Source organism: Cydia pomonella, chromosome 7 (genome assembly GCF_033807575.1).
Source record: "Cydia pomonella isolate Wapato2018A chromosome 7, ilCydPomo1, whole genome shotgun sequence".
NCBI classification, from domain to species: domain Eukaryota; kingdom Metazoa; phylum Arthropoda; class Insecta; order Lepidoptera; family Tortricidae; genus Cydia; species Cydia pomonella.
In genome coordinates, this window is record NC_084709.1 from 10202796 (window position 1) to 10324398 (window position 121603).

General features: G+C 38.4%; 7 protein-coding genes across 12 annotated transcripts in view; 3 read left to right on the plus strand and 4 right to left on the minus strand.

Moving 5' to 3' along the window:
* Positions 1-182, plus strand: part of LOC133519785 (interferon-related developmental regulator 2) — a 12624-nt gene extending 12442 nt beyond the window's left edge. For all 3 annotated transcript variants that reach the window (XM_061853884.1, XM_061853885.1, XM_061853886.1), the window contains exon 9: positions 1-182. This exon is cut by the window's left edge and continues 1530 nt beyond it. The gene's annotated coding sequence lies outside the window, so the exon portion shown is untranslated.
* Positions 183-1612: 1430 nt separating this feature from the next.
* Positions 1613-40427, minus strand: LOC133519772 (transcription factor RFX3). 4 transcript variants are annotated; one of them, XM_061853864.1, is made up of 16 exons: positions 36874-36960; positions 35581-35682; positions 34905-34995; positions 34011-34079; positions 24939-25020; positions 23281-23495; positions 21941-22118; positions 21323-21395; positions 19967-20151; positions 19474-19609; positions 19027-19131; positions 14394-14585; positions 12191-12301; positions 11479-11651; positions 9721-9850; positions 1613-8667 (listed from the first exon to the last, which is right to left on the minus strand). In XM_061853864.1, the coding sequence occupies exons 1-16, from the start codon at positions 36901-36903 to the stop codon at positions 8533-8535; spliced, it is 2007 nt and encodes a 668-aa protein (XP_061709848.1). In that variant the 5' UTR covers positions 36904-36960; the 3' UTR covers positions 1613-8532. The 4 variants fall into 4 exon arrangements, with proteins under 4 accessions (XP_061709848.1, XP_061709846.1, XP_061709845.1 ...); XM_061853862.1 differs by lacking the exons at positions 1613-8667; positions 9721-9850 and adding an exon at positions 40064-40427 and having other exon boundaries at positions 11296-11651; positions 12602-14585; positions 36874-36962; XM_061853861.1 differs by lacking the exons at positions 1613-8667; positions 9721-9850 and adding an exon at positions 40064-40427 and having other exon boundaries at positions 11296-11663; positions 12602-14585; positions 36874-36962.
* Positions 40428-49719: 9292 nt separating this feature from the next.
* LOC133519773 (ubiquitin-like protein 4A) lies at positions 49720-53589 on the plus strand. Its single transcript, XM_061853865.1, has 2 exons — positions 49720-49901; positions 50141-53589. Exons 1-2 carry the CDS (start codon positions 49854-49856, stop codon positions 50543-50545), a joined length of 453 nt encoding a protein of 150 aa, XP_061709849.1. The 5' UTR covers positions 49720-49853; the 3' UTR covers positions 50546-53589.
* Positions 53590-60751: 7162 nt separating this feature from the next.
* LOC133519774 (uncharacterized) lies at positions 60752-77126 on the minus strand. Its single transcript, XM_061853866.1, has 11 exons — positions 76822-77126; positions 71780-71991; positions 71214-71363; positions 70850-70938; positions 68584-69666; positions 68219-68391; positions 67752-67856; positions 66404-66508; positions 64436-64523; positions 64077-64172; positions 60752-62482 (listed from the first exon to the last, which is right to left on the minus strand). The coding sequence occupies exons 1-11, from the start codon at positions 76954-76956 to the stop codon at positions 62373-62375; spliced, it is 2346 nt and encodes a 781-aa protein (XP_061709850.1). The 5' UTR covers positions 76957-77126; the 3' UTR covers positions 60752-62372.
* A 9491-nt stretch (positions 77127-86617) lies between these two features.
* LOC133519776 (nucleoporin Nup35) lies at positions 86618-96213 on the plus strand. The gene is made up of 4 exons (XM_061853867.1): positions 86618-86935; positions 90144-90599; positions 91744-91912; positions 94436-96213. The coding sequence occupies exons 1-4, from the start codon at positions 86782-86784 to the stop codon at positions 94545-94547; spliced, it is 891 nt and encodes a 296-aa protein (XP_061709851.1). The 5' UTR covers positions 86618-86781; the 3' UTR covers positions 94548-96213.
* LOC133519777 (glucose-induced degradation protein 8-B homolog) lies at positions 96206-104488 on the minus strand. The gene is made up of 4 exons (XM_061853868.1): positions 104238-104488; positions 102813-103009; positions 102403-102600; positions 96206-98849 (listed from the first exon to the last, which is right to left on the minus strand). Exons 1-4 carry the CDS (start codon positions 104374-104376, stop codon positions 98667-98669), a joined length of 717 nt encoding a protein of 238 aa, XP_061709852.1. The 5' UTR covers positions 104377-104488; the 3' UTR covers positions 96206-98666.
* A 1501-nt stretch (positions 104489-105989) lies between these two features.
* Positions 105990-117079, minus strand: LOC133519778 (akirin-like). Its single transcript, XM_061853869.1, is given in 6 exon segments — positions 105990-107100; positions 108428-108512; positions 108633-108758; positions 110580-110691; positions 110693-110768; positions 116666-117079. Coding segments are annotated over 6 exon segments (585 nt in total). The 5' UTR covers positions 116841-117079; the 3' UTR covers positions 105990-107089.
* Positions 117080-121603: the final 4524 nt, after the last annotated feature.

Genomic DNA, 121603 nt, shown 5'->3' on the forward strand with positions numbered 1-121603 from the left:
GCTGGATAACATCCATTTTATTTTAAAGTTAACAATGTAATTACTATTTACGACTTGTACAGTGCATTGCACGAGTGATAAATTGTCAGATAATGTATAGTGCAAGTATATAAACTTTCTCTGTAAATATTATTTTGATTGGTAGTATGTAGGAAGTTGAAATAATATTTATGCAGAACAAACATGTTTTATTGCCCATTGAGGCTCCCCCTGATCCTCCTTTAGGCTACACCTATAATATTCGTCAAAGAAACTAACGAACAGAGTAACCATCGATTATAAAAGTTTAATGATATACACAAAATTCTCTCGCCTCGCCAGAATGATGTTTCGTTGACAGTTCGTTCGTTGATCTTTTTCATATATATGTAGATCGTATCATTCACGAAGACACGCGCCTCGACTCGTATTGTCATGTTAGACATTAATTATGATGTGTTGTGTGTATGGAGAAACACTCCATAGTTGTGTGGTTAGATTTGACAAATCTGTGCGTCATCGTGAATGATAAATAATAGTAAAACGTAGTGATTATATGCTCTTTGAATAATAGTACATTACGAAAAATAGGAAATTAGAAACGAGTGGCGATAAATTAAAACAAAAGACCGAAGTGAGTGTTTTAAATCGACACGAGTTGCGGATTACCTATTCGCACATATATCGTACAAAGTTTTACAGTACATATGGCCCTTTAAATGTTCGACACAGTAAACGTAATATGCTAATTTTCGCACTAGTGCGGTAAAGTAGCACCATATGTACTGTAAATAAATATTATAGGACATTATTACACAAATTGAATAAGCCCCACAGTAAGCTTAACCCTTTTCCAGGCCGCACCTATCTACAAGGTTTTCCCAAAAAAGCCAAATATATTCCAATTAATCCAGCTTTGATGATTCATTTGAAGACAACTAATATGTCCTGAAAGTGTAGTCTAATTTGAACCTTACATCGGAATGCTAAAGTTAAATTCTAATGGCGCGTATGTGGTCGATAAATCGTACTATGCCTGGAAAAGGTTTAAGAAGGCTCGTGTTGTGGGTACTTGATGATACAACAATGATATATATATATAATATGCCCTTGCCGGGATTTTAACCCAGAACCATCGGCTTCATACGCAGGGTCACTACCCACTAGGCCAGACCGGTCGTCAAACTGAAAATGATACAAACATATACTTGTGCTTTTTTCCCCGTGTAGTGTCACGGACGTCCCACTAAATCAATAGGTAGGTAGGTTAGGTTCGTTAGGTAGCTTCAGATGCCCAAAGGGCAAACCGCTCGAAAGTGGGAGCCCCAGTGCAAGTGCAAGAAACAGTGCGGTGGGACAACGGTAAGAAAAAAAAATACCGGTGGAACCATTGTGGTACAAAGCAGTTGGGATCACGGTTAATAGTTAATATCTGAAAAAAATGATGAGTTCGATCAAACATGATATTTCTCATTTTCAGAAGCTTTTACTAATAAAAATTTTGGTAACCGTATTGTAGTAAAAAAAAGCCCTACGATTTTTCAAAAACTCCGGTCTCTGAACCTATGGCACCAAAATCCAATACTATGATGTCGGTGGATGGTGGAAGGAAAATAATAAATAAAAAAGCATAAACACATGACTAGCTTTATTCTCAGACATAGTACATCGTCTCCCTGCATACAAAACATAGTTTTCGCTCATATCATATACAACAGTTAAACATGTCACTTACTCTACGCGTCACCCGCGGTTATGGACTACATTCCTGCCAGGGAATGACTAGAATTACAGTTGCTAATGTAAAATATTACGAACAGAAACAAATACCAACACGTTAAGTTATCGGGTGTCAATAGAAAAAAACAAGCGATGTTAATATAACATAACAAAAAAAAGGGATTAGCAATAATATCCCCGTTTGTGAAAACTTTTTGTTCAGGAGGCGCACTCAGAAACTAGATGATATCAAATTAGCAACTTAATTGCACGTGTATTTTCGGCTCCCTCTAATTTAAAATGCTCGGTCCCAAGTCACGAGGCACATAAGATATTGACATTAAATAGGAATCAAATTTTACTTTGCTGAATACGCCGACATCGCATTTTTAATAACATGACTTTTGAATTTCTGGTTATGGTAAACCTTTAATGAAAAGATATGCTATAAGCATAGACAAAGGAATAACAAGACGAAAAAATTTATCCGGCATTACAGTTCCATCTAGTTCAGCTGTCGAAAACAAACTCGTTATTTTTCACCTCTTTTCAAAACAATATTATTTCTTTGTCTATCCTAAGAAATCATACAAAAATAATAGTTTTTTTAAATATGTTAACAGTATACACAGGAATGCAGTCCAATTCGTTGCTCAGTTAAACATCTGACATCGGAACAAATATACACTTACCTACTTGGTACAAAGTTTAAGCTCATGTATCAGACCTAGTACTGTAGCTAAAGAGCATGGAATAGTTCTACACACTTTGCAAAACATTGTTGTTGAAATAGGTAGGGAGAAATCAATATAACTACACGGTGTTTTTTTAAAGCCCATTAATTTCAAGGGTGCAAAGGGTGATTCCTGTCCTGAGCTTAAATTAAGTAACTTTCTCAAAGAAACTGGTGTTCTAATTAACTCCGTTTTGGAGATTTTATCTGATAAGCATGTACACTTACTTGCCTTAGGGCCTGATTACATATTAATTAATGCTTAGTTCGAGTTTATATATATTTGCTACTAAACGCAAATTATATCTCGGACGATCCATATTCGAAATGTCAATTGTTTGGTGGATTTAAATATAATGTCCGTGTTACAACAACGCTATTAATTACTTTTTACGAAAAATAAAATAGAAATCAGCCATACGCCGAAGTTAACGGAGTTTAAAAAAACACCGTAAAATACGCCGTTTATACATTGCTCATGATCAACCAGGAGCAAAAGCACGAAGGCCTTTCTACCACTGCCCACTCTCACAAATACAAACGACAAAATGTAAATGAGGTATGAGAAATTCCTCGTGTTCATCTTCCACTTTTTTCTGGTCACCTAGCAGATCAATTTATTTTCTAATAAAGAATGTGTTCTTAACCCTTTGAACGTTTTAAACAAAAACGGCATTGACCCGCCAAGGTCACGGGCGCAAGCGAGCTAATGTAAACCTTATTACTTAAAAGTGTGAAGGTTACTTGGACAGCGTACGCCATAACACCCATGGCGCGGTGGGCACGACTAGTAACGACAACATCAAGTGTTCTTGGCGTTCAAAAGATTAAAAGATTACAACCCATACTAATGCTTTCTAAATCCAATAAATTATGAAGTTAGTCAAATATTGCAAAAACAGTGCAGGTAATTTAACTTAAGGAATTAACTTTCATGGGATTGAAATGGGTAGATACACTTATTAATTTCCATTTTCGAAGAAATTCAACCGTTACCTACTAATAATTCTGTTGGTAAGGTACGGAAAAGGAATTTAATTTCATTACCACCTTGTCACACTGACAATAGTATGAGGTTCCTAGCGACTTTCATATTGATTGTCACTATCAAGGTACGCAATGGTAATGAAATTCAATTATTAGACTTTACAGTACAGCCGATGTTGAAGTTGTAAACATTTCCCACTTTTTTACAAAGCAATAACGAGTTAGATTGTAAACATATTATCTTTACATTTATGGCCATAAAATAAATCTCAGGTTTAACAGAAAGCTAACTTTTAGCTACAGTCCGTCTAAACGAATAAGACACCTATTACTTACAGACTCTTAGTACTATATCAAGATAATTAAGAATGGTCTCGACTTCTCAAGAATTGTAAGACTCCCATTGAAGAACATTCAAGATTAGTAATGACATTTATTAACCACTAATTAGTTACTACCTACAAGTTGCGAATTTATATACATTTAAACTATTATACGCAATACATAAACATTTGGATTACTAAATAAAAATAATTCTTAGTGCGATTTCTAATACGTAAAGGCTTTCACGTTTGCTTCTATGAATACGTTAACTCTAGGCACTGGCAAACCCATTTTAGGACATTTCTGGGGAATAATAGATTAATCAGAAAAGCAACATTATCTCTTCTGATTCAGCTTTTCCTTTAAAAAACTCCCAACTACGCTGCTATTGTCAATTATGATTAACTTTAGTCGATTTTATTACTAATAGTCAGTATCAACGCGGAAATGATGTTCAAAAACGTGTATCCTGTTAAAGGAAATAAAAATCATTGAACATTTTTCCCGTATAGACATAATTGATAGTTGATACTCACTGATTATATTACTAATGTAATGCACACAAATGGACAGTAATGTATTACTTTTATTATCAATGGAAACAAATCACAACTTTTGAATTATTATTTGCTTTCACACACAACCTGTGTCCGAATTCTTCCCGATCCGAGGTACAGTGTATAAGGCATCTGTAAAGGCTATCTGTCATTTCATACCCGATTTATAAAAATATGTGCCATTCTTTATTTAAAAATCTATTTTAGATTTCGTACTCTAGCTTTTAGGTGTTTAGAAATGGAGTTTATTATTTATACGAGATGAATCTGATAAGTTTTTTATTGCGATGCGTCTTCATAAGGATCAATGTGTGGTATGTACGGTCACGTCCGAAAATATAGATACGAAAAAAGTGCCAAAAATATGTATACACGACTTTATTGCCGTAGTATAGTATAGTAGTGTACACATATTTTAGGCACATTTTTTACAGATATTTTCAGACGTGACTGTACAGCATCGTTGCAACTGTATACTTTATAATTGTTAACATATCTATCGTTTATTTTTAGTGTGTAATAACGTAAAACGTGCCATTTCTATATGCCCGATCAAAATCACGTACCAAACGGGCACTTATACGAGTATAACCGTTACTTTTATCTGAACCACTAGACAGAACACCGATAATTGCCTCGTATACTCGTTTATTTACATAATAATTTATTTCAACGTAATATATATCTATGATCCAATTGCAAATAATCCCATAAAAGCAATAACCACTAAAAAATATAACCCAACCAGAAAACCGTCCGAAAGAGAAGATTCACAAAATAACAATTAATTAACTCTTTATATCATTGCAATCTATATTTCTATTATCAACCTCTCAACTGATAGACGGCCCAAATTGGGACATTAGCTATGAAATTTAGAAATAATAGACAGTTTATTATTCAAACAACACAAAAATGACATATACCAGTTGAGAAGAAATAATCATTGTTATTTTATTACGAAGAAGATTTCTGCCGACAATTTTGAAAGGAAAGTAAGGTCATAAATTCCGATTACTTCGCTTTGTATGAAATATTTATTATTTATTGGTTGGATCACTTGGATCTAAAACCGTAGAATTCTAACAGAATGGTTTTTACGGTTAATGACTAAAGTAATGAGCAATTCAGATTCCACAGAAATTCTTTGGTAATCAAAAAATATATTAACTGGTGCATGCTACAAACGCTACTGTGCTTATATACAATTATTTTTTTCCTATTTACAATTGGTTTGACTTAGGGCAAGTTCTGCAGAACTTTATTAAAACATTTGTACAGTTTGGTCAAACATTAGCACTGGCCAATGCATGTGCTTAAAGCTTCTTTGATTTATTGAAGCCCTTATAAGTATTTACACAACCTTTAGTGCTCCAGCACGAATACGTATTTCAATTTCAAATATATTTAATAACGGTTTCTCTATTTCTATTTGACAGTCAATAGTGATATCTAAAAATACACACTTATTAGATGCCAAGAACGTGAGAACGTTAATAATAGTACATTACGATACAACTGCGAAAAATAGGAAATTCGAAACGAGTGGCGATAAATTAAAACACAGTAATTACAGTAAAATAATTTACAGTACATATGGTGCTACTTTACCGCACTAGTGCGATAATTAGCATATTACGTTACTGTGTCGACCATTTAAAGGGCCATATGTACTGTATAACGTTGTACGATACATGTGCGAATAGGTAATTCGCAACTCGTGTCGATTTAAAACACTCCCTTCGGTCGTGTTTTAATTTATCGCCACTTGTTTCGAGTTTCCTATTTTTCGCACTTGTATCGTAATGTACTATAAAAATCCTACAAGTGAAAACACTTACACGTCCCAGAAAAAGACGTGTTTTAGTACAATTCCGTAACCTTTTAGTTTTTTTTAAATATACATAGATCTTTAGGCAAGATTTTGATATTAACTACCCTTTATCAACTTGTCCACAATGAAGACGAGGAAATGATCTACTCCATATTAATGTACGGTGAAGGGACATCATTTATATTACAATGCCACCTACGAGTGGACTCACTCAGTTTCACTAAATGATAAGTGATTCAATGATTAATATTAGGTATATAATGTAATACACCTATATATCTTGTACATATTTAACACACCAAGTTAGTACGTACTAATATATACAGTTGGTGTTGGACGACTCGTAAGGGCATTCATAGATGTACAGTTTACTTAATAATAACATTCAAGTCTTATAACACCTTACTGTACATTATGTATGGTTTTAAAAGTAATCGAGTCATATTTCTAACACTAAAATAAGACAAACTAATATCTTACAAACTGTGTTAATATTTTATGTATGCGCACAGTTTAAACGAAAACCTTGGTTAATTTTAAAACCTTGCTGTCATCGTCACACTCTAAACCTACAGGTTTTTGCATATATATTTTCTCCGACAAATAACCATTAAGAAATGCAGTTGTCACATCTAAGTGACATGTACTTAGATTTAATTTGACAGCTAATGCAAACATTAATCTTAAAGTTGAATGGCGCAAAACAGGAGAGAAGGTTTCCTCGAAATCAATGCCTGGCCTTTGGGTGAAGCCCTTAGCCACTAGTCTGGCTCTATACCGAATGCTGTTATCTGCATTTTGTTTCTTTTTAAAAACCCACTTACATTTTACTATAGCACCATCATCTGGAGCGTTAACTAACTCCCAAGCATTGTTATCATCGAAAGCCTTCAGTTCCTCTGCCATGCTACCAACCCTAGAAACAGCAACAGAAATGCTAAACTCTATGTGCAACCAGTTAAGAGGTAAGGGGACGACCGCTTCTCTATACAAATGTAGTCCCCATTATCCTCTCTCGATAATAACATTACATCAAATATTTTTAAACTATTTGATGAACCTGATTTACTATAGAGCAGAGAGCTATGGTCGAAAAAAAAAACGAAGGACTATAGCTCTATATATTTTAATAAGAATAGGAGCTTTTAAAATTTATATGGAATTTTATTTTCGCTCCTAAAACTGATAATAAACAAGTATTATATTAGTATTAGTATTTTTGTATTTGTATAATTAACAAGTCAAACGAAGGGTCATAGCTATGGTTAATATAATTGTGTAATAGTACATTACTATAGAGGACGGGAAACGAAGGGTTGCAGGTCAAGTAGATATAGACGGCCGAGCGTAGCGAGGAGTGTAAGGCTGTATGAAATTCCTTTACATATCATCTTCACTCATCGGACCTGATATGTGGTATTTCCGGACCTAATTTGAAGTAAGTCATGTCAACATTTCATTACAAGTTTGAGAAACAATATTTTCCATTATGTCACTATCTAGGGAGGAAAATGGGGATTACGTTAATATGGAGAAGTGGTCGTCTACTATTCTCATAAGCTAGCCTACCGATTGTTCATGTCGTCGATATTTGTATAGGAAGAGACTGCTCACTTCCAATTTTTTTTAAAGCACTGCCTAAATTTGCAATGAAAAGTATTACTAAAGTGGTAGTTCCGAACCTGTAAGAAATTAAAGTGCAAAGTTGAAAGTCAATCATGTAACTCTGCACACAGAAAATGAATTTTATTACGACCGAAATTTATCTGACAGCATGGTGATTTTGTAAGGTGTTGTGGTCACAGCCCTAAAGTAGAAAGCGCAGTTCGCCGCAGCGGCGGCCGTCATGTAAGTACACCAAATGGGAGGAGGAGTTTTGAGAGACCACAGTCGCTAGCGGAAGGTCTCGCGATGTGGTTATATCGACCTGTAAACATTTTATCTGCCAATCGAATCCACCGAACTGCTTTATTTCTACGTTAGCCTTCGATTCCTTCTCCCTTTTATATTATAGTTTTACTGTCCAGCAGCTTGTTTTAATTTTATAGAAATATTTAGAGGAAGGGGACGACCGCTTCTCAATACGAACGTAGACCTCATTTTCCTTTCTGGATAATGACATTATGGGTTTTTTACACAATATGACGTATTAAATACAGCTCTGCCCGCCAGTTTGATTTTGTCGATTTTTAATTATTTAAAAGTCAGGAGCGAAAAAACAAACTTTTAAAAGCTCTTGGTAGATATCAAAATATTTTCAATAATGTTAATATCCAGAGAGGAAAATGGGGAATACGTTTGTATGGAAAGGTGGTTTTGGAGCAGACGTCCACTTTCGTCTCAAGGTTTACTTGAGGCAGGTGCCCTTGGGCCGCAGCGCCGCAGCGCGCAGCCGGCGCTCACTCCGGCAGCTTGGCCTTCTTGCAGGGCAGCGGCTCGTCCTCGTCCTCGTCGTCGTCGCCCCAGTCCCAGTCTCCCTCGCCCTCTTCCTCGTCTTCCCGGGGCGCTTCTTCGGCTACCTCTTCCTCTTCTTCCTATAATGTAAAAGTCATAGTTTTATTTTTTTGGACCAAGAAACTAGACAGCGAGGGTAATGCGGTTATCGCGTGATACTTAATTAGTTACAGGCTTCCGTCACTTACTATTCATTGGTTTGTTCCTTCATTTCGTTATCACACGATAACCGCTTGAAATTGAGAGTTAAAAAAAACCGGCATCTTATAAGTATTCGTTCCTAATCGGCACCCACTTCGTATAACGCGCTATGAATAAAATAAATAGAAACAAAATCCAAAATTAATAAAGCAAATTTTAAATTAATAAAGCACTTAATATACATCTAAAAGACAAATCTTTCTATACGCTGCAGGAGTTTTTTGATGATAGAACGTTAAATTAATACCTATGGTAAGAGTAGGTAACTTAGCTCTTAAGTACCGCCTGTGATCTCAAATGATTGTGTATAAATCAATGTACAATTGAGTTCATAAATATGTATAATTTTTTCACCTTATTGCAATGGATTAAAACGTGTAGAAATGTATACATATTTATGAACTCGACTGTACTAGTTGTTATTTAATATTTAGTTATAAGATTGCTGCGCCCTTGCAGGGACATGTTATGTAATTATATGTACCTAATATGATTGCAATAAATGCTTTGTCTTGTCTTGAAAAAGCACACGTGAGTCAGGCCCTTCGTACACAAGGCTACGCAAATCTTCGAAACCCCGCGATTTTGGTCTCTAAGCGACTATCACAAAATAAATTCATAGAGTTTCGTACACGGACACGCGTCGCCGACATTTTGTTCATTCGTCGGCGACACCAGTCACGCGCAACCTGCTGGCCGAGATTGTTGCTAAAAACGTCGCTGCGATTTTCATAATGGCGGACATTTTGTAAATTAAATTCATGTGAGCCGTGTACCCACTACGCTTAGAGTGCTCTACCAACTCGGGCCTTGCGATTCAATGTCCTGTGTACGGACCGTGCGACACAAGTTTCCAACATCAGTATCGAAGATTTGCGTATCCTTGTGCACTGCTAGGATTATCTAGCAGACAACTCGCAGTGCATAGTTACCGGCGCGCGCTGCATGACGGCGATGGGCGGCGCGCGGTGGTGCTGCGCCACGCGCCGCTCGATCAGGTACGACACGTACTCGTCGTACAGCAGCCGGATCAGGTGGAACGAGCCGAACGACGCCGCCGATCTGCGGACAATACTTTATCGATAAGTAAAAGCGTGGAATAATCAAATAGCGGCCTTTGACGCTACATTATATTTTTTTTTATGAAAAACTTTTTCATTTCAGGCTTTTTCTGATGATTTTGTGGCTTACTGCACATTTTTCCTGTCGAGCTGCAATCACCACCCGGAAGCCGTGTAATCCGGTCGGCGCTCATGGACCACTAAAGTACCCTTTCAACTACCGAATGCCGAATATTGTTTTAGCGTTGTGGTGCGCTCTGGTCTCATATAGAAGGGAAACTATATGCGTAAAACCGTCTACATAGCCAAGCATGAGCTCGCGTATGACCAGCAAGCCGCGCGATCGTGTCATGTAATCCGGTCGGCTTTCGTTGGCCGTTGACGCACCGTGAACACACATTTCTAGTCACGCTGCCCATTTGTCTAGCGTCGTCTGGAAGGAACAGTGTATGTGTGCAACTGTATACATACCGTAGTGTGAGCTCGCGTATGACCAGGGACGAGTAGAAGGACCAGTCGAGCAGCAGCCGGCGCGCGCGAGCCGTGTAGTCCGGGCGGCGCTCGTGGGCCGCCAGCGCGCCGCGGACGCAGCCTTCTAGCCACGCTGCCCATTGCTCTAGCGTCGTCTGGAAGGAACAGTGTATGTGTGCAACTGTATACATACCGTAGTGTGAGCTCGCGTATGACCAGGGACGAGTAGAAGGACCAGTCGAGCAGCAGCCGGCGCGCGCGAGCCGTGTAGTCCGGGCGGCGCTCGTGGGCCGCCAGCGCGCCGCGGACGCAGCCTTCTAGCCACGCTGCCCATTGCTCTAGCGTCGTCTGGAAGGAACAGTGTATGTGTGCAACTGTATACATACCGTAGTGTGAGCTCGCGTATGACCAGGGACGAGTAGAAGGACCAGTCGAGCAGCAGCCGGCGCGCGCGAGCCGTGTAGTCCGGGCGGCGCTCGTGGGCCGCCAGCGCGCCGCGGACGCAGCCTTCTAGCCACGCTGCCCATTGCTCTAGCGTCGTCTGGAAGGAACAGTGTATGTGTGCAACTGTATACATACCGTAGTGTGAGCTCGCGTATGACCAGGGACGAGTAGAAGGACCAGTCGAGCAGCAGCCGGCGCGCGCGAGCCGTGTAGTCCGGGCGGCGCTCGTGGGCCGCCAGCGCGCCGCGGACGCAGCCTTCTAGCCACGCTGCCCATTGCTCTAGCGTCGTCTGGAAGGAACAGTGTATGTGTGCAACTGTATACATACCGTAGTGTGAGCTCGCGTATGACCAGGGACGAGTAGAAGGACCAGTCGAGCAGCAGCCGGCGCGCGCGAGCCGTGTAGTCCGGGCGGCGCTCGTGGGCCGCCAGCGCGCCGCGGACGCAGCCTTCTAGCCACGCTGCCCATTGCTCTAGCGTCGTCTGGAAGGAACAGTGTATGTGTGCAACTGTATACATACCGTAGTGTGAGCTCGCGTATGACCAGGGACGAGTAGAAGGACCAGTCGAGCAGCAGCCGGCGCGCGCGAGCCGTGTAGTCCGGGCGGCGCTCGTGGGCCGCCAGCGCGCCGCGGACGCAGCCTTCTAGCCACGCTGCCCATTGCTCTAGCGTCGTCTGGAAGGAACAGTGTATGTGTGCAACTGTATACATACCGTAGTGTGAGCTCGCGTATGACCAGGGACGAGTAGAAGGACCAGTCGAGCAGCAGCCGGCGCGCGCGAGCCGTGTAGTCCGGGCGGCGCTCGTGGGCCGCCAGCGCGCCGCGGACGCAGCCTTCTAGCCACGCTGCCCATTGCTCTAGCGTTGCCCCGCGGCCTAGTGTCGCCTGGAACGAAGACTACATATATTAATATACCCAATCTTAACTACAACGTGAAGTTAGTTAAAGATGCGTAAGCATCGCAGCTCGTGTTTGCTGAATGCAAAGAAAAATATAATAAGCTGTAAGTGCCACTTATGCGTCAAGTGTATTTAAGCAAAGCGACAAAACAAGTGACTTCACTCTTTCCTTCTCCACTTCTTTCTGTAACGAGCAGTGGAATAATGAAATAGATAACATAACCGTATATAACGTGGACGCTTACTACAATAAATAAATCAGTGTTTACTCATCATTTGGCTGCTTCACTTGCTCTATCGCATCGCTTTCCTAAATAAAGTAACGTAACGCAGAGGGAGTCCTGTTCAGCAAACGCAAACGAATGCAAGCAAGGTGCTTAAAGCAGCCCGCCCCTCCGTACGCTTCGCTGAACGCTAGCCACTGAGGCCGTACTCTGATTCCGCAACGTCGTTCCACAGTCCACTCCAATACGTGTTACCGCACGTCACTTTAATAGTTGGTTCAATGCATCTCGTGCAAGTCACCTTGAAGTCGGCCTCGAGGCGGTGCGCGGTGGCGGCGCTGCCGCACGAGCACGCCCAGGCCGCCTGCTCGCGCACCACGCGGAAGTCCACGCGGTTCAGGTCCGACAGCATCTGTAACAACAATGCAGATTAAAGTGTGGACTACTTATATGTAGTATGTTCACACTCGGAATACACAAAACGCCTTCCGAAGGCTTTTCCCATATATTACCACTTCTGCCTGGGGTCCTATACGGCTATTGCTAATATAGTCGTAGATGTCGCAAAATATAGTAGTTTCAACAGTTTATTGCATTTTGTGATCGTATCGGTAGCCTACTCCATGCACCCGTACCTATTGTATCTGATGCTGGTTGGCGATCACCGCCGCCAGCGCCGCCGCCGCCGCCGGCGCGCAGCTCGACCCCGTACCTGTTGTATCTGGTGCTGGTTGGCGAGCACGGCGCGCGCGGCCTGCGCCAGGTGGTTGAGCGAGGTGTAGCGGCGCAGCGCGGCCGCCAGCGCCGCCGCCGCCGCCGGCGCGCAGCTCGACCCCGTACCTGTTGTATCTGGTGCTGGTTGGCGAGCACGGCGCGCGCGGCCTGCGCCAGGTGGTTGAGCGAGGTGTAGCGGCGCAGCGCGGCCGCCAGCGCCGCCGCCGCCGCTGGCGCGCAGCTCGACCCCGTACCTGTTGTATCTGGTGCTGGTTGGCGAGCACGGCGCGCGCGGCCTGCGCCAGGTGGTTGAGCGAGGTGTAGCGGCGCAGCGCGGCCGCCAGCGCCGCCGCCGCCGCCGGCGCGCAGCTCGACCCCGTACCTGTTGTATCTGGTGCTGGTTGGCGAGCACGGCGCGCGCGGCCTGCGCCAGGTGGTTGAGCGAGGTGTAGCGGCGCAGCGCGGCCGCCAGCGCCGCCGCCGCCGCCGGCGCGCAGCTCGACCCCGTACCTGTTGTATCTGGTGCTGGTTGGCGAGCACGGCGCGCGCGGCCTGCGCCAGGTGGTTGAGCGAGGTGTAGCGGCGCAGCGCGGCCGCCAGCGCCGCCGCCGCCGCCGGCGCGCAGCTCGACCCCGTACCTGTTGTATCTGGTGCTGGTTGGCGAGCACGGCGCGCGCGGCCTGCGCCAGGTGGTTGAGCGAGGTGTAGCGGCGCAGCGCGGCCGCCAGCGCCGCCGCCGCCGCCGGCGCGCAGCTCGACCCCGTACCTGTTGTATCTGGTGCTGGTTGGCGAGCACGGCGCGCGCGGCCTGCGCCAGGTGGTTGAGCGAGGTGTAGCGGCGCAGCGCGGCCGCCAGCGCCGCCGCCGCAGCCGGCGCGCAGCTCGACCCCGTACCTGTTGTATCTGGTGCTGGTTGGCGAGCACGGCGCGCGCGGCCTGCGCCAGGTGGTTGAGCGAGGTGTAGCGGCGCAGCGCGGCCGCCAGCGCCGCCGCCGCCGCCGGCGCGCAGCTCGACCCCGTACCTGTTGTATCTGGTGCTGGTTGGCGAGCACGGCGCGCGCGGCCTGCGCCAGGTGGTTGAGCGAGGTGTAGCGGCGCAGCGCGGCCGCCAGCGCCGCCGCCGCCGCCGGCGCGCAGCTCGACCCCGTACCTGTTGTATCTGGTGCTGGTTGGCGAGCACGGCGCGCGCGGCCTGCGCCAGGTGGTTGAGCGAGGTGTAGCGGCGCAGCGCGGCCGCCAGCGCCGCCGCCGCCGCCGGCGCGCAGCTCGACCCCGTACCTGTTGTATCTGGTGCTGGTTGGCGAGCACGGCGCGCGCGGCCTGCGCCAGGTGGTTGAGCGAGGTGTAGCGGCGCAGCGCGGCCGCCAGCGCCGCCGCCGCCGCCGGCGCGCAGCTCGACCCCGTACCTGTTGTATCTGGTGCTGGTTGGCGAGCACGGCGCGCGCGGCCTGCGCCAGGTGGTTGAGCGAGGTGTAGCGGCGCAGCGCGGCCGCCAGCGCCGCCGCCGCCGCCGGCGCGCAGCTCGACCCCGTACCTGTTGTATCTGGTGCTGGTTGGCGAGCACGGCGCGCGCGGCCTGCGCCAGGTGGTTGAGCGAGGTGTAGCGGCGCAGCGCGGCCGCCAGCGCCGCCGCCGCCGCCGGCGCGCAGCTCGACCCCGTACCTGTTGTATCTGGTGCTGGTTGGCGAGCACGGCGCGCGCGGCCTGCGCCAGGTGGTTGAGCGAGGTGTAGCGGCGCAGCGCGGCCGCCAGCGCCGCCGCCGCCGCCGGCGCGCAGCTCGACCCCGTACCTGTTGTATCTGGTGCTGGTTGGCGAGCACGGCGCGCGCGGCCTGCGCCAGGTGGTTGAGCGAGGTGTAGCGGCGCAGCGCGGCCGCCAGCGCCGCCGCCGCCGACGCCTGCGCGCGGCTCGCCGCCGCCGGCGCGCAGCCCGACCCCGCAGCCAGGGCGGACTCCAGGCTCTTGGCGAAGTTGCGGATTGCCTGCCGACAAATACTATCTTATAAACTCATTTTCACTTGAATTAACTCAGTTATGGAGTCAAAGAGGTTGATAGTTGGAGGGTTGAATTGAGATTAAATAAAACCAAACAATATCGAAGATGTGTTATATTCTCGTATCCAAGTATACAGAGAATAACAAAATCTAAACATAACTTAACATAGATATCTATAGACCCGCTGTCATCGTCAGTTAGTATCGGGACCGATGTGGCCGCAATTAAAAATGTGTGCATTTCAACTACAATTACAATATTTTACGCATAAGGCCTACTCACACATAGACAATGAACTTACACGTGCAATCTTGCGCTCTGGTTGGTACACACACGCGCTAAATTGATTGTAATTACACAGTAAAAATGACAACCGAATTTTCTGAGAGTGGTTTGTACCTTAAAAAGTCTTATCTTCATGCGATATTCATAATACATGTGGCATTTTGCTTTCGAAGGTATTTTGACAGCCATTCAAACTACTCATTCGTCCATTCATTCACTCAACAGAGATGGGCAACACCAAAAATTGTTATATCGATAAATATATATGAACGAATGAATGATATTTGACTATTATTTTGCATCATTGGTACGCTACTTACATAATTTAGAGTAAAAATCGTTTGAATTGAAATAATTCACTATCACTATATGAAATTGCTAAATTAAATTAACATTTCGATACGAATGCTCGACTTTGAACCGGTAAGTATGAAAAGCTCGCTTTATTTCTATACTTAAAAATAAATCTATACTGTGTACCTTAAGATACATTCAGAATTCAGTTTTTAGCGTTCTGTGCCAACAACATTCTTTAATTTACTAAGCCTATAACGTCCGCCGCACCAACTTTTAAAAAATCGTATCTTGAGTAAGCGAAATAGATAGGCAATCGAGTGAGCCGGTGGTAGATTTTTACATGTGGCGCCAGTACAGGGCTATAACGGTGAACATCGAAGTTCGAAAATTGCGGGCATCTTTCTCTGTTACTCTAATTACGCCCTAATTGGAGTAAAAACATTTTAGTGTTCGCGATAGGCTCTTAAGTTTCCGAGTCAATCCTAACAATATGCAGTGTCAAATAATTGTTTTTTGGTATGTTATGATCCGAACGTTAGCCTTTTTAGATAAATTCCATAGATCAAAACTAGAAACAGAGGACATATTTGCTGGTGCCAAATATAAAAACCATTGTTTGTTTATAAATGATAAAACAGGGTAGTTTTATTATATATAAAAATTAATTTTTTATTTACAGCAACCAAAATGTGGTTATAATCGTCGTCGTGTAATCAAACAGCAACAAAATGGGTTTTTATACAAAGTGAACAAACTTGCACACTGAACGGCCATACAAAAAAAACGAAATCTGATTATTCGAAATAATATTTTCCAAATGTGTAAACTTCTATGAAAAATTATGCTTTTAAATAAAACTTGCACGTGTGCGCTACAAGAATCGCTGCAGAGTAATCTTGGTCTGACTCTGTTACATTTCATTCGTATACCTACTCAATACTCGTAACCTGCATATAACTACATTGAAATATCGATACGATACGGCTAAGAACATCGACTGAGTCGCAGCTAGCACTTTCCTCGCTGCTAATATTTTGACATATTACTTCAATATTGAGACTTATGTCATATTTCACATGTTCATTGCCCATTGCGGGTTAGCTTTGAAAACATCAATGACGAAAGTACTTACAACAAGCAATGGATGATTTTTCAAATGTCCGGCAATGGGCCACGTATTTTATAATTATTTGCCGTATTTATTACACAAATAGATTTGTAACAGCCTTACCTGTGATAAGTAACTCCATAATTATTTAAATTTACAGTGGTACTGCGATTTTTGTATGTAATTACGGCGCAAACCGGTATTTTGCTTTGATATTTACACCACAATGGCTGACCATCAAATGACAATGCGATCGTGCTTTCTGATCATTTTGATCAGAAAATAGAGACACGCGCCTAGCTGTCAAACCACTTCTCCTTATATTCATATTTCTGTGTAACTTATTTATAGGGTATTATAGCTTACATGCTATTTTTACAATCATGTGTGCCGCATATTTATGTTGCAGCAAAGAGAATTTAAAATAGAGGTGTATTGTCAAAGAAAACTTTGTAGCGATAAATTTACTGCTATCCTTCGAAACATACTTAATTAAAACTTTTAGAATGCCATTTGACTTTAATCCTTATTCTTTCACTGATATGTGACCAATTTTTTAAATATCAAAAACTAGCGCCATCTTATAGATCAAATGCAAAAAGTATAGCAGAATCGTTTCGAGCGATGGCGCCATAACCTTTAGGTAGTGCCCGGTAGGATGGCGCTACTTTTTGATATTTATCAGTGAAAAAATAAGGATCAAAGTCAAATGGCATTCTAAAAGTTCTAATCCCATCAAAAACATTACTTGTCAAAAAAACCAAGTCTCGCAACTCAGTTGTTCTGCGGTAAAAAGTTGTGAGATCCATGTAATACCAAGTCGGTTATTAATTTATTCAGTCTCTACTTAAGCGACTTTCTGTCTTAATACGTCCAGTCTCTAAGACCACGATCGTGGTCCATAACAATTGAAAATCAATTGTGTCTGGAATCTCCGTACTCGAAGCATTAAGTTGTTACGTAATAATTAACAGCATCTTATAGTGACGCATATTAATATTAAAATTCTTTAATGTTTTATATAAATATATTGAGACTTGGCCATCGCACTAAATAATTGAATTTACATGTGCTTTCAGGCGATTGAATTTACACGTGTTTTCAGGCGATGGCCAAGTCTCAATATATTTATATAAAACATTAAAGAATTTTAATATTGATATGCGTCACTATAAGATGCTGTTAATTATTACGTAACAACTTAATGCTTCGAGTACGGAGATTCCAAACACAATTGATTTTCAATTGTTATGGACCACGATCGTGATCTTAGAGACTGGACGTATTAAGACAGAAAGTCGCTTAAGTAGAGACTGAATAAATTAATAACCGACTTGGTATTACATGGATCTTACAACTTTTTACCGCAGAACAACTGAGTTGCGAGACTTGGTTTTTTTGACAAGTATTGTTTTTGATGGGATCTCATTTCTTTTTGTATTTTGTAGACAGTTCTACTTTTTTCCTTTTCGGTACCTTCTACTTATTGTATATATGTATATCTACCAGCAACGAATTTTCTTAAAGCCCTCTCTCTGACTTATGAACTATTTACAACCTTACGCACTCGTAATAAGTACGAATACGCACGTAGGTACGTTTTTCGCATTAAATAATTTAATTTACACGTGTTTTCATGACGGGAATACCCATTTTTTGCTCGATTTGGCAGGGGCACTACCATGCGCCTATATTTATATGGGACTAGCTTAAACCCGCGGCTTCGCACGCAATAATAATAACTGCCGTAAAACATAATAAAACTGAAGACTTGGCTGTATGGGCTTAATTTTCTTTGCGGTCTTTTCTAGATATTTTAGTTTTTCCTTGATTCATACACCAAACTACTTATATTCCAAATTTGAAGCTTCTAGGTCTGCTAGAAGTGCCTTAGAATTTTGATGATCGGTGAGTCAGTGAGTGACAAAATTAAGAAATTTGACCCATTATAATTCTTAAAATACTGGTTCAAATTGAATGAAATTTGAAATATACCGTGTCTTTACAATGCCTGCATGGTTACTGAAAATTTCAGTCTTCTAGTTTTATCCACAACGAAGTTACAGGGGGTCGAAAATGGTCTGAATTGCTTCGAGAAAAGGATGGTACGGCCGTGACTTTTTTGCTCGACTTGGTGGGGGCAATGCCGTGCCCCCAGATTATGTGTCGAAAGATGGCAGTAAATTTACATCGCTACAAAGTTTTCTTTGACAATACACCCCTATTTCAAATTCTCTTTGGTTCCAGGCAATAACGTATGGTATATGATAATTTAGGCAGTACAGGAGCCTCAACAGGCAAACACTGATACAGAATAACTAATCATGGAAAAAATCCCTGACCTGCAAAATAAGATGCGCGGTAAAATGTGACATTGTCGAATTCTAAATTGTGGAAGCTAGACACGACGTGCTTGTAAAGCTCAGTTAAAGAATTAAATCTTCACCTCAAAAAAAAAGGAAATTTTAATCAAAAACTATTAAAAAATACCTAGTTCATTGTTGTTCGAAAATTCTAGGTTGCAATTTATTAAAATAATTTTGCAGCACGCTCAACATGTTGCGAACGCGAATTTATTGACATTGTAGCTGAAAATGCTAGTCTCTTACGATTTATAACTTTGACAAAGTTTTCAAAACGTTCATAGGGTGATAAGAGTACAACCAGGCTAGAAAAAGACTACACAACCTGTATCTTTCGCATATTAACAAATAAAAGAGTAGGAAAATTCTTATACCTGTGTAAGCTGCGGCGGTATGGGGCGGAGCACGTCGGGCAGCAGCAGCTCCACGGCCCGCTGGTAGAGCTCCAAGTCGGCCCGGCGCAACCAAGCGGCCACGTCCTTCATCAAGCAGTTACATAAGAACATCAAATACGGTGCCGTCTACAGGTTAAATATGGCAGGCAATGTACATTTTTTTAAATTCTAATTATATTTTGGATTGACAGATTTTAACCGCTATCGAAACAGGAAGTAACTTCAAAAAAACAAGCCGTCGTCGTTGGAATTTGTTGTCACGCCGCCGCCGCCGACAAATGATCAGCGCGTCAATAATTAAAATTGGTTTTTCTAGACAAAATATGGATTTTATTTATTGATCATATTGTGCTTATAATAATTTCTGAGTAAAATTCTTAAAGATTTTTCCAAATCTTATCTTATATTACAATGCGTTTGTATTACCTTTCGTGCGGCTAGCCGGTACAGCACGCGGCGGCACAGAGCGGCCGGGGGCCTCCGCCAGAAGTTGCGGCGGGAGCGCTCCACGGCAGCTATGTCTAGCGCCGCCACGGCCTCAAGGAATTCGACGCCGTGCTCACTAAACACAAAAAATATATAAGCCAGGGAATCCCTGTCGCACTGTCTTTTACCTCTTCATAAAACACTGGTAAGAAGTAACTGTCAAAGTGGTTCCTTTAAGAGTTCCTGGCAAGCTCGGCCGAATTTCACCTTCCCATACAAACGGAGTTTCATTTTCATTTTAAAACTACGTGTTGGATTGTAATGAAACTTTCCACATACGATGACGTTTATATGGAAAACCGAGCTTGCTGGGGACTCTTAACCTTTTCGTTTTCCAATGACGCGATACGGATCAGCAAAGAAAATCAACATTTAAATTGTAGGTTGGTTTTTAATGAGTACGAGTTGAAGAGTTAATAGGTTGTTTAGTTACCGGTGGTGGTCCTGTAGTGCAGGGAGCGACGAGGGCGGCAGGTCGTGCGCGGCGGCGGCGGGCAGCGCGGGCGGCGCGGGCGGCGAGGCGGCCACCACGGCGCCCAGGTACTGCCGGTGCGCCAGCCCGGCCACGCCGCCCGCCGCGCCCGGCGCGCCCGGCTCGCCCGAGCCCGAGCGCGACTCCTGCACGACATACCACACCTGAACGCTGGAGGATTGATAGCAGGGCTAGCGCAATCGACGTTGCGCTTTCAACTAAAAGCTATTGATACTACAATCATTTTAAAGTCTAAGGGCCTGATTCACAATGTCCACTTATCAGACGAATAAAGTCACCGTTGGCGTTTCACAATCTTCAGATAAGCTAGTTAATTTATTTGTTAGTTAGCTATCCAATACTTTACTCAGACTTTGTGAAACACGCCGTAAGTATAAATCGGGCTTCGAAGACAGTTAGAAGGAGAAAACTTAAACGTTAACGCTTGCCTTAGATTAATCACTAATGACTATGGGTTCCGTCACTTATTTCTACCGTAAGCTTTAAATTTGTTTTAGCTGACAGCTGAGCTAACCCTAAATTTAAAAATTGGACAATTTAAAAGTACTTGTTGCTAGGCCTATTTGAATAAAGAATATATTGACTTTGACTTTAAACAGAGCAATAGTAAATACTGTTAAAGTACAAAGTTTACTTGAACACTGCCTATTAACTGTAAGATTAAATAAAAAGTCTGAGCCTGTGACTATAACAGTAGCGGCTTGCACTAAGGAGCGCTTGTCCGTTGTGCGGTGCACTTCCATAAATAATCATAATGAAATTATAGTACCTAAGTACCTAATTAATATAGTACTACTTATTCATTATTAATTTATGTATCGTAAACAACTCAACACTAGCTAAACAATTACCTTTATTCATTATAAGTTCATAGACAGCCTATGCCGACTCGGCCTACTCCTATAATTTCATACGCAACGCGCAAAGCGGATCGCTTTGGATTGCGCTCCTATGAATAAATATTTAGTACATTGAATCGATAGCAAATTCAATGAAAGCGAGAGAGAAGTTTCGTTACAGTTCCGCACGTGAAACAGAAGATTTTCTATGAAGAAACACGTAAAATTGGAGCGGCGGTGGCGCGCCTAGCCCTCTCGACGAATGCGCGCGCACTTCGCGCGCCATGTTGCCATTTGTTAGCAAACATAACTTTTAAGTAAGTTTGAAGTATGCACGGGAATGCAATTTTAGCTTTTTTTGGTGGTTGATAGATTGTGTAGTTTTAGTTTTTTCTTTTATATAAGTGAACACCTATAATATATAGCCACAAGCCACCGCTGGACTATAATATCTAACCTGCATATCTTGGACATCAGCCTTCTCGTCGCTAGGGTCGGGCGGCGGCGAAGCGGGAATGCTGGCTTTCGCCCTAAAACAAAATTAGTATTTCGAACTATAGTTCGGTTTTTTAGCATTAGAAAGAAAGTAAGCGATCTAGACTTGTGTTTTTAATAAAAATACTTCAAAAAATCACAGCAAATATGTAACAATTACAAATCACATACGATTTTTTCATTCTTTTTGCTTTCATAGGTAATATTAACTAATTTTTAAAAAGCGTTTTTCAATAATTTACATTAAAAAGACACGTCAAGATTGTTTAACCTTTTTCTAATGCTAAAAAAACTAAGTATAGTGAATTTTAGCCTTATTATTATTACAGTACGTAGTAGCAAAGAGAATTAATTGTAATAGAGGGGAAAGTCTAAGAAAAAAACGTGCCTCTTAGTTTGACATCCAAAACAGATGGAGCTGTACTGCGCTATATGTTTGGCGGTCACTGAATTGTCAAACGTCAACTTTTGACAATCAAAGTTAGCCAAACGATGCCGCATTCACTCAGCATTCGGTCGAGTTGGCAGACAACCGATCTTATTGTAACGAGATAAGGTACACTATTGCAGTTGTAATCACCTGATGCCGTAGTAGTGATACTTGGAGTTGCCGCGCGTGCCGAGCCTCCTGGTCCGCAGGCCGACGAACACGGAACGGATCAGCTTGCCAAACGAAGCCGCGTTCACTGGGTCCAATCGGTGGGCCGAGCAGTGTCGGAGGTAGTGAGCGTAGAGAGTCGACCGTGGCAGAGATACGCCTGCAGATAATCTTTTGTTTTAGTACAAGATAAATAAATATTCTGGGGCAGTATTACACAAATAGACTAAATCCCACAATAAGCTCAATAAGGCTTGTGTTGTGCACTTAGACAACGATATAACGCCGGCTACCGCGGTCCCACTTTGTCGCTTGCTATAAAGACGCCTTGTTAGGTTATTCGTATAATAGTACAGGGGGGTAAGTGAAATTTTGGATACGAGGGAATCAACAATGTTTTTCATCACACTTGTGAAGAAAAAAACTAAATTTTAAACGAAATCATTCTTAAATACGATGACATATCAAACATTCGTCCGCAATTTTATAATTTCTTGACAGGTTAGCATCGAGGGCACAGACCTATTCGGCATTCAGCCACATATTTTAAACGGCTGTTAAATTAAACAAATTATTTAATATTAAACATAAACAAAAATATTAAATTATAATCGTCAGTATTTTAAAAGTAAAACTCATTTATGCTACTTGGTTTGTATGAATAAGTGACATTATTTAAAAAACCTATAACTCCCTAGGGAGGGAGGGATAGCTTTTTTCACAATCCATAACTCCCGTGGGAACAAAATAGGCCTTTGTCCTTCAGTACACCTGCATGAAATAAGATCTTTTTCGAGTAAGTGTGATGAAAAGATACAAGCAAATCTCGTCCTTATGACAAGCTACAAAGTGGGACGTTTTGCCGGCCGCGGTAACAAATGCTTTAACCAGGATTTGGATCAGACAGGTAGTCGAAAATATATCTATATATCTAAATAAAATAAAAATAAAAGTATATATAAGCTCAGAAGTAAAACACTTTTACGCAATTTACATTCAATAAGAATAGGTAGCTTCCGCGCAAGTGTTTGTTCATTTGACAGACCAACATTCCGATACGTCTCCATAGAAAACTAGCAAACTTTGTCACTCAATAATCAATTTCCGCACGAACGACTACCGATACAGACGGTCATTTACCATCGGCAGTGTCATAGTTGTCCAGCAGCCACTACCCGGTGGCGGGCGGCTGGCGGGGCTGCGGCGGTGTGGTGGGAGCGGAAGCGGGTGACGTGGTGGGAGCGGAAGCGGGTGACGTGGCCGCGAGCACGCTGTACGAGAACTCGTCGGCGCTCCATGACTCGGTACAAAGCTTCACTTACCATCGGCAGTCTCGTAGTTGTCGAGCAGCCACTGCACGGTGGCGGGCGGCATGCGTGGTTGCGGCGGTGTGGTGGGAGCGGGCGTCGGTGACGTGGCCTCATCTGTGCCCGCGACCACGCTGTACGAGAACTCGTCGGCGCTCCACGACTCGGTCGGCTGCTCGGCCGCATTGACCGTTGCGACGCCATACACGGGGTAGGAGCGAAGAGTTTCCCTGGTACAATAAGTTATATATTCAGATAATCCTTCGTACGGTCCAACCAAAGGGATGTTTGTACTTTGCATCATGGACAATTCCTTTTCTTTTAAAAACTAAGTCTTAATACGAATCGTCGACGATCCCAAACTCACAAGCGGTATTAAACCTTTAAGTCTAAGGAGAGACTTTGCCTCCTTGTGTGTGTTCAACCGCTTGTACAATGGGCTGTGCTCTGAAGAATTGTTTTACATGATGCCAACGGCCGCTTTCTATCACCGCAACGCTCGCCGTCGGCAGGGTGTTCATCCTCACACCCTAGAACATAAATGGTCGCGTACTGGGCGCTTTAAGAGGAATATCCTCCCGCTGACGCTTCGGCTGTGGAATGAGCTTCCTGCAGAGGTGTTCCCGAGGGTCTACAGTAGGGGGTTCTTCAAAAAAGGAGTCTACAGGTTTTTAAAAGGTCGGCAACGCGCATGTAATATCTCTGGTGTTGCAGGCCTGCATAGGCTACGGTGACTGCTTACCATCAGGCGGGCCGTATGCTTGTTTGCCAGCGACGTGGTATCAAATAATTATTATTATTATCATAAAACAAAACAAACAGTAAACAACTATCAATGTACCTACGGTTACGGTAAATCTAATATCCAAATAAATAACCAAATAGTTCCTAAGGCCGAGATTTAAAAACGTTATAATTATCCTCATAATAAGATTATAATTTACTTCACCCACGGGTACTGTAAAATATCTCTTTTACAGTACGGTCTAGCTGAGGTGGGGAATGTAAACGCTCCAGGTAGATTCTAATATTATTATATATTTTTTCTTCATAAACGATATACTAACACAGATGCTTGCATCTTTCAGAATGAAATCGTCTGCAGATCTTTATTCCTTCAGCAGGACGATAGTTCTGAATTCAATTAATCGTTGCCAGTTATCTATCAAGAGACCTGGCAACGATTAGAGAGGTTGGAAACCTTCACAGTACACAAAATTAATAAAAAGTTATCAAACGAAACCAACCCACGCCATAACGATGCGTTACGTAAAAAAGATGGCGACCATAAATAAGATGGCGGTACAGGGTGTACGCATGTATCGTTTATATTTACAGACACAATATCGGATTCGAAAAGTGAAAGAAATATGAAAATTTTTGGTCTTAGAAATACTTCTTCGGCTGTTATGGAAAAACGAATTCACCGAAGCCGGAATAACACAAAATAGAATTGACTTGTTTCAAAATCGAACGTAAGAATAATAAATGCAACTCTATTCCAATTAAAAATAACATGTGAATAATTAGAGAACGATTAACTATAATATTATTATAGTGAATCGTTTAACAGAAAACACTCGCTCGTGAAGGAAAGATTCGCCCATTTCTGATGCCGGCCATACCGCTGCCATCTAATGAGCCTGACAGCATTGATTTATTATGAAACTTACATATGAGTCTCATGGCCCTGGGTGTAGATCTCTTGAGGCTCCACGTATTGCACATGATAGTTGACCCCATTACTGCCCTCGCCTGTTAAAATAACATCAAATGAATAAAAAGTAGCTATATCGGAATATATCTAAGCAACGCCCAGGAAATGATAAAGCCCGCCCATATATAATCAGCAAGGTCGAAATCGTGTTGTCCCTTTCTAAGTTAGAATGCTTGTAATAAGTTTAAAAGGGATAGCACGAGTTTCTCGGTGTCTCGACAAGGACAATGTTAATTTGTAAGTCGCAAAAGCGTAGATAGAGATTCAAGCATTTTGTGAAACCGAGATACCGAGATGACTTTTCAAAAATCTTTATGCAACTGAATATGGTTCATATTAGTCAGCTAAATGTTTTTGCTGTTAGTATCAGGTTTGGACAATTGTATCTATAAGCCCGTTTCGTAGAAATGCTGCAATCTGTAAGCGCGATGTAATATAAATTATTAGTTTTTCTTAGCATTAGAAAAAAGGTAAGCGATCTTAACGTGTATTTTTATTAAAAAAAAAAAACACTTTTGAAAAATAAGTCTCAACAAATATGTGACAATTAAAGCATAGTTCATATAGAATTGGCACATAATTAGCAATGTTTAGTAAATAATAATTCCATGACAGGAAAAAAAAGTACAGTTCAATCACCAACCTTCAAAGTATTAATGGTGAAAATATTATTTTCCTAGCTTTATGCATTTTAAAGTTTTCGACCATGAAAATTGAGAACAGGAGATTGATCGTGCACAAATACTTCGAAAATTCTTATCGATCCCGAACAAAGACAGCTAAGTTGCTTAAAATGCTAAAAGCTAGTATTTGTAGAGTCATAAAACGTTACAAGGAGACTCTATCAGCCGACAGGAAAACACAAACTAATCGGAGGTCTGGGACAAAAAACAAGATTTTGGGAAAAAAAGTCCCAAGGTCACTCAAACAAAATTTAGGACGGTCTAATTACGATTTATCTCAAAAATTCAAAGAAACTTCTTGAAAGATAAAGATGATTCACTTCAGAGGTGGCTATAAGACCTATCGAGCAATAAAACAGCCAAATCGGACTGTTAAACAGACCCGACAAGCTAAAACACTAGCTTAACTATTGATTGTACGACCCAGTATTGACTAAATTCGAAGGTTGCTTGTTGTTGGACAAGACGTATGTAAAACTCGATTTTAATCAACTACTCGGTTCCAAGTTTTATATGGCCAATAATAGAGATAATTTACCCGAAAAATATAAGTTCCTGAAACTTGACAAGTTCGTAAAAAAACATATGATATGGCAAGGAATTTATAATTGCGGCTGTAAGACGAAAAGTTTTATAACATAGTCAACAATGAAGTCGGTCCTTTTTATTAAAGAGTCCTTAGAGAAATGAGTATTGGCATTTATTAGAACCCATAACAGTCCTGTGAAATGTAGGCCAGATTTAGCCAGCTGCCTCTACTCAAAAAAAGTTTTGGCATGGTATGCTAATAATCAGGCCAATTACATACCCCGCGAGATGAATCCTTCGAATTGTCCCCAATTTCAATCTATCAAAAACTACTGGGCAATCATATAAAAAAAATTAAATAAGACTAGTCAAATTGTCCAGGGTATCAATTCATTGCGATCTACAAGAAATCAACACGCCAAAAATGTCGACATAAGCGTTGTGCAGAAAATGACGGGGGTCCATTATGAAAACCGTTCGTAATTATTTACATAACAGGGCTTTTTTTAATTTATACATATTTGTAAGCTAAATACATTACTATTTAAAATTCACCATTCATGACTTTCTTATTTTATTAACTTAAAACAATAAAGATCTCATAGTGCGTACCAATTCTACACCGTGTTTTTATTGAATTTCGTTAACTTCGGGGTATCAGTAAGTACGTTTAAAGAAACTAAATGGCATAGTTAATAAAAAAAAAATATATATAGTTTTTTTTTTTACTATTTTTATTTTTATAAAAAGTAACTAAATGTTGCATATAGCGTTGTTGTAACACGGGCATTACATTTAACTCAACCAAACAATTGAAAACTGTGACATATCAATGTCATTTCGAACGTCGATCGTCCGAGATAGTACTTACGTTTAGTAGCAAATGTATGAACTCACACTTAACACTAATCAATAAGTAAACAGGCCCTAAGGCAAGTGTACACGCTCGTAAGGGCCTTATAAGATAAAAATTAATGATTGATTATCTCCGAAATGGAGTTAATTAGAATATCGGTGTCTTTGAGAAAGTTACTTAATTTAAGCTCAGGAATGCACCCTCGAAATTAACGCAAATCAAAAAAAACACGGTGTATATGAACTATGCTTTATGAGTTATAAACGATTATTTGCATTCTTTTGTTTTCAGAAGTAATATAAACTTACTTATTTATTATTTTTTACTAAGAAGCGGGTTTCAATAGTGTTCAGTCTTTCCGTGTCTTTTTACACATGAAGATTGTTTACCTTTTTTCTAATGCTAAAAAAACGAACTATAGTATAACTTACTACTTATGAATAGCAGTACAGAAGAAATTAATGCAAAGTTTCAGCCTAATATTTCAACAAAGAATCGATTAGAAAAGAGGCATAATGTGTTATTTAACCCTTTGAACCCCAAGCCTATTATACAACGCGCCATCTGAGGACCTAGCCAAGAAGCCAATCGTTTGCTCCGTAGCAAACGAAACGGTAATGTATCTCTATCACTCTTCCATATACGCAAAAGATTGGCATCTTGGCTAGACCCCCAGAAACCGCACCGGAGCGCACGAAGGTTAATATATGTAAGTGCGCGTTTTTGGTGGTTAAAGATTTAATATTTTATGCTAAAGTTACATTTAAATAGATTCCAGATAAGCTTAATATTAGTTAGGCTCTATGATGATTCCGTAATTTTTTATCTTAGACAAATGAATACTAATATGTCAAAATTTGTGCAAATTATTTTACCTAGCAATTTACGAGCTCATGTAAATGGCCCCATGCGGCGGTTTGAGGTAACTGGATTATCAAACGTTAGCGCTTGACGACCTATACCTCTTAATCTTATGCACACTTTAGTGGTCCTAGTATTCCTTTGTCGATGACATAACAATACCTGATACAAGAAAGTGTTATGAAAATAAGACATACATATGGAAATACAACGTAGCACATAGACACAACTCGATGGGAGTTAGAATTAGTTAGTTTAAGAATTAATTAAGTTAGAAAGGTGTATCTAATAAATTATGAATTGAGTGGTAAAGTTATTAATCCCAAAATGTTAAATTGTTTAGGTCTGTAAAAACTAATCACTTGTTGAATGTATTTAAAATATTTTCAGTACGATTATGGGTGCACTTCTGTCGTCTAGTGTCATGCGTCACTCTCGCACTTATTAGAAGTTGGCGGTCACGGTGACAGACGATGAAAGAGCGACCATCTTAGGCCCGCGCTGTGGACGCAAGTTTTCGCACTACATGGTTCTTATAGAACTTTCACATTTGAAAAAAATCCAAATTAAATTTAAGCTTATTATTACAGTGCACCACTTAATGTCAAAAACTGCCACTATTTCTAACCTATACCACAGAGCCCGGAGAAGATACCGGCTGCCGTCAAAACTAAAATCCTACGGCGTTTCAAAAGTTCCTGAGCAATACGCGAAGTACCTAGCTTAAAGATGAAGAAGTTAAAAGCTAAACCATGATATTCGTTTTCACCAGTGCTAATTGGTGATTATCAAACACACCCTTAGCTACGCAGTTCAGCTCTCTGTCAGAAAACTAGCCTAATCTTGACCGAAAATGTAAATTGATCAATTTTCAAAATCGAAATTCTAAAATGGAACCGAACCGGCGACCGTTCCAAATTACACTGAAACCGTAAACCACAGTCCAGGGTGGCACTCACAGGGGTAGTACGAGCGGTAGCGCACCTCCATGCCGCGAGAGGTCTCCCAGGCAACTCGACTCGACTCCGACTTCCCAGAAGAATATCCGATAAACCGTCTCGCTTAGGCGCAGTTGTCCCGCTCGCACGTATGAGGTAAGGCGGTGGTGGTGCCTCACCCTACCTGTTTTGGCTATATTATTGCGAAGCCCCTCCTGGTAGGTAGGATGCTGGGTGTGCTACAGGTTGATGATGTCGAAATAAATTGTCAAGATTTTAATTTAAGACACCAATTTCATGATAACGTTACCCAATTTCAGGTAACGTCATAACGAAGTGTTTTTTTTTTGTAGAAATCATTGTCACTGACGTTTTTCAGAAAAAGGAAAAACTTCAGGCTTTCCAGTGAAATATGATTGAATTCGTGTAATTTTTTGCACTTTAAAGAGTATTTTTAAGTGGAAGGTTCAAATAAGAAAAATAAATTCAAGTAAATCTTTCTAGGATTTATAAGTATACCCAATTAGTAATTGATAATTGAATACCTACTTAGAGAATTATACTTGCCGGTGTAAACGTGTGCGCGGTCGTAATTCTTTAGACATTATATCGTTGTAAACCTAGTTTAAGTAACCATAAAAGACCGAAATCTTATTAAGATTTACTAGTTTAGTGACATTCTAAGAAACCAGCAATTTCATCAATCGTACGGATGTTATAAGGACGTCAAAAAATTTACCTTTGATTTCTAAATACGCAACGCCAAAATCGATTTAAATAATAATTCATATCTTTAAAAAAAACACACTATATCACAGCAATATCACGAAATAAAATACGATATCAAATGTTCAATAAACGCCCGCACAAATTGAGACGGCACGCGTCATATCAAAGGTAACCAGCAGGTGTATCGCATGACAACGAGATGGACCCCTCGCTGAACGCATTCACGATTTGCACCCAGGTAGATAATCTGAAGGGGCATCAACAATTATCTACCATTACTATTTTTTTTTTTAATACACCCCTATTAATCCTTAACAAGCAATTATAAACTTTATGCATGCCGCTTAGAGTAGATTTTATTTTTAATTATTTGTGTTTAATAAGGTATCTGTTTGACGGGTATGGATAATCAGATTGAGTCTGTTTGGTGCATCAAAGGTTTCCTGAGAAATTAAATGTGCACTGGATTATTTGTTACAAATGTTTTGATATATATTGTGACAAGATGATCATGAAGAGCTTATAGCAAGCTCAGCTCAGGAAAATATAAAACATTCAATTAAGGTTATAAAGATAGATAAAAAATAAAGTGCGATAAACAAAAAGAAAATGACAGAAAAATTTAAGTACCCATTTATAGATCTTGTCATGCACGGCGACGCATGCCTTGACTCGTATTGTCATGTTATTGAAGGTTAGATTTGACAAATTTGCGCGTCATCGTGGATGACACGAACTATACTACTAAGTAATCGATCGATACTTAAGTACAAAAAAAGTTAACAAAATGGAAAGCAGTACGGCTACCCTGATTTACGATAGGACTGCGTGAACTCAATCGCAGACCGCGGTCCACTTCGCTCGCATTGATACGTATTGGTACGATCGAGTTCACGCTGTCGATAGCGTGAGTGTCATTATATTATTGGATTTGAAAAAAAATGACATTTATAGTCGTAGTTGTAGCTCATGAATTAGGGCGTTTCGTGAACCAAAGATCTCTTGGCAGGACTGGTCCTTAGGACCCAAGGTGGAATTAAGAAGTGGAACCAACAAGATTTTTGATGTATTTTTTTAGGGAAATTACCGATTTAGATGAAATTTGGTATATATAGCTTGAGTCCCGGGGAAGAACATAGGATAGTTTTTACCCCAAAAATTATCCCTTAAAAGTGAAAAGGGGGGTGAAAGTTTGTATGGGGAAATTGGGGAATCAATAACCGCTGAAAAATTAAACCTACGTGTACATCTTTGATTTAGTTGAAAATGATACCAAACTTGACAATTATTAACCTCAGACGTCGCAGACATCAAAAATCTTGGCGGCTCCACTTCTCATAACCATCTTAGAAACACAAAGATTAATTCTGCCAAAGGAAACCTTTGGCTCAGAGAAAGCCGTATTTGGCATTTTATGTAGTATGGACGTAGACAGAGACACAAGACTGTAGATCGTGTCATTCAAGAAGAAGCGTGCCTTGACTCGCATTGTCATGTTATCAAAGGTTAAATTTGACAAATCTGCGTGTCATCATGGATGACACGAATTATATTAGAGAACAGCATACGAAACCTTCAAGATACTAAACTGTCAAATGATATTAGTCCAGCATTTGACGGATGCATTATTTTGTCTCATGATCTCATGAGTTGGACAATAAAACTTTAATTTTTTTACTCATCCCAACGTGTTAGTAACAAGTAACCTACTAGTTTTATACAAACGAACTATTTAGGCAGGAAATAAGACATTAATGACAATGAATAGGGTAAGGAGAGCTTGTCAGAATAAAAAGAAGTCCTTCGTTAAGTCTATAGCTTGTGTATACGCTATCGTGCTCCGACCAACACGAATGCGACGCTGATTCAATTTCCGATTCGAAAACGGTTTGCAAAGTTTGAGAAACGCAGTGACGTCTTCGTCGTATTTTTTGGACGTACACTTAAACGTAATTAATATTTACACTAACTTCAGACTACGATTTTATGATTTAATTATTTTTGGCTTAAATCAGGCGGATAGGGCGGTTCGGTGAGGGAAATGATCGTGAGGAAACCGGACAAATCTCAATAAAGCCTAGTTTTCCCTTAGTGTAAGGCCCGAGTGGACGCTCGCAGCGTAGCGTATGGCGGGGCGTGCAGCGTGGCGTCGGGCATACAAGTGATTTGAGTGCACTAAGGTCGCTCCTATACGTTTGGTTCTACGTCGAGCGGGCATGCTGGGTATGGAGTGTCTGCTCATGAAAGGCCAATTGCATTGGTGTGGGCACCTTGTGCGTATGGCGCCATCAAGACTGTCTATATAAAGCAGTCTTGTACTCTGAGCTAGCCTCAGGTAAAGGCAAGGCTAGCGGGCAATACCTACGCTACAAGGATGTCGTAAAACGCCACCTGTCGGCCACCGCGGCATATCTTGCGAGTCGTGGGAGGAGCTTGCGACTCGGAGATCGGACTGCTGTCAATACGGGTCTTGACAACTTTGAACGCATTGAAGCCGTGTTGAGGTATACTCTTGGCTCGTCTCAGTCGTTTTTTGTCACGTTCTTAAATTCGTCCGTTTCTGCTTTCGTAACCCATTCTTCATTCGTCACTGTCGATATTTGGCTATTTCTTATTCCGGCTTAGTTCGGTATTCGTCAACATCATCTTTCGGCTTGTTCAATGTTAGTCTATGTTGTTTTTAGACTCACTCTTTATTTGTCTTGTCGTTTTTGGGACTATTCTAAGTTCGTGTTTTTCTTATTTCGCATCTTTAGTAATTTATATATTTCTTTGTTGAACACATTCTCTGTTTATCTCTTTCGATATTCGCCCCACTCACTATTTTTTTTTTTATTAAGGTTCTTGTTTATGGCTTCCTTCATTACTAATACCCAACGCTACGCTAGGAAAAGACAAACAGCAAACATGACCAAAGATGACAAAGACTTCCAGCGTAAGTGACGAATGCAGAATAAGATGAATTAAGAACTTGCCAAAAATCGAATAGGACCAACAACGAACGTGCCGTGAAAAAAAATACGAATAACGAGTGAGTCTAAAAACAACATAGACTAACATTGAACATGCCTAAAGATGATGTTGACGAATACCGAACTAAGCCGGAATAAGAAATAGCCAAATATCGACAGTGACGAATGAAGAATGGGTGACGAAAGCAGAAAGGGACGAATTTAAGAACGTGATAAAAAACGACTGAGACGAGCCAAGAGTATACCGTGTTGAAGATCTTGACGCCAGCTCCGAAAAACTCGCCCCAAGCTCTCCTACAACTATACATATAACTCATCTGGACAGCTCTACTGTGTTCCCTGCAGCCGGACTTTCAAAACCAACTTTGGATTTGCAAGGCACGCTCGCGCCCATGCGCGTAATAGTTAATAAAGGACTATATTAATAATAAAAAACGTGTCGGGATGTCGCCGTCGACGGATACGTCTGGGAGGACATCTTCATCATCATTTGTTTAACATGCACGCCGCACGCTCCGCCCCGCTGCACGCCCAACTGGAGCGTCCACTCAGGGCTTACACTTATGGTTGGAATGTCAAATGGAGTCCTTTTCGTAATAGCCAGTGCTGACGCCAATTCTTAGGATTAGGATACCAAAAGCGGATACCAACCGAGAAAGCACTCAGATGTAGAGGAATACGAAGGCTGATCCAAAAGTAATGATAAAGAAACACTTTTAGTGGGTGACAACAGCAAAAAGAGATATTTTTTCGTGGAAGAAGTAAAGTAAAGAAAAGCGGTTTTTGGCTAGAAAATAAAAAAAAATAGTTAAAAATATATTTCTGTCAGTGAATTAAATCCATTTATTTATTAGTTGTCGGAAAAAATACGTAGAAATGAAGAAAATTTTAATGAGAGTCGTTAAGTACCTGTGTTTGAAAAAAAATGTGTACTAAAGACATAAACATCGAATTGTCAGGAACATTGGGGGACTCTGCTCCTCCGAATACTAAGAATGTTAACGCCGCACAAAGGACCTCCTACAAGGCTGACGTTGCAGTGGCTGCCATACGTCATGTATGGTTCAAATTGCCAGAACACCCCCAGTATTTTATCCCTTTCCACGGCTGAAGGAAGATCTTAGAAGCAAATTTTTGGACAATAGCGAAGTAATAGCCACTGTGATTGCTGTGAACGCATGTTTCGAGGGTCAACATAAACGTTTTTTTAATGAACAGAAGATCTAGACAAACAATGGTATATGTCAGTATACTTACTAGGAGACTTGTCTTTTATACTCATTATGATTACTTTTGGATCACCCCTCTTATTTGATCGATGATTTTGAATTGGTTCCAAATGACGAAAGCATGCATTCGAAAAGAACAGCATTCTTACATCTAATCAAAGAAAAAAAGCTTCTTTTTATTCTGACATACAAGCACGTGCAACCATAACCATAACATAACTAGAACACTTGCTTTCTTGGTCACTGTGGATCTCGGCCTTGACCGGCAACGGGCCGATCTCGTTCTGCCATTCGTCCTGCACTGTGCCGTGGACACGCACAAAATAAAAATAAAATAGTGCAAATAAACAAAACAAATAAAAATAGACGATGAGAAGAAAACCAATCTTAAAGTGAACACGTTCCTTTAGAATCTGTAATTCGAATGTAATGAAGATTCATCGGATCCGGATAATTCAATGCTAGTCGGATCCGGATTGCCACCACTCCACTAAGAGACACGTATATGATATATGAGCGTAATGGTCGCACCACACAGGCTGGTATATGCCGTTATATAACATCGAATGACAGGGACAACGTGATAATATTGATAGTGTTTTATTATGGTGTCCCTATCACAAAATGTTAGGCATATATTAACATTTGATAACAACTAGGCCAGTGTAAGACTATTAGACTAGCGTTCAGTTGAAGATTGGTTTAAAACTGCATGCTGACGACTAAAGAAAAATAAATATTTATAGGGTATTCACCCATTTATTGGCATGCAAAATACACAATACTTAATAATTCTATAACCCAAATATTGTAAAATCGTGGCTACCATCGTTGTTTGGCAAAGTAATAATGCCAAAGATTTACGAATTGTAAAAGCGTAGCGGAATGTAGAGCTAGTTTTAATAATTCCCTTACCACAAAACATATGGCGGCGCCGTACAACATCATCTACTTGAACTATCATTCTCGGGGGGCAAGATTTGTTTCTTAGACTTTACTGCACATCTTATACAATCAAGAATTTTTAATATCTAATCTTGAACATAACATCTAATATTTCGAAAACTAATCATACTATCTTATACCGGCAATTGCATACAAAGTGTGTATTGAGCGAAGTACTTACTGGCCACAGTGATGTATGTGTGTCGGGCCTCGGTCGTAGGGCTCGAGTGGCCGGAGCTATCGCCGTTCACTTCCACCACCGTGCTGGACACCTGTGAACGAAGTGATGCGTTCAGTTCTGTATGTAGTACATCGGTTCCGAACCTGGGTCTGTGGCTCTGGCTGTAAACCTGATAGGTACTATAGAGCAAGAGGGTAGCAGAGTTGGTATTGTATTGTATTGCTTTGTCCCTACTTACATAAGTAAAACTTACAAGTGTATCTGTACAAAGCAAAAGAATGGCATAATATATGTATTAATAAGGTCACGGGAGTAACAATATTGAAAAGGTGAAAACGCTTGATATTCCTCTGAAATCTTAAAGCTGGAGAGTTCATTTTACTTTTGCTCGCCTGACAGTAGGCTATTACCGTAGCCGAAGGTTCTTGCAACTCCAGCTATTTTTCAAACGGGTCAGAGACCGCAGCTACATAAACCAGTGCTGCTACGCGAAAATGGGCTTTTAAACCCTTTTGAAACCTTTTGATAATGCATTCAAGAATTTCGAAAAATGTACAGTCAGCGAAAATATTTTCCCTACTTTGTGCAGTAGTAGAGGTTCAGTTCAGTTCAGATGCTTATTTTAGGACACAGATGCCTCGACAAAAAGTACTGCTGAGCTGCCTTAGTAATATACCTGTTGTATGGCCTGCTGCAAGCTAATAGTGTTAGAGATCTCCGGTATGACAATCAGCTCCCGCACGGCGCTCGGCGACGCGCCGCCGCCCGCGCCCGCTCCCTACAATACAAGAAAATACTAATAAGTATAAGCAAGGCCTAAAGGCTAAGATACATTTGTAAGTTTTATTTACGTAAGTAGGGACAAAGCTATTTGTTAGGATGATATAATGATATTCAGTCATCCCTATTTACGTAAGTAAAACTTACAAGTATATCTTAGGAATAAAATATAGTCCGCGAGACAGCGAACGCAGCAAAAGAAGGGCTTAATAAAATGGCCCGAAGATCTGTTAAAAATTGCAGGGAACGCGGCAAGAAAGAAGGGTGGATTCGATTCCTTATTGTATTAGGGACAGGCCTGTGGCCAGCAAATGACTCTTTCGCCTGATGTGATGACCTAAATGGAGTTAATAAATTTATTAATACATTTTAACTGCCGATGAGATGGAAGTCTATTAAGGCTCATTATTATTACAGTATATGAAGTTAACAGCTTTCAAAACAATGCATTGCCCATGTACGTAGTATGAGCAAATGATAGTAAGTAAATCTCTAGCCTTATAGGAATTTTCGTCACGTTAGGTTTCACTGTTCATTCCACTAATCCAAGACATTCAGGTTAATCCGGGCTATTAGTACGGCCCTTGTAGCTTATAGATTTTGTCACTTGATTTTGCGCGCAGCCCTCGACTATGTTTGATGATAAACTACTTTGTAAATCTTTATATCTACTCTTCTCCAAGAACCCTAAAAATGACTACTTCAAGATTAACCTTCTGCGTGCCGTCATATATTAAAAAGATTAGCACCATTTTCTTTATTCGCGCCCAAGTTGCTCCAGCTGCCCACAGCAGCACTTGGCTGATAAAGAAAAGATTTTACAGTACATATGGTGCTACTTTATAGCACTAGTGCGAAAATTAGCATATTACGTTACTGTGTCGAACATTTAAAGGGCCATATGTACTGTAAAACGTTGTACAATACATGTGCGAATAGGTAATTCGCAACTCGTGTCGATTTAAAACACTCGTGTTTTAATTTATCGCCACTCGTTTCGAATTTCCTATTTTTCGCACTTATATCGTAATGTACTATTACAGTACATATGGTGCTACTTTTCCGCACTAGTGCGTAAATTAGCACATTATGTAACTATGTCGAAAATTTAAAGGGTCATATGTACTGTAAAACGTTGTACGATACATGAGTGTGAATATATGATATATCATAGGCTGTATGAAGTTACCTGCGCAGGCTGAGCGAGCCGCGCCGCCATGACCGGCGAGGCGGGCGGCGACGACTCCACTAGCACCTCGTCGCCACAGCACTCAAAGTCTGAAACATTCCATATGCAATTATTTTAACCAATGATGTTTTAAACTGACTGCCCACTACAGAGTACCTAATGAATGTTGAAGGTTTGGCTATGTTCGACGGATGTGTGTGCTTAGACTTAATCCCAAACTAAGCCTCCTTTTAGTAGAAAGCAATCGCGCCACTACCTCACGACTCTCAGAGTTAGATTAGTAGCTCTACTATACCTATGTCTGCACACTGACTGATGTTTTATTAAATGGTAGAACATCTCATCTCATGGTAGAAGGTCCCATTTACAGAGACGGACTCATAAAACTGCGGTCGAGTGATCATATACAAACCACTGCGATATCCAGCTATATTATATTTAGAAGGAAATACTCCGGATACCACGGCAGCGGTGCGCGTTTGATAGCCAGTATTTACCAGACCGTAACTTTACGATCTGCACCGTAAGTACGGCACAGAACAGTAGCACAGCAACGTTACGCATGAATGGATCAAGGTAGGTATCCACGTGGCGCGCAATAGCGCGAAGTGTGCCTCTAACTTAAACCCTTTATAACTAGCAACCCTAATTATTACAGCAGCAAAAAACGAAAATCGATCGCTCTAACATATTCGAGTGATAGAGGGATGGATAAAGAAATTACGTTTTTATGTTTTCGCGGTAGGCCCTCACTAGGGAGCGGCCTCCTCTCTTTATTTTTATTGCCCTGCCAGCACGTTAGTTTTGCCATCACAATAGTAGTAATGGCTTCTATGTTCCAGAAAGAGATGAAACTTCTCTTCAAAAGTTTGCCAACCCTGGTACTAGGACAACAGTTGTCTCAATATCTGTTAAGTTGAAACTTCTTTCTTATGAAAAGTCAACCTTTTATGCGAGATTGCATTGACACATGGGTCAAATTTAAAAATGAGACGAAATTATTATAATACCTGTGTCCAGTTTAATAGACGTGTTATTGCAGATCAGTATAATATAAATTAAACAGAATCATTTATTATAAATGAGGTAGTGAAGCATTTTCAAGACCACCAAGATTCTCCTTTAATTTGCACAATAGATGTCAAGAATATGATTACATTTTTCGCCTTGTTACAAAGGAGTAAGGTAGAAAATTGTAAACATCTACATGTTGAGTGTACCATGAGAATAAAAAATATGGTCATTTTTTATTTATTTTAGTTTATAAATTCATCTGATAAAGCACACTGTTTCAAATTAGTAGTTCAGCATTGCCTGCCACTTCAAATATTGCCTGCCTTAAAAAATATAGTCTATATTTTATCAAACTAATGACAAAAGGATAGGACATTGATGTTACATAATGTTGTAATTTCTATTTTAGTTTAGTCATTACATAATGCCTAATGGAAACCAAATGATCAATCAATTTGTAATAGAAAACATGCTTATTAAAAAAACTCAATCATTCTACTAGTTTCAAAAATACCTGATAGCAATAAGTCTAACAACTGTAATAACAATAGTGCAGTTTAACTTAATGCCCCTCGACCATTTAATTAGTGTAAGGGTATCACCCCTTCTGTGAAGCTACCTGCATTGAGATTAGATATCAATATTGGGGAATGAAACAGGTACTTACAACACCTGATTACTTTGAATAATACAAAGCCAGAATAAAAAACATATATAAATTATGTAATAAAAAATATCATAAAAATATTAATGGCAAAAAAACAAGCAAATAAACTAAATAAAAAATATTAATAATGAAATTATTCAATTATTGAAATTTGCAAAGAAAACAATTTGCTGAGTAGGTAAATTATAGTAGACAAAGTGTTAATGACATTTTTGAAAAAAAATGAAAACCACTGATTCTACTGATAGGATAGATCACTGTTAAAAATGAAAGAATGATCAAAGTAAATTGTGAATTAGAATTCCTAAAGTAAAAGTCCTTTTGTGTATCAAGATCATGTTATAAAATGTATAAAATTCAGAGAAGTTCTATTATACTAAGGTAGAATTAGAATAAAAATTTAGAAAAATATTGTATCTTAATATTTATAAGCGGTAAATTTTAAAGTAACAATGAAAATAAGGATAGCAGTTATGTTTGCAAAACAATTGCATAACACCATCCAGGGTGATGGAGATGTTATTGATCTGGCGGAACGGGTGGAGGATTCACGGAGTGTTACCAGGCAACACCTCTCCGTCCCATCTTTGACCCTCTCAACATAAGAATAGTACAAAACACTCACTCTCCAGGTAAAACACATTCTCAAAGCCCATCTCAGACATTTTATAAAGTAACTCCAATTTCAAACTAAGAACAGAGCAGTCACTGAACACAAACACATTATTATGACATGACACTGGCTGATAAAGTATCTTGTATTGATCAAACAAACGTTGCTATGCTTGTCTGATAAAAGACTTTGCTTCTCTTGTGTTTTTAGGTGTTTTTCAGTGTAAGCTTGGGAACTGTGTGTGATATTGATAGTGTGGGGTAGAGGGGGCATGCAGGTGCTCTATTGTTGCGCTTGGATGACCCCACCTGCCCTGTAATGCATGGGTGGACAATATTACCCCATTATTAGTGATAATGTAATGGTGCATTGTTTATATGCAATATTCAATTTTACTAGATAAAATATATTTATTAATGTGTTTTATGCCAAAAAATATTATGCTAAATAATTTTAAGCATGGAAAGTATTAATGTTGTGCTTTAACTATGTTGATAAGATTTTATGTATGAGTACTACTTCAAAAATCATTATGTAAAAACGTCTATGACGTATTTACAAACAATAGGGACTTAGTGTCTAAAGTTCAAAGTTACTAAGCAAAGTAGCTGCACTTGCTACCTTTATGTGTTTAATTTAATTTTGATGTTACGGTTCTTAATGCAGGTAAATGAACAGGCGCGTGCCGTGCCTGGCGACGCCGTCGCGGCCCTCCCGCTCTCCGAGTATTATAGATACGTAACCAGAGCGCGAACAAGGGGCCTCACTCCCGGCGTCTCCCGCCTTCCGACGCCACGCACACCACTCTGGCATTTTATTAGAACCAGCAATAAGCTACTATCAAACCAAATATTCTAAATATATTACTAAATATTACGAAAATATACCTTACCCACCTGCCAGCCATACATTTAACTGTCAAAATCAACATAACTTCCGACACCTGTATCGTATAAATAACTTAGCAAAAAATCCTTTTTTCGTATTTTAACTATCAGAGTGAAATATCTACTGGTGTTTTGAGAATATATTTTATATAACACGGTTTTAAAACACTCGGCAAAGTTGTTGTATTGTAGCTACACCCGTTTCCTAGGCTACGGGTTCCAGGCAGACATCGGTCGTATGACAAGCGAAGATGGCGCTAGTGTCGCACAGCGCACAGATGATCTAGGCGCAGACAAAGAGTTCCAAATCGAACTAAAGTACTTTTTATTATACAGGAGTTCCATTTTTTCTACCATGGCTAATGCGAAATAAACTAAACATGATATTCTAGATTATTTAATCTAGAAACTATAAAACGAATTTATGTATATTACTTTCACTTCTCGAAAAAAATCAATGTTTAATATAGAAATAATAGTACATTACGATACAAGTGCGAAAAATAGGAAATTCGAAACGAGTGGCGATAAATTAAAACACGACCGAAGGGAGTGTTTTAAATCGACACGAGTTGCGAATTACCTATTCGCACATGTATCGTACAACGTTTTACAGTACATATGGCCCTTTAAATGTTCGACACAGTAACGTAATATGCTACTTCTCGCACTAGTGCTATAAAGTAGCCCCATATGTACTGTAAAATACTTTTTTAAGTTCTAAGCCTTTGGGAACCGAAGTGCGGAAAGAATTTTTGTTTGTAACATTTTTACATGCGACATAAACTAAACATGATATTCTAGATTATTTAATCTAGGAACTATAAAACGAATTTATGTATATTACTTTCACTTCTCGAAAAAAATCAATATTTAATATAGAAATAAAATACTTTTTTAAGTTGTAAGCCTTCGGGAACCGAAGTGCGGAAAGAATTTTTGTTTGTAACATTTTTATGATGCCAATCAAAAGCAATATTTCATGAAGATTGGATTCAGAATGAATATATAATTCACAGTAAAATATACCTAACAAAGGCAGTTTTTAGATAGCTATTACATAAACTAAACTTATAAAGTAGGTAAATTAGTTTTCCTATAGTTATTAAAGTTAGATACCCAAAACAAAGCATTCAAGAAACGATTTTTGCAAGTTTTACAACTTACTATTGGGCCACGTATACGTAAGTAGGTAAGTACGTACTTACGTAGCTAAGCATTTTTTGTTTTATTTTGATGACCGAGGCCTAGTCGGCGGCAGTGACCCTGCCTATGAAGCCGATGGTCCTGGGTTCGAATCCCGGATAGGGCATTTATTAGTGTCATGAGCACACATATTTATTCCTTTATTTATTCTTACAAGTTTCGAATTTACAAGAAAAAAACAACATTTAACAATTAAAACAGCCCATATACTTAACCCTAGATAAATTCCTACAAATAAAAATACCACCATTAAAGTCCATCCATTAAAATTAAAATTAAAAATATTATGACCCAATAGTCAATCTTGTACAACCCCTTGACCCACAATAAGCATATGAAAACGCAATACTCGTGCTGAGGGTAACAGACGATGGTATTAAATTGATAGATTAATTAACTATCAGGTAAATACATGGAAAACTTCCATAACTCCAGAAACAAATATCCGTGCTCCCTACTCCCTACCCAACTCACCACATAAATAATGAACTTACCGGGATTCGAACCGAGGATAACTAAAGACTGTGCAAGTGTTATTTAAAATGTCAAACTTCGGTGAAAGTATGACGTTTAAAATAACGACAATAACTTGCACATTCTGTGCTATCAAAATCGCTACCAACTTAGCTTGGTCTAGCTCTAGCAGGTTCGTACATAACATACTATTAAGTGGAAAGGGGACGACCGGTTCTTCATAGATTCAAATATTCAAAGATAGAAGAATTTATTTGCATAGAACACAGTTATGAGAAGGTGTTACAAAAAAGCGGCCAAGTGCGAGTCGGACTCGCCCATGAAGGGTTCCGTACCATTTATGACGTATTAAAAAAACTACTGACTAGATCTGGTTCAAACCAACTTTCGCTGGAAGTTTGCATGGTAATGTATATCATAAAATAAATATTTTAGATTTTTCATTCTGTTATTTTAGAAGTTACAGGGGGGGGGGACACTTTTTTTTCACTTTGGAAGTGTCTCTCGCGCAAACTATTCAGTTTAGAAAAAAATGATATTAGAAACCTAAATATCATTTTTGAAGAGCTATCCGTAGATATCCCACACGTATGGGTTTGAAGAAAAAAAAAATTTTTTTTTCTTAATTTTATGACGTATTAAAAAAAACTACTTACTAGATCTCGTTCAAACCAATTTTCGGTGAAAGTTTGCATGGTAATGTATATCATATTTTTTTTTTAGATTTTTCATTCTGTTATTTTAGAAGTTACGGGGGGGGGGGGGGGGACACATTTTTCCACTTTGGAAGTGTCTCTCGCGCAAACTATTCAGTTTAGAAAAAAATGATATTAGAAACCTCATTATCATTTTTAAAGACCTATCCATAGATACCCCACACGTATGGGTTTGATGAAAAAAGATTTTTTGAGTTTCAGTTCTAAGTATGGGGAACCCCCAAAATTTATTGTTTTTTTTCTTTTTTTGTGTAAACATCTTAATGCGGTTTATAGAATACATCTACTTACCAAGTTTGAACAGTATAGCTCTTATAGTTTCGGAAAAAAGTGGCTGTGACATAATCGGACAGACAGACGGACATGACGAATCTATAAGGGTTCCGTTTTTTTGCCATTTGGCTACGGAATCCTAAAAACTACTTACTAGATCTCGTTCTAACCAATTTTCGGTGGAAGTTTGTATGGTAATGTACATCATTTTTTTAAGCTAATAAACTAACTAAAAGTTTATTTAATAGTGTAAAATTAATGGTACATACAATCATATAAAATAGCTACTTATATTAAAATTAAAAACTAATCTAAATTAAAATATATCTAAATAAGGCCCCCGCGGCATTGTGCCAAAGATGCTGGCAGCATTCCCTCGCTGAATGGCAATACTTATGCGTTGCGAGAGAAAGCTGCCAGCTCTCTGGTCACCCGTAGCATCTATGAGCCTTTTACTTAATTCATTAAACAGTCGCTTGGCGCTTGGACCCCACGGCCCTAGTGTCTCGACTCCAAATGCCACAAAGTGGTATTGGGCGCCAAGTCCTCGATATTTGTAAATCTTTTTGGTTTCAGCCGTCTCGGCAGCTGCCCTAGCCCTGGTCGAGGTTTTTTTAGTTTTATCATTCTTTTATTTTAGAAGTTACAGGGGGGGGGGGGAAGGACACATTTTATCACTTTAGAAGTGTCTCTCGCGCAAACTATTCAGTTAAAAAAAAAATTAGAAACCTCAATATCATTTTTGAAGACCTATCGATAGATATTTTTTTTTTTCATCAAACCCATACGTGTGAGGGGTTGGATGAAAAAAATTTTTTTGAGTTTGAGTTCTAAGTAAGGGGTACCCCCGAATTATTTTTTTTGTATTTTTGTGTGAAAATCTTATTGCGGTTCACAGAATACATCTACTTACCAAGTTTTTAACAGTATAGTTCTTATAGTTTCAGAAAAAAGTAGCTGTGACATACGGACGGACAGACAGACAGACATGACGAATCCATACGGGTTCCGTTTTTTGCCATTTGGCTACGGAACCTTAATAAAAGAAATCCGTTCGCTCTGCATGCAGGCGTGCAAATATTGTGAAAAACAGGTAATATTTACAAAAGCATAACATAATATGAATAGGTAATATAAAAGCAAAGTCATGTCAAAGTATAAAAATCGAGGATCAATATAAACTAAAAATGGATTCAACAATGTCAAGGATATATAATATAAAAATTTAGAATGTAACAATAGGTACCCTGATTATTAAAGTCAGTTAAAAATTATATAAATGAAAAATAAAAACAAAATGACAGTTCCGATCAAGATATTTTTTTATGCAATAGAAACAATTTTCTAGATGCCAGTTAGTCAATTTATTCTTAAAACTATTTCCCTTAAGTAATTTGATGTTATCAGGGTAATCCATTATATATCACAATACACATGTTAAATACATTTTTATTGTAACGCACGTGGTTTATAATTATAAAGTAAATTCATAATGTTAGGTCGGGTCTGTCTGTGCATTATTTCACCTCGTTTTTTAAATAGATGCATCTACTTATTTAAAAAACGCTGATTATTGTTACCAAAAATACAAATATCTCTTATGTATAAGCAGGGCAAGGGAAGAATGCGCAACTTTTTGAAAAGTGGAACGCAAGAACTGTCAGGCCAGGCATTACATATAGCACGAACACATTTTTTTGAATTATTAGTCCTCTCTCTACATCGACAGAGTTGTCCAACAGAATCAAACCGTAGCACAGTGGATCGAAATGACTAAAAAATGGACATTCGCATTTTTTCCTAAAAACCCTATTTTAAAAAATGATTTTCGGTTGAAAATAATGTAAGTAATAAAAAAATGTTATATAAAATTTTTCAAAATAAGGCTTATTTAAAGCAGAAAAAAATAAAATCTGTTTTTTTTTGTTGTATGAAACTGTAAAATAGGTATCTTATTATAAGAAAACCGTTACCGATCCCGCTTTCTAACCTTTAGAATATTATTCTCCTACTTAAAACAGTAGAAAATAGTAAACAGCATATCTCGGTAGGTGCCCGTTTTTTTTTTATAGTCGTCAAAAGTCAGTAAAAAACAACATTTTTTAGTGTTTTATTTATTTATTTTCAATAGTTTAACGATATATTAATGATAATTTAGTGTAAATACGACATGACACGAAGGAATTATACGAGTGGTATTATATGCCATCAAGTGTCCACAAGCTATTAATACACGGGGCTGACATAATTGAACATTTCAGTATGCTGCCTATCGGAAAGATGTCAGAAGAAGCATCAGAAGCAAGAAACAAAGATTTTCGCAATGTGAGGGAGCATTATTCTAGAAGATGTAGCCGAACCAAAACAAATGAAGACATATTGCACAATTTTTTGGTGTCATCTGACCCAAAATTGTCTTTTTGCAGGCCAGCGCTAAGTAGAGCGACTAAAAAGACCATCTCTTCTAAAGCTTTGGAATTATTAATCACAGAAAACGTAAGCACTGATGACGCTGAAAATATAGAAATGTTTGAAAGCGTAGAAGAAGGTGGTGAATAAAATATTAACTAAATAGATTTTTAAAATGCATTATATTTGTCAACTTATGTTGTTATTGTTGATTTCTCGAGTATATTTTTACTGTTTAGGGTTTTTTGTTACTAACATAGTTATTAGGAACACCGCAATAAATCGTTTGTGTCAACAAGTATAAAATATATTTCTCTAAAACAATTGTATGTAGTGTTTGTATTTAAATGTAATTATTAGCTATTTTCTAGTACAAAATTGTTTTTATCTTTATTAAAATGTCAAAAATTTGTCGTATTTACACTAAATTATCATTAATATATCGTTAAACTATTGAAAATAAAACACTAAGAAAAATGTTGTATTTTACTGACTTTTGACTGGACTATAAACCGAGATAAGCTGTTTACTATTTTCTACTGTTTTTAAGTAGGAGAATAATATTCTGAAGGTTAGAAAGCGGGATCGGTAACGGTGTTCTTATAATAAGATACATATTATACAAAAACAGATTTTATATTTTTCTGAAAAGTTTTATATATCATTTTTTATTCCTTAATATATTGTTTTCAACTGAAAAGAATTTTTTTAAATAGGGTTTTTAAATAAAAATGCGAATGTCCATTTTTTAGTCATTTCGATCCACTGTGCGTAGCGAAGAACAGACGAGACATATCCGTGGAAACCGCCAGCCCATACTAACGTAGCCACCATTTTCTTCTCTGGATATTTACACTATGGAAAATATTTTAAAACGCTATGCCCTTTCGTTTGATTATTTTTTTAATTCTTCAGTCATTATAAAAATTAGGAGCGGAAAACAAATTCCGTACCTATTCTAGAAATTTTTAAAGCTCCTAACAGTCCTAACTCTTATAATAATTAATCAATCGAAAAAAATTAACCATGGTTATTACACATTAAATTATGCAATAATATTTTCTGTATTGTTAATCCCCAGGGAGGAAAATGAGGACCACTTTTGTATGGAAATGCGGTGTCGTCGACTATCGTCTTAACAGCTAGGCTAAAAAGGCCGTCAAATCTTTAATAATATACAGATTTTATAGATCTCAGGTAGAAAATATGTAGTCAAAATAGTTTTACGTTTGATTAGCAATTATTCATGCATGTTTTTGACGTATTTAAGTATTTGTATATTATATATATATTGTTGTCTGGGTACCTTACCGTGGGACTTCAGTCAATTTGTGTAAGAATCTCCCTATGAAATTTATTTATTTATACTTTGTCATGCTAAGGTAGCTAAACTGTTGATATCGCAATAATAGGGCCAGAGCGCCTGGAGCAGGTAGCTTTCAGCGAGAAGATACATCTCTCACCGATTATCTGCAAGTAGATATCGCTTTACCTATACGTTACTTTATCTATCTATATTCATTGAACATTATGTTTTTCTTTAGTTTATAATTACTTTCATACATACATATTTTATTTCTTTATCTAAACTGCATATGCATGTTAGACATGCTCTTCGGTTCCAGCTAGACCAGCTACAGGTAGGTATTTTTTATTTATAGATGCGTATCGAATAGAAATTCCAGACGACAAAGGCCCGGGAAAACAAGTTAAATACGCATGCGTAAGCGGTCCACACAAAAGCTTCCTACGCGTTCTTCATAGTAAATATCAAATACCATTTCACTTGAGCTTTGTTAGGGCTATCCCTAATATCTAAAGCTCACATAATGAACCAAGAAATTAAATAAAACTTACGAGAGGATAGGATCCAGGGCCAAAGGCTAAGCTAGACTAACATTATACATTATATAAATCATTATTTACTAATATAAATTTATATTATAATATTTAATTCAGAAACGCTGCACAAAAAAAAAATACAAAGAGTTAATAAAGGATGGTAAGGTAAAGAGTAATGCCAGTAATGGATGTAACTCTGGGCATACTTGACCGCTGTCGCTTTTGTGCAAAGTTTTAATATAAGTACCTAAACATAATGTGCCTTTTTATTGACAATTCAGTTTCCTTTAGGTAGGTATATGCTTGACCGTACAATGTACAATCTTTTATTACATTGTGTTCTTTTAGAATCAGGGGTGCTGTTGTTTGTTTTGTAATTAAGATTTTATTTCACATGGTTTTTCTAAACATCCTGTATCTGTAACGAGTAAGTACTTCCAAAATGTTAATCTATAGTAGGCATTTTCGAACTAACGACTTACTTGAACGAAAGAAATAAAGTGTATAACTAAATACCTTCAAATTTAGCTTCTTCACAAATATACACTGAACAGGTATTCAGGTTATCATACGTGTCGTCATCAGGATCATCCATACTTTTCAAATTAATTTTTTTGAACTTCATAAAAGTTTTATGGTCCATCGCGAAAGAAGTAGCGGCAAATATTCAAATATCTCCTAGGTAATTGTTTATATCTTCTCCTTGGTAATTATTGTTTATTAACGACAGTTAAAATTCTTGAAGTAAAACATTTGACATTTTGCTATTCTTAAAACATTTTTAAGTCATTTTTTATTGCGATCTAGATGGCCTTGTACAGATTAGTAGATACATGAGAAGTATACGGTGTGATATGATTTAAAGTACATCTTAAATATAAACTAAACTATATTAAAGAAATTACTTATTTTATGATAATTTTACTTTTCTGATATCGCGTTTTAATAAACACGTCAATAAATTCTTCTTTATGATAACATTATGTTTACAAAAACATCCAATGGCAACATCATATGACGTCATTTTTTTTTTACAATTATGGCCTGGATATATGACGTCACTGTGATAGGGATTGGTAGGGATCTCCAGTAGTAATCGATCAATCAATGAATACCAAAAATAAAACACAGTCCGAAAATAAAGAAGTAGAAATTAATTGAGGGCGCCACTGATGGTGGCATAAAAGCTGGGACGTAGTATTGTATTTCCACCTTACAAAAGACCACAGTCATAATAGGGTTGTTTCCATCTACAAATCTTAGGGCAGAATTGTATCCCAATAAATTCTTTTGGATTATAAGAACATATTAAACTACTTTTAGGGGACCTGTAATGACCATATTTTTGTAAATATTGAATTTAAAATATCTTTTGGCACACGTCACGTGCCCAAACTCGAAACGTCTTTGAAGATTTTGATGACGTCAAAACTCTCGGATTAACACTGTTGACAGTTAGGCGATAAACAATAAATGACAAATGTCAGTTGACAGTTCGTCTCTTCTACGTGTGTATGTAGTTATGTGTCAAACCGTAAACTGTGACGTCGCACAATTTTCAAAAAGCGTTTTGGGCGCGAAAGCATCTGTCAAAATATATTTTGTTAATTTAACATATTTAAAGCCGTTTTTAGTATAAAAGTTGAATTTTAGGCCAATTTTTAGTTAATATAGAACGTAATACAAGCGTTTCAAAATATTGGAAACAACCCTATTACACTGCTATTTACTCCGTAGGTATGTTATGTGCGCGCGACTCTTAATTAGACTCTTTTTCAACTTAATAATACGTGAGTAATCCGTTTATAATTATTTTCCTTTGTTCGAGTCTCACAGGACTTTTACAACACATAGAAAGTCGTGCCGTTATTCAATTCAAGGTCGTATTTTCTCTCTAAAAACTGAGTGCAAATTCCATGACAATTTTATTTTATTTTGATTAGTACACAGCTCTGTGTGGCCCATTGAAAGTGTTCCAAAAAAGACGTGGTGCTGCTCTTGTTAAATGTATGCTTCTGACCTCAAAAGCTCACCGGGTTTTTGTCAAATGACCGTGAAATTTTCGGATCTTTTTTGATTTTGTAAATTTCCCTACTATTGTGGACTAAGGAAAGTTTTAAGCAGACTTAATATATGCATCAGAATGAGTCTAATTTAGTCTACAGAGACTTTACAGGTCTTGAGTTACTGCTTCCCATAAATACTGTTTTTTTTTAATATAGTCAGGCCAAACTTCTGTGAATGGATGACGTTTAAAATAACACTTGCACAGTCTGTGCTATTAAAACCACTCTGAGTATCGTTATAGTCTTATTGATCTTGAATGCCTTGCTCAGTTAAATTTGTACTAGGGATATACCGACTAGTCGGGAAAGCCTTAGTCGGCAAAAAAGGTCGATTAGTCTGTCTATTATTTTTTGCAGAAAAATAGGACATAAACAATAATCAGCCCATATTTAGTATATGTTTTATGCCTATTTTACTCAAATTAAAACCTATCTATTAATTCATCATATTACAACTATTGTTCCTACAATCATATTAAATTCATGTATGTCATCGCAGTCCGTATAATATTTTGTAGTTGGTTACAATTACAAACGTAATATTACAGAAGGTATATTTAAGTTTATTTCTATTATTTGAGGTGTAAAGACATGACATTATGCTGTAATAGGGTACCTATTATATATATTTGAGATTTGTATGTCTATGTTTGAGATACTTTGGGACATCACTTTGTCACTGTCACTGTCCCCTACTTCACTTGTCACCGTGGGCTGCAATCAATAATTTTATTGTCAATAAAAATAATTTCCGTTTTCTTGGTTGCACATGCTTTAATTAATCATATTCCTTTCGATAAACCGTAATTTACAATGAAATTAACAGTTAAGAAGTTGCAAGGTGGAGAGTGTTGTGTTGAGGTAAGTATCCGAAAATCTTAATTTAACTTGTAGCATATGTGTACGTATTATAATACTGTTTAAAAGTTTTGCTAGATAGAAGCCACAATTTAGAATTTACAGCTTTTTTTTTAGCATTTACACATAATAAATTCATAGGCCAAGAATGCATCAGATGTTCTTTTACCTCCCATGTATTTGCGTACCTAGGTACGTAACTGATTTAGATTTCAGCCAAAATGATTTTCTGTTGTTTACAGGTGCTACCAACAACGTCTATATTTGAAATAAAACGAGAAGTTGCTGGAAAATTAGCAATACCTGTTGAAGAACAAAAGCTTCTGTTACTTGGGCGCACCTTAGCCGATGAACAGACAATTGAGTCATACCCAACAATAAAAGACGGCACCAAACTCAACCTTATTGTGAAAAAACCTGATGGTCTGTTTGAAGCTTCAATGAAGTACTTTAAAAAGTTAGGTATGACAGATAAAGAAGCCACAAATGCAGCTAATAAACTTTTAAAAATTGTAGAGGATAAGTTTAATAAGTTGTCTTGGGATGATATAGACCGGTTGTCTATGGACTGTCTTTTAGAGGAATGTGGCCAGAGTCGGCCAGTGGTAGAGAATGAGCAAGAAAATGAGGACATGTACGGTTTGTGACCCTTCCGGAGTGAATTGATTTACATCTTAAATCAAATGTTCTAATGTTTATGGCTTTAAAGACTACATTGATATTCATTGAAAGTACATTCTCTAATATGTTTATTTAACAATCTTCATAAATCTTTATTGGTATTTTGTGAAGGTGTCTTTATTTACTGTCATGTATTTTATGCAACATAAGGGCTGATTAAAAAGTACCTTTGTTTTATATACAAAACAGCTGGCAAGGTTTGCTCTTACTTTTTAATTCCATATATACAATTCAAATGAATTTGTAAATTAGGCATCATTTTAGTTGTGTTTATTTTGTAAATGTGTATTCCATCATAGCCTATAGCAGGGGTCACCAAATGGCGGACTGTGGTCCAGATCCGGACCGCCAACCTATTTAACTTAGTTAATAAACTTAAGTAGAAACGGACCAAGATAGTCATTTTAAGAACAGGTCCCCTAAGGAAGTTAATTTGTGACCCCTGATGTAGACTGATTCCCTCCTTTTGCCGATTTTAAGATTTGTATGACTTATGTTTTAATAAACTATAATAAAGAAACACACTGGAAACAGAGAAAGTCTTACATCAATATATTTTAAGTTGTGGTGTTGTTAATCACTTTAATACTTATGAATTAAAATCCTTATTCTGAATGTCAATTTTAGTCCAATACACGTTTTTTGCACTTGCATTGCCACATTGCTATGAGGCATGAAAATGAAGCTTTGTGTTGTTGATGCTCTTAGGTGGTGACAAGTCAGTTTCCATACAACTTAATCCTTTTCCAGTCTAGAAGGGTTTCCCAACAAATCTAATAGTTATGTTTGGTTGGTTAATTTGAAGACATCTCCCATTTCTCGAAAGACCAATCGGCCGCCTCACCATACAAACATAGATCTCATTTTCTTCTCTGGATATTGACATTATGGAAAATATTTGTACATAACTTGATATACAAATATTAGCTATAGCTATGACCCTACGTTTGACTTTTTTCGATTTGTTGATTGTTGTAAAAATTAGGAAAAAAACACATTACATACAAATTTTTAAATTCTCCTAACTCTTATAACTAAAAATGAAAAAAAAAATTAAACGGAGCATGGCTGTCACATAGTTGATATACAACAAATTGAGTCAAAATATCCATCCAACCACGTTAATATCCAGAGAGGAACATGAAGACTATGTTTGTATGAAAAGGCGATTTCGCATGAGTCTTCCACTTTCGTTCTAAAGTGGATTGCTAAGGTTGAAATTATATTGACACATATGTGGTCGATAATTCGTACTATGCCTGGAAAAGGGTTCACACTTACAATTCTACATATCCAAAAATGTTATTATAAAGCATAAGTTACTTGGACAGTACAATAGTTGTTCTTAGTGCTTTAGGAATCGGAAGCTAATCGAGACATATTTAGGCATTGTCCACTTTAAAATGGTGAAAAAACAAAGAATGTTGTTGAGAAACATCAAATAATAATAAACAAGTTTGTATGGAAACAGCAGTTAACTGTAACATTGTGTTGTGATATTTTATTATTTTATTTCTATGGACTGTAAATATTTTTTTACTGATAAGCTTTGATCATTCATATATGTATATTGAAAAATTAATGAAAAAAAAAAAAACTGGAGACTGCTACCCCTGGAAGCTCAATTGTAATTGATGTAAGGTAAAGATCCCAATGATTGACACCTGGAATTGAATAATTTATATGCTATCTTTTTCCTTTATTTCTTTGGTATAAAATAAATAATTAAATATTAACATCTTACAAAAACCGACCTAGTTCCACAGTAAGTAAGCTAAATAAGGTTTGTGTTGTGGGTACTAGATGACGATACATATAGTATATAGATAAATACTTACCATACATAATAAATAGTGTACCAGGATTCAAACCAGGCAGAAGCCAATTATGTATAATGGTATGAATGTAAGGTTAAAGGTATACTAACACGTTAGGGACAACTTCAAGCACATTTATATTAATTAGCCGGGTCCACACAGAGCGAGCATACGTGCGAGCCAATTTCCTTACGCACAAACCGGCCAGTGTAGACGTGCCTCGCACGTACGTGCTCGCTCGCTCACTCTGTGTGGACCCGCCTATTGAATAACATTAACTTTGAGAGTAATAACGGAATTCTAATTTGCTACAAATTATGAATTATACATTATTATTGTTCGATTGAACTGATATTGTAAACAAAATTGAAAACAGAATTTCATAGGTATTTATTAAAAATGTCTTCATTGGCGGGCCTAATAAAAAACGCCATATATAGTTTTTCAATGAGTTGATAGCATTTTTTTAATTTGATTTTGTGAATTAGTAATAGATTAATAAGGTAAATGTCCTTATGCTCAACACTGCCCTAAGTTGGAATTTTTAATATTAATTCTAGTGTACACCTAAAAACGCTACAAATTGTGTTAAAAAAAGCATGAACATCACTACTATTAATCTTTAGGCCATTTGAATCAATTTGACCCGTAGCACCAAAAAAAGAAAAACTTTGAGTTATTACGTCATCTTTTTTTGTAAGATTTTTTTTTCAGAAACCTATCGTGTGTGTGTGGTATTAAATGAAAGGGCATTTGACCCGGTTCTAAAAATATATAACATCATTACATTTTAGTCACTTGTATTAAATTAAAATAAATTTCAAAACGTACCAAGTTTCAGCTCCTCCAGCCAGATACGATACCGTTGAATTATTTCTTGTAAAATATACTGCAAATAATATATTCTCTTAATTAACCCCAAGAAAGGATTTTCGAAAATATTTATCTTTGGTATTTTTAATGGGATAAAGATCAATCGTATCGATTTTCATATTTAACACCATTTTCAGCATGTTACAGATTCTGGGGTGTACCGCTAGGACTATTCATAGCAATATAAGTGTACATTATATAGGATGTGAAACATCGGGACCCTTACCTAATATACTTAAAACATATGGGTAAACTAAATGTTAGAGTTAATCAAAACATGTAATAGGTTTGGGCAAATAAAACTATTTTCGTTCCATTCATTAATTTTTTATTTTCATATTTTATAAAGTACAATTTTATGGCAAGTAAATCATAACCAGTGCCTATTTCAAAATATGAAAGAGAATTTGAAATAGAGGTGGATTGTCAGAGCAAACTTTTAGATACACTAAATTTAATGCCATCTTTCGACACATGACTAAAACTTTTAGAACGCCATTTGACTTTGATCCTTATTCTTTCACTGATATGTGTTAGCTTTTCCTAATTGTAAGTTTTATGTGTTTTTGTACAATAAAGAATTGAATGCTACATACTACTATACTATATTTGTTAAATATCAAAAAGTGGCGCCATATACTAGAGTATAGGCCATCGCTCGAAAAGATACCGCCATACCTTTGGCGCCACTTTTTGATATTTAACACATATCAGTGAAAGAATAAGGATCAAAGTCAAATGGCGTTCTAAAAGTTTTAATGATGTGTCGAAAGATGGCAGTAAATTTACTGTCGCTACAATGTTTACTTTGACAATCCACCTCTATTTCAAATTCTCTTTGAAAATATGTACAGTACGTATAATTTGTTGGTTAAGTAGTTCGCGATGATCTCATTGAAATCATTTATGCATGCATTATGAGGTATATACTTAAATAAAAAGTTTAGCGACACAAAATCAAACTACAGATCTTACATTTCACGAAGGTGTAGGTATAATTTCTGGATTCTAACGATTCATATTGTGAATATCTTAATAGGAGTTAGGATACACGTTTTAGTTATTTTTTTATTAAGGTTCACCAACAGATAAATGTAAGAATCACGTAAATAAAAAAAAAAACAACGCGAATCTCCAGCTTGCAAAGCACAATTGCCCCCGAGTCTGAATTATTATGTGAATATGGCATTCAAATACATTTTTGCAATACGAATTCGTCTTATTTACGGTAGGTATTTCAAAAAAGGTTTCACTTATATTTACGTATCTCAGACGGGTGAATGTTTTGCTTGCCGTGAGAAGTACCTATGGTTATTTTTTAGCTAAGCGGGAGAGGTGTTCAAACTTATCTCCACATGCTCATGCTTTTACTTATAATAATAGAGTTATTCTAATTATTTGGAATAACTGACCCGCTTAGCTTCTTCTGCTCCTGACTGTGCTGTCCGTAAACGAGTTATAAAAATTAGAAAGTTTGAGATCTTTTGCCATTTCAATGTGTTATTCGAATGCTTAAGAAATATTTTACTGTGTTAGAAAATTGATTTGCAGTTTAATACATATAAATTAAACATGACATGTGTGAGGCACTTCATTTAAACACAACTACATTCAAATGATCACAACCTTACAATGAGCTTAGATTCAACTCCAAACCACTATAATTACGTAAAAGAGCGCAGTGCGTCACTTAAAAAAGTACTATAATGTATGTTAAGATCATCAGCCTGAAAACGAAAGGACTGGTAATATCAGACAAATAAATAATAGAGATTGTCAACCTCTGAACAAATACAAAGTTACGTTCCTTATAATTGCTGTAGATGGCACTACTTAAACTAGTCTTTAATCACCAAGTAGAACCATTGACATATATCTAAGGACGGGCCTTATGGGCATTTAGAATGGTGCCAGTTCAGTGGTGTCACTCACGAATTCGAACCACTAGTGCTGTCTAACGCAACTAGTTGCGTTCGATCGCGCGCGTGATACGAACTCAACAACCAATCGCGTCGTGGTATTAGACAGCATGATTGGCTCGAATTCGTGTGCGTGACACCGCTGTACTGGCCTCATTCTTAATGACCGTAAGGCCCGTCCTTAGATGTATGTTAAAGTCAACAACCCTTTTCATTTTATTAGTTGGCGTTAGCAAAATTGCTGCTTTATTTTGTTTTTTTGGGAATACAAATTTAAAGTACTCGAAACAAAATATGTTGAATGTCGCCTCGAAGGTCAAAGCCCAACATAATATATGGCACTGAGACCTTATGATGGTGACGAAACGAAAGAACGCAAGTTAGACCTGTATTATTTATTTGTCTCTGGCTATATGTATGAGGATATCCACAATTATAATACTTTAGCAGGTAAATAGTGTCGTTGAACTGACTGATACAATAATACGATTGATTTCGTTAAATTCCTTAGGATTACGATAACTTAATAAGTCGTTGATTATTACTACAAGTAGTTTACTTATAAAGCTTATAATTGCTATGTCCATACTTACCAGTAGTCTTTACGAGGAAAATAAATGCATGTAATAGAGTTAGGTTATATTTAAAATTATTTGAGATGAACTATCGTAACAATATAACCTATTCAAAAATCGACCTTACTTAATAAGCATGAAGAATCAAAATGTAATAGCCAGTCAGTTACAGTCCGCCTCAAATAATTTTAAGCATAAACTTATATATTCACTAGTTGGCACTGCAGGGCGCTTGTTGGAGAACTTTGAGACATTTTCGGTTTAAAACATAGCAAATGTGCCAACAGTACGACTTCTTACCTCAAAAACATCAAAATATCACCCAATCACTAAGAAATCATATAACATGGCATGGCCAGAGCTTATACACGGTGTTTTTTTAAAGCCCGTTAATTTTAAGATTGCATAACTCCACTTTGGAGATAATCAATGATTTATTTTACAAACAGAAAATAGAACAGGAAACAAGTCATTAGGCGGGTCCACACAGAGCGAGCATAGGCGCGAAGCAATTTCCTCGCGCACAAACCGGCCAGTGTAGACGTGCCTCGGCCGAGGCGGCGCGCGCGTTTTCCTCGCCTGAGCGGGCCGCCGAGCTGCTCGGCCGAGGCACGTCTACACTGGCCGGTTTGTGCGCGAGGAAATTGCCTCGCGCCTATGCTCGCTCTGTGTGGACCCGCCTATTCAATGTTTTTTCCTATTTATTTTTACCCATTAGTTGTAATACCGATATTGATACTTATGACTTAGAACAATATTGTGTTTTCATATCGTACATTTAGGATGGACCTTAAATAATTCAATGACGCTACAAAAAAGGATCATAGGTACTTGATCCTTTCTGGTTAATACAGTTGAGCCTTTTAAACTTCGAATTACACTCTTAAAAATAAAACAAGCACCTCAACATAGTCAACATATTAAAAAAAACTTAAATAGATTGTGTTACAATAATACCCTCGTCGTCTCGTCGTTATCTCAAAAGAATTTAAAAATAATAAAAGTTTAAGAATGTACTTACCGTAAAACCACCCAACTATAGTCCAAAGCTCCCAACTATGGTCCACAAATAAACTCAATTTTTCTCGTTCAGGTGTGTATTTTACTATATTTTTGTAGTTCTAAGGCAAAGTAGGTTTATAAATGGAAGGTAAAACTAGGAGTAAACCACAAGGAACATTGGTATAGATACTTAATTTCCTTTTGAACTTGTGGACCATAGTTGCAGTATTGGACTATAGTTGGGTGGTTTTACGGTACTCAATAATTATTTACACTTTATACAACTTAATAACACGGCGTCACTTAGTTCTGGGATCTGATTATCTATGGTCTCTGATTTTTAGGGTTCCGTACCTCAAAAGGACAAAGACTGAACCCTTATATGATCACTTTATTGCCGTCTCTCTGTCTGTCAAGACCCTTTATCTCGGCAACGCGTGGAGGTATATGGTTTTAATTGCAACTCGATGTATCGAGTTGCAATTAAAACCATATACTCGCGTCTACAGGACTTTGAAGCTGTTAAAAATCAAACTTCTAACGTCAGATAAGATACAGCAGTTATTGCCGCCAAAAACGTAAATTTCGACTATCAAGGGAATCAAAAGTTTTAAATTTTGTACGGGACCCTATGTGGGCGAGTTCGACTCGCACTTGAAGGTTTTGTTATAAATATTCTAGTGACCATAGACAATAATCAGAGCCCATATACATTCAGAATCTTTATTTAAGGTCCTACTAATATCCTACACGGTAAAACACTTACCTATAAACTGAAATAGATGTTATATCAATTTAATAATAAGAGACTAAGCCCTCCGGTGGCCGACGCCGGAATCGAACCGGAGTCTTCAGCTTACGCGCCTCACGTACTGACCACTAGACCCCCCGGTCACGGTGGTATCCGTCCCAAATTCTCGAGTATTTATATGTAACCATTGAAAGGCTAGGCTTAGGCGTTTGGCCTTTTTAGGTTTCAGAAGGCGATTAAAAGTATATTGGCCCGAAATAAGGTTGATGCTTTATTAATCCATAACTTAAAGAAGTTGTAGAATAGTTGCAAAGTCTAAGGAAAATATAGTACTGTAGTAATATTTGAAGTACAAGTAATGAAGAGTACAGTAATAGTTATCTCAAGTAGACTGCACTGTACCGTACCACATCATACTGATTTAATCATGTATAAAACATACATTAAATGTTGTCTCTTTCAAACAAACACAAATATCGAAATGATACAAAGAACGTTTATGAATTGAATATAAATCGTGTCATTCTTAATCTTGTGGCAACTAACATGAGCCATTTACATCATCTCTATAAAAATCCTAGACTTTACAACTACGCAATACTCTTTGCCCATAAATAACTTATTTTATTAAAACAATCTCGTTGCCAAACGCTAATTGTGTTGCTACTAATTAGCTTTAATACACAATAAATTGAATAACACTAATAACTTTATTGTAATGTGCGTGAGACTACCTTCTTAGTTTTACAAACACTAAATCATAATCCTAATAGCTACTGACCAAAAAGGACGCAATGACAATTATTTCTATCTCACTCATACCATACAACTGTCTCTTTAGGTCAGACTGGTCGAGGAAACATGATTAGCTGCTAGAAGGGCTTGCCCGTTAACCTTTTGACCTCCACCGTTGGCTATGGCCGACATCTGAATGACTTGCCAAGGACGCCAACGACGGCTACAGCCGACAGTTTCGCCAATGCAATAGCGACTAACGCGGGACTCTGTAAAGTTCAATTTCGCTTAAATAATCGTGATAGCCAGCGTCCGGGGCACGGCATTTTCCTTTGTCGTCTGGCGTTCAAAAGGTTAATATAAGAATACCTCCACATAATTGCCGCTGACACACCACTTTTATCAGATCATTCAGAAGTACAGTTCTCCGGTGTAAATTTCACTGAGGGCGCATCAACATTGAAAAATCGAAAATCATTATCTGCCTCTATCGCTTGAGTTTGCAAGAGCGATAAAAATGTAGATAACGATTTTCTATTTTTCAATGTAGGCGGCCTGACTGATTTTTATCAACATGACAACTTTGATGAAATGTATGCTCTGATTTATATTTAGATACTAAAATCTACCATTGGATCTCCTACCCAATCAGAAGCCCAAACCAACTCTTTCATACACAAAACCAAGTCTGGTGTCATTCTACAAAAAAATCGAATTTATGTTAGTATTTGCAATACAAAAACAGAACTTTGACTGCGGATCTGTTCTATTTTCCGATTAATTAAAAACTTCATTGTAAGTAACATATTTTAAGTATAGCTAATTAAAGCCACCTAACAGATTTTGAAAGTCTAGAAGTGCTAATAGCTTTTAGCTAATAGTAATATAATTGGATGTTTATACATACTTTCACACTGTCATAGCAAAATCTGCAGAGTTAACTCGGTCTGACTCCGTTCACCTCATCGCCATCTTAAGAGTCACACGAACCTAGGATAGTAAATGGTTATTTGTGTCAAAGGCGAACTGGAAAGTTTTACCACAACGCCACCGTGTACAACATGCATAAATTGTGTGCTGCGTCATGAAGCGGATGCTGGCCGTCGACGAACCACAATAAGGTGGTTCGACTAGGTTACCCAAAGCTTAAACCTCACTAGATGGCGCCACTATTGCAAATTTTCAGTTTTAATTTTTTGTGGAGTAGTCTTGGTATTTTTATACTGTAAAGTATGATTAGCGCACTCTGTAAACAAATATTGAACTATTAAAACAAACATTGAACACTTCATTGTACAAAAAGCGGCCAAGTGCGAGTCGGACTCGCCCAAGAAGGGTTCCTTTATGACGTATTAAAAAAAACTACTTAAACTACTAGATCTCGTTCAACATTTTACCACTTTGGACACACATTTTACCACTTTGGTAGTGTCTCTCGCGCAAACTATTCACTTTAGAAAAAAATTATATTAGGAACCTAAATATCATTTTTGAAGACCTACCCATAGATACCCCACACGAATGGGTTTGACGAAAAAAAAATTTTTTTTAATTTTATGACGTATTAAAAAAAAACTACTCACTAGATCTCGTTCAAACCAATTTTCGTTAGAAGTTTGCATCGTAATGTATATCATATATTTTTTTTAGATTTTTCATTCTGTTATTTTAGAAGTTACAGGGGGGGGGGGGACACACTTTTTTTCACTTTGGGAGGTTTTCTCGCGCAAACTATTCAGTTTAGAAAAAAATGATATTAGAAACCTTAATATCATTTTTGAAGACCTATCCATAGATACCCCACATGTATGGGTATGTTGAAAAAAAAAAAAATTTTTTAATTTCATGACGTATTAAAAAAAAACTACTCACTAGATCTCGTTTAAACCAATTTTCGGTGGAAGTTTACATGGCAATGTATATCATATATATTTTTTTTAGATTTTTCATTCTGTTATTTTAGAAGTTACGGGGGGGGGGGGGGACACACTTTTTTTCACTTTGGAAGGTTCTCTCGCGCAAACTATTCAGTTTAGAAAAAAATGATATTAGAAACCTTAATATCATTTTTGAAGACCTATCCATAGATACCCCACATGTATGGGTATGTTGAAAAAAAAAAATTTTTTTTAATTTCATGACGTATTAAAAAAAAACTACTCACTAGATCTCGTTCAAACCAATTTTCGGTGGAAGTTTACATGGCAATGTATATCATATATTTTTTTTAGATTTTTCATTCTGTTATTTTAGAAGTTACAGGGGGGGGGGGGACACACATTTTACCACTTTGGAAGTGTCTCTCGCGCAAACTATTTATTTTAGAAAAAAATGATATTAGAAACCTCAATATCATTTTTGAAGACCTATCCATAGATACCCCACACGTATGGGTTTGATGAAAAAAGATTTTTTGAGTTTCAGTTCTAAGTATGGGGAACCCCCAAAATTTATTGTTTTTTTTCTATTTTTGTGTGAAAATCTTAATGCGGTTCATAGAATACATCCACTTACTAAGTTTGAACAGTACAGCTCTTATAGTTTCGGAAAAAAGTGGCTGTGACAGAATCGGACAGACAGACGGACATGACGAATCTATAAGGGTTCCGTTTTTTGCCATTTGGCTACGGAACCCTAAAAACCACCCCTTACTGTCGACAGCATGTTTCTTGACTCTATTTCCAACTATGACTCACACATTCAAACAGTGTTACTGTGATGTAGTAGACAATTTGGTACAGTTGAGTAGGCTTCAATAGCGTTGCGGTATGTACGTGGAAATACATGCAAAAGGATGCGGGTTCGAAACTCGTTAGAATTTTATTTTTTTGTTATCATTATTATCAAGTATTATTTATAAATTATTTTATGAGAAATATGAGCGTTTTCCATAAAAATATTAAAAATCTGATTCTCACAGATCCTGGTATTTTTGAGTTCTTCCAACTCAGAATCACTAGCATATTCAATCCTCGTGCTAAAAAAAACCCAAAATAAATATTGAAATTTTAGTTTTACACTGAATTTTTTTTCACACTAAAATGTGACGTAATGGAATAGATATTTTAGGATATCTTTTTAATGGTAGAATGGAGAAGATTCTAAGTAGAATGAGCCTAAGAAAGTCCAAATTTGTAAGTCAGATTTCCCGGTAGTTTTTTCGAAAAAAACTCTTTTATTTTGTTCTAAAATTAAAGCAATCCCTTCCTGCCCAGCCTTTAAAAAAGTAGTACTATTTTACAGTGGAATTAAAACTTTTTTTTTTACTATACATTTAATTAAATTACAGTGAGTTACAAAATTGCATGGCCTTCTATGTATAACTATTATAAATAATTAGATATTTACCATGTTTGTTTATATTATTGATTTCTCGATATTTTGACACAACTAGAAGTTTCACACAATGCCTAAAGATAGAAAATTATTTATTTATTTTATTTATTGTCAATGTCATTCAACGGATCACTGGATAGATTTCATTTTTTCCATCATGTCCAATTCTTGTGTTTATGTATTCCATTGTTTTCTATAATAGTTATGATGTAAATGTCTATGTCATGTTGAAGTCATATATTGGCCAACTAATTATTCAAGATCAATACACTTAGCTCCCTTAGGTATTCGGGACGGCTTCATTTTAGGGACATAGTGTTAAAAACATTAATTGTGTGAAATTTAATACGCTTTCACTTCGCCTTACAGAATACTCATATTAAATCCATAGCTAAAGAGAAAAAAAAAACAAATAAGTCGCATACTTTTTCCTATGCCGTCTTATCCCAGTTATCCCCATGGTCCCCGAAGCTCAAATTTTAAGACACGCATACCGGGATCCCAGAAATTATATTTGTGAAATTTGGTTATTGTCACTATTGTTTGAACCCCAATTAAGACCTAAATTCTGTTTTTGCAATCACATTATTTAACTCTAAAAAGTTTTCCTCCGTTAATTTTAGTAACTTTGTAATGCGTAGCACTCGTGTACTAATTATGGATCTACTGATGACTATTTTATTGAGATTCGCTAAATAGTTAATGTGCCAATAAGTGAAGTGTCAGGGCAATAGGCAGGTTTAGCCCAGTCGGAACTTACAAACTAGACGGAGCACTGTGGTCGCTCAGTCAGAGTCAGAGTCCTCGGGTTCCGATTCCGATTCGGAACTGTCAGGATGGTTCTTGGTGATCTCGATGCAGTTGTCCACGTCTGTCAGTCTCTTTAACGATCGCCCTGTCGAAGAAAATAAAATATAGACGTCAGGCTGCTATATTGTGCGGTATAGCACAATATTTTCTCTATAATTATAATTTAACTCAGTAATTTTGAAACAAAAGATCTACCACAAAGAGTACAAAAGTTAACGCGCACGCGGTATACGCATTGCGTACGTAAATTGGCTCAGAATCGAAACGTCCACAATCCTATTTCGTCACCTTCTTAACTTGTCCACATTCCTATGTGGTCCACAGTGCTAACTCGTCCACATTCCTACATGGTCCACAGTTTAGGCATTGGTGGAGGTTAAAATAACAGGCCTACAAAAAATTTCCGTTAGGAAAAAGCAGTACAAAGTTATATTATTTATAGAAGGCAGTCAGGGTAATGTGGTACAGTACAATAATGTTGAGGAGTTGGCACTGTGGTCAAAATCGGAATGTGGACGATCTGGGAATGTGCCTAAAAGGGTAATGTGGATGAGTTACGAAGGTGACAATTTAGCAATTGTATGCTGACGACATGGCATTCTGGACGATTTATTTAAGAAGGTGACGAAATGGTCCCGAGCCCGAAAGTTCAGTATGAACCCTAGCGGTTATACTGTCAATTGTGATATCTATGGACAAATATAATAATTTATCCGGTACGTGAGGTCAGAACTACATTTCTTTCAATTTTACTTATCTATATGAGTTGGGATCCAGAAATAACATTTTCTCTATCTCTTTCTAACAAATAGCTGCATCAGAACTTACGTTGTCTGAACCCTAATGGAATTTCAATCGCAAACCGCGGCAGTACGTTTTGCCAAACTCTATATTAAACCGTAATGGTATCAGTAATATGCTCAATTGATGTGGGGAATGTTTCGCGCCCGCACGGCGTCACTTCCTATCACTTCAAATGAAATCGTCTACCCTTATTATTAAAGCTCAAAATAGGTTGCGCTGAAACGAACTATTGTTGCTTGCGGTCGGAATCACATAGCAGCTCTTAATACAACAGAGGGCCTACCGCGAACCACGTTCGACGTGTTGCCTCTCTGACGCACGTGTAAATTCGTGCGAAAGTGTGATAGGGAGGCAACACGTCGAACGTGGTTCGCGGTAGGCCCTCATGTGGTATGGTGGCAACCTGGTCGACGTGGCATTCAAAGGCCCACTAACTCCAATAATAATAATAATAAGCCCCCAGGGCAGCTTGTGGCGAGCTGAATGGGAAGTGACGTCCCTTGGGTCCCATACCCCCGAGAGTCGGCCAGGCCCCTCTCTCCGGCTCGCCTTCATTGGCCGGCTGGAGTGGACACTGAGCAGGTGCCGCAAGACTCACACCTCTAGCTTGCCTTTACCGGCCGTCCAGAGTGGGGTGTCAGAGCTATATGCTCGCAGGGTGGAAGTGAAATATGCATAAGACGCGAGTTGGCACAGTGCCTGTTTACAGCCACTGGGTAGAAAGCGGCGCACACCTCTCCACACCCTGAGCCGCTCACGCAATTTTGTCCCCTTGTCGCTCCGTGCGAGCGGCCGTTTTCGGGGAACCATATTGTGAGTTGGCGAGTCTAAGAAAAGAGATAAATAAAGGAGAAAATAATACAACTATACGTTACCTGTAAGAGTAGTAAGCAGCCTAGTTTCACAGCCGGACGGCATGTTGATTGGTCCTAGCTTCTTCGCAAGCTCGCGAGCTCGGTCTGCCCCAGACACTGAAAAAATACAAACTCTCATAAAAAAAATTAAATTACACACTTTCCAATTCCAATTTTAGATTGCCATCAGTGGCGGTATGAAAGTGCCATCATAAACTTTTTTGAATAAAAATATGTTTATATTTGCATCTCTACAGTTTTGTCATTTAAAATTATGTATATTAGCTATGACAGACTCTATCTACAATACATATATTATAGTGTGTGATATTACATTATATTGTTTCCATAATACTAATATATGGTAGATATATCTTTACCTCTGGAGCCTTCCTGGCTTGCGTCTTCAGTCATTGTAACTTTTTCGGTTCTGTAGACACCGCTCACCAAATCCCAGACAAAGAGGCACTGAAAAGAGAAAACCATTTACTAGAGCAGGCTCTCCAAAACAGTGTCATATCAGCCTCGAAAAATGTTAGCCGTTTTGTTTTTTTGTCTAAATCTATGAAGCCGCAGGTTGGACTCAAGCGGTCTATTTGGTCGAGCGTAATGTATGAATGGTCTTAATGGATGGCGCGGCAGCCGGCGCTGATGGCGCGGCACGGCTCGCACGCGCCCGTGTCGTCACTCGCCCATAGCCACATCGCGCACAGCTGTGCACGGAGTGGTGTCCCTGCTGCCTCGCGGACTCACCTCGGCGGCGTACTGCACGCGGTGCGCGCGGCAGCCGGCGCTGATGGCGCGGCACGGCTCGCACGCGCCCGTGTCGTCACTCACCCATAGCCACATCGCGCACAGCTGTGCACGGAGTGGTGTCCCTGCTGCCTCGCGGACTCACCTCGGCAGCGTACTGCACGCGATGCGCGCGGCAGCCGGCGCTGATGGCGCGGCACGGCTTGCACGCGCCCGTGTCGTCACTCACCCATAGCCACATCGCGCACAGCTGTGCACGGAGTGGTGTCCCTGCTGCCTCGCGGACTCACCTCGGCGGCGTACTGCACGCGGTGCGCGCGGCAGCCGGCGCTGATGGCGCGGCACGGCTCGCACGCGCCCGTGTCGTCACTCGCCCATAGCCACATCGCGCACAGCTGTGCACGGAGTGGTGTCCCTGCTGCCTCGCGGACTCACCTCGGCGGCGTACTGCACGCGGTGCGCGCGGCAGCCGGCGCTGATGGCGCGGCACGGCTCGCACGCGCCCGTGTCGTCACTCGCCCATAGCCACATCGCGCACAGCTGTGCACGGAGTGGTGTCCCTGCTGCCTCGCGGACTCACCTCGGCGGCGTACTGCACGCGGTGCGCGCGGCAGCCGGCGCTGATGGCGCGGCACGGCTCGCACGCGCCCGTGTCGTCACTCGCCCATAGCCACATCGCGCACAGCTGTGCACGGAGTGGTGTCCCTGCTGCCTCGCGGACTCACCTCGGCGGCGTACTGCACGCGGTGCGCGCGGCAGCCGGCGCTGATGGCGCGGCACGGCTCGCACGCGCCCGTGTCGTCACTCACCCATAGCCACATCGCGCACAGCTGTGCACGGAGTGGTGTCCCTGCTGCCTCGCGGACTCACCTCGGCAGCGTACTGCACGCGATGCGCGCGGCAGCCGGCGCTGATGGCGCGGCACGGCTTGCACGCGCCCGTGTCGTCACTCACCCATAGCCACATCGCGCACAGCTGTGCACGGAGTGGTGTCCCTGCTGCCTCGCGGACTCACCTCGGCGGCGTACTGCACGCGGTGCGCGCGGCAGCCGGCGCTGATGGCGCGGCACGGCTCGCACGCGCCCGTGTCGTCACTCGCCCATAGCCACATCGCGCACAGCTGTGCACGGAGTGGTGTCCCTGCTGCCTCGCGGACTCACCTCGGCGGCGTACTGCACGCGGTGCGCGCGGCAGCCGGCGCTGATGGCGCGGCACGGCTCGCACGCGCCCGTGTCGTCACTCGCCCATAGCCACATCGCGCACAGCTGTGCACGGAGTGGTGTCCCTGCTGCCTCGCGGACTCACCTCGGCGGCGTACTGCACGCGGTGCGCGCGGCAGCCGGCGCTGATGGCGCGGCACGGCTCGCACGCGCCCGTGTCGTCACTCGCCCATAGCCACATCGCGCACAGCTGTGCACGGAGTGGTGTCCCTGCTGCCTCGCGGACTCACCTCGGCGGCGTACTGCACGCGGTGCGCGCGGCAGCCGGCGCTGATGGCGCGGCACGGCTCGCACGCGCCCGTGTCGTCACTCGCCCATAGCCACATCGCGCACAGCTGTGCACGGAGTGGTGTCCCTGCTGCCTCGCGGACTCACCTCGGCGGCGTACTGCACGCGGTGCGCGCGGCAGCCGGCGCTGATGGCGCGGCACGGCTCGCACGCGCCCGTGTCGTCACTCGCCCATAGCCACATCGCGCACAGCTGTAATCAAGCGTTACAGTAAGCGATAGCAACATAAACAAATACGAATGTCTATGTCCAACCACCAACAAAATCTGGACTAGCCATGACTTTCAAACCCGCCATGTAAATTATAACGTAGGTCCGAAGTAGCTTCGCGCGTCAAATGCTTACAAGTGGCTCTGCGATGCGGCTGGGTCGCTCTTAACATAGCCAAGTATTGACCGTTCCTAAACCTTATTGGCTAAGGAGAGATATTTTTTTTTTTTGCCTTATCACAAGGAGTAAGGGCAAAAGTGTAAACGTATCTTTAACTTCGACGGTACGGGAACCAACTTAACCCTTTGGACGCCACGAGTTGGATTTAACCAACTGGAGACGCCTTGTCTATAATTTTATCTAAGAGTACCATTGTTGTAGCATTTGCTCTAAGAGTTAACTAATCCATATTATGAACATAATAATAAAATGCATAATGCATAAATGAATAATTTATTGCATGTGTATACAAGTGGCATCAAATGTAGGGTCACGACTGAAAATATCGATACGGACAAAGTGCCAAAAAAATGTATACACTAACTTAATACATGGACAATAAGGTAGCGTGTTTCGATAGCTATAAGGTTCGGTATTGGATGCTCAATAAATTTAAAACATTTTGCGTACTGTCACAGCGATGGTTTATTTGCAACTGAACTGGCTTACATAAATAGGCATCGATATATTCGATATTAGTCTTACGGCGACATGCATGTGTGTTTGTGCGTTTATTTGTCTAAAGTGGTCGAAACATGCCGCCTACCAAAAAAAAATTTTTTTTTTTCACTCAGGCATAATCAAAGACGATTACTTTGTTATTATATAATAATTTCACCGCCGCATAGCTGAGAATATTAATGTTTTTAAGTAAACAACTGCACTTCGCACTCGATCCAGGTATCGCCGCGCTCGCCGACCGGTGATTATCTTATTATTCTTTCGATTCGCATCCGGTTCGATTATGGACCATGTTTCGATAGCTATAAGGTTCGGTATTGGATGCTCAATAAATTTAAAACATTTTGCGTACTGTCACAGCGATGGTTTATTTGCAACTGAACTGGCTTACATAAATAGGCATCGATATATTCGATATTAGTCTTACGGCGACATGCATGTGTGTTTGTGCGTTTATTTGTCTAAAGTGGTCGAAACATAGCGTATACATATTTATGACACTTTTTTCGAAAGTATCGATATTTTCAGACGTGACTGTACTCACCCCCGATAAGCAGCCGCTGCTCTGACATACATCGATGACATGGCAACCCCAATCGAAGCAGTATATGAATTTCTTTCCGTTCAGCTTGCACAGTCGCCCGCAAACCTTAGGAAACAAAAAGCAGTAAGTAAATAATTCTAAAATGTATCAGCACGTCATTTATAAGAGTATAAAGAGTCAACGGACAAAGAAAACGCAACTGGACAAGCTCTTTCTTGCATGACAATGATATCGTCTACATTACACCCAACGATAGCATGCTTCTGTAGGTCGACAGCACTTTCATATTTATTTTTCCTTAATTTCTGACCCGGTGCCTACACACTAACTCACCTCATTGTACAGCAGCTCGGTGTCGAGGCTCCGCTGCTGCGCGCGTAGTGTGAGCGGCTGCGGGACGCTCGCGATGCGCGCCCACGCGCCGGCGCCGACGCCCTGCAGAGGGCGTGGCCCCGTGTCAGACTGACCTCGTTACACAGCAGCTCGGTGTCGAGGCTCCGCTGCTGCGCGCGTAGTGTGAGCGGCTGCGGGACGCTCGCAATGCGCGCCCACGCACCGGCGCTTACGCCCTGCAGGGGCGCGTAACTCGCCCCGTGAGCTTGCAAGTGGAGCGCTACGTGGTATCCCGATATACAGTCGTCTGAAAATACCCGCATAATATAGTTCTACCATTTTAAAGCATATATAAAGTTTTCATTAATGTCTACCTACACCTGTATTTAGATACGAATAGTTTGAATGAAGTAAAATCATGAAAAACGTTATGTTTTGAGAAATAAATGAATGAAAAAAGAAATGGAACCAAAATTCTAAACCATAAAAAAGAACTCACCTTCAGAATCCGTAACGATAGAAGTAATTTCATCATCGCTTTCCACAAAATATCTCGTGAAAAACTTGCTACACTTTGAATTCTCCGAATGCACTAAATACGGATCGTGCGCGTTCACGGGGCACTCTGATAAAGTTTTCGAAGTGTTATCATGTACCGCTACCGTTTTCAAAGATCCGTCGTCAAGCATTTCCGTAACTCTGTATTCAGATTCGCTTTTGTCGTCAGATTCTAAGCAAGATAGACCTTGGTCTTTTTCACTAGTGGTAGGCGACGGAGGTCTACTTATCTGGTTGTGTGCTCTTAGGACCTCAACTGGGGGGGACTTTGGTCGTCGCATTTTGCTAGTGCACCCAGTAAAGTATTTCCTATTACTCCTTAATACCCTGAACGGGACAATATTTTCATTATTATCTTCAGAAAACTCATATTTCTTGTCAGCTAATCTTCGTTTTCTGAAGATACTAAGTTTTTCACATTTCGTTTCGGTTTCTTCTACGAATTCGTAAGCTTTGTCCGCTTTGATTCTATGTGTTTCGTTGAATCTGGACATACTTTCCGCGGGTCTTCTCCTGGGGGATCTTAAGGGAGGTGAAATTAAAGTTCTAATGGAAGGCGAAGGGCCCTCCCATTCTTCCGCTAAATTGTATGATATTGAAGACGCTTGGATACAGAGCTCTTGTCCCATCACGTCAGGTAGCTGCACAGGTTTCGACATTTGAAATGGCTCTGGGTCTAAATCGGAGAAGTCTTCTAAAATATCTTGCACAACCGTGTTCTGGTATTTAGGGGAATGGAAGACAGCTGACACGTCAGACGCGGGTGTGCTTGGATTGGTGTAAATTGAGTTAGTCTCGTCTCTATCTGATGAGGATTTGCAATCATCGATTTCCATGGGTTTATCTTGGTCGGGTTTGACGAAGTCTATTTCTAGGATGTGTATGAAGTCGGTGTAGATGATGATTTGGTTGGAGTAGGCGAGTTGTACGACAGGCTCGTATACGCTGGAGTCGGATGTACAGAAGAACTTTGTGTGAATCGCGAAGTTGTGCTCCAGACATTTTTGGCCCCATTTATGATCATCTGAAAATATTTTTGTGGTTATGCAATTGTGGTTATGAAAAGTCTTCGTCGTGCTCTACCACCTCCTGCGGACTCGCGATTTGTGTGCTATCTGTGGGAAGAAATATCGCGCTATAGGACTTTTTAGCCACCAACGGCGATGACCAGCCCCATAAACCCACAAGCGCCGCAACAAGCATCTGATGATGTGACCAATGATGCTTCTTTTAGGTGCGTTATTTACTTATTTTACCACTCATTCTATATTTAAGACTTGTCAAAGCATACGAGTAAATAGTAGAGATGCAACGAATAGTGGCTTACCGAATACCGAATATTCGGCAGAGCCATCGGCCGAATATTCGGCCACCGAATAATCGGCAAGAAGTTTTACCTAAAATGAAGTAAATTCGAACGCGCGCGTGCATGCGCTGTGCAAGTTGCAACTTATTTTGTCGCTTATTCTGCACGACATTACGGTGCGTTAGATTTCGTCGTGTGAGTAAAAAAGATATTTTATATTATTTTTCTCATCTTTTTGTATTACTATCTATGAATATAAAGATAGTCTGACTTGTAGTTTGTTACTTTTACACCCCTCGTTTACCGTTATCTACGTGTTAACGTACTATTCGGTATACGGCCGAATACTATGCCACTATTCGGTATTCGACCGAATAGTGAAATTGTGGCCGAATATTCGTTGCATCACTAGTAAATAGCTTCAATTACACACATTGTAGTGCTGTAGGGTCACAAGAGTGCTCAAAAATATCTGATGCGCGCCTTAGCATGGCTCACTGCATCCGATTCGTGCGAACGTGTGCACTCCGAACGTGCGAGCGGGATGTCGCTATAATACACGCATAGCGTTGTCTCGCCCCAACATCGGAGAGACGTGCGAATCGGATGTAGCCTAAAGGATTTCAGAAAACATAAAAAGGGGGTATTATAATGGTGCGAGTACCTACCCTGTCTCTCACTCATTAATTGCTCCATCTGTTCAGGAAAGCTTTCTCTGTTTCTTATTACATTATTCCTGCAGGCCCGACAAAACGCATCGTATAATACCTCCTGCTATATTTACCGCATGAGTTTTCAAACGATAGGGTAGATTACTCTAGAAAACAGCTATGTTCAGATTTTTATACTCAAGAAACTTTTCTCAGGAAGTGATATTGTATTGTATACGATATTGGTTTACCTTCTTCTTTCGCCATAGCTGCACATTTCCTACATCCTAACCGTGGCACTCCAATGACACTGAGGTGAGCTCTTTCCGTACATGAATCCCTGTAAGAAAAGTATGGTATTTTGTATGTTGTACAAAATAGTTCATCTCGCTTTGCATGAAAAGTAGTGGAAGCTAATAGACCAAATCATGGTTAGTTGCATTGCATCATACATGTTTTTTTTCATTAAGTATTTTATTTTTACACTTATATATACGTATTTAGATAGTTTATATGACGGCTTCTTACATGGTATAGGTGCTAACAGTAAGTACAGTGAAATCATAAATTATAAGGCTAAATTATCCTAACCCTAGTGAAAAATTAGGAACTCACGGTAAGCCATAGACAACCAGCACACCAGGGTTGTGCTTCCACTGCGCCATGGAGACGGTCAGTCGGCTGTCCACGACATCTCCGCCAAATAGGGGCACTCTATGCACTGAGCGGACCTCTCTTCCGGCCACCCAGGACAAGAAGTGCAAGCTGCAATGATATGAATTCTTTGGTGGCTTTTATAATTGATCGTAGATATCTAAGTCACGGCAAACTCCTTTGCGGTATTTGCAAGGTGATTTAATTACGAGTAAAGGCATTAATTGAAAAGGCATTCAAAGAATGTAAGTATTATCCACAGAGTTGAATGATAAACCTGAAGAGAAGATAGGGTAGAATCATTTCATATATCACCGATTTTCTCACGTTTATGCACGTAACGCACAGATGCACAACTTGAGGTCTGAGGCGTAAATGGCTCAAACCCAATAAGTGAATAAATGATGTGCTTTTGAATTTGCCTTGTCATGAAGTCACAGTTCTGTATTCACAAGCAATTATTAAGCAGTGAATCTGTCAACTCTATGGTAACGTCCATTTTCCTGTTCAATTATGATCATACTTACGTAAACTTAGCATTCTCCCTATAGTAAACTTGTGTCCCGCTGCACGTGAAGCTGAGCAGATACTGTCCACACTGCGAGAAGCCCATGAACACATGGTTCCTGAAGTAGGACATGGGCACAATATCCATGAGGCAGAACCGCAGCCGCGGCGGGATCCGCTCGAAGATTCTGCGGCCCCGGTCATTGTAGCGACGTGACGTGTAGCCTGAAGTCTATAAAAAGATACTCTGATCTTAATAATGAGTCTGATTAGTCCAAGAAAATATATTAAATTATAAGTTTTTTTCCTTATAGCCTCTAGTTGTTTTTTTTTTTATTGTTCAGGATGTGATTTATTGTACCAGATTATTTAATTGGTAAAAAGTGGTAATGAAGGTTTAAAATAAAAACAAGATCATTAAATTTTACAAGAAACTCAAGTCGCAGATACTTTGGAAATCTTCAAAAATGAATAAGTTGAGAATCCAGAAAGTAGAAACCTTAATTAAAACTTGAAGATCATCAATCAAGGCAAATATAAAAACCCTTTTTTTGTATGATTGTGTGTAAATCTATGTACTAGTTGTTATTTAGTTATAAGATTGCTGCGCCCTAGCAGGGTACATATTATGTAATTTTATGTAATATTATTGCAATAAATGCTTTGTCTTTGAACCCTATAACATCTCTTGAAGGTATAAATTATGGGTGGGTGGGTTGTATATACACATATCTATCCTCAGTGAACGGAAATAACATAGATTCCGCCTATGAGAACATTACCGTTCAAATTCTCGGGACAATTAGCACACATACACAATTACACCTACATTTAAATAAGACGATAAGTTTACAGAGCCTGTAATCAAAACTGGTAAACGAAATAATAGTCATCTCTATTACACTAATGTACACAGCTAAATGTCGATGAAATGCATATACCTAATGTGCCGAAGGAAACTTTCCAAAACTTCGAAATTTTCTACGTTGGAAAGTTTCGGAAACTTCTTATTATATTGTATAGGGATTGAAAGTTTTCGAAACATAAAATGGTTTTTTTTATATTTCTGTGGAATTTTCAAGAAATTTTCGAGAACTTTTCCTATTTTTTGGAAACTTCGCAAATTGCACATCTGTAATATAATGTCAATAACTACCAATCAGCGACATTAATCCGCTAATAACCTTCTTACTGTACGTACTGGCAGCTGAGAGTTCGCGGTTCATATTTTGATTAGAATATGACCTGGACAGGGATAGGTTTATGCCATAATAGTTTGAAGAACCAGTTAAATAATCGACTTATAATAATTTAGTGCAGATTAAACGATAACTAGTTAAAATGATGTTGTTATGAAATGACAGACAAAGCCAACGTAAGTAATATTCATTGTTGTGTTAACATATTCCGCTATAATAAGTATTTTATTATCAATCTGTATGGTAATGCATAGTCACGTTCAGGTACAGCCAGCAAAATTTACATGGGTACACAAATCAGGTCAAAAATATTTGAATAGTGACAATAAAGGCTCATCCCCACTTTCAATTCACAACGGAAGGAAGATTCGACAAAAAGTCTTAGCCATACAGGGATATACGAGTATATGTATACAATGTGTTTCTTTACGTATAGTCTATCCGTTAACGAAGTATAGTACGATGAATTTTATGGACAAATCACCTCCCATGCCTACGTTTTTTCTCAACCATTTTAAAACTGCACCCCTTCAAAGTTTTACGCTGCCAAACATGACTCCACTAGGTTTATGTACCATTATCTGTCCATTTACCTATCGCACATTAAAAAATAAAAATCATTCGATAGCTTATGAATTAGGGCATTAATTGCAAGCATAAATGTTACAGAAAATTTTCCACAATTACTCGAGAATTGATAACAAAGATAAAAATTGTCTTAAAAAACTTACTTTTTTTACATTTTATCTTTTTTTTCGAAAACGAGGTCGTTGACCTGTACTTTTTTATTGTTAAATGATAGTACAGGACATCAGCTAAAAGTTAATATCAAAATTATAGCCCTAGTTAAAACATTTCACAAGTTACACGAGTCCGAACATGACCGTCTGTGCGTCGAACTAAGTTGTTTTAGTTCCAAATGGTAATTCGGGCGGCGGGCAATGTTTCTTCGGAACTAAGTTGACAATATTAATCACAATATTATCCATTGGTTTAGAATTTACAACAACCAAAACCACTGCAATAACCCATTCCAATGTAGAAAATTTCTAAATCAAACATAAGTTAATAATATAGTCTACTTCATTTGGCATAACATCGTCGCTATTATCCTTGTAATCTAAAAAGTCGGATGTTGCTATGAAAGTCATATGCAGTTACGTTTTAGCTTCGTACGATAGTATTGAAAAAAAATGTCTTCATATTTATTCCATATTTTACTGAAGTTATATGTTTAGTTAAATACTCGTGAAAAGTGGCTGCCCTGTCCTTCGAATGACCAGAATAACTTCTGCACCACTTCACGACACATTAAGACATGTTTAATTATTTAAAAAAACGTTGTTTTCATAAGCCGATTTAGCCATCCGTCACTGGCTGTCAATTCGGTCAAACTGAACTTGCCAATCAAGTAGTCTGTAAGCGTCGCCCACCTCAGGGTAGTTTACGTTGGGCTATAGGGAGCGTGCATGAACTATAGGAGGCAGCACAGGAAGCCGTCAGATTTTTGGCGCGAGGCGTAAATGTGATGTTTATTGTTCCAATGTAGCCCACAAGATGGCAGAACCTACCATGCACAACAAAACACGTGACGTGTAAATTTACATGTTTATTGTTCCGATTCAGGCCACAAGATGGCAGATCCTCCAACGCTCACGGTCCCTATAATTGAGCCGACAGAATGCTTCCATGTTTTATTTCCGTTCACTGTCTATCACAATGAAAAAAATATGTTGTGATCAACTCTGGCTAACAAGCAAACTCACCCAAAATTCAAACTTACATCTTCAGATTGCTGGTCCAATAATGCTCAACCAATTCCACATATATAGTAGCATGTGTAATATAATAGCATGTTGGCCTCGGAATTCAAAGATGTGGGTTCAAATCTCATGTTGGCCAGAGTTGATAACAGTTCAATTTTTCATTATGATAGACATCTATATAATACATTGTATATTATCCAATTAATTATCAATATTATTTATTTAGTTTAAGTTAAGAGAGAGATAAAAATTTACGATTTAAGAAAACGTCGTTTTTTCGTATTTGTTTGTTTTGTCGAAAGACCTATCCAATGACACCCCACACTATGATTTTGTGGGCATTTTTACGGTTCCGTAGTCAACTAAGAACCCTTATAGTTTCGCCATGTCCGTCTATCTGTCTGTCCGTCCGCGACTTTTCTCCGTGATCGTTAGTGCTAGAGAGCTGAAATTTAGCACGAATATATAAACCAGTTACACCAACAAAGTCGTAAAATAAAAACTAGAAGAAAAAATAAATTTTTAGGGTGCCTCTCCTACACCAAAAGTGGGGATGAATTTTTATTCTAATTTTTATCCTATAGTGTGGGGTGTCGTTGGATAGGTCTTTCAAAACCAATATTGGTCTTAAAAAACATTTTTTGATAAACGCAATATTTTCGGAAATAATCGCTCTGAAAGAAAAAAGAATAGGTTTCCTCCTCTACTTCTCCTAACTTCTGAACCATGTGTAAAAAAATTATGAAAAAAAAAATCGTGAAAGTAGAGCTTAGTAAAGACTTTCAAGGAAAACTATAGCGAACCTGATTGGTCTAGCTAGCCGTTTTCGATTTTTTGCAAAAACTATGTTGACGGACGGGTAACTATGGAACCCTACACTGAGCATGGCCCGACATGCTCTTGGCCGGTTTTTTTATATTGGTCAGCAGGTGACTAAGCTTCCTTATTCTAAACAAAAAAAATGAGATATGATTGATGAACAAATACGAAAAACATTTTCTTAAATCATCTATTTTTTGTCACTCTGTTAACTTAAACAGTCTGTAGCTCGTAAGTATTGATCGTAGAGTAAAAATAAACATAACCAAATTTGTAGGGAATATTATGGTAAAACTTTTATCCATAGTAATCATAATGCTATTTGTAAAGATATTCGAAATATGAGCAAAAGTCTGAAAACAAGTACCTTCAAATATTAGTATTAGAATTAAGGATTAGTTAACTGTGTTAGTGAAATACAAAAATACAATTTATCCTCCCACATTCTTCCCTAACTGACCTACACTGACTATAACTACAGTTATTAGATCATAATATTCATCTAATGTACAATTGACTGCTTTCCCTGAAATTGCATTAGAGGAAGGTAGTAAAAAAGTTAAGGTTTCAAAATGTGTGAACAACATAGATATTTTTTCAATTTCTATACAAGAGGAGAATTCTATACAAGGAAAGTATGGTTTCTGGACATGATTAGGAAACATACACTTCCACCAAGGCTAAAAATGTTAACAACATATAAAACTTCATAAGTACATGGAAGGAAAGTACAATAACATTATTACAAAGGTAAACAGTGTTAGGACTTGTATTTATTATCCTGGTTTAGTGTTATTTCTGTGCCAATTAATTTATTAATGTAATGAGTTAAAATTAATATAGTTAGTATACTGCATTCAAGCTAATGTTTGGTAAGGTTCTTTAAGTACCTATGGTGATATAATTATGATAAACTCTATAAGTATGAGAAGGGAAGGAGTAATGTGTTGTTAGATTGTAAATAGTTATTTTCGGCATTCTTTCTTGTTGTTCCAAGTACCGCTCAAGTACACCTGACAACATCATGGTTATATAGTTAATAAAAATCAAGCTTTTAGCCAATAATTTTATGAACAGGTCATAAAATGTGAATAACCCACACAAGTTTAGCAAGTATGAGTGGATATGCCATCTCTAATCTCTTTCTTTAACTTAAGGTCACAACAATACATTGCAATGAGGCGTCGCAGGTAAAATTCAGTCTAAATTGCTATGCAAAAAAAAAATACAAGCGCTCAATCGTGTAAACAACTTTACATTGGTCTACTTTAGGCTTACCTCTCTGTTAAATAACTTATGAACGATATTATTACTATGTCCTGACATGGTTTTAGGAACACTGTTATAATTTTTCGTCATATCACTCTCATTATGCAAAGATTTTTCTGATTCCTCAGACTGAGAAGAATCCATGTTTGTTTGATTGACTAAATTTTTGACAATTCTTTTAGCACATTCAATGTTGCCAAATATACATGTCTATGTAAAAAATATTGCATAACCCTCATATTGGCTTTTTTTTTGTCTTGAAAAATATATTGAAAATATTTTTTTTTGATTAAGTATACAGCTAACTCAAAAGTCATAATAAAATAAATATATTCATGACTATGACTACCTCCATAAACAATCGTGATCACAATATTCGAAATTCAACTGACATTATAATGTTGTCAGTCTTGTATAAAAATTACTACTATTCAATGGTATGTACTATTGCTGTCATTGACGTACTAAAAGAAGAGGACGCCCTAAGCTACTTTTAGGGGACCTGTAATGACCATATTTTTGTAAATATTGAATTTAAAATATCTTTTGGCACACGTCACGTGACCAAACTCGAAACGTCTTTACAGATTCTGATGACGTCACAACTCTCGGATTGACACTGTTGACAGTTAGGCGATAAACAACAAATGACAAATGTCAGTTGACAGTTCGTATCTTCTACGTGTTTATGAAGTTATGTGTCAAACCGTAAACTGTGACGTCACACAATTTCAAAGAGCGTTTTGGGCGCGAAAGCATCTGTCAAAATATATTTCGTTAATTTAACATATCTAAAGCCGTTTTTAGTATAAAAGATGAATTTTAGGGCAACTTTTAGTTAATATAGAACGTAATACAAGCGTTTCAAAAAATTTGAAACAACCCTATTCGTTCTAGTAGATGCTAATAACGCTTCTTTATAATTTTAGGCAAGATAAGTATATAAAACGCCTAAGTAGATATGTTTACTCAATTTCCCGGTAGATGTAGCTTTTTATTTCTAAACTAGCCAACGGTTGTCTATCGTGGATTTTAAAAGATATTAATTTTGTTTTGTGTGTACGTGAAGAACTTTTCTAAATCTTTTAAGATGATGTGTGTCGCCGCTAAAGCTGATTATTTGTCCAAAAAGATCCTAAATTCCAGCGATAAAGTTAAACGGAATGAAACTGGAAAATGTGTGATGAAGGAAGCGCACTACAACCTACGAATAGGGTTGTTTCCAATTTTATGAAAAGCACGTATTACGTTCTATATTAACTCAAAGTTGCCCTAAAATTCAATTTTTATACTAAAAACCGCTTTAAATATGTTAAATTAACGAAATATATTTTGACAGATGCTTTCGCGCCCAAAACGCTCTTTGAAAATTGTGTGACGTCACAGTTTACGATCTATTGGCTACCAGTCCTATCCCACATACTACCTCCTCATATGCGGAGAGAAAGATACCTTGGCCTTGAAATACAAAAGATCCGGGCATCCCCAAACTTACCTGTCCATGAAGACCTTCACGATTTTAAAAAGACAAGACTTAAGTCTCGCCATCCTCCAGCGCTGAGATTCCATGATCCAGCACCAATGTCTAACCTACGGGATTCTTGGGAATCTGAATGGGAATCAAGATCTCTCCCTGGCGACGTCTCCAAGCCTAATACCAAGACACGACCTGCTGGCTTTGAGGAGCCCCGACGCATTTGGTGCATGCTGAATCGGATAAGGACGGGAGTTGGAAACTGTGCCTATCTATGGCACAAATGGAACTGGTGCGAATCACCAGTATGCCGGTGTGGAGCACCCGAGCAGACCGTACACCACACGGTATTTGACTGTCCTCTAACCAAATACCATGGGCAAGTAGAGGATTTTACCACCTTAACTAAAGAAGCGCTACAGTACTTGAAAACTGTAAATCTCTGAAGTAGAGTAACAAAAAGCCATACGAAAAAAAAAAAAAACAGTTTACGGTTTGACACATAACTACATACGCACGTAGAAGATACGAACTGTCAACTGACATTTGTCATTTGTTGTTTATCGCCTAACTGTCAACAGTGTCAATCCGAGAGTTGTGAGGTCATCAAAATCTTCAATGACGTTTCGAGTTTGGTCACGTGACGTGTGCCAAAAGATATTTTAAATTTAATATTTACAAAAATATGGTCATTACAGGTCCCCTAAAAGTAGTTTAACATGTTCTTATAATCCAAATAATTTATTGGGATACAATTCTGCCCTAAGATTTGTAGATGGAACAACCCTATTGCCGACACTTTAGTAAGTTCCGACCGTGAAGTGGCAGATCATTTCGAACGGTTTTTCTCGAATATACCGGTGGAAACAACAAAGTCACTTAATTTATCGCCCGAGGTCGCAGAAAAAATTCTGAAGTCAAATGTATCGGAGTGTACATAAATCTTCACATTTTCTTATGTCACTACCAACATTGTTCTTAAAACTTTCAGATCATTAAATTTAAAGAAAACGGAAGATCTCTGGGGCTTATCAGTAAAAGTATAACATTCTATTGTAGAATCGATCCCTCCATATTTAGCAGAGATTTTCAACAGATGCATTGATACTGGAATTTTCCAGATATTATGAAACACAGCAAAATCATCCCACTGTTTAAATCTGGAACGAGAACATACCCACCAACTTCAGACCAATTTCTATACTACCGGCGTTAAGCAAAGTTTTCGAGAAACTTATTCTTAATCAACTTTTGTCTAATTTTTAACAGAAATAAATTATTTGACAATAATCAGTTTGGTTTTTACCAGAAGTCCGTCAACTAGTGACACCGGTGCGGTACTTCTAAAACTCATTTTTGAGGCTTGGGAAAAGCTCAAGATGCTGTTGGAATTTTCTGTGATCTATCAAAGGCATTTGATTGCGTTGATCACGAGAATCTAAAAAGAAAATTAAGCCACTATGGGATAAAAGCTACCACCCTTGACCTTGTTTCGTCGTACCTCTCAGATAGAACTCGGCGAGGTCTCTGGTAGCGCTTGGAGCGCCTCAAGGTTCAATTCTTGGTCCCTTTCTGTTTTTGGTATACATTAATGATCTACCAAAACTAGTGCAAGATAGACATGATATAGTGTTATTTGCAGATGACACTTCTCTTATATTTAAAGTGGACAGAAAGGAAAACAGCTTCGATAACATTAATAACGCACTATCCACCATATTTGACTGGTTTACGGCAAATAACTTACTTTTGAACGCCAATAAAACCAAGTGCATCAAATTTACGCTGCCGAACGTCAAGTAGGTAAATAACAGCAAGATTGAAATAAAAGGTGACACGCTGGAATATGGAGATCGAGCGGTTTTCCTTGAAGTCACTTTAGACTCAAAACTGCAGTGGCATGCATATATAGCCACTCTAGCCGGCAAGCTTAGTTCTGCTGCCTATGCAGTGAGACGAATCAGACAGCTTACAAACGTAGAGACGGCCAGGCTAGTATACTTTAGCTACTTCCACAGTGTTATGTCGTATGGAATTCTGTTGTGGGGAAAAGCAGCAGATATTCAGACTATTTTTGTGCTGAAAAAACGAGCTGTACGGTCCATATATGAACTGGGCGCTCGGGTATCCCTAAGAGAGAAATTAAAAAAAGCAAATATCCTTACGGTTGCATCTCAATACATACTTGAGAATCTTATGTATGTTCGGAAAAACATCCACGAATACAAGCTAAATAGTGATATCCATAATTATAACACTAGAAATAAACATAGGCTTGCTGTGTCCGCCCACCGTCTCCTTAAGGTTAGTACGTCTTTCGTCGGGAACTGTACACGTTTTTATAATAAACTGATATAGTGAATTTGACACTTAACAAGTTTAAGTCACATATTAAGCGCTCCTTGTTAAGTAAGGTGTACTATTCTGGAAATTATTTTATAGACGATAGAGATGCCTTTAAGCCGGTGTAACTTTATTTGGATAGGATGATATTGATAACAGTTAAATAAATATTGTTTTCTGTTCATTGTGAATTAAGTATGGACACTAGCCAGTAAATTTGACACATGAGAACATCATGTTCTCGCTTTATTATATTGTTTAATTTAGTTTTAGTTTTGGACACTTGGAGACCTTATACATATCTAAGTTTTTATTTTTATTCTGTGTTTGATTGTACATACCTATATTTTTAATGATTCTGACACTTAGAGACCTTTACATCTCTAAGTAAATTTAAGCTAGTAATTTTGTGTAGTTATACCGTCTTTTATATAACATACAAGCACATAAATATTAATATACTCCGTTAGCTTGAACATTTCATGCTCGCTTAAAAGTCTTTGCTTACGGTGGTGTCGTTGATAAGGTCGCCACTTTCCCGAATGAAGGTTGAGGGAGGCGATGGCTGAGATACGCGTCATACTCGTGAACGGGTGCTGTTTGTGGAGACTGGTCTGTTTAAGCTACAAATACAAATTCTTTTTTCGTCGACCATAAATAGGTGTACACAACATGTTATTGCATATGATAGTAAAAGAGAAAATTGTTCCACTATGTCGTACCCAAAGGCATACGAAATTAAGTTTAAATGCTAATAGCAATTAGCATGCACCATGCACTAAATTAAAATTTACAAGCAGTGCGTATACAAGCAATTAATTAAAATATCCAGTAATATCACTTAAAACTAAATAATTCCAACAAGTTTTATATCGATATACATATCATAATCATTTAATAATAATTCTATAATAATCAGTACAGGTTGTCAATGAGAAATTCATTACAGGAGTAGAAAGCCTAAAAATTATATAAGTAAGTATATTTAAAAAAAAAAAAACTATTTTTTTAAATATACTTATGTCACATTTTTTCCTTATACGTTCAGGTAATTTGTTATATACCCTAGGAGCCATACCGAGGACGCTTTTTGATAAGAGAGCAGTTCTTGACGGATGTGCACAGACCATGTGTTGCAAACGTTGACTGTTCAGACATCGAAATATGTCTGGATGCTTTTTCACAAAAATTACTAGTTCATAAATGTACATACAAGGAAGAGTTAATATTTTTACATTTACGAAATATGGCTTACACGATACTGTAGTCGCTCTAAGGCATTTTTTCTGAGCTTTGAAAGCCAAGTACCAGTCAGTTGAATTCCCCCAAAAAATGATGCCATATCGGAGACTAGAAGATAACACAACAGATTGGCTAGCTACTTTATTTAGCATATACAGTGCATAGGAGTAACGACTTAACTTTTTACATAAATTATGAATCTGACTTTTCCAATTCATGTTGCTGTCTAAAAACTAATCCCAAAAATGTTGTGTTGTAGACTTCTACAATTTGTTGCCCCTTATATTGGACATCTAAATCTCCTAGTTCGTTCTTCCTTTGTCTAAAATTCATTATCTTTGTTTTTTCAATATTTATTTAAAGATTGTTTTCATTAAGCCACTTTACAATACATTCTAAAACATTACTCATTTCAAAATTAATATCAATGTCATAATTATTCAAACTCATACCAGTGAAAATAGCGGTGCTATCATCCGCAAAGAGAACCATTGGGTAGTTAGTAATTTTGGGAAGGTCATTTATATAGATAATAAAGAGCAGAGGCCCTAAAATGCTTCCTTGCGGCACCCCATAAAAAGATTTTTTCAAATTTGACGCATATGTTACTTCTGTTTTAGCTAACTTTATCTTTGAGTATAATTACAGTGAGACACCTCATTCAGTACCCCTAGTGTAAATAAATTCGATTTCGAAACGTGACGTACGCGTTTGCGTTTAGTCTCATTTTGTATTGGATTTAGAAAGAGCGCGCCAAGCGAGACGTTTTGGAAACTCAAAATCCTATACAAAATGAGACTTAACGCAAACGCGTTCGTCACGTTATGATGTCGATCAAATTTACACTAGGGGTACTGTTCTCGTATGTTTCTTTTATCCTAATTAATGTTTTAATTATACGGAATTTTGACTCATAGAGACTCTATACATCTCTAAGGATAATTTCATAAAAATCATTTAGTTCTGAAATTTAGAGATATTTACACCTCTAACTAATTTTAGATATTTTTTGTATCTGTTTGTGTTTTTTATTATCATTATTTTAGTTTTTTTTTGTAATTAGACATTTAGAGACTTTATACATTTCTAAGTAATAATAATAGTTTACTTACTTTTTCTTTAAACAATAATACTGTAGTTTGCATTAATTTTTTCAATGAATTGTATTTTATAATTGTTGTTGTGGTTGTTTGTGCTTGTATGTAAATTTCATGTTGACGTGTAAAAGTGCCCTTGTGGCCTATTTGCTGAATAAATGTTGAAGTTGAAACAATACCTCACGAACAATGTTAGCAGAGAATTCAGTTTCATAGATACCGTTTTTAGTTTTATAGCCAGTAAGAATAATATTATTATGTTTCTTTACAGTTACCTTGTTTCTAACGAAAACTACAGATGCACCATGATCAGTAATTGAATTCACAGATATCAGGTTTCTAGAAATTTCAGTAACATATAATAGTACATCTTCCAGTTCAAAGGCATTTATGTTGACTTTACTTGGGTTGAGCGGCGAGATTCTCTGCATTAGCACATCTTATTTCTACATATATATTTTCTGTGGAAATTATAATATTATTATTGTAAAACATGTGGGAAGAAGCACCTGAATCAATGATAGCTCTAGTACTAGTCGTATGCTTAATTTCTTCACTTACTAGGCTGAAAGTGCGACAGAATCTTGTAATATGTGTCCCTTCCTATTATATTTCCTACATACCTTTGTGGAAAAACATTCACTGGAAGTATTTCCACTTTTATTGCAAATAGTGCACTTTTTACTGAAGCAGAATCTCGCAATATGACCAGGGGGCCTACCGCACTGTGGGCTGAAATTCGGCTTTCATTGACATAGAAACCGAAGTTGTTATTTTTACGTTTTTTTGATTAAAATAGATTTTGCCCAGCATTGTAGGGAGGCTCGACTTAAATACAAAATGTGGCTTAATTGTAATAAACCTAGTAAAGGAAAAATATATGATGAAATGTGTGAATCTCGTAAAGTATTTAAAAGTAAACTGAAGTGGTGCTTAAAACACCAAGAACAAATTAAGATGGACATCATTGCGTCGCATAGGGAAACTAAAAACTTCACTAAATTCTGGAAAGCTACAAACAAGCTAAATATAAAGCCTAGCCTACCCGTGAGCGTTGCAGGCCTAAGTGAGCCTAAGGGAATTGCGGAAGTATTTAGGAAGCATTTTACAGTGAAATCACCTTTAGGTCCTTCACGACAGGTGATCGATGCTGAGACTAGTTATGACAGGACAAAAATTCATATCACTGCTAAACAAGTATCAAGCGTTATTAGAGACATGACTAGAGGCAAATCCCCGGGTAGTGACTGCCTCAGTATCGAGCACTTAAAATATGCAGGGATTCATTTGCCGAGAGTTTTGTCTATGTTCTATTCATTTTGTCTGAGCCATGCGTACTTACCAGAGGAGTTAATGAATACCATTGTTGTACCCATAGTGAAAAACAAGACAGGAGACATCGCTGACAAAACCAACTATAGACCAATCTCTCTCGCAAATGTACTCTCCAAAGTATTGGATAGCATGCTTAACGCTCAACTTGACCACTACTTACAATTTCAGGACGGACAATTTGGATTTAGACCTGGCCTCTCAACTGAAACTGCCATTTTGAGTCTTAAGCATGCTGTCCGGTATTACACTGAACGTAGCACTACTGTCTACGCATGTTTCCTAGACCTCTCTAAAGCCTTTGACTTAGTTTCATACGACGTCTTATGGCAGAAGATGAGGGATAGGAATATACCTACGGAATTGACTAGCATATTTCAGTATTGGTACGCTAATCAGCGCAATAGTGTACGATGGGCTGGTGCTCGTTCAGACTCGTACGGTTTAGAGTGCGGCGTAAGACAGGGAGGGTTGTCTTCGCCAAAGCTCTTTAATTTGTATGTGGACGGGCTTATATCTGAGCTCAGCAACACGCATGTGGGGTGTCACGTGGACGGTGTCTGTGTAAACAACATCAGCTACGCAGACGACATGGTGTTGTTGAGCCCATCGGTGAAGGCACTGAGAAGGCTCCTGAGTATTTGCGAATCCTATGCGAGCAGTCACGGATTACAATATAATGTAAAAAAAGTGAATACATGATCTTTAAGGCCGCCGGTAAGAGACCGGAAATGCCGCCTCTTGATGTGCCGGTCATTTGTCTCAACAGTGCACCATTACAGAGAGTTTTTCGTTTTAAATATCTTGGGCATTATCTAACCGACGACCTTAAAGATCATTTAGATATTGAAAGAGAACGCAGGGCGCTGGCGGTGAGGAGTAATATGTTGGCCCGCAGGTTTGCTCGTTGCTCGAATCAAGTCAAAATCACGCTATTCAAAGCGTTCTGTCAGAGCTTCTATGCGAGCAGCCTGTGGTTCAACTGCACTCAGAAGTCGCTCAGTGCCCTGAGAGTTCAATATAATAACGGCTTTCGGGCGTTGTTGAAGCTGCCCCGCTTCTGTAGTGCTTCAAAAATGTTTGCGGAGGCGCGCACAGACGGTTTTCACGCCATCATACGCAAAAGAACTGCCTCGCTAGTGAATAGGATGCGGAGCAGCTCTAACGGCATCCTGAAAATGTTTGTAGGAAAGCCTGATTCTCCCATGCACAAACATATTAATAAATTAATGATCATGGGTAGTTTAATTGCGTGAATTTTAATTTTGAATTTTAATTTAATGTAGTTATTTTATTGTGAATTTTAAGTTAATTTATTTATAATATTTGAATTTCAATTTAATTAATTAATTTATTTTTAAATATTAACAATATATTTTAAGTCACTATGTACCTAACCCCAATGGATCCTAGTTATCTAAATAAAGAAATTAAAAAAAAAAAAAATTGTTATGGTAACCTATGAATTTTAGACGATTTGTAATGAAAATTGTGGAGTTACGATTTTTTTTTCAAAATAAATGTATGGAGCAGGAACAAGAAATCATCATTACTCAAGAACCGCAAAACAAACCGTAATATCCTCGCAGGTGGTTATACTACGAATTATTTGTGATTTTTTGGCATACTACATATATCCGCCACGGGTGCGGTTTTTTTTTTTTAAATCATTAATTGTTTCTATGGAAAAAGCACAAAAACCAAATTCAACATTTTAAGATTTTTTTGATTGAAATGGGTTTTGCTCAGTGTGTTTATGCTAAGTTATAAGTTTCACACGATTTGAGTTGAAAATGGTAGAGTTATGTTTTTTTTTTTCAAAAAAAATGTATGGAGCCGGAACAAAATATCAAAATATCTCAAGAACCACAACAAATACGGTAATATCCTCGCAGATAGTTATGCTACGAATTATTTGTGATTTTTTGGCATACTGCTGGCAACAATGCTGGGCAAAACCTATTTTAATCAAAAAAACGTAAAAATAACAACTTCGGTTTCTATGTCAATGAAAGCCGAATTTCAGCCCACAGTGTACCGGGAAAATCGAAATTCGCAAATTGCGGGGATCTTTCTCTTTTATTTACTCTTACTAAGACGTAATTAGCGTGACAGAGAAAAATGCCCGCAATTGACGAACTTTGATTTTCGCGGTAGGCCTCCTGGTCGATTACATTTAAAATTGAAATGTCAAGCTCGAGTCGATTGCTAATCAAACCTCTTCACACGACCATAAATTACTGTTTTAGAAGTATTTTCTTGAATATAGTAGCATTATTACAAACGTCAGTTAACCGCTGTTCGTTTCGTTTTGGTTTCGTTACTTTCGTTCGTTTTCTTGTCAAAATGTGGAATGTCTAATTGGCGTTCTGTGCAAACCGCCACGGTAATCGTTTCTTGTGAAAAATTGAGGAAACAGTAAATATATGGTTCAGCTTCTTAATTTCTAAAACTATCGAAATCGCAATATTAGTTATAAAAATGGAGCCGATGACGCTTGGAAGTCCTACACACTCGCCGTCAGGGAGTCCCAATGTGGGATATCTGCCACCTTTCCTGTTAGGGGAAATTAACCCTCCTTCTACACCTAGAACCAACAGCCTGTCTCCTACAAAGGGCAGGAACCTCGCGTTTGGTAAGTAAAAAGTGAACCGTTTAAGATATATACTGTTTTAGTCATATCATGGAGAGAAAGACAGGCTTTGTTTATCTTTGCTGCATTGCATTTCAAAACAATCCCGTAAAGTATTATTAGCAGCTGTATCTAAACTTATCAGTGGTGTCAAAATCGTTGAAACATAATAAATGATTTAGGCTTTAGGTTGCTGATTTGGGGCACAATATCATTGGAAAGATGTTCACTGCTGGACATAGGCCACTCATGTAGTCACTTTTATTCTCCTGGAGAAGTTTTTGCAAAACATCTGAATGTTTGGGTATTTTGACATTATGGACAATCTAACAATCTTACACAACATAATCCCATAGTACTCAGTAAGGCTTGTGTTGTGTATTTCCATACACAACACACAAGATATAAAATTGATGAAATATGAACAGACATAGGAATCCACGGGGCAAAATTATTTGACAAGTAGGGAGTTCCTGTATCGATAAACTCAACTATTGATGCTAGTTCTATATACCATTGATCACTCAAGAGTTTGCTTGTAAAAAAATGTTTGTATGAAGAGTAAAAAAAATTAAATAATAACTCAATATACTCTTCTTAGTTTTTAAGACAAGATCATTTTATAATTTTACTTATCCCATTATATCCCATTTTTTTCTTTGTGAATGTCCCATTTACTATTGTTAAAGTAAACAACCAGAATTTGTTCCATATTTTCGGGTTTTAAGCGTCTTCGTCTTGGCTGATAAATCCATTTCAGGTGGGTCAATGATTTTTCAATTTCTGTGGAGGGGCATAACAAATTTTCATAAAGTGATCTATTGTACTTCGTCTATTCTTTGGTTTTAAAATGACTTCTTTGCCTTTTTGTAGTGTATTAATTTTTTCCATAGTGTCATACCTGGTTTTCCTTAAAAACATATTTAAATTTATTGTAAATATTTTTTCCCTTTTCGTCCTAATATATTTTAGATAATGTAGACTGTACTTTTTTTAATTTTCGTACACCTTTTATTCAATCAAAATATTATTCAAGAGTCTATACTCTTGAATAATATTTTGATTTTCAGCAATAAATTTTAAGTTCACCCTGAATATTTGATTTAATTTATGCAGCTTTAGATTTTTTAACTGCTATACCATCTGATGCAGAAATCCAAATTTTTATGTTTACTTAAAAACAAAGAAGAGTAGGTATATTGAGTTATTATTTTTACTCTTAATAAAAACATATTTTTACAAGTAAACTCTTGAGTGATCACTAGTATATAGAAATAGCATTGATAGTTGAGTTTATCAATACAGGCAGTCCCTACTTGTCAAACAATTTTGCCAGATTCCTATGTCTGAATATGAACCGTATTTAATTCTATTTTAAGTTCAAATTTCTTTCAGTGTCCTTGAAATTGATGTTACTTAAACAGTTTTTTAAGAAAGACTATTTGTTTTAGTTAAGTATGAAAAATATATGGTCATATTAATTATATTTCAAAGACCTGGTTGTACCGATACAAGAAAATAATTGCGAAGATTGGTCTTAAAATCACAATTAAACGGTTCTATGTCTTTATTGTTTTGACTTATGGGTCTGCAATTAAAATCACAATTTCAAAACATTTATATCTAAACCGTTGTTGAGTAAAATATTACACTAATAATCCACTTTTTTTTATTTAAATAATTTTTTTATTATTCCCTTGCCCAGGCCCAGTAACATGCGACAGTGCTATCTCATTTACTCCGATACAAATAGACAGTGTGCGCGCTTTAGGTATTGACAGCCTCTTAATATGATAAGTTTCATGAGCATTGCATTCTCATGGTCATTCTAGAAGAACACTGTTGTCAAACTGTATGTAATTTCTCCAGTACTATTTCCCAATGGCCGAAAGTGAACATAGTGGAACATTTTGTGGAAATGGGTTTGACTGAAAGTTTTCTTTACAAAAATTACCACTAGCAAGTCTGGTTCAGGCAAACAATCCAGCATTAGCTAGTTTTCTGCGAGAGAAAGATTAAAGAGAATTAAATCCCGCTGAGTCTTGTACAAATCTTGCACAAGCTGACAAGCACATTCAAATGTGCCAGTAAAACTGTTTAAAAACATCTTGGAGATATGTGCATCGGCAAATGTTCAAGAAAACCCATTGTCTCGGAAAAAAATGCTCTGAAAATAAAAAAACAGCTGTTTTTTCATTATGGGATTTGATGATGATGATGTCATCCTGTTATCCCTCATTAGGGACATAGGGCTCGCAGAAGAATTTTCCATTTGGCGCAATCCTGGGCGGCTACTTCCAGCTCTTCCCAACCGAGTCCAGTTGAGCCAGCCTGAGTTATTATGGGGTTTATGGGGGACTAATCATTTGTTTAAAATTGTTATCACATACCTACAATACAATTAGCCTTTATTAACTGATTCTATTATGTTACTTTGTCACTGTTTTAGTCAGGGTGTCATGGTTTTCGGAAAAAGGCCACCTCTAAAGCTTTCCAGTCTTCTCTGTTCTGAGTGGTGCTTATCCACTTTGGTGTGAAATCATCCTCCCATCTCATTTTCGTTCGGGTATCCCTGACCCATCTTGCTGTATATAGGGAACCAATTAGTTATATTTTGTGTCCATTTGTTTATTTTCGTGTTTATGTGACCTGTCTACCTCCATTTTCTTTTTTTATTTCTCTGGCTGCGGTACTTTAGTTTTCTCCTGATTGTGGTCAGTCTCCATATGTCATTTCAAATTATTCCTAGCATGCTTCTTTTCGTGCTGTGTTAACAAACCACAATCTTTAGTATATTATTCTTAGTGCATGCCCATGCAACCCATGTTTCACACCTCTGCCCATGTTTCACATCCGTATATCCAGCATGGCAGTAGGCAGGTGTTGTTTTGTAGAGATTGTATTTGATCTTCATTGGTACACTTTTGTTTTTCATTATCATTTTCATAGATATCTTCAGATATCACGTACTACGCCTTATAAAACAAAATCCCCGCTGTAAAATTTATAAAAAAATAATCATGTTTTTATTTAACACAACATTTGATTTTTGTCCAGATTTCATTCTGCATACGTTATAATTCAGGAACAAATATCCGTGCTAATGTCACACTAACTAGGCAAGAATCGGACCTAGTACCATCATTACTTAATTCATTGTTTACATTTTTATTCCGAGTGTTTTTTTACATACAATATTTTGGAATTTCAGGTTCACCTACAAGCCCAACTCAAACCTCCACACCAGACCAGAAACATTACCGTCAAAACCTCTCCATGCACCAGCAGGCCCTGTACAACCAGCAAAACATGTTTGCCAATGCCCCCACATCACCAAACACATCATACAACCCCAACATGTCATACAATCCACCCAACATGTCGTACAACAACAGTAAGACTACAGGACCACCCATAGAGGACTTGTTTGACACAATCAAAAGCAATGAACCATCTGTAAACAAGTCACTATTCCAAGAGCAAAGCTTCTACAATAACTCTATGTTACAAAATTCTTATGTGAACAATATGAATGGATCTAGCATGAACCCAGTAGCGTGGGACGGGAGCCAGGAGCAAGAGGAGTACTGGGTGACAGTGTTTGGATTTCCACCTAATGCTGCAAATACAGTATTAGCGAGATTTAGCAATTGTGGTGCTATTTTAGGTAAGGCAATTTTCAATTGTAGTTAAACCGGCTTAACTAATAAAATCACGAAATTGACTTAATATGACCGAATATTTTGCCGCTTAGTTTAGTTAATCAGAAACTGACCCATCTGTGTAATAGTACGAAATCGCAAAACTGATCTTTTTCTTCCTGGTCGCGGTGGGGATCGGTACTTCGCCCCTTGTGTTAACCCTGCAGCTGCAAGCTGGTCAAACGCAAATAAAGTGGGCCCAATAGGGCTTCGTTTTCATTCCGGAAGTAAAGGTTAACGTACTCGTAATTTACTCTCCTTTAAATACGGGTCTTGTACTCTCACAAAATTTTTGTTTAAATATTTGGTAACAACTTGGTGGTAACTAGTGGGAATAACCTTAGAGATTATACATTAACCTGATTCGGATAAATTAGCTTTTGAAAAAAAAACTATTTATAAACAGTTTCACATATAATGAATTTAAATGGGATGTATTTTAATTTCATTATACGCAATACATATTAGTGTAGTGCATTAAAGATTCGAGTTTGCAATATTCTTACCTTCAAAGTTACATACAATGTTTTTCATCACACTTGTGAAGAAAAAAACTAAATTTAATACGAAATAATTCTTAAACACGGTGACATTTCAAACATTCGTCTGCCATATTCTTTGACAGGTTAAGTATAGAAGCCTTCAAAGGCACAGACCTATTCGGCATTCAGCCACAATTGAAAATTCTATAAAAAAATATTTTAAACGGCTATTAAATTAATCAAATAAAATATTTTTTAACATAAACAATAAAAATAAATTATTGTCTGTATTTTAAAAGTAAAATTCATGAGGGATGGAACGGGAGAGGAAAACCTAGAAAAAGGTGGATGGATTGTGTGAGAGATGACATGAAACGAACGCGAGTGAACGATGAGATGACGGGTGACAGAAAGATATGGAAGAAAAAGACATGCTGCGCCGACCCCAAATGAATGGGATAAGGGCAAGCGAATGATGATGATGATTTTAAAAGTAAAATTCATTTATACCTACTTGGTTTATTTCACGAATGAGTATTGTGGTAACAAAAGAGAATATTAACTTTAGGTCTGACAGGAAATTTTTCCTTAACATATAAAAGCAAAAAAGAAAACATGATGTTTACAGACAAGCAATACCCAACGCAAGGTAACTGGGCGCACATCCGCTACGCGACGCGCGCTGAGAAGGAGCGCGCCATGGCGCTGAGCGGGCGGCAGGTGCTGCCCGGCGTCATGGTGGGCGTGGCCGAGTGTCGCGAGCCGCCCCGCCAGCCCGCCAGCCCGGGCGTCACCAGGTGAGGACAACAACCTACTATAACAGGTGCTGCCCGGCGTCATGGTGGGCGTGGCCGAGTGTCGCGAGCCGCCCCGCCAGCCCGCCAGCCCGGGCGTCACCAGGTGAGGACAACAACCTACTATAACAGGTGCTGCCCGGCGTCATGGTGGGCGTGGCCGAGTGTCGCGAGCCGCCCCGCCAGCCCGCCAGCCCGGGCGTCACCAGGTGAGGACAACAACCTACTATAACAGGTGCTGCCCGGCGTCATGGTGGGCGTGGCCGAGTGTCGCGAGCCGCCCCGCCAGCCCGCCAGCCCGGGCGTCACCAGGTGAGGACAACAACCTACTATAACAGGTGCTGCCCGGCGTCATGGTGGGCGTGGCCGAGTGTCGCGAGCCGCCCCGCCAGCCCGCCAGCCCGGGCGTCACCAGGTGAGGACAACAACCTACTATAACAGGTGCTGCCCGGCGTCATGGTGGGCGTGGCCGAGTGTCGCGAGCCGCCCCGCCAGCCCGCCAGCCCGGGCGTCACCAGGTGAGGACAACAACCTACTATAACAGGTGCTGCCCGGCGTCATGGTGGGCGTGGCCGAGTGTCGCGAGCCGCCCCGCCAGCCCGCCAGCCCGGGCGTCACCAGGTGAGGACAACAACCTACTATAACAGGTGCTGCCCGGCGTCATGGTGGGCGTGGCCGAGTGTCGCGAGCCGCCCCGCCAGCCCGCCAGCCCGGGCGTCACTAGGTGAGGACAACAACCTACTATAACAGGTGCTGCCCGGCGTCATGGTGGGCGTGGCCGAGTGTCGCGAGCCGCCCCGCCAGCCCGCCAGCCCGGGCGTCACCAGGTGAGGACAACAACCTACTATAACAGGTGCTGCCCGGCGTCATGGTGGGCGTGGCCGAGTGTCGCGAGCCGCCCCGCCAGCCCGCCAGCCCGGGCGTCACCAGGTGAGGACAACAACCTACTATAACAGGTGCTGCCCGGCGTCATGGTGGGCGTGGCCGAGTGTCGCGAGCCGCCCCGCCAGCCCGGGCGTCACCAGGTGAGGACAACAACCTACTATAACAGGTGCTGCCCGGCGTCATGGTGGGCGTGGCGGAGTGTCGCCCCGCCAGCCCGGGTGTCACCAGGTGAGGACAACAACCTACTATTACAGGTGCTGCCCAGCGTCCTGGTGGGCGTGGCCAAGTGTGTGTGTGCTTGTGTGACTGAACTTTTCCATGATATATTATTAATTTATTATACATATACCTACTGCTGGTTGTTGGTCAACAACAGCCCTTACGTTACTTGTATATAAGACTATGAGTGGTTGCAATATTTGGAGTAGATCGATAAGTTATTTAAATGCTTACCTTACGCAATAAATCTAGCCAATCACCTTACAATTTCAAGGAGTTTTTCAGTGTTAGCGTAGTTTAGGGTCAGAGTCCAATTACGGCTTTGTTATAAAGGAAGGGTGCAAGGAAGTCAAGTTGACGACGATAAAAAACTGTATTGTGCGCAACTGAGTCGAACATTTTGTTTTCTACGTCCACCTAGGCGACGTGCGCTTTGATTAGAGACGTATTTGTGTCGTCTTAGACAAACACGTTCAATATTAAGTTGACAGACAGATAGGACCCGAGCTATGGAGTAAAGTGTTCTAGTGCAAAATCTAATCGGTTTAAAGACCATGACTTTTAGAATCGCTCTTTGTACACGTTCTAATGGAAGCAAGTGTGTTTTAGCAGCACCGCCCCAGACCGGTATGCAATAAGTAAGCAACGATTGCTATGTAGACCGATTTAAGAAAGCGTGGGTCAGAAACACGCCTAAGTTTTTTGAAAATGAATATTAGCTTGCGAATACGGTCTGACAGATAGCGAATATGCCTTGACCAAGAAAGATGTCGGTCAACTATCACTCCCAAATATTTGGTTTGATCAACATTTTCTAGCAATTCACAGTTACAAATATAATAGTTATTTGTTTTACAAGTGGGCAAAGTTGTTGTTTAACCGCTCGTTCTAATATTGATACTCGAGCAAGCGAAAGATTCAAGAACTGGAATCTTGAGCGGTGCGAGGGTTTCAAGGCACGAGGGTTAAACAAACTTTGCCTCCGAGTGAAACACAAAATTGATCACCACACCAACGTGAGGAAAATACTAACTATGAAATACCAAAAAAATCAAACGAAATCAAATCCAAATGAATGTAATTAAAAGAGCTATCATAAGGAAACGACTCAAAATTTGCATCTGATTACTTTGCCCCACATGTGGACAAAATGCAAATTTCTCATTAGTTTTTAAACAATCAAGAGGGGCTTTACCAGTTGGTGTGGTGAAATAGTTGTTTGTGCAACAAGAGAGGAAAGTTGGTTTTTCTTGCGAGTGTTGATTTTCACACTCAAAAACACGAGATGTAAAATAACTTTGCTCTTGTGTGACACCTGAAATCTTAAAGTAAAGCTATCCTGCCTATATTGTGCCTGTGTTCACAGGATGACGTTTTGAGCTCTGACAAATATTTATTTATATGATTTATTTCTGGTTTCAGACAAACCCAAGGCGCCCGGTCACTGTGTCCGACGCCCGTGCCGTCCGCGCCGGTGCCGCAGCGCTCCAACGGCCTCATCTCCAAGGCTTTAGACTACGTGCTGGGCTGGTGACACGGCCTCCGCGCTGTCAGACGACTGTCGCTTATGATAGACTATGAATTGTGGACTTCAAATTATTTACATTGTCGTAACGATGAGGTGAGCGAATGTAGACTCTTTGGTCTGTTTGTGGCGGTTAACATACTGCAATGCGTCTTGCTGCAAAATCATGCAGTTTACTCGTATCTACAGCATGAAACAGTCGCCATCAGATACTGATACGTAAATTGAGGAATGTACTGTGACATTAACGCTGATTTTTGAATTTTGATCGCTCGATTTCGTGGTTCTGCACTACTAGGCATTTAAATTATACTTATGGAATAGGGTTATTTCCTGTGTTTAACCCTTTTCCAGGCATAGTACGATTTATCGACCACATACGCGCCGGTACAATTTCAACCTTAGTCATCCGATTTAAAGTTCAAATTAGATTGCACTTTCGGAAAATGTGACTTGTCTTCAAATGAATCATCAAAGCGGGATTTATTGGAATATATTTGAATTTTTTTGGAAAACCTTGTAGATTGGTGCGGCCTGGAAAAGGGTTAAAATAAATTATTTAAATTTGTGTAATAATGTCGTATAATATTTATTTATTTCACAACACGGACGAAATAAAGCACAAGATAATTATAAGAAAAACGTAGAGAGCAGATATTTTTTGATAAGATTTCTATTTAATGAATCGGATAGAACTACAAAAGGGAGTGACTTTACCGTGACGTGTTTACACATTTTCGTTATATCATTTTGACAGTTCAAAAAAAGAAAGTGATATGACTAGTAGGAAAGTACCCTATTGAAAACGAGTGGTCAGTACCACTAGATTCCCAATTTTTACCGCTCGTATTTTTAAAATAGCATTTCGCCGTTTTCCACCAATTTTAAGAGTGTAGAAATCGAGTGCTCGAAATTCTTAAATTGGCCCATGGTATGATACGGAATATTTTTAAAGTTCATAAATTACATAGAAAAATGACGAACTGTATTTGTTACAAAATTAAATTTCAAAACCCATTTCCATTTATCATACCTATCTATCTACCGAATGACGATTTTCTAATGTAAATAATAGTTGACAAAAAATTAAAACTTACACCAACGGACATTATTATCAAGTAACCGGCCGACCTGATTGTGATATAGTTTTTAGCACGAAATAAAACTTGCATCTTTAACGAGTTACTTTAACAATGACAGTCGCCATTATATACCATCTAGAGCGGCAAAAGTATCTGAACATGTGCTTTTACGATTTGATAATAGATCAGCCGCCCTAGCCAAGGTGACAATCGCTATTGCTTCGGCAACGAAACGCTTTGTTTCTCTATCGCTCTTTTATATTAGGGAGACAGTGACAGTTGCGTTTCGGTCGCTACGGTGCGTAAGCGATTTGCATGTTGGCTACCTGGCCAGGCTTTGACAAATAAGGACAACTTTAGGCGTCCTTAGCGCTCAAAAAGTTTATTTTATCATCATACATTAATTAAAAATGCAGGAAAAAAATGCAGTTGTTCCTAGCCAAACATAACAGTCGCCATTTGAAACATTTTTTTAATCTTGTAAATAATTATTTAAAATGTAATTAGGTTAGTTACACCATCCACTATTATTATTATTGTAAGTGAATGATCAGTTGTTTTCTATAAATAAAATAAAACAATAAGTTTCTTAATTAATACTTTATTTCTAAACATTACATACAAAAACCTTATTTTTAAATACATTTTAAGTGACGATTAATATTAATAGATTTTCTTAATCTAGTCCAATCGATTACTCTGAGGTATTCTAAGGTTAACTTTTAATTCCTATCACTTCAATTTAACATTTTTCTACATACAAATGAAATCTAGAATCGACAAATCATTATGGACTGTACTTGTAAACAAAAGTATTATTTATGATTATGAGGTATCACAAATATTTGCCGTCTTGGAATAAGAAAGCTTTTTGGCTGCCCTATTATGTTATTGTTGTTTGCAATATTCGTATTATTAGATTATTACTAGATGCTCATACTATATAGCAAGTCATGCCTTACGGTAAGTCTATTTAGAAGGTACCTACAGTATGTGTACGAGCTTCGATAAATAAATATGAATCTGCGCCTAATACACAAGCACAGAGAATAACCCTTTAATTTTCCGCCTCCTAAATCCTTGGAGCTGCACGCGGCCTGTACCTATAAATAACTTATTTGCAATGCTAGTTATTCTGGTCTTTTCTACTATACGTATAGAATTACTTTAAATACGGTTTCTCAATCGTATAGAATGTAAGAAAAAAATTAAAATTTTGCCTATTCCACCAAACGCAACGGTAGACTGCTAAACTCATAAGATTCCCCTTCTTGGCTTTGCCTTAGTCGGGGAAATAAACAAATATGGAACAGTTTCCGATAAGATCTATTTTATAATATAATCGATAGAATTTAGGTATGTTGTGATCAATAAAAATATATAAATATTTATAATAAGAAACCTTGATTATTTCATCACAATCTATAATTCATCTTCTCCATACAAATTAGAACTGTTAAATAAAATATACATTCACCCATGTGGATAACTACTTAATGATAAAGATGGAACAAATATGTACTAGTTGCATGGTAATTTCATAAAATTATAAATTCACTGCTTAAGAAGATATATCAGTTGAGCCCCTTCTCAGATTTGAGATTTTCAGGTAAATATCTCCGTCGCGCTAATGGGAACGGCTCCTAAAATTAGTGCGACAAGGACAACTGCAGCTCACGCGAAAAATCTTACGTAAAAGTCACAGAAATCGAGGTTTTCTTCTCGACATTTCCTCCTCCAAAACTTAACCAATTTGTACTCGTATGCTAGGCGTCAGTTTACGGCGTATTTATTTGGCCGTTATTAGAGCTGTTTGAACTAACCTAGTTCTTATAAAAACATGAATAGCAAAAAAGCAAAACGTACAGACACAGATACTTGTAATATTGAACTCATCAAGACTTCAATTTAACTCGATGTGCCACATTTTACAGAAGTTTTAATATGATATATTACTTACTCAACGTAACAACGAAGCTATTCAAATCGTGCTATTTCGTTAATAGGAATATATCGGGATGATTTGATTAAATAAATAAATAAATATTATAAATAAATATTATAGGACATTATTACACAAATTGGCTAAGTCCCACAGTAAGCTCAATAAGGCTTGTGTTGAGGGTACTTACTACTTAGACAACGATATATATAAGATATAAATACTTAAATACATAGAAAACATCCATGACTCAGGAACAAATATCCATGCTCATCACACGAATAAATGCCCTTACCAGGATTTGAACCCGGGACCATCAGCTTCGTAGGCAGGGTCACTACCCACTAGGCCAAACCGGTCGTCAAAAATCAATAGTAATTTAGTTTTGTCATATTTGCTATTACTTCGCCCTAGTAAAGAACCTAAAACGAGATCGAATATTTAGCCACTTGAGGGTAGATGAAAACATTTCACGATTAAATGAAATAGGTTAAAACCAGAACGATGAAGGAACAGATCCAGGCATTTTTCTATTTGGTTGATTAACTGATAAATGTTTCAAGTACCCGAAAATGTAAAAACACATTGTTAACATTTATTTAACTACCTAAAGATACAGACTTATAGGGCCAAAATCTAGAGAAGAAAATGTCGAGAACGTTTGTATGGAGAAATGACCTCTAATGTATCCTCTTAATTCATTACCAGGTGAAAGTTTCCATTTGATTAGCAACAGCCAATATCAACTAAGACTTTTTTTATTACCATTGTAAGGTCGGATGTATAACTTTACGATACCAATATCGTCGTCATTAGAAAAATCAATTCTGCACCTGTCATCGCTGCCTGGGCGGCACTGAGTTATGTTGGAGCAGGTTTTGAGTGTTAGTAACACTTCATTGTTCTTATAATACGGCATATTTCTCAGCAATTAGAAACTGGATTTGTGTAAATGAAACAGTGAGTTCTGTTTAAACCAGATAACGACCTAGATATGTTTGTAAAATTAAATGAAACTCTTTTATTTAGTAATTGAGTGTTATGTAAAAATTACAATGGTAATAAAATACAGACATTAAATGTATAAATAAACCACAATGAAACTTACTTAAAACTTGGATTCTCTATAGTGGCATTGGCCAGGTCGGTCATCTTTGGGTACTTGATATTGTGCTTGTCTAATTCGCTCTGGGACCAGAGGATCATACGCAGAAGGCTGCATAGCTTGGGGTTGGTGTATTCTTGATTCTCCATCTTTAGTATGGCTGCGTTTAGCTCGCTGGCGATCTGTTGGATATAAAGACGTACTTAAATAATAATTTTTAAGAAAAAAAAGCGGCCAAGTGCGAGTCGGACTCGCCCATGAAGGGTTCCGTACCATTTATGACGTATTAAAAAAACTACTGACTAGATCTGGTTCAAACCAATTTTCGGTGGAAGTTTGCATGGTAATCTATATCATATATTTTTTTTAGATTTTTCATTCTGTTATTTTAGAAGTTACAGGGGGGGGGACACACTTTTTTTCACTTTGGAAGTGTCTCTCGCGCAAACTATTCAGTTTAGAAAAAAATGATATTAGAAACCTAAATATCATTTTTGAAGACCTATCCCTAGCCCACACGTATGGGTCTGACGAAAAAAGATTTTTTGAGTTTCAGTTCTAAGTATGGGGAACCCCCAATATTTATTGCTTTTTTTTCTATTTTTGTGTAAACATCTTAATGCGGTTCATAGAATACATCTACTTACCAAGTTTGAACAGTATATCTCTTATAGTTTCGGAAAAAAGTGGCTGTGACATAATCGGACAGACAGACGGACATGACGAATCTATAAGGGTTCCGTTTTTTGCCATTTGGCTACGGAACCCTAAAAACCGACCTCAATGAGGGAGACCGGTGAAAGAAAGATAATTAAATTATATTTAAAAAATGTCTTGAAAATCTAATTTACTTAAACTAATTTACTCAACGAGGAGAGGGAGGGTTGTTAGGGTCGGCAACGCGTATGTAACTCCTCTGGAGTTGCAGGCGTACATAGGCTACGGAGACTGCTTATAGACAGCTGACAGGTGGGCCGTATGCTAGTTTGCCACCGACGTAGTATTAAAAAAAACAGCAAAGAAGACAAATCGCCAATCGTGAACTATGCGTCGTTGAAGAATTCTATTCTGATCATCATCAGCAGTCCTACTTCATCAAATGTCACTTTTTAAAATGTAAAAGCTTGATTTGTTAAAGAAAATACAAAAATCACTATATGTATGCCTTTCACATTTGAAGAGTTCTTCAGATCTTGAGGTTGACAAAAATGTATCTTGAAAACCTAATTTGCCTAACAAACATAAAGAGGACGACAAGTTGCCAAGCGGGAACTATGCTTCGTTAAAGAGTTCCATTCTGATTAGCATCAGCAGTTCCAGTTCATCAAATGTCACTTTTTTAAATGTAAATGTTTGATTTGTGATGAAAATACAAAAATCAATTTGTATGCCTTTCACATTAGAAGAGTTCCCACGATTCCTCATAGATTCTACCATCAGATCTCGAGCTTGACAAAACTTTGTCTTGAAAACCTAATATGCCTAACAAACATAAGGAAGACGACAAATCGCCAAGCGGAAATTATGCGTCGTTGAAGAGTTCCATTCTGATCAGCATCAGCAGTTCCACTTCATCAAATGTCACTTTTTGAATGTAAATGCTTGATTTGGTGATGAAAATATAAAAATCACTATATGTATGCCTTTCACATTTGAAGAGTTCCCTCGATTCCTCATGGATCCACTCATCAGAACTGAGTTTTAACAAAAACGGGACTAATCTGTATATATATAGTTTCAATCAAAAAAATAATTTTCGAAATCGGTCCAGAAATTACAGATTTATGAAGTAAAAACATTAATAAACAAAAAAGCATACAACCATTGTCATATATATCTAAGGACGGGCCTTACGGGCAACGGGCAATGAGAATGGGGCCAGTACAGCGGTGTCACGCACACGAATTCGAGACAATCGTGCAGTCTAACGCCACAACGCCATTGGTTGATGAGTTCGCATCACGCGCGAGATAAGTTGCAACTAGTTGCGTTAGATTGCAGAATTGGCTCGAATTCGTGAGTGACACCACTGAACTAGCATTCTTAGAGCCCGTAAGGCCTGTCCTTAGCTTAGATATATTGGGAGCGTGCACGACTGTCACGCAACCTAGTGTCCGCAAGTCTAGGGGAAAACGTCAATTCACTACATCTTATAAAACTACTCCAAAACTAAAAACTACTGAACAGATTTTCATACGACTTTCATCTATCAATAGCGTGATTCTTGAGGAAGGCTTAAGTATATAACTTGTTAAGGATTTGTGTAAATTGTTTGAAATATAACGATGTTGTCGAAAAAAAACACGCTGACTAGGAGCTTTAATCGAAAACGCTGCCTAATCCGTTTGAGCTATAACAACACAATGTATGGTGGGGTTGTTTCTCATTCATAGGTCTACAAAAAAGTCCGCGATGTTAAATGTCTATCTTTTAAGGATAACTTACTATACATATTCGTAACTTCTAGAAAAAGATCACGTAATATGTGGCATTTGCAAAGCTATTTACATGGATACATTATTAACAATTATCAAAATAAATACGTTAGTTATATTAAGCATTTCATACAGGTTACAATGGTCACTTACACCATACAATTTAAACGAATATTTCAGGAGTAATCGTAAATCAAAGTTTCATTTCGAGCCATATAATTGTACGAAATGTTAAAGACGCTTTCCGCAGTTAGTTCAAATTTTTACCACCTTATGCGCTGGGATCGCTTCACTTACCCCCACCACGCACTTCGCACGGTCCCAATACAACCAGAACCTCCTCCTTTTGAAATCTTGAAGTCGGTGAAAAAGTCAGAAAAACTGATTAACACCAAGCTAACTTAGATATACCTAATCTAATTGTAAGTACCTAATATTTTGTCAATAAGGAAATTATGAAAAACGGCTCCATTAATATTGGTATAAAGAAAAAGGTATTCGACATGGCAATACTTCCGTGCTTAACATACGGTTGTCAAACATGGTCTTTGAAAAAGATAGACGAAGAAAGGATTAATGTTTGTCAACGAAAAATTGAAAGGAGCATGCTCGGACTAAAACTATCTGACAGAGTAAGAAATGACAAACTAAGGAAGATTACTAAAGTAGAGGATGCAAAGAAAAAAACCCGACGGCTTAAGTGGCAATGGGCAGGTCACATATGTAGGATGGACGACAATAGGTGGACCAAACGGCTGACAGAATGGTTTCCGTACGATGGTAATAGGAAGCATGGACACCCGAGGAAAAGATGGCGGGATATATTTAATGAACTAGTTGGCGACAACTGGATGCAAAAGGCCCGCGATAGAGAAGTGTGGAAACAAATGGGGGAGGCCTACGCCACAGAGGCGACTACTATTATAAATAATTGTTAAAGTATAATATATCATATAAGTAATTACAATTGTTTAAGGATAAAGTCATTAAAAATCATATTATAAGTTATTGTAAGGTAGTAGAAATAAAGGCTATTTTTATTTATTTTATTTTTATTTTAATATTTTGTCACAGAACAAAATATTCAGGCCTTTTATATGTAATGGTAAATTTATTTATACTCCCGTGATTCACATTACAAGCATAGTCTAATTTATTAAGGATTCACAAGGGGACAATATATTCTGTGACATGTGTCAGCAACAAGTCATTCATGGTCTTTGGTGGTTAAGGTAGCTGATCCAAACGACAGGGCCTTCCTGCGTATAAGTTCCAGTAGCAGCAGTTACTATTAACCTACCTTCTGGCTGTGGGAGGGCAGCAGCAGATCAGCGAAGGGCGACGCGTGCGGGTCAGGGAACGCGAGCAGGGCGAGGGAACGCTCCAGTTCGGTAAGCGCGGTGCGGTCGTTAGCCCCCGCTTCCGCCAGTGTAGCTGATGCAAATGACAGAGCCTCCTCGGCGCGCCCAGCGCGGATTAGTTCCAGTAGTTGCAGTTGCTGTGGTAAATCAAATGTGATTTTTAAATCTTCATAGTGTATTTATAAATTTAGCAGCAAGCTGCTATCCCAGAAAAAATCTCCTGGCTACAGTTTGTGCAGACTCAAAGAAGCTACATGGCTATAAATGAAATAGGAGTTAACCCTACATAGGAGGTTTTCAAGGTTTTCAATTTGTAAAATGTAACTACTAATGAATGAGGCATCCAAACCTGTAAATGGAAGTACAAGTATCTATCATTGTCTAGCAGCTCCGGGTGAAGGGAGTTGACCATGGCTATGGCATCTGGTATGCGGCCGCTCTGCACTGCCTCACGGATCATGATGCGTTCGTCCAGGGAGCTGCAGAGAGCAGGCTCTTGTAGTCCAGCCTCTTGTTGGAATTTTAATGCAGCCTCCTTGAAGCCCTCTACAATATTTCCAAGTTTTTTTACCCAATAACAAGGAAAAAGCTTGACGGCCTACTGACATCTCAATAGGGTGACCAGATCTGAATAGGCAGGTCCACACCGAGCGAGCAAACGCGCAAGGCAAGTTCCTCACATACAAACCGGCCAGTGTAGATGTGCCTCAGACGAGGCGGCGTGCTCAAGCGATGAAAACGCGCGCGCCGTGTCTACACTGGCCGGTTTGTGCGTGAGGGACTTGCCTCGCGCGTATGCTCGCTCTGTGTGGACCCGCACATTACCGATTTTATGGAAAACTGCATTGAAAAGATAGGATTTGAGGTTAAAATACGAGACACTCGGGACAGGCTGGTTATTTAAGTAAAAAATTTTTTTTTTCTAACCTACTAAAATTTTACATCAGTTATCAATTAAATAACCTATACAATTGCTAAATTTCTTAACGAAAGACTAATTAACAATATTAAATTAGATTGCGCTAAAGTAATTAACCCTTTCTAAAATGTCATAAATTTGTTACTGAATTAATGTATATTTTTTTAATTGTTTGGGATGTATATGGGACAAGGCATACAAAAGGTTAAGTGTGAATGTTCTAAAAAATTGCTGGAAGCTGAAAAGAGGTATATGATATGACTGATATGTTATTATATAATTTCGTTTATGTTTGACAATTATAACTTCTTGTGAATTGACATCCCATACAATTTATGATCTAATCTTGTCCATCAAATAAATGACAATATGTATATTAAAATTTACAAGGTTTCATGAAACAGGCTCCTACTCTATGATGTTAATGTATGTAAAAGGAACTAAGACATAATCCATAACATTTCTTTATTGGTTTTGTAATTGTGCTACAAAGGTAGCACCATAGTAGGTTTCATAGCCTCCTCAGGCTATTATTAAATGCAAAAGGTTCAGAGTACAATATTGGTAGAGTAAAAATCAAATAATCTTGCCTTTGTACACTGAAAGGATTGCTTTGTCAGATATACACTATTCTTTAAATTCCCAGGAAAAAAGTATGTTGTATACAGGTGAATAAGATGAGACTATTCCCAAAATACTACACGATTTGAGTAAGGTCATCGTCCCAACAAAAGAAAAGGTAAAACGACACATCTCAGATCATATTCTATTGATTTGAGGATAATAATATTATTGCTTAAGTCCTACTGAATAATATTAAGAGTAGAGAGCGTGGAAGACTTAACCAACACAAACCTGTGACTAAATAATTCATAATCAACATGTTCATGTCTGTTCTCGAGATTTGCAAGTCGTCAGGTTTGCTGCGGTCTATCACCTTCCTATCCGTCTTATCGTTCGTACTGTTACTGTTTGAAGATTGATCGAAGCTCATTTTATTTATAACTTTGTAATGATGGAATAAAGGGATCAAATAATGAATTATTTACTGTATTCTTTGGATTTGGAATGATTGCAATTTGCTAGACGACAAAATTGACAGTGACAGTTATGTGTGCTACAGATAAAGAAAACCAAAACGATTATAGATCACGCGCGTTTTTATCACCAACTTGAACAGCACACTGTGCACGTAGCTCAAAAAGTAAAGCTTGACCAGTAAAATACCATATGATGAAATAAAATAAAATACCATGGTATGATCACGCGCCATATTGCGGAATTTCATTGGAATTAAATTTTTCATACTAAACTGAACCGTTACCTTATACATGGGAATAACAGCGCCCTCTTGACAATGATCATATATTTCTTTAGGTAGTTAAAACACTTACTTTACTCTATGGTTAAAACCCGTTCAGCCTATACTATACTCTAGTATGAAGTTAGGGGGTCTACCGTGTAAACCCTAATTCGCAAATTACGGGGATGTTTCTCTTTTACTCTCACTAAGACGTAATTAGAGTGACAGAGAAAAATGCCCACAATTGACGAACTTTGATTTTCGCGGTTATAGCCCAAAGCGCTGTCGTCAGGTATCAGTGTTGCCAGTCGTACGATAATTTGGGTACTATGAACGTTCCTAAGAGCATTATCGTATGCAAAAGTACGATAATTTCAGCCCTTGGACGATGCCACCCATAAGTCTAGAGGGCCCTCCACACTCGTGCGCGAATCGAAACGCGAAGCCGCGAACGCGTGTGGAGGGCCCTCGCGTCGATTTTGCAATTGTTCACGACTTCGCGCGTTTTTCTCCGTTTTTTGTCGGTATTTGGCCGGCGTCAAAGGAGACGCGAAGCGCGAACTTGCAAGACTCCACACTCGCGATCGCTTCGCGCTGCGATTCGCTCACGAGTCGGTTAATCTGAACTGTCATAACCTTCTATGGCGGCTACTTTGTTATATTGGGTGCGAACTTGATCAACCAAAAATCAATTTGACAGTTCCCAGTTTGAATCAGTGCCTTGCCGCAAACTAAATCCGATCAGCTGACGCTTCGGCGCCATCTTGCCGCGAACCAAACTGCGAAATCGCCGTGAAGTTGTGCGAGTGTTGAGTCCACGTCAACGTCGCGGTATGTTCGCTCCGCTAAGTCACGCCGCGATTCACGCGCAAGTCTGGAGGGGGCTTAGTATTTGAAGCAAAATATGACACTCCCTCAGAACTAGGCTAATTAGTAGTTTTTGGGTGTTCGGCTCCTTGGTGGAAGTCAAAAATGTTGAAATTTGATGTAGTTTGGATCTGTCACAAAAATACACAAATAAAACTGATTTTTGCACAATTTAGACGAAAATTGTGTTTTCTTTGATTATATATTGAAAATATAAGCTTATTTAGATACTTATTTAGCAAGAAATTTTTAGGGTACTGCCCTTTTGATAGGCGTACGATAATTTTGACACTCAAATACGATAATTCTCTTCCGCGCACCTGGCAACACTGTCAGGTACTGAATAACCTTCAAGGTGTGTGAAGCGCTGAGACGAATGGTTAATATAACGAAATTAAGGAAATAATTCGTTGAAATGAATGAAAATATAAACCATATACGTGTAATTAGCTAATTTATTTTCAGTTCTTAAACGCCGACTTACTAGTAATGAGCTGATAATACAATTTAAAAAAAGACTATCCTAGATTTTTTTTTATTGAATAATGCTTGGTAACAAATCATATCCTTTTTGTATTCAATAAAAAGTTCTAACTACGTAATATAAAACAAATTCCCAATAAGTAATAACCTCACCTCATCTGCGAGAACATTGTTACATTTGCGTTTCGATCCCCGAAACAGCAGTCGAGAAATCTTCTACATTATCGAGAAAATAACTTAGAAATAAAGCTAGTTTATCATTCTCATGATAAAGCGTGTTGAGCGTCAAAATGGTCACACAGTACTACGGTCCATCTAATCAAACCAACCCAGTGCCTTCCATTTCAATAATCAAGAACTGTTTCTAGATTTACCACTTTGACGCTCATCGTAGTCATATAAATATAATAATCACTAATAAACGGCGGCTGACGCGCCCAATCAAATACAACTATAATTCGACAAAAGTACAATCAAAATACCAATCAAAATTATGGCTAACAAAACTGAGGATAATGATATCTTAACAGGCACTCTGCGTGAATTTATTATTCGTGTTAGTACTAGGTTCCTAATAGTTCCACGATTAGAAAATATACAAAATACCATGGGCTCTTAGTAGGCTCAAGTCACATTCGAGTGCTGGAAACTGAACAGCAGCTATTCCCGGCTCACTCCGGCATCCATCCTCAGTCTATGAACACAATTATCCAGCAAACCTTACCTAAAGCGTTACAAGCTAATTTATGTGTATGTGGCATGAACAAAGCTGTGGAATCTAACCTTGTCAATATTGTGAACATTACGTTACGTTACTGTTCATTCATTTATAATCATTATAACAGAGGTGGGGCACAAATTTGTATATAATTCTTAATACTGTATACCTATAGTTGGCCAGCAAAATGCATTTCACAATATTAATGGCAGTAATAATTCCACCAGCGATCACAATGTCTTGTTTAATTAGGACATATTCTTGTGTATATTATTCACATATATGTTTGTCTTGATATATTTGCAGTTTAATACCGCATTGTCGACACCATTGTTATTAGGACAGATCTGAAACAAAAACATTTTTGATCTCTATGTCACCTGATGGTAATTGTACATAAAATAGAAAAAAATGGGGTAATACGGTTCAGGGTAAACAATGCGTTACTTTATCATATACCCTGCCTGAATCATAATTAAATTCCATCAAATCTACCACTGTGTTGCCAGTAAAATGAAACGTTCCATAAATAGTAAACATATTATTGGCGAAAGAATGCACGTAAATAAATAATTTACTACTAATTTGAAATACAACATTTAAATGCTAAATTCAAATAATTAGACTTATTAAAAAAGCAGTCCCATAAATTAATATTGAATTTAAACTATTTTGAGGTAGAAATGTTCGTTTTGAAATGGAAATACTTCAGGTCTAAACAACATTTGGTATTCCGTTTTAATACAATAACATTATCGTCTTAAGATGTGTATTATTAGTATTATTACTATATCTTAAAACGTAAATTCGAAAACGAGAACTACAGGATAGTGTAATACGCCCTTATGGTTACCATGATAGATTTATGCCGGCCATGACACTCACTTGTCAAGTCAAGTTGGCACTTCATTCGGCATCTGACGTCTGTTACTTATAGTATTTTTCAAACAGAAAGGGTAATCAGAAAAGAACAGATGTCATCTAAATACAATTTTGCGAGATTTGGCATTTCAAGATTATAAATTGTATGGAGATACCACATCACCCAGCGTACCCAGCATGTTTTATAAATACTCTAGTCCCCAACTGAGTAAGGCTTGTACTGTATAAATGATAAGTGCTTAAAGATTAAGTGCGTAATTTTGTACGTTTAGTGAATAAATATTTACTTATATACATAACTAACACAACAAACATCTAAGAGTCGAAGTACAGGCGACACATTTAACAAAAACCCTTCATTTTTGTAGTTGGCAGCGATTCATTAAAGGTATAGAAAATGGAGTGACCGAAATCGGGTTTCGGTCACACATTTTGACGTAATTTCTGTATTCCATACAAAAACGGTTTTATTATATTCGTAATATTTTTTTAAGATTCTAAAAAGGTTGGTGACATCTGGGCCGTCATACGGACGTTGACAGATGTCATTGTGACTGACATTTCTTGGTAGATTTGATGGAACTTATTATAAATTTGGGTATAGCTCAGAAACACTACCTAGCTTGTATAACAGTTTTCGCATCACTAAATTTCGATTCCACAGCTAGGTGGAATCTCTGTCATTCAGTTTCGAAATTTAGTGATGCGAAGGTCATCGCCTTCTCTTTTGGGCATTGTTTATTTAAGGAACTTTATGACAAAGAATTTGATTAGAAAAAAATTTATACTTACAGCTTGGTACTAGATCCTGATGCATGTGGTGCTCGGCGTCCATGCCCAGCGGCATGCATGTGGGGGGCGGGGGCCGACGCTGGACCTGCATCAGTAACATAAAACCATTTCAATTCACCTCCAATAACTGATTACGCCAGTTTGTAAAATTTCTTGATACTGGTTTTACTTTAAAACAACAAACAAACTTAAAGCAATATTTTACCTGATCAAGGTTGAAGCGCACGAAAGCTTCGTACTGTTCGGCAAGCTTGTTGCTGAGAGCAGTCTCGTATTCTGCGCGCAGTGCTGCCTCCTGATCGCGCAGCATGCGCTCGCATATCATGCGGACCTGCCAAAAGGTTTTCAATTGATGTTTGTATGATAAAATATGGCTTTAACGCCGAAGTTAATTCAAATTACAGTTTTAATTGTTATGGCCTTATGGCATTAATGGTTTATTGAAAACTGACAATATTTGCTCAGGCAATTAGAGTAGCAAATTAAAAGTTCCTTTGCCGAGGAGACATAAGAAAATCTTAAGAGTTTTTAGCTGTGGACAACATGATGTTTTCTTAGCCAATTTTTTATCAAACAGATAAATTGCAGAGGCCGTGGGTTCAAGTCCTGCTGGAAGCATAAATTTTTCCTTTTTCCCTTTAATATAAAATCTTTTCTTAGTACAAACTAAATTGTGCAGGCATTTGAACCGCTGAGTAACCTAGTTCCTCACCTACTTTAAATGTGAAATTTATTACATACATGTTCAAGATCTGTTTAACTGTAGTTATGGAGACATAATACCTATATTTTTTGCTGATGTGTGCTGATGATTAAATATAACATTATGTAGGTGTAATGAATCATTCTCGCTATATAGAAAAATTAAACCTATTTTGTGGGGTGTACACATATGTCCAGATCCTATCACAGCGAGCATTTTGACTGTAAGACTGTGACATTTGCTGGAGTTTTAGAAAGTTAGGGCATAAGTAGCATAAAATGGTCAGACTTTGAAACACAAATCTAGTCAAAAATATGGAAGTACCATTTGCCAATACATAGTTCATAAGTGATTACTCATGGTAAGGTAAGCAGCGGCCGTAGCACGGTCGCATTTTTATCGCTTGTCAACACACACACGTACACAAGTAAGTGCCAAAGTGATAGGCATAGAGACAGGCGATAAAAATGGAATGCTGCCACCGCTGAGCTCTTAAAAGAGCTGTCTTGATGGATAGATAAAGATAAAAATCAATTTATTCAAATACGATCTGTTGGATCTCTTTTGCATCGTCATAGGCGGGTCCACACAGAGCGAGCATACGCGCGAGTTTTCCTCGCCTGAGCGCGCCGCCTCAGCCGAGGCACATCTACACTGGCTGGTTTGTGCGCGAGGAATTTGCCTCGCGCGTATGTATGCTCGGTCTGTGTGGAATAGACATAGTGACAGGCGATAAAAATGGAATGCTGCCACCGCTGAGCTCTTAAAAGGGCTGTCTTGATGGATAGATAAAGATAAAAATCAATTCATTCAAATAAGATCTGTTGGATCTCTTTTGCATCGTCATAGGCGGGTCCACATAGAGCGAGCATACGCGCGAGTTTTCCTCGCCTGAGCGCGCCGCCTCAGCCGAGGCACATCTACACTGGCCGGTTTGTGCGCGAGGAAATTGCCTCGAAATATCTAAAATTTTCACAATTACAATAAAAAGTGAATTGAAAGGAGTCAATAAAATACAAGGGGAAGTCTAGAAATTATCTTTTAATCTAATACATTTTTATAGTGGTAAATAATAATGCCTATCTACTTACTATCTGCACAGCAGTCAAAAAATTGACAGTTGAAAGGTGTGATGGCTATATTCATATTTGATACACAAATCTAAAACGCCATTGAGATTTGTTTTCCCTATTCATCAATCTAAATAAAGAGAAAATTTAACAGCGGTTTGCTAAGCTTTATGAATAAGAGTAGGAGCAATTGTGTAAGTCTTGTAAGCCCCGAATCCCCGATTGATCCCATATGCAAAGTAGTGTCACATTCTAAACAAAATATTGCAGTCATAACACATATAATAAGACTGCAGAGTGAGTACAATATATGGCAGAACCCTCTGTGGTTGACGCGCGCACTATGCTCTTTTGATATCATTAGTGTCATGGTGTTTACCTGCTTGAATGTGAAGAGCGCGCGATTAGTGACCTTCTGCTGCTGGCTGTGCGTGGAACGATGCGGCGGCGAGGCGTCACCCTCAGAGCCACTGGACGATTGAGCATGATGGCACACCTGACGCCACGCGCAACTGTCGGCGCCGCTGTAGACGTTTGATCTCGTCACAGATTTCCTGGGCCATGCGCTCTGGCAAAAAAAAATAGTTTTAAGAATTATAATTACAAAAAATCCTAAAATTGTACAAATGGAAATAAAATCAATTTAATTGAATGCTGACTTATTTACAAATAATGGATATTTTGATAACAGTAAGTAGTAGCTGATTTTTCGCGGTAGTAGTGGCCGAAGCGCCGAATATTCGGCATAACATTTGTACATTTTGACTGATATCTATTATGAAAAGCTCAATGTTTGCTAAGATTTAATCGGACCCCAGGCTCCCATTCCCATGAGACGTGGCAAAATGCCGAGACAACGCGAGGAAGAAGAATCAGTTTGCTAAGATATAATTTTTGTTGCTCAGAACTAGTGAATGTAGTCAGAGCCAATAAAATCAAACCCATGATAAAAATAAAATTACACTCACGGGCAAATAATACGGGTCAGTGTCAAAAACCCTTATATTTTGCAAATTAATAGTGGTATGTGCAGGAAACTAACTGTGTATTACAGAGAATTTAATATTGAATTGAACCTTCAATTCAATGTTCTACAATAAATCTAAGTCGAATTTGGTACTAAATTCAAATTGAGCTTATTTCACTTTTGCTTGTTTTCTCACTTTTATTTTCAATCTGTCAAAGCAAAATGATAAAAGGCAGTTATTGTTGTCTTTGATGGTCAGTATTGAATTACTATCATGTCGCTAACAGAAGATGAATGTACACATATCATCACTTTGTTACAAGAAGGCAGAAGTCAGAGATATACAGCAAGAAGAACAGGCGTCTCACTATCTACGGTGCAGAGTCCTCCAACGTTTCCTAGAAACTGGCAGGAACCTTTGTCCAACCTCTGTATGTATTTCCTAGCTTTATTTGCAAGAAGTTAATTTTAGTTGTCAAATTGCCTGCTAGATGTCGCTATACCATGTGTTGAAAATCCTAGTTCGCGGTGCTAACATTTTTCCGAGAAACATGACGTCTGGCCGGTACTAAACATTGTCAAACTTTTATAACACTTGTACCTCTATTGAATTTATTACATTATTGTATAGTCAACAAGAGTGCTTTTCTTTTTGGGCCTTTTTACAACCTTCGAAGACCAGGAACCGGCACGTCGAGATGTACTACGGCTAGAGAAGATCGATTTATTGTTACTAGCATGCTCCGAAATCGGCATCTCACTGCAGTTGAAGTCAAAAACCAACTTCGGGAGACCCCGAAGAGATGACATCAGCGACTGGACTGTAAGGCGGCGGTTTCGTGAAGCTAATTTGACCCCACATAGACCGCCAATTGGCCCAAAACTTGACAGAGGACATCGAACAGCAAGAAAACTTTACGTACGCGAACATAGGCGATGGGGTGACAAAGAATGGGCAAAAAAAATGTTTTCTGACGAATCCAGATTTATGCTTTATGCATATGACGGGCGGTTTACAGACGGCCAAGTGAACGTTTTATTCCAGCGTGTTTTGAAGGAAAAGTTGCTTTCGGTGGTGGGTCTATTATGGTTTGGGTTGGAATATCTTCGGCGAGTCGCACGGAATTAGTTTTGATAGAAAATGAAATGTTAACTAGTGCCAGATATGTGGAAGAGATTCTTAATGAGCATGTCGGCCCATATTTAATTAATATGTGTGAAAACTCCATGTTCATGCATGACAATGTCAGGCCACACATAGCTCAGATTGTAGAAGATTATTTTGAGGAGATTGGCATCAACACTATAATCTCGAGAATCCCGAACCTAAATCCGATTGAGCACGTATGGGACGAGCTCGAGAGGCGTGTAATAAATCGACACCCCGCCCCAGCTACACTTAGAGACCTGAAACAGGCGTTAGTGGAAGAATGGGCTAATATCCCGCAAGAACGCATAAGAAACTTAATAAACAGTATGCCCAATCGTTTAGAAGCTGTAAGAAGAGCCCGAGGAGGCAATACGAAGTATTATGTGGAATATGGGGGAATAGCACCGATGTATCGGAGCTATTTATCCTGCAGAAGGAATGCGACAGGATACTGTCAAACACCAGACGTCCAGTGGGCTGCCAAATGCATTTTAAAAACCTTGGTATCCTTACCTTGCGTTGCATCTATATCCTAGAATCGTGTAATTTTATTAAAAAAGCATCCTGAGCTGTATATTAGAATCGGAGATGTGCCCCGTCGATTTGAATCCCGCCATAAAAAAAATCTTATACAAGTATCATCAAAGTTAGCAATACATAAAAACGGACCTTATCCCTCGTCGATAAGGATCTTTAATAACCTGCCAGGCCACATAAAAAACGAGCAAAACCAAAATAAATTTCAAAAAATGTTGAAATAATATCTCGTAGAAAAAGCCTATTACTCGGTCGACGAATACCTACAGAATAAATTGTTATTCTATTGTAAGTCATTGGACTTATTACACAAATTATATTCCGGATAAATACACGCATCTCTCTATCTTTCGTTCCTACTCCTATTCTTTTATTTCCCTTTATTCGTTTTATATTTAGTAGATGTAAATTTGACATATAATATTACATTATGATACAAGTGCGAAAAATAGGAAATTCGAAACGAGTGGCGATAAATAAAACATGACCGAAGGGAGTGTTTTAAATCGACACGAGTTGCGAATTACCTATTCGCACATGTATCGTACAACGTTTTACAGTACATGCTCTTTTAAGTTTCGACATAGTTACATAATGTGCTACTTTACGCACTAGTGCGGAAAAGTAGCACCATATGTACTGTAAAAATTATAATATTGTAATGATTGAAACAACTATTTAATATGTGACGTATATCTTTAGTTAATGCATGATAAATTGATGACGACTGTATTATATATATTCTATCCGTAAGTGAATTGCAGTGCCCTCTCAGGTTTGTATTGATACAGAATTTATTAATAAGACCTACTGTACACACAAAGCAAGGAAATAAATAAAATGAAATGTTTTTTTTTTTTGTTTTTGTTGTGTGTGAGGTACCACTTGATTTTTACCTATAATTAATTGATATCGTGTTTACTATGTAATTTAAATAAACAAGTTACTATCATTTCTAACTTTTGATGTTGTTTTATTAACTATGAGTTTATCTATACCACAATATACAATTTAATGAATGCTCCTAGTTTTATTATTTTAGGAGATATTCTAGTTTTTCGTACTGACCCGTATTATTTACCCTCAAGTGTATCAGTAACCAAGAAATGCTCAAAAAACAGTCTTCATATTTAACAACTTTCTAAGAAAACATTTGAAACAAAATTTAGTGGTTTGATGTCACCTGAAATGTTCGTTACAATAGTATAGATGCGAATAGTATTAGAGTGGAGCAGTTAACAACTTTCGTAGCAACCCTTTTCTTGTGTAATCGTGTCGAAGTCTAGTCAAAGGTCCCACTTTATCGCTTACCATGAGGATGAGATTTGCTTGTATCTTTATTCGAATAACCTGCCAAAGCATCCTTATGGCAACCAACAAAGTGGGACTTTTTGCTTTGAAACAAGACAATTTAAATTTTTAGACAGGTGTAAGTATTCGGTCGAATAGTAGACAACATTCGGCTGAATACCGAATATTGAATAGGCCGAATACCGAATAGTTGCGGGATATTCGTGGCATTGCGAGTTTTTTTTGTATGAACATGTATAAAGTAAATAATATAGGATAGTTTGTAGATTGCATATTTTACTAGTCATTTTATACTAATATAATAAAAAAGAAAAGAAAAAATGACACTGTGGGCCCATATAACCTGACAGATTTTAACCACGCATTTCTGAGGTCATAAGGAGGAAAAAATGTTATGACTTTAGGTCACATTAGGCAATTTTTTTTGTGTGTTTTTTCTGTATACAAGTATTATTTCTTTTTACATCTTGGAAAAAAGAATTCAATGAAATGATGAAGAAAAAGATTTTTTTTATTTACAGAAATTTAGTGAGTTTCCTTTAAAACTTTAATGTAGGTATGTCTAAACCAAGTCTCTTAATGGCATTGTCAGAGCTAAAAAGGTGTTTTTTACTGAATTATTACAGAAAAAAAAAATTACAAGAATTCTCACTGTAAATTGGTTGCAGAAAACTTTGTATGCATTTTAGTCTCTAATTGGGGTCAAGAATACACCTTTAAAATCTGTCGGGTTATATGGGCCCAACAGTGGATATAAAAAAACCTCTATGGAAAAATCATTACATGAGACCAATTTTACTCATTGCTCATATAAAGGACTTTTACTATCATAAACAAATAAAATTATAAAAAGTTCCACCATAAAAACATGGGAGGGTTGGCCGGTACTGTCGCAATATATGTTGTTTTTGAGTAATTAGGTGGGTCCACACAGAGCGAGCATAAGCACCTCATGCACAAACTGGCCAGTGTAGACGTGCCTCGGCCAAGGCACGTCTACACTGACCGGTTTGTGCATGAGAACATTGCCTCGCGCATATGTTCGCTCTGTATGGACCTGCCTACTGCATAATTATAATAATTTTTTAAAATTTTCTAATTCAGGCAGGCAACCTCTTATGGGGAGACTATTGTAAAATAAATTATGCATATCTAAGGAAATGGTGCTAGAAAAACTAGCTATTTTCCTGCTCATACATCTGATAATTTTTTTACTGATATCTTGTTCAAGATTTACCCTTAATCTTTCAGCTGTTGCAATTAACCTTTTAACGGTCAGAGAAGTATAAGATATCATGGAAAATAGAATAAAATTGAAGTTTGCCCGTTAAATTAATTTGATGGAATAGAGTAAATACTGATTGTAAAGAGCTATAGTCTAGAACGTGAGTACAGTTAGTATTGTGCATTTTCCTCCCATTTCATCAGAATGCTAATGATTATTGTTGAAATCTGCTGTTAGGACATCATAGCTTCCTTGCTTACGATTTGTGAAGCAACCATGGTATTAAATATTTATTATCATGGTATTTCATGAAAGCATAATTCCATTACATGTTTAAGATGTATATCTTATAACAAATAGGTATGTCAAGTAGAATTTCTATTATTATTTCCAGATTCCCATGTGTACTAGTTTGAACAAAACTTTTCCTTGAATCGATTCACAGCTCACACCAAGGACTTTTATTACCATACCATAGCTTGCTGTTAGTGTGATGTAACTGTTAATAGTAATCAATAGCAAATTGTAGTATAAATAAATAAAGAAATGCTAAATACTTATTTATCACTAAGAAGGAAAATGTTTGATGTTAAACAAATAAGTAATTGAGGTAGACCTTGTACTTCAAAGACTAGGTAAGTAATTTTATGTGTAGAGACTAATAGTAATAGATCAATCCCATTGTAACAAAGTAAATTATGACTTATGACCAATTGGTGTACCAAAGCACAGTTAATCAACAATCGCTATTACTTTTGGCAAAAAATCCCAGGTTTGTAAAAAAAAAAAACCACGCGAAAGGTCGGTTTCAAAACCAAACAGGTATAAAGCAACAAAGAGTTTTTTGTGATGAGAGTCCATTTTTCGAGAGAGAGCGTGCAATCTGACGCCAAATAACCAGCCATTACCAAAAAGAAAACTAGCGTAACTATTTTTATTAGCTTCGTCATTACAATGAAAATAGATATGATTGGCTTTAGTTGTATTGTACGTTAAGAATTGCGAATCTATTAGATTCAGCTTGGTCATGTAAAAACAAAAGAACAAAATCCGCCCAACGGTTTTAATACATACTCCGTCTCACTCCAACACTATAAAAATACTCATGATAGCGCAAACACAATGGCGATAAAAAATACAGCTGATTATAAATATTGTGATGTGTAGGTTTATATTAATTGCCTAATAAGGTCATTTCACAATAAATGTAACTAATAATGTTAAATCAATACAGTAATTAAGACGCAAATGATCTTTTGTGATGGAGGAACAAACCTGGGGTCAACTTAGCAGGTGCACTGACGGATTCTCCAAATGAAGAGGGTCTACTTTCTGACACTCTAATTCCTGGGCTTGTACTTGAGCTTGCAGGAAACGGAGCAAATCTTCTTCTTTTAGTAGGCAACTGAGCCTCCCAATCCAAATTTCTTTTCAGTGTAGCACACGCCATTTTCTTTTTACGCCCAACGAACGTCCTTTACACAATACAACTGGTTAAGGATTTCAACCAATTTCGCCAAGCAACACGATATTAAAAATAATACTATTACTAAACGTAAACTAACACTAAAATTAAAATATAATGTCTTTTAATAAATAAGCTTAAAGGATTTATCCGAATATTAAAGATTTTACAACGCTGATCACCAAAATCTAGCAGCGGTACTTTTTTACTCAACTCAATTTTGTTATTGAAATATCCAGGGAGCACCAACATACACCAAATGAATAACCATCGAGCACGGTTACTTTTTTTAAGGGCTTACGGGCTCTATAGATATAACAATAAGACAATAACAACTATCGTTCACAACATTTGAAATGTAAAAAACAGTTCAAGTACAAAAATGCCATACTTTGTCTCGAATTAACTCGAACACATTTTTTTACATTTCAAATATTGTAAACGATGTGCTGATATTCCGTGAAACGCTTGCAAGAGTCATCGGGCCCGACGTCGGCTTCAATCGTAAAGTAAAAGTAAAAGTAAAAGTAAAAATTGTTTATTTCAAAAAATATTCACTTGGATACAGTTTTTACTGACCTCCACACTAGGCTTTGCCTGTCCCGTGGAGGAGAGAATGATAACCCTAAATATCTAGTAATACAATAATGCTAATAACGAATAACAAGTTTAAATGAAATTATTAGACAAAATAGTATTAGAGAATTGTACAATGGGTAGGTACATTCGTTATTACAGGGAAAACTAAATTGTAAAACTAGACGATATATATTTAATATAGTGAAAGAAGATAGAGAAAATAAAGATAAAGTAAAATAAAATTGTTGTCTTCTATTAACTTAATAAAGTAAAATATTAGGATAGAATAAGAGTTGTGCTTGTGTGTGTGTGTGTGTGTGTGTGTGTGTGTGTGTGTGTGTGTGTGTGTGTGTGTGTGTGTGTGTGTGTGTGTGTGTGTGTGTGTGTGTGTGTGTTTGTGTGCGAGTGTGTGTGTGGGACTGGGATGCATAGGAGTGCATATGTTTGTGTTCATATGAGTATGCAAGTGTGTATCAGTATGGTATCCTTATGAGGTTCTCTGTCTCTGAATAGGATAGGTGCATCATGCACTTTATTAGTAGCTTTTTTGCTTCAATTACTGAGTGTTCCTGAAATTTATAAAGCCTGATTAATCGGTTGTAGATACGGGGATACAAGAAAATTGCAAAGCGGTGTGAAAATGAAGTGTTGACGGAAGTGACAGGTACTTTGAATATTCTGTTTGTAAGTAATGTCTTATATTCGGGGAGGTTTAAGGCTTTTTTATGTACATGTAATGCAACTCTTATTATATATAGCTTTCGAACACTGAGCACTTGAGCGTCATGGTATAAAGTAGATGTGGGATATCTCATTGGCTTTCGCAAGGCTACTTTTAGAACAGCTCTTTGCGCTCGTTCAAGTTTTATAAGGTTGGTAGTTGTTGTGCCTCCCCAGGCAAGAATACAATAGTTTATTATTGACTGACCAAGGGCCAAATAAACTGTTTTAAGTAAGGAAAGGTTAGCGGACTCTCGGAGCATTTTCATTGTGTAAATTAATTTTCTTATTCTTCCTGAGACAGCAATCATATGCTCCCTGAAGGTGAGTTTATCATCAATTTGAATTCCTAGGTACTTGATTGAACTGGCTCTCGTCATGGTGTCACAATTGCATAGTTGGGCTGGAGCGAAAGGGGTAAAACAATTAGGGATATGGATTTTAAGATTACTTAGAGATCTTGGAGATGAAGCAGATGTTTTATGGAAACAAAGAAACTTAGTTTTTGATGTGTTCAAGGTAAGAAGATTCTGTTTCAGCCACTTTGATACTAGCGAGATTCCGTGTTCGGCGGTATCTTGGACAACCTCCCAAGAAGGACCGTGGAAAACTATTGCAGTATCGTCGGCGTAACACAAGATGTCAGCATTTTTTATTGATACAAGCGAGATATCGTTTATATATAAGAGAAATAGAGATGGTCCTAAAATGCTGCCTTGTGGTACACCGAACGATATTGGTTTAATGTCACTAAGGTATTTGCCAATTTTGATGCATTGAGTTCTATTTGTCAGGTAGCTATTGAACCAATGCAGTATTTTACCTCGAATACCGTATGCTTCCAATTTCCTCAGCAGGATGGGAATGGAAACTGTGTCGAAAGCCTTTGCTAAATCAAGAAAGACTCCGACACAGGCCCGTCCCTCATCCAAATGCTTTGAAATTGTTTTTGTAAGAGTCGATACCGCATCTTCTGTTGATAGACCTTTGCGAAAGCCAAATTGTCTATTCGTTAAGAGTAAATTTGTTTCGAGATAAGCCACAAATCTTTTATTAACGATACGCTCTAAAATCTTTGAAATAGATCCTAATAGAGATATCGGCCTATAGTTACTAGGTGTATTTTTCGCGTTTCCTTTATGTATCGGTACGACTGCTGCTATTTTCCAAGCCGAAGGGAATACTCCGCTCTCAATACTAAGGTTAAATATTGTTACAAGTGGGTCCGCAATCACTGTTGCGATAGCTTTCAAAATCTTATTATTTATGTTATCTAGGCCTGGGGAACTGTTAGGGACTAATTTTTGAATGAGGCAGATGACTTCTTGCTTATCTGTGGGAGGCATGAACATAGAGTTCGATGGGGACCAGTTTACTTTAAGCTTGTTGGCTAGGGACTCTTGTGTTTCATTTTCCTGAACGAGTATTTTGTTTGAAAGGATTTGGCCGACTGAGGAAAAATATTCATTACAAACGTTTAATGAATCCGTTTCATTGTCTTTTATTTTGGTCAAATCTTGCACCGCGGGTGCTGATGGATTACGATGCGTAATTTTATTAATGGTTTGCCATAATTTTTTGGGAGACTTTTTGTGAGCGGTTAGTTGGTTTTTCTCGTATTCTGCTTTTAACTTTCTAAGAAGATTATTGAAAAAGTTGCGATACCTTGTGTAAATATTAAATAAGTTTCTTAGTGTCATCATTCGGGAATTGTTTTGAGATGAGATGGAGTTTGTCTCTCTGTTTTGAGCACCTAATGAGCCCAGGCCACCTAAAGGCCAGTCCAGTGAGGTTACCGGGAAAATCGAAATTCGTCAATTGCGGGCATTTTTCTCTGTCACTCTAAATACGTCTTAGTGAGAGTAAAAGAGAAAGATCCCCGCAATTTGCTAATTTCGGTTTTCGCGGTAGGCCCCCAGGCGGGAGCAATTTTATATCAATCTGAATAACGGCCTGTCCAAACGGGAACAATTTTTCGCCAATCTGATTAAAATGTCTGATCAAATCAGGTGGTGTGGACGCGAATGCCATTTTGGATTGCCGATTTCGAAATGGAGGTGCGGACGAAAGCATACCAATATATTTGTGACGCTAGTATTCGCGTTTAATATGGCCCTTAATAGATTCTGTGCGAAAAGAGAAGAGTCGTGGAAAGTATGTAATAGGGTTGTTTCCAATTTTTTGAAACGCTTGTATTACGTTCTATATTAACTAAAAGTTGCCCTAAAATCCAACTTTTATGCTAAAAACGGCTTTAAATATATTAAATTAACAAAATATATTTTGCCAGATGCTTTCACGCCCAAAACGCTCTTTGAAAATTGTGTGACGTCACAGTTTACGGTTTGACACATAACTACATACACACGTAGATGATACGAACTGTCAACTGACATTTGTCATTTGTTGTTTATCGCATAACTGTCAACAGTGTCAATCCGAGAGTTGTGACGTCATCCTAATCTTCAAAGACGATTCGAGTTTGGTCACGTGACGTGTGCCAAAAGATATTTTAAATTAAATATTTACAAAAATATGGCCATTACAGGTCCCCTAAAAGTAGTTTAACATGTTCTTATAATCCGAAAGAATTTATTGGGATACAATTCTGCCCTAAGATTTGTAGATGGAAACAACCCTATTCCGTACGCTAAGTTTGATTTAACGGCCAACTCTCAAAGTCGAAAATCCAACAACGGACCATGAAAAAGCGCCACCGCCATCGCGTGAACAGCAACATGGTTATCCATTTGCATCTTTCAAACGCTTATTTAACACGCGTTGAATAAGAGCTCGCGCGGATGAGGACTGTCATGTCAAAAGCGTTATCGTTAAAATTCTCTAAAAAATTGGTTTCTAGAGTCAGACCAAGATAAGTTGGCAGCGATTTTGATAGCCCAGATGGGGTAAGTGTTATTCAAGTAAACGTCATAATTTCATGGAAGTTTGACGTTTAAAATAATCCGTGCACCGTCTGGGCTATCATTACGTGATTATATGCTCTTTGATCATTACCGTTGCCAACTCATCTTGGTTTGACATTAAAATTGTTGAAGTAAGGTTGTAAGCTACACGCCACAATTTATATTTCAAATTAGAATATAGATTTGAACTGTCAAGTCAATCATTTGTCACTTGATAAAAAACAGTCTGTGTTGTTATTTTATATAACTAACTAACTGCTTTGGCTCAGCGATCCAAAAAGAATCTTGGCCTCCGAAACGAGAGAACGCCACCTGTCCCGATCGAGCGCGGTTTCCGGCCATGAATTGGCATTCAGCCGACGCAGGTCCGCCTCCACGACATCACACCAGCGGTACCTGGGGCGCCCGATCGGTCGACGGCCGGTTGGTCGCCCCAAGTACGCTTCCTTGACTACGCGGTCCTCCCCCATTCTGAGTAGGTGACCGAACCAGCGAAGTCTGTGGGATTTAGTTACGCCGATGATA

Excerpts from the sequence above, each read along its gene's own strand:
- LOC133519777 (XM_061853868.1), bottom strand. The coding sequence starts at position 104,376 with ATGAGCTTCGATCAATCTTCAAACAGTAACAGTACGAACGATAAGACG. Across the intron at positions 102,601-102,812 it reads ACTTGTACTTCCATTTACAG|CAACTGCAACTACTGGAACT; the intron begins GTTTGGATGCCT and ends GATTTACCACAG. Across the intron at positions 98,850-102,402 it reads TGCCCTCCCACAGCCAGAAG|ATCGCCAGCGAGCTAAACGC; the intron begins GTAGGTTAATAG and ends TATATCCAACAG.
- LOC133519773 (XM_061853865.1), top strand. The coding sequence starts at position 49,854 with ATGAAATTAACAGTTAAGAAGTTGCAAGGTGGAGAGTGTTGTGTTGAG. Across the intron at positions 49,902-50,140 it reads GTGGAGAGTGTTGTGTTGAG|GTGCTACCAACAACGTCTAT; the intron begins GTAAGTATCCGA and ends TGTTGTTTACAG.
- LOC133519772 (XM_061853861.1), bottom strand. The coding sequence starts at position 36,903 with ATGGCGGCGCGGCTCGCTCAGCCTGCGCAG. Across the intron at positions 34,080-34,904 it reads CACATACATCACTGTGGCCA|TGCAGGACGAATGGCAGAAC; the intron begins GTAAGTACTTCG and ends TCCACGGCACAG. Across the intron at positions 25,021-34,010 it reads GATCCACAGTGACCAAGAAA|GCGAGGGCAGTAATGGGGTC; the intron begins GCAAGTGTTCTA and ends TTATTTTAACAG.
- LOC133519776 (XM_061853867.1), top strand. The coding sequence starts at position 86,782 with ATGGAGCCGATGACGCTTGGAAGTCCTACACACTCGCCGTCAGGGAGT. Across the intron at positions 86,936-90,143 it reads GGGCAGGAACCTCGCGTTTG|GTTCACCTACAAGCCCAACT; the intron begins GTAAGTAAAAAG and ends TTGGAATTTCAG. Across the intron at positions 91,913-94,435 it reads GCCAGCCCGGGCGTCACCAG|ACAAACCCAAGGCGCCCGGT; the intron begins GTGAGGACAACA and ends TTCTGGTTTCAG.
- LOC133519774 (XM_061853866.1), bottom strand. The coding sequence starts at position 76,956 with ATGGATTCTTCTCAGTCTGAGGAATCAGAAAAATCTTTGCATAATGAG. Across the intron at positions 70,939-71,213 it reads CTGGTTGTCTATGGCTTACC|GGATTCATGTACGGAAAGAG; the intron begins GTGAGTTCCTAA and ends CTTTTCTTACAG. Across the intron at positions 62,483-64,076 it reads GCTGCTTACTACTCTTACAG|GGCGATCGTTAAAGAGACTG; the intron begins GTAACGTATAGT and ends TTTCTTCGACAG.